At 40.2% G+C, this 128,019-nt stretch overlaps 9 protein-coding genes and 9 non-coding genes across 20 annotated transcripts; 5 read left to right on the top strand and 13 right to left on the bottom strand.

Annotated features, from left to right (window-relative positions):
• Positions 1 to 798: 798 nt before the first annotated feature.
• kif5aa (kinesin family member 5A, a) lies at positions 799 to 17,164 on the bottom strand. 2 transcript variants are annotated; one of them, XM_085345404.1, is made up of 28 exons: positions 17,036 to 17,164; positions 14,276 to 14,363; positions 14,112 to 14,185; positions 13,796 to 13,900; positions 13,552 to 13,600; positions 13,365 to 13,420; positions 13,187 to 13,274; positions 9,540 to 9,664; positions 9,280 to 9,384; positions 8,427 to 8,575; positions 7,588 to 7,736; positions 7,244 to 7,422; positions 6,958 to 7,026; positions 6,553 to 6,759; positions 5,127 to 5,273; positions 4,844 to 5,032; positions 4,530 to 4,647; positions 4,354 to 4,415; positions 3,704 to 3,813; positions 3,401 to 3,502; positions 3,209 to 3,269; positions 3,039 to 3,110; positions 2,406 to 2,510; positions 1,915 to 2,131; positions 1,648 to 1,822; positions 1,362 to 1,441; positions 1,154 to 1,193; positions 799 to 877 (listed from the first exon to the last, which is right to left on the bottom strand). In XM_085345404.1, exons 1-28 carry the CDS (start codon positions 17,162 to 17,164, stop codon positions 799 to 801), a joined length of 3,129 nt encoding a protein of 1,042 aa, XP_085201530.1. The 2 variants fall into 2 exon arrangements, with proteins under 2 accessions (XP_085201530.1, XP_085201531.1); XM_085345405.1 differs by having other exon boundaries at positions 1,362 to 1,439; positions 1,685 to 1,822; positions 4,360 to 4,392; positions 4,498 to 4,647.
• A 2,664-nt stretch (positions 17,165 to 19,828) lies between these two features.
• Positions 19,829 to 35,948, bottom strand: mbd6 (methyl-CpG binding domain protein 6). The gene is made up of 13 exons (XM_085345402.1): positions 35,412 to 35,948; positions 34,560 to 34,777; positions 33,431 to 33,564; positions 31,565 to 31,667; positions 30,928 to 31,108; positions 26,807 to 29,233; positions 25,113 to 26,122; positions 24,476 to 24,584; positions 24,180 to 24,325; positions 22,650 to 23,417; positions 22,406 to 22,458; positions 22,162 to 22,228; positions 19,829 to 20,125 (listed from the first exon to the last, which is right to left on the bottom strand). The coding sequence occupies exons 3-13, from the start codon at positions 33,544 to 33,546 to the stop codon at positions 20,054 to 20,056; spliced, it is 5,052 nt and encodes a 1,683-aa protein (XP_085201528.1). The 5' UTR covers positions 33,547 to 33,564; positions 34,560 to 34,777; positions 35,412 to 35,948; the 3' UTR covers positions 19,829 to 20,053.
• Positions 35,949 to 36,498: 550 nt separating this feature from the next.
• Positions 36,499 to 42,977, top strand: stac3 (SH3 and cysteine rich domain 3). 2 transcript variants are annotated; one of them, XM_085345406.1, is made up of 13 exons: positions 36,499 to 36,777; positions 37,434 to 37,474; positions 37,935 to 38,013; positions 38,434 to 38,587; positions 38,697 to 38,794; positions 38,928 to 38,988; positions 40,604 to 40,701; positions 41,045 to 41,114; positions 41,206 to 41,255; positions 41,387 to 41,469; positions 41,595 to 41,646; positions 41,734 to 41,871; positions 42,420 to 42,977. In XM_085345406.1, exons 2-13 carry the CDS (start codon positions 37,467 to 37,469, stop codon positions 42,525 to 42,527), a joined length of 999 nt encoding a protein of 332 aa, XP_085201532.1. In that variant the 5' UTR covers positions 36,499 to 36,777; positions 37,434 to 37,466; the 3' UTR covers positions 42,528 to 42,977. The 2 variants fall into 2 exon arrangements, with proteins under 2 accessions (XP_085201532.1, XP_085201533.1); XM_085345407.1 differs by having other exon boundaries at positions 36,499 to 36,695.
• Positions 42,978 to 46,574: 3,597 nt separating this feature from the next.
• Positions 46,575 to 46,689, bottom strand: LOC146610490 (U5 spliceosomal RNA). Its single transcript, XR_014905026.1, has one exon. It is a non-coding gene; the product is annotated as a U5 spliceosomal RNA (small nuclear RNA).
• Positions 46,690 to 48,957: 2,268 nt separating this feature from the next.
• LOC146610491 (U5 spliceosomal RNA) lies at positions 48,958 to 49,071 on the bottom strand. Its single transcript, XR_014905034.1, has one exon. It is a non-coding gene; the product is annotated as a U5 spliceosomal RNA (small nuclear RNA).
• A 533-nt stretch (positions 49,072 to 49,604) lies between these two features.
• On the bottom strand, positions 49,605 to 49,718 carry LOC146610492 (U5 spliceosomal RNA). Its single transcript, XR_014905027.1, has one exon. It is a non-coding gene; the product is annotated as a U5 spliceosomal RNA (small nuclear RNA).
• Positions 49,719 to 54,537: 4,819 nt separating this feature from the next.
• On the bottom strand, positions 54,538 to 54,651 carry LOC146610493 (U5 spliceosomal RNA). The gene has a single exon (XR_014905028.1). It is a non-coding gene; the product is annotated as a U5 spliceosomal RNA (small nuclear RNA).
• A 544-nt stretch (positions 54,652 to 55,195) lies between these two features.
• Positions 55,196 to 55,307, bottom strand: LOC146610494 (U5 spliceosomal RNA). Its single transcript, XR_014905036.1, has one exon. It is a non-coding gene; the product is annotated as a U5 spliceosomal RNA (small nuclear RNA).
• A 4,405-nt stretch (positions 55,308 to 59,712) lies between these two features.
• Positions 59,713 to 59,826, bottom strand: LOC146610495 (U5 spliceosomal RNA). The gene has a single exon (XR_014905029.1). It is a non-coding gene; the product is annotated as a U5 spliceosomal RNA (small nuclear RNA).
• A 528-nt stretch (positions 59,827 to 60,354) lies between these two features.
• Positions 60,355 to 60,468, bottom strand: LOC146610496 (U5 spliceosomal RNA). Its single transcript, XR_014905032.1, has one exon. It is a non-coding gene; the product is annotated as a U5 spliceosomal RNA (small nuclear RNA).
• Positions 60,469 to 63,148: 2,680 nt separating this feature from the next.
• LOC146610497 (U5 spliceosomal RNA) lies at positions 63,149 to 63,262 on the bottom strand. The gene has a single exon (XR_014905030.1). It is a non-coding gene; the product is annotated as a U5 spliceosomal RNA (small nuclear RNA).
• A 533-nt stretch (positions 63,263 to 63,795) lies between these two features.
• LOC146610498 (U5 spliceosomal RNA) lies at positions 63,796 to 63,909 on the bottom strand. The gene has a single exon (XR_014905033.1). It is a non-coding gene; the product is annotated as a U5 spliceosomal RNA (small nuclear RNA).
• Positions 63,910 to 66,891: 2,982 nt separating this feature from the next.
• LOC146610499 (neurexophilin-2-like) lies at positions 66,892 to 72,772 on the top strand. The gene is made up of 2 exons (XM_085344515.1): positions 66,892 to 66,969; positions 71,948 to 72,772. The coding sequence occupies exons 1-2, from the start codon at positions 66,892 to 66,894 to the stop codon at positions 72,770 to 72,772; spliced, it is 903 nt and encodes a 300-aa protein (XP_085200641.1).
• Positions 72,773 to 73,316: 544 nt separating this feature from the next.
• LOC146610500 (serine hydroxymethyltransferase, mitochondrial-like) lies at positions 73,317 to 81,083 on the top strand. The gene is made up of 12 exons (XM_085345715.1): positions 73,317 to 73,422; positions 74,390 to 74,593; positions 76,320 to 76,399; positions 77,023 to 77,223; positions 77,390 to 77,471; positions 77,578 to 77,700; positions 77,884 to 78,023; positions 78,158 to 78,320; positions 78,483 to 78,582; positions 78,994 to 79,149; positions 79,485 to 79,592; positions 79,842 to 81,083. The coding sequence occupies exons 1-12, from the start codon at positions 73,390 to 73,392 to the stop codon at positions 79,967 to 79,969; spliced, it is 1,518 nt and encodes a 505-aa protein (XP_085201841.1). The 5' UTR covers positions 73,317 to 73,389; the 3' UTR covers positions 79,970 to 81,083.
• A 4,898-nt stretch (positions 81,084 to 85,981) lies between these two features.
• ndufa4l2a (NDUFA4 mitochondrial complex associated like 2a) lies at positions 85,982 to 91,467 on the bottom strand. The gene is made up of 4 exons (XM_085344661.1): positions 91,335 to 91,467; positions 87,948 to 88,033; positions 87,185 to 87,245; positions 85,982 to 87,085 (listed from the first exon to the last, which is right to left on the bottom strand). Exons 1-4 carry the CDS (start codon positions 91,377 to 91,379, stop codon positions 87,029 to 87,031), a joined length of 249 nt encoding a protein of 82 aa, XP_085200787.1. The 5' UTR covers positions 91,380 to 91,467; the 3' UTR covers positions 85,982 to 87,028.
• A 9,130-nt stretch (positions 91,468 to 100,597) lies between these two features.
• actr5 (actin related protein 5) lies at positions 100,598 to 107,011 on the bottom strand. Its single transcript, XM_085344863.1, has 9 exons — positions 106,628 to 107,011; positions 106,194 to 106,432; positions 105,910 to 106,079; positions 105,439 to 105,656; positions 104,680 to 104,844; positions 104,165 to 104,269; positions 103,797 to 103,936; positions 103,451 to 103,583; positions 100,598 to 100,964 (listed from the first exon to the last, which is right to left on the bottom strand). The coding sequence occupies exons 1-9, from the start codon at positions 107,009 to 107,011 to the stop codon at positions 100,644 to 100,646; spliced, it is 1,875 nt and encodes a 624-aa protein (XP_085200989.1). The 3' UTR covers positions 100,598 to 100,643.
• A 10,337-nt stretch (positions 107,012 to 117,348) lies between these two features.
• LOC146610503 (vesicular inhibitory amino acid transporter-like) lies at positions 117,349 to 119,644 on the top strand. Its single transcript, XM_085345122.1, has 2 exons — positions 117,349 to 117,729; positions 118,457 to 119,644. The coding sequence occupies exons 1-2, from the start codon at positions 117,349 to 117,351 to the stop codon at positions 119,642 to 119,644; spliced, it is 1,569 nt and encodes a 522-aa protein (XP_085201248.1).
• A 1,556-nt stretch (positions 119,645 to 121,200) lies between these two features.
• bpifcl (BPI fold containing family C, like) lies at positions 121,201 to 126,669 on the top strand. The gene is made up of 16 exons (XM_085344372.1): positions 121,201 to 121,274; positions 121,370 to 121,506; positions 121,634 to 121,745; positions 121,940 to 122,071; positions 122,806 to 122,961; positions 123,048 to 123,111; positions 123,239 to 123,299; positions 123,419 to 123,510; positions 123,692 to 123,868; positions 123,970 to 124,029; positions 125,333 to 125,500; positions 125,715 to 125,782; positions 125,868 to 125,910; positions 125,997 to 126,057; positions 126,278 to 126,354; positions 126,458 to 126,669. Exons 2-16 carry the CDS (start codon positions 121,407 to 121,409, stop codon positions 126,500 to 126,502), a joined length of 1,416 nt encoding a protein of 471 aa, XP_085200498.1. The 5' UTR covers positions 121,201 to 121,274; positions 121,370 to 121,406; the 3' UTR covers positions 126,503 to 126,669.
• Positions 126,670 to 128,019: the final 1,350 nt, after the last annotated feature.

Genomic DNA, 128,019 nt, shown 5'->3' on the forward strand with positions numbered 1-128,019 from the left:
AGATATGGGGTCAGCCCCGTTTCAGTTCAACCACCCCGAGAGGTGATCAGCATCAGTGGCATGTGTTGAAAAATTGATTGCCTGGGGGCGTTCCTTGATTAAAAATATCGGATTTAATCCTGATTGAACTGAAAAGGACCGGACCCCAAACCTGAGGGCAAGTGTTCACCATTGGAGCAGGAAAGGGCTTCAACTAATTAGAAGACTACAGGGCTACAGATCTTGGTTGTCATCATTATCGGTGATGCAGTGCAGGGTTGAGGGGGCCAGGCTGCATGCAAATGGGAGGGGGAGGGTCCGGTGGACGGGTACAGTGTTTGGTCATCTTCTGCAAAGAGACAGTAACAGGAAGTTAGAGTTCAGAGAAACAGAAGTCAATTCAAAGCTCTACTGATGATTAGGAACTAACTTTTAGGAATTTTTGCCATTAAAGCACATTTGTTGTGTTTGTTTGAACACATTAGATCAATATGATTATCATCTATTGTGCATCTGCAACCTATTATACAAACAGTAAAATAAACTTGTAGACTGATTTTCTCAGCTATGATACTCAGGTTTTACCCTATCTACAGTGGTGGACTAGTTAGGAAGCACGTGCAGTTGTAGCAAGGAGGCCATATGCTGACATTTCCTCCTTTTTCTAGGATTATTTTATCATAATCCCTCAAAAATACAGTATACTGATGAGGCTTTGAGTTATGACTGTTAAGGTAGGGGATTTGAGAATGAAGTGTCAGCGAGTGTCTGCAGAAAATTGTGTTTATGACTCAGTAGACTTTGTTAGTTACCAAGGTATTAACTTGCAGCAGTCTCCTGCTGAATCATGTAGTGCCTGTTTGAATCATCCACCTCGCTGCCACAGTGAACTTCACTCCTGTTAACGCAGATACACAAAAACAACACTGCATAACCAAATATATATCATCCTTATGTACCATTTATCACTCCAACTGGTTCATCCAACAATCCACAAAAATCCACATTAAGTTAATTTGTGATTCTGGCCCAGTGTAAAGCTGGGATGCACAGTAGCCATCCTGTACTCGATAAGAGGTTATGAAAATGGATTGCACTCAAACTGCACACACAATTAAATAAAAATAAGTAAAGCAGCCAAACTAACAAGAGAAACTGCGACTGATGTCCTCACCTGTTATCATTAATGTCTCTGCCTTCACTGATGCTGTTACCTGTTGGAAACAAGACATAGTTTTATCAGTTTGTTTGCAGTAGCATAAAAAATAAGAAAAACTGAGCTGCTGACAATATTTGTATTGTGTTAAAGCACAACTACCAGAAGTGCCATAGTAGGTGCAGGCAAACACACACACACACACACACATTTAGATTGTACTTACCGTTGTCAATGTTGAGTGGGTAGGATTCCAGTATGTCCCCATTATATCTTCCTGCTCTGTAGCCCAGTGCTGTGGAAACTCTGTGGAAAACCCCACAGAAGAAACCATAGAGATGCACAATTATACATTTGGCCTCACATTCAGCAGCAAACTTGAACAAAACAGGATGCTTCATTTTTAAGATCAATGCAGATTCTCAGTGACCTTAAAAATCAATCATAATAATGTGTGTTTACTATCTACTATCTGATGAAGATGAAGATGAAGAAAACTGATTTAAACCCACGTGTTGTTCTGGACAGAGTTGGGATTGCAGCTGACACTGGTGGACTGCTGTGGTGTCACGTTACTCTGGAAGAGGGCATTGCTGTAGGTGTTGGCGTGTTCAGTAGCACGGATGTAGGCGTAGAACGGGTTGGTGGGAGAGCAAACGGTCAGCTGTTTTGGTCTCACTGGCTTAGCTGTCGGGATGAAAAAACGATGTAAGACAGGGTACAGCTGCAAGGAAACTGGGTCACTGGGCTGCAGAATTAAGCATCAAGAAGTGCAGTACCGATCTGTGCTGCATGGGGACGCCTCATGGCATTCTTTGCCCTCATTGCATCTTTGATGCGGTCAACCTCCTGCTGGTAGCGACGGCGGTCCATCATGGCGCCCTCTTTGGCATCCCTCAGTGCAGTCTCCAGGGCCTTAACTCTCTCAGCAGTAGACCGAAGACGTTTCTCCAGCTTTGGAAGCTCACAGCGCAGATCTGCATTGTCACGAACCAGCTGGAGAGAATTTTCAGTCTGATTAATTCATTCACAAACTGTGCCTTTTGGACATAACACAGTTCTGTGTATTCAAAATCACATTCTATGCTATATGCATTAAGTTTCTGTACAAGAATGTGCAGCTTGTGCAGGATTTTAATTATCTTCCAAAACTGCTTTGTGGCTAAGAATCAAACCACCACAACCGCAACTGAGATCTAATCCAAGCCCGTCTGCAGCGCAGGTTTGCATCAGTAAAACTTGTAACTGCTCTCATTTCTGGGTCATTCACCTGTTTGTGAACCTTTGTAAGCTGGTCCAAGTTATTCTCAAGAAAGGAAATCTTCTGCTTCTGGGTGCAAGACCCCCCGCTATCATCAGGTTCCATTTCGGAACTCTGCAGAGGAAAACAAAAAATGGAGGCAAAGGGTGAGATTTTATTTTGTCCCAAATGGCTGTAATACCTGCAGGGGTTAAGGCAGGCTGACAGAAGTTTTTCATTTAAATTTTAGTTAATCTACTGCTAAAAGAAGAGCTTAAAATTGGGTTTGAAGCTGTCTGATCTCAGCTCTCTGCAGGCCTTTTGTCCCAGCTGTTCTGCTTTTTTAAAAGCTTAAGAATTTTTTTTAATCAGTACAAACTTTAGTCGGAAAATTTACATGATCTGACCAAAAACATGAACAGTTCATTCCGTATGGCGACACCCAATATTGATTGTTTGACTAAATGCTTGTGTCTAGTTTTACCCAGAAAGGACATTTCTTCATGCAACATATCAAATATTGAAGGGGATTAGAGGGATTAAGGATGCTATTGTTTTTCCTACTCAGGTTTAGCAGGCAATATTAAGGTCACAGACCTCTTAAAACCCTCTTAGCGTGTTTTTAAAAAAAGAATTCCTTTCATTTATTACTCGATGCCTTACTTTTTTAACTCGCGACGTGAGGTCTTGAACGAACAGCTTGCGCAGGTTGTGGAGGGTCTGGAGTTCGCGGGCCTGGATGACAGACAGATGGAGAGGAGGTTAGATAGGTAGACATCTGTGGATGATGTGAAATATGAAGCAGAGAGGTAGTGATAGTCTGTTTTACTCACGACAGTCTCCTCCAGACCCTTCAAGTCCTGTTTGGTCTGCTCATGGCGCTCGTGCAGGAATCTGACAGAAAAAGCAGAAGCATCATTAAAGATAAGAATAAGTCTTATCTTTATCATAACAAATCATATTGATGTATTGTTTTGAGTGCACTTTATAGGAATCTGAGAACAAAATGACCCCTGAACACTTACGAGAGCTCCTCCAGGCGTTCGCTCTTGGTACTGTCCTGGCTCTTCAGGCGTTCGAAGTCAGCGCGGATCTGAGCCAGCTCCAGTTCCAGTTTGGAGTTACGACTGCATGCATGAGGTATAAAAACACAAACAAGAAAAAAAACACATGTTCAGAGACAGCAAGACAAACAGGAAACAGCATTAAAATACTTCATCAATACACACCAAACTGAATTGTTTTAACTGTCATCTTTAACAGTGTTAGCATGTAAGGAATAAGAAATAAAAAACATGTATGTAAAACAAATAAAGAGGACTACAGACTCATTGAGATCATCAATAATCCTCTGCTTCTCATTGATCTCATCCCGCAGGCGGGCCAGCTGCTTGTGGTGGAGACCACGGTGGGACTCTCCCTGATGACGAGGAGCTTTCTGGAAAAGGAAAAACAAAAAAGGAAGAGCGCCTCTTTAAAGATGCTGACCTATAAAATCTCACACTTTCAAAAAGAATGTGTTAAAATCCTGCACACACTGTTTGTGTCATTCACACATGTTGTGTTAAACTGTGCCCTAAATATGGTTTAAATAAAAGACAGAAAGAAAGAAAGAAAGAAAGAAAGAAAGAAAGAAATGAGACCACTGACAAACAACATGTGTTATATTGTCATTATTGTGCTGCTGTCTTCAATTGGGACATCATTGCCCTTAACTAGATATGCTGATGATTAAGGACAAAAAGTAACACATCTGTTCTGAGAGTGCAATATTTACTTCAATCACCTTTGCATTAAAAACTGAAAATGAGCAAAAAGTCTCTGTTAAGCACAGTGAGCGCGGTCACCATAATAGATCCCACTAAAAGTCCCAAAATACCAGGTCAGACTGGAATAATACTTTGAATGTGTACTGGACCCAATGTCAGAAATGTACTCACTGCTCTGCATTAAATTCTTTTCTAAGGAGGCTTCTTACCTTCACATTTCCATCCTCAGTCTCACCCTTCTCTCCATCCTTCTCCTCAAGCAGGGAGTTATCTTATAGAAGCATAAAATAACAAATTCAACCAGTATGAGCAATTTCAGCAAAGGTTTTAGTCACATATTAATATTTTTACACCATGATTTTCTGTGTGTGTGTTTCTGTGTTACCCTGGTCTTGCAGCTTGGCCAGCTCCTCGCTCAGGGAGTCGTGGCTCTCCTCCAGCTGTCTCTTCTTCTGCTCCACACTCTGCATGTACTCTGTCAGAGAGCGGATCTTTGCCTCATGCTGTAAAAAGACAAGTGTCGCCCCACCCCAGGACATCAGAGACATAATAACTCAATCTCTGCTAACAAGAACAGATATCTTAGATATATTATTTTCTACATTCTGTCTGTTTCTTTTTATCTCACGCCCACATATGTTCTCATAAATCATCAATTTCATTCTATTTTGTGATGCCTCATCATAGCCTATCTCTTACCTGAGAGATAAGGAGCTGGCAGGAGGAAAGCTCCCTTCCAGTCTCTTCCATCTTGCGGTGGCACTCCAGCTGCATGTTCTCCAGCTGACGGCAACGCTTCACCATGCTCTTCACCTCCGACTTGATCTTGCTGATGTAGAGGCGGGCCACAGTGAACTCCTCCTCGATTGCACCACTGATCTCCACTGGCTAAGAGTGAAAATGAAAGCAATATTTTTTTGTTAACAAGAATTTCTCCATCGGTGCTTGATACTCTAAATGAAACCTCTGTGATCGTGCTCACCAGCTTTATCTCCCCATTACCCACGATGGAGCTGAACTCGCTGAGGTCCCTCATCAGCCCGTTGAGGACCTCAGCTATGCGTTTGCGCTGCTGACCGCTCACCTCCTGCATACGAGACAGCTCTGCCTCCAGCTCCATCAGACTGGCCTGTAAAATAAAAGAAGGTGAGCACCTAAGGAGAACTAAAGCCTTTTAATTGCATCTGGACCTTCATTAAAAATACACAAATGAAAAATCAGCAGACTGGCTGAAAAACTTTGGGAGAAAGTCAAGATTAAGATTAAGATTTACTGTAGGAGAGGAATACTAATGAGTCATACTCAAGACCACAGAGCTCTAAACTTATCGTATTGCTGTGGTGCCGCCTACCGTTTAGTGTGAGATATATTAAGGTCCATAAATACTTGGATAATGACTCAATGTTATTATGATCAGGATGTGATTGAAGTGCAGGCTTTCAGCTTAAATTTACCTAGTTCAACAAAAGCATTGCGTTTACTTTTTAGGAATTACAGCCATTTTTATCCAGTCCCCCACTTTCAGAGGCTCAGAAGTAATTGGACAAACTAAAATCATTTTAAACCAAAGCATTGTTTTTAATAATTGGATGAAAATCATTTCCAGCCAATCACCAAATGCTGTGTTTCCTTCCTTGAGATGCTCTGTCAGGTCTTTACTGCAGCTTCACCTTCAGCTGCTGCTTCGGGTCATTATCCATTTGTATTGTGAAAGGCTGTCCAATCACCAGAGAGTATAGGCCTGTAGACTTTTGGATTCATTCTGCTACAGATATCAGCAGTCACATGATCAATAAACACTAGCGACCTGGTTCCACTGGCAGTCATAGCATTGGCCTCAGAGAGAATATGATGTGGCCTGAATCACAAGTTTGTTTCTCTCCTTCATACTTTAACTGATGGTTAATTTCATGGGTTTTCAGCCTAATTATGGCCTTCTTTACTTGCACTAAAAGCTCTCGGGACCTCGTATTGAGAGTTCCAGTGAAAAGCTATAAAATGTAATTCAACACTTGGAATCAGCGCCATATATTTAATCAGAAAAGTGAATAATGAGGGACTAGGCTTTGAAAAGGGGGTACTGTTAGTTTTTTTAAACTCTTGGCATTGAAGTTGAAAGTCTGCACTTTAGTGCCAACTAGGTTATTTAATTTTACATCTACTATGGTGATGTACAGAGAATAATTACAAAAATTATTTCACTGTTCAAAATCTTTTAGATTTAGAAATCAAACCATTTTTGACTCCTATACAACTGCAGTGTTTTCCCCTCACAGTGCTGCTACAACAGGTGCTTGTCTCTGCAGTGCAATGAGGAAGCAAGCGGATCCTTCTGGTCCACCTCCTGTCTCTGAATTCAGACACCGTTCTGTTTGTCTCAGTAAATCTGTCGCACTCCAAACATTTACCATTTTCTGGGACAGTTGCTCAGCCAGCAGCTGGTTTTGCAGCCCCTTCTCCTCCACTTCCTGGCTCTTCTGGTCATAGTTGATGGCTAGTTCCTCCAGAGCTTGCAGCACCTCCTTCACCTCAGCCTTGGCGCAGTCGCTCTCCACCTGCAGCCTGCCGAGTTCAGCCTGGACTTTGTCCCCATCACCCCTGGATGAGGCCAGAAGCTGAAGAATGGGAGGTAATAAAAAGAATGGGAGATAACAAGGAAGATAGAGGCAAATGTGGGCATTAAGGTAAGATCTTAGAAAGAAAACAAGCTGCTTAAAGCTTAAATTTTAGAATTAACAAGTATCCTCACACTCACAGCATGCGCACTCATACAGTGTGGATATGTTTGTGTGACTGAGTTTGTGTGATCTCACCTCATCCTGGTCCAGCATCTGCTGCTTCAGTTTCTCCACCAGCTGGCACTGAAGGTTGATCTCATCATCCTGCACACACATGATGGTATCATAAACACAAAAAGTCCATACTCTGTCACTTGGATGTCTCCAATATATAAATCAATAATTAAACATTAAATGGAAGTGAACAGGACCCCGAAAACATTTTGTTTCAATTATAAAATGTACACCATTGTTTTTACCATGCAGGTAGTAACAACAAGCAACAGAATGAAGGCACTGTGTGAGGAATGTATGCAAGAACCTTATCATCCAGCTGCTTATACAGCTTGCGTATCTCCTCCTCATACTTCTGCCGCTCCTCCTCAGAAATGCGAACCACAATGGAGGAGGTGTCATTGTCCAAAATGGGACGCTCCTCCACAGACTCGATACGGGTCACTATTTCCGATGTAGTCCTCTCAGTCTCGGGCACATCTTCTCCTAAATGGTAGGAAAAAGTGAACAAAGAAGACACATTACAATGTTGCACTTTAGTTTGTAATGTCAGCACAGAAGAGTTGGAGGTACGCAGCCTTGAAGTCCCCACCCCACACACACACCCCCACACCCCACCCGTGACCCACCAACACCTATATTTGTTCTAACCGTTTCTCCAGCGGTTGAGCTCCGACTCGAGCTTCTGAATGGTCTCCTTCAGGGTCTTGTTCTTCTCCTTCTCCTTCTCATATTTCCTCTTCCACTGCTCTGCTGTCAGCTCCAGGTTGATTGAGGCGGTGTTCCTGATGGTCTTGGCACTGTGAGAAAGAAAGGGCTGATTATGTTATGTTCAACAGTCCTACTGAGTCCAAAAACTGTCCAAAAACTCAGCTTTACCGTTGTAATATGACCCCAAGGTAACATGAAACTTAACAGTCACAAAAAGCAAATAATGCTTCACATTTTTTTTAAAATATCAGGTAATAATTTGGTCTTCAGATCCTTCCTTGGCTTTGTGGAATAAAAACAAATGTACAAGAGCCACATCAGTAGGTATCTGAGACTGTATTGTTTTTTTAGGTCATGCTCAAAATAGTTTGTTGCCCTGATTTTAAAGGATAATCTTCCCTGCTGAAAAATGTGACAACACATAAACACAGTATAAACACATTTCCTAGTTTACCTGCTATTTTAGGAGTTAAATTATCATATTTACCTGTTATTTTATCTGTCCCTCTACTCCTTGCTGAACCTGAGATTGGACTATTTAACTATCATGTGTAAATCTACATTTGAAGTCAAGCATGAATATCATATCAAGTAGGTTAAGATAAAAACATGTTGCTGAAATCATGTTTTCCAGCGCTGCTTTTGAAGGGTTAATGTTGTATAACTACACTACTTCATGCTAAAAAATATGTCTGCATGTGAAGAAGCAAAACACATTTTAGTGGTTTAGAAATAAACATCTAACATGACGTGTGATTTAAATCCACAGAGGCATCTACCGTTGTCCAAACATCAGAGTTGACTTGGTCTCAGTATCGTTGTAGCTGGAGGGAGAGCAGCAGATGAACATGGTGGTGCGACAGTTACCGCCGAGGGAGTCCTGCAGGATGCGGGTCATTTTGCTGTCACGGTACGGCACGTGAGTTTTCTACAGGACAGAGTAGGGATGATGAGAAAGGGTGATTAGAAGAAAAGAGAAAAAGATCAAGAGAAAACCGAGCAACATAAAGCAAAGGAACTGCCAGAACACTGCTTCATTTACTTTTGCTTCTTGATTTAATTTTAATCGTGCAAAAATTCATCAGCATAAATTCAGCAAACATTGCCCCTCAGCTTTTGGATTCTTAACCAGGACTGGAACTGCTTTTTAACGTGCCAGATTGGTTGTGCCATATCCAACTACTCTGAAAATTAGCAGGCATAGTTTTGGCATTTCATGGCCAAATCTGGTGAGCTGGCAGGAATGAAAGAGAAAAATCATGAGTGTGGGTACTGAGCAGGTCAACAGGCAGACAGTTGGTGTCCATGTGTGTTAGAAATGAGGTAAACAAAACACTTTATAATGTAGAGAGTGAATTACACATGTTTCAGTTTATTTAAAGTCACTAAATTCTAGAATAAAAATAAGGTTCACTGGTGGAAAACCTAATTATTCTTCTCTGTATTTAAATTTCAGTTTAATTTACTCCTTAAATATAAATCGTTCTTCTATGTTCCTAAAAAAGTTTAACATCGAAGTCAAAGGAGCAGGAGCCCAGCTTAAAAATACAAATCCTTTACTGTAAATCACAAACTGTTATTTTTGAGGCACACCGTCCCATGGAGATAGTGGAAAGAGTGAAAGTAGCTCACCGTGCCCTCAGCCAAGGCAGAGATGACATTTCCGAGAGCCGAGAGAGACTTGTTGATGTTTTTAGCCTCATCCAGGACGGCACCTGCAGCTCCGGTCTTACTGACCTGGATTAAAGAAAAACAGGGAGCGAATGAAATCAAAGAACGGAGAATGTGATGGAAAAACAGGCTTACTCATTACCTAAAACTGCAATGTAAACAAAGAATAATGTAAAATAATCACACAATAGTCATTACAAGCATTTACAAGTCTTTCATACCTTCTCACTGCCAGCCAGATCCACCAGGTACAGTTTTCCACACAGCTTCTGCTCCGTCTCCACGTGCTCCTGCTTGATGTTGATCAGGAAGATGCTGTGGCTACGAGAGCTGTGCTCATTCATGTCTACACAAACAACGACAACACAACATTCAGAGAAACATCCATTTTCTTCCGCTTATCCAATTCAGAGTCACAGGAGGGCTAGAGCCTAACACAGAGAGACAGCCAACCAGTCACACTCACAACTACGACCAACTGAGAATCAACAGTTAACCAAACTACACTAACTACAACTAACTGAGTCTATTAAGTAGAAATCCAGAAAATGGAATAAACAAAGGTCCTAGAATTGATTTTTTTATCTATTTAATAACTACAATACTGTGACTCATCCTTTCTGCTGATGGAAGACTATTACACTTCAGTCCTAATCATGCTTTAATGACCAACAACATGAATTTAAAAAATGTGGCTTCTAGATTTTTATCCAACATTTTGTTCAAAAGTTGTCTTTGTACCAAGAAAAAATGTGTATTATGTGCTATATGTTATTATAACACAGCAACTCAGTCAAGGAATAATACTTTTGTGTTTTACACGATGGCTACTATGATATAAACCCCATTTTAGACAACTGAGTGCCACTAAAGTCACCGCAAAGGAACCCATCAGTAACACTGCAGGACTAAGAATGAACAGTTATTTAAAAACTACCTTGTCAAAACCAAGCATGACCCAGAACCCAAGCTCATCACTGACTGCTGAGTCAAGAATTTGTTGGTGATAATTAATATAGCCCGAATTTACAAACAATGGGCAAAAATGTTCTGGTAATTTTGTATACTATATACTAAATTTGTATATTGTCTTCTCAGGCTGACTTCGCTTCAGGCATTTCAATGCATTTCATTCTCTAGGGCTCATCTCTTTATTTTTTAAATAACCAATCAATAAAGAGTAATTCAGGGGTGGATCTTAAATCTTTCACATTTTGTCAACCAGACCAGCCATCACTGCAGGACAGTGGTATCAGCATTTCACAGAGAACAGGCATCAAACAGCATTGATCTAAAAGCTTCTCGCCTCTCAGACGGAGTTCAGGTTTCTCTGCAGATGATATCTGAGGGCATGAGCTCAGCGCAGTGCTGAGTGTCGGCCCATCCAACTGTTATCAGCACACCGTTCTGCAGCACAGTGAGTCAGCAGCCATCGACAGGAAGCAGACAACACTGTGGTGCTCAGCATCACAGGCTATAGTAAGTCCTGTCCACTGCTGTTTCCACCCAGGCTGTTTTACAGGACAAATTGGTATAAATGATCATTTTTACCCTTTAAGACTAGTGGACACACTATATTTTGCTATGACTGATGTCTACATTCTTTTCATTTAAAGTGCCTCATAAGGAAATTTGCTGATTATCTCTCCCTCAAACAACCAATAATAAACAACAATAGAAAGTCCACACACTATTTTAACTTGTACTATGTACTGCTGTTATTAAGCTGCTTGAGGATGCTACATAGATAAGATTTAAAAAATGAGGAAAAAACAAGTTTTTGTCACTTTTTGTTTGAGTGGAGGAACTCTTCTGACAGAGCGCAAGCTGCAGGTCAGTGGAAAGTGTGTGTGTCGGGTCAGACAGTGTTTTATTAGCCTGTCTGCTAAGAGACTGCTCACAGATCAGCTCAAAGGATGGATGACTGAAGCCGTCGATACTATGGAAAAAGCAAGAAACTAGCTTTTTGACATGTACTCCCTGTTTTTATATTGGCAGCTTAAAATGATTTAAACCGTTTGAATGGAGAGACTTTGCATTTTGAAACAAAGGATGAGAAAAGGCTTATAGAGCAGGGCAGCACAACTTTTTGTTCTGCATCAGACTATTGATTTGTTTTTTCATGGAGGTTTTTAAGTCCATTTGCTACATTATCACCCCAACAAACAGCCTTCAGCTTTATTGACTTTCCAGAAGCTTTGGACGTCTCAGGGCTCTATAAAGTGGCCCAAGATGCTTACCTCTGTATTAGCATTGAAAATGAGTGAATTAGATTTCTGGAATATTTTACCATGTTTGCAATCTGTGATAACTGCATACACAGACCTCTTATATTACTGTTTTTACAGGAATTATCATTTAACTGAATTTTTTCAGTTAGATGATAGAAAGTCTGGGTTTTTTTACCCTTTTTTTCATTTGTTTTATCACATGGCATATTTAATTTATTTTATGATGAATGGGACTTTTTACTCTGACCTATTTTCATATTCTTGCTACACTACCTACATGCTGAGATCATCAGATTACTATTTAAAAGAAGGCTGACTGCAGTTAATTAAAGGCACACACTAGGAAGGAGGAATGTTAAAAAAAGACAGAACAGCAGATTAAAATGTGAACGAATTTGTATTCTTCCACATCACTAGATAAAGTGTTTTTGACCAGAGTACAGCTCAATTAACTTTATAATATCGGTTTAACTGATATTCTCTGTTTTAAAAAAAAAAAAGCACTAAGATTGGAAAAATGTTGGCAAATGTTCTCCTGAAAAGTTGGAAATGATCACTTCTAAACTTCAAGTATTCCATTTTAACAAGACAAGATGGCTGCTTTTTTAGTCCACGCTGTCTCCCAGATTTTTTCACATTTACAGCAAACTAATGGATCAACATACAAAGGTACTGCTTTATTTCTGAACTACAGACGATCTGCAGTAGGTGGTAGCTTAAAAATCCATTTCAATCACTTTGCAGAAAAGCCCATTTTCAAAAGATTTCACAGAAAGACTTTGTGTGTACTAACACACACACACACACACACACACACACACACACACACACACACTGAGGCACGAAATGCATTAACTCTGAATGGCGGAGATCTGTGCAGGCTGAGATTTATAAGTGTGAAGCAGTGCTGATGTTTTTTGTTTGACACAGAATCCCAAAGCAGATCTGACCTCATTCTTTTTTTTTAGTCTGCAGTGGAGTTCAGCTCTGAGTCAGCACACAACCCACAGAAAAGCAAAACACACACACACACACACACACACACACACACACACACACAGTTGTGATTTTTTGGAGCGATATTTATCAGCAGGGTTTCTTTATTATTGTAATATTGCTCGGTAAAAATCTATACTGCTAAATATTTAAGACATACTTACAATCCTGCAGAAAACCAATTAAATTTACAGGAGGAGCAAAGTGCAGCAGCTCCTGATGCTTGTTATGACTTTATTAAAATAAATTTTTTCTTTCCCAATTTGTTATTGTCATACAAACCACTTCATCTCTCACAATTGCATCACATTATGAAATGCATATAACAGAACCTCATTTCTGCGAAAATGAGTGAGGCTTTTTGTGATAATGCACAATAACATGCTGATTACATAACACATTAACAGGCCACATGAACTCAGCTGCCATCTCATGCATCACTAACAAGTCCTGAGAGCTAATATTAGCAACAGTGAGAAACTAGAACTGGTATTCTGGTACGGAGCAGTAAGAAATCAGAAACGTTACAGAGTAAACATTCAGATTTGTCTTTTTGTTACAGTATTATATATAAAAATTATGGGGGGAAAACATCAGTCAGGACTGTACTACTCATCTGTAACGCAAAGATAAAGACTCACTAGTCACAGCAACGTGGCGGTTATTTTTGCCCTCATCAATCACATCCATAACTTCATCAGGGCTTGAAACGAAGCGCTCAGTGCATCCCTAAGGACAGGAGAGGAGAGGAATAGGAGACAAGCATATTATCATTTACCTGATGCAGCCCATGAACAGATATTCAGGTAGGACACCTACCTTCACATATGGCACCCTGTTCTTATCCTCATGAACAGACAGGTTGGTCTTTGTCACTAAAAAGTAAATAAAGGAAAATCAATGACTTTTTTGGAGGATCTTTTAGAGCAAACAAAAAATGCTGCACTGGTTAATCACAGTGGTAAATCAAAATAAATTGACGTGAGTTATTTATTCTAATACTAACCGTCCAGGAGATCACGGATTTTATCCATATAGATCTCAAAGTAGGAAACCTGTTGGAGAAGAAAAAAAAGTTTCCTCATATGGGAAAAAAAAACCTTTAAGTGAATTATTGTTTGAAGCGGGTTTTCACCCTGCAGAAAATCACTTATTAAAAGAAGGCATGTCCAAACAAAACATAGCACAGTGAAACAAAAACATAAACATAATACAAGATAAGACATCAACGCATGTAACAAATGTGACACCTTGATGTGGAATTCAAGGTTTTCATCCATGGCAAAGATGTGATTGAAAATGTCCTCGGCGATGCGAGGAATGATACCCATCTGGTGAGGGTCGTGCAGCTTGCCCTGCAACAGGAAATTGTGCATGTAATTACATGTGAGACACAGCAACACAGTAAATTCTAGTTTGATATATTTCCTTCATTATAATAATGCCTTTAAATTTCCATAAATTCTCTGGTAAATCACCATCCATAAGAGGGAAAATGGGTATGTAACAAAGAATCAGCATAATAGCCCAATGCTCAAAAAAAATGAACATTAAAAGAAAATTTACCTCCATAGTGTGAGTCTTCCCGGAGGAGGTTTGTCCATATGCGAAGATAGTGCCATTGTATCCACACAGCACATCTATAAGCAAGAAAAAACAAGAAAATGAGGTTACGCAACATGCGTTCACTAATTTGAAGAATTGTAATTTATTTAGCAGCTCATCCATACCTTTCACGATCTGCTTGGCACAGGTGTTGTAGACTTGCTCCTGGGTGGTGTTGGTTGGAAACACCCGATCAAACGCATAGGACTTTCCCTGCATAGACAAGGAACAAGAACAAACAGATCATAAAATCCTACTGAAGTACAACTAATGGTTCAAATGAATGCATCCTTTGTTCCCGACCAAGCATTAAGGAAGAATGATGGTGCATTAAAACATCAAAACTTTAATAAGAGTTGCTTTTTCCATGACATTATCCATACTATAACTGGGCCACATCTGTGAAGGAATGTTCTAAATTACTCACGTACAAATTAGATAACAGAGTCACCGAGTGCTGAGGTGCATAGTGCTTAAAAGTCTCTAACACTCTGGAGGTTTGGAGCAGTTACTAAGTCATTAATATCAGCACAAAACTGTGTGCCAGGAGCTTCGTGGGTTTCCATTGGCCGATCAGGTCCTGTAGGTGTACGTGTGTAAATCAAAGGTGAAACAGAGTCTGAAATGCAATTGTGTAAAAATGCCTCTTGGTGGATGTAAAATAGTCAGAGACATATTTCATCCTTGATGTAGCATCTTCATATTACTGGCTGGGCGTACTGAAATGCTTCATTTCTAGCATCATGCTGTATATTGTACTACATACGAAAACTAAAATGTAAATATGAAAACTTCTAAGTGGGTTAAGTACTAAATTAATTCTTGGTTGGATACAGCAAATTTCTTAACAGCTGACGATTACAGTTGACAGTTTAATGTTTGAACAGACCAAGGCTAGCTGTTTCGCCTCCAGCCTCAGCATCGACCTGCTAAATGGAACAAAACTCTAGTTAATAATTCCAGTTTAATTGCTGAAAGTGATAAATGCTCAGAGTTTGCTGCCCGGTAACAGAGATTCATCACACTCTGAAACAGAAAACAGGAGCATATCTTATGGCTTATTATAAAGGTATTAAATAAATGCAAGCATAAAATCTAATGATGAACAGGTAGCTGGACACAATGTAAAAAAAACAAGGGACAAAAATCATCCAAATGAAGCTCATATCCTGTTTATACAAGTCTAAAATTGAGTCTGTATTTTGTATTTTTTAAATGTTGTCCTCATGATAGATCGGTTCCTCCTAAAATCCACAGTCACTGTGTGAGACACTGACGAGTGACTCAGCCCAGACAGGCACGGCTGCAGAAACCAGGCTAATAAAACCCTGAATGTCACCATCCCATCTGAGGCAGAGTCCACAAAGCAACGCAGAATGATGCTGCCAGAACATGAGCCGTAGAAAATGTCATTAACAAATTGACTCATCTGCAGACCACCCCCACGCCAGCATGATTGAACAGAGAGACAATTCAGTCCCGGGATGAGGGAGGTTGGGAGGGATGAAGGAGGCACACAAAGAGGCATAAAAATGGAGATGGGAGGACAAATGGAGATGAGCATTGAGACAGTAACGACAAAAGACTGAGAGAAAAACACCAAAGCGGGATGAGATAGTTGATAAAGCCAGAATGGGAGGCACAAAAAAAGGTGCAGCCAGAAAGGAGATAAAGCAGGTCAGTCAGAGATGCCTGAGCTCACTGAATGATTATTGATCATCTCTATGGGCAATTAGAGGGATCAGTTTCTGGCTCTACTGCATCATGCTGAGGGGAGAGAGGAAGGTCAGGATGAGATATTTCCATTACTGGTAGACATGATTTCAACATGATTCCTCCCTCTGCATATTAGATACGTCATTTGTACTTTAATTAAAATACTAAAACTACATAAATACATTGAAAAAGCACAAATATTTCTTTGAAGTCAGCGTCTCGTATACTGAATATGGCAGACAGTTAACTTTCTAGTTTCCAGTGGTTTCTTTAAACTATGTAATTTTCATTAGACATTCAAGCAGTGTTGTTGCAGGCACAAGGCATAAGATGACATTGTTGGATATAAAAAATAATTTTAGGACATATTTTTTGTTTGTTTAACCTCAATAAAAAAAAATTGAAAACAGCAAATGAGAGATATGCGGCTTGTTCAGGTTTGGTTCCACCCAACAACCCTTCATCTGTCTTCTAAGCTGAAACATCTACTGCTTCGAGCATCTGCTGAGTAATAAACACAACAGAAATTAATTCAGTCTTGTGTTTTGCATATAAACAGGCCACGTTTTCTACTTCAGCACAGCAAAAGAAAAAAATGATAAAAAATAAGAATAGAAACATTTTAAATCAATAAATAAAATGAAACGCAAAGATGATTCTGGGCAATACTTTACATTTATTTCCCATTTATATACAGGTAACAGTTTAACAATTAAGGGCTCTTATATCTCCCATGCAGGAAAATAACTACCGGTATATAGGAAAATAACTAAAATGTGTATGTCATATACAGTTTGGAACATGTCATATAACCATCTATGCCTCTTTATAAATGTACCATAAAATGTTTAATGATGGTAAACTAAAGTAAGCATGATGATGGGCCTGATGTGTGTCATTCATAAGCTGCACGGTGCAGTCCTCAGTCAGCTGATGTAGGAGGCCAGAGTGCGCATTTAATCAATATTAGCTACATAAAAGCCATGTGTACTTGTTATGCTAGGTGAAAAGACAATTTAAGGGTAAAAAAGGAGGGGGGGGGGGGGGTCCCCGTTCCTCCCCTGAATATTGTGTTTTCCTGCTGATCTACAACCCAAACAGATGGGCCGGGCTGATGATTTATTGATGGAGGGCCTTCCTGCACAACAAAGCGGCTTCCTTTTACTCACCCCGACGACGACGGTGTCATCTCCTTGGAATTTGGGTAGGAACTGGTCCCCACGTAAAATCTCCGACTGATTTAGAGGACGAAAGCGACACAGCACTTTTATGTTGCATTCCGCTGGGGCATCGGCCATTGCGCAGATTCAAGGTGGAGGATGCTGCTTTCTGCTGAGAGGAAAGATGCTGCTGACGCTGGAGGCGATTAGATCTTGGGCCTGATCTGTGCGTCTGAATAAGCTCTGAGTGATGCGCGCAGGATCCGGTCCTTTTATATCGAGGCGGCTCTGAGGATGGCGGATAGGTCGGCCTGTTTCTTACCCTCAGAGAGACGATAATAAATTTATGCGCAGCTGGACGGGTTTTCGTGTCGCAGTGAGGCGGCCAAGCTAAATTGGATGTCAAGGCGCAAAACAACCCCCTACATCATTAAAACAATGAGCTCTGAAGCGAATCGATTGCCCCTGCTTGTTTGTTTCTCGCTCGTCGGTTCCTTTTGTGTTGTTTCGTCCTTTCCCGTGCAGGGGCGGCGGTGGGTGTGCGTCTGGCCGGTTGAAGGTGAGATGCTGCTGGAAGGGCAGTGAGGTAAAGCTGCTGCTTGATCGCCCTCCTTTGGTCGCCACAGCGCCTCCTATCTGTAATCCGAGGAAGGGCGTGGTCTGCATCCGCCTCTTTAAAGTGGTACCCACAGCCTCAGCATCACCAAGGCCCAAGGTGAGGCGTCACATCTGAACAGAGGATCGAGGAATAACTTTGTTATCATATACATCACAAATAGTCGTTGGCTCTCATCCAAGGAATGACTGTACTGCTTGGAAAGCCATATGAAACATTTGGGGAAGAGAGATTATTGATTAAGGGATGATTAGGCTTCAGCTTAAAGTGGCATTACAGGCCAGGGTGATGCAGCAATATGTCAAGACAGCACATTGAATGTCAGAAACCTGTAATTAACACTGAAAATACAACTACTATGGAGTTGGGTTTTAGTATCATAAAATATGGGCTGTCTGCAGAAACACAGGAACCATCTATGAGCTATTTGCAGGGTTCTGGTATTGTGCAAACAGACTGAAATTGAACTGTGGGTTTTCTTTTAGAGTGGTCACGTATGTTGCTTATGTATATATATATATTTTTTTTTTCTATGTTTATGTTACATCTATCTATCTCTAGAATTAGGACATTAAGAAAGTCTTTCCAAAAAATTCAGCAAAAAATTCTGATTTCTCACTATAACGAGGGCAGGACTGTGTGTGCGACCTGAAGGAATATTTAAACACATATCATATTCAAATATTCAGAACACAAATCAGCACAAGGTACATGTATTTTTTGTAAATAGTTTAATATTAAATAAAAAACGACTCCCATATAAAAAAAAGAAAGCTACAGTCCACAATTTAATCGTCTTTTTTTAACATAAGTATTGAAAGCAAGGGGTAGAATGAGAAAAATACTTAATTACAATTCCCAGAAAAAATTCACAATTCATTGTTTTCTCTCATCTGTCTCTAACAATATAAAATCAAAATAAAACACATTAACTGTACATATGTACAAATCTCCAAGTGTAGAAATTGCATAATCTGCTTTCTTTTTCACTTTTCTTTATTCTTTTTTTGTTATTTTATTTTAAATACAGCTAGAGATGCCAGTACTCTCAGGGGCAGGGCAGTGTGTGGAGGAGAGTTCAAACAGTGACGGGGGAGACAGAGCAAGGATATCACTCCAAATCCACAGTAACACACGGACTCAACAGATCCACATAAGACATTATCGCTCTCTGTGTTATAAGTATTCCAGCCATCCATTCATCCAATCAAAGGACATACAGTACTTTCTGTAAACACCTGGTTCCTGTTGAACTTCAAAATTAAGCCTCTTTATTTTTTTATTTTTTTTAAATAGACTTATCTCTTGCCTGGGTCTCATCCCATGTAAGTCACCAGAGCTACATGTAATTCTTCACAGCGTCAAGTAACACAGCATCTGAAATGTAAATGGGTTGTCAAATTATGACAAACGACACTCGTGAGTTGCACTAGATTTGTTGCCGGTTTTGCAATTTTTACAAACATCAGTATGGTTAGTCACTGGGAACCCTGGAGCATTGCAAAATGATTCAAGGTTGTACAAGGTTGTACAAAACAAATACACCAATACATCTCACATGATATGTGAAATTATATTCAATGAAAAACTTTCCTGTTTGTAATCAGCCACTGATATAAACTACCTAAGAAACCTGATTGAGTAAACCACACTAGTTCCTTGGTTTATCCCACATAAAGATTATATCATACTTTGAAAAAAGGGGGAGAAAAAGTCAAGTTTCTTTCCTTCCTGTAGTCTCTTTCAGCACCGCCTGAAAACCTGGAACATTTCTCTAAAATACAAGCACAAAGAGACGTTCATCTTACTAAAAAGACAAAGTCTCACTGAAATGAAAAACGTCCTGACAGTGGGGGGCTCAGCAACAGCACTGTTGTCCAACACACACACACACACACACACACACACACACACACACACACACACACACACACACACACACACACACACACACACACACACACACTTTCAACAGAGAGCATCGTTCAAGTAGATGGGCTTCGTCCTGACTCACAGTAACACACTGATGAGAAGAAAACATTACTCGTTTGTTATTTTCATGTTTTCTCATTAATATAATTCTAACACAAACCTAATTGAAAGATCATTGTTCACAATGTAACGCAACCATTATTTTGTGACCTAAGAGAAAACACAAGTGAAAAAAGTATCCACAAAATCTCTCTTCATGTTTTTCACCTTTTGAAATAAACTCAGACTAGATCTTTCTCCTATCTGTTCATAGTGGTTGCCATAACAATGGTTGACATGACAGCATCATATTAGTGCAGTTGATTTTTTTTTTAAGGTCTAAAACAGTAGTGATGAGGTTGGAGAGATGGAGGGGTATACAGAGGCATCTGGTTGCCTTTCATTGGTGAACAGCTCTGAATGATGGCACCCTCCACCAATCACTGCCTTTGAGACCTGGCGCCTCGTCGCCGCCTGCCGCGCACTGACCTCTCAGGCTTCAGCAGTGCTGTCTGGAACGAGAGAGAGTGTGAGAGAAGAGTCACATCAGGCTCATATCTTTGCAGCTGCCAGTGGTGGAATGACTTTGCACTGCAGTCAGAACTGCACAATCATTGAGAAGACTCACAGCACCAAACAGAAACTGCTCCCTTCAGCAAATCCTTTACACTGAATCCTGCACAGCAAGCTTGCACAACCCAAGCCCCCCTCATGTCTTGACATTATATTATCTGATATTATATGACATAATGTGATATCATTAAAAGGCCCTAACACCAGAGTGCTGAATATTTTTCTTAAATGCTGGTTGTTAGTGGCATTTCTTGTGCCGCATTGTCATTAATGTGGTATTTCTACACTTCAAGGATGAAAAAATTAAAATACTTCGATTCACTGCACACCACCTATCTGATGCTATGAAGATGTCAAATAGCATTATATTAGCTTCATTGTTCTTTACACCCATGCTAGCAGCTTTGAGAGGAGTCAAAGGATTTTAACGGTACCATTAGGTCTGTGTGATATGACCAAAATCTCATATCCCGATTTAACACATCTATTGTTCCGACAACGATATAAATCACAAAAATGTAAAAATTTTCTGTAAAGTCTGTGAATCTCGGGCAGCTCGACTTACGTAAAGTGTTTTTAGCTGGGAGTCATGTACCTGAAGTCAAATGTTTGAACCAATGCATGAATCTATACATTTTTAGACATAAGTTCTGTGTATTTATTACACAGCGTGCTGCGGGGAAAAGCCTGTTCTAACGTTTGAGTCTAAGGTTTATTTTTTAGCACCTGACGGCTCTTTGTTGCTTCTCATCCGTAAACACTTTGCATACTCTTTCACATGATTCACTTTATATTGAAACGTCTCAACAGGATCTTGAGCTTTATTGTGAAAGGTTTATGTGGAAAATAAACAAGCGGACGGCGGAGCCACGCGATGGTTTTACCGTTGTTGTTGCTAACAACAACGCATAAAAACAGTTGCCTGTCTGTCCGTAGTGTGGTTATATTAAATATAAGAGAAAGAGAGCATTTGACGAAATTAATATAGCCACTACAGTGACTATCAAAACGATGAAAAAACATTGTCGTAAACAGCTTATTTTGCGACACCACGAAACAAACAATAGCGTAATATGAAAGATTTTCATATTGTCATCCGATATATCGTTATATCGAACAGCCCTGGGTACCATGACTCTGTGATGAATGCTTATCGATCAATGGTTCTTTACTCATTATATAGTTTTACTTTATTACATTTTGTATTCACTCATATTATAGTGCCTCTCTTCCATTCTTTACCTAACAAAACAAAACTGAATACATGATTTACTTTTATGCCATTTCTTCTGTGTGGTTTTGAGTGCCTATTCCACAGTATACAGACTTTAGGCAAGAAAAGATATAGTGTATGATTAAGTTTTATTCGAGGTGTCGAAAGATTGTTTGTGTTTCCAGCCTTACATACAAATGATGTTTGGCAACGAGCACTGTTACCATAAACTCTATTGAAGTCAAATCTCACTTCAAAGTAAATGACTTAATGTTCGTGGAGATCAGTTTGTGAGATCAAATGTCTAAGATAGCATCAATAAACAGGAAATCTATTACTTTGTTTCTGCAGTACTCAGAGAAGAAATAAAAATATAACACCTTGTTGATACTTGGGTCTGATTAGGCCTCTGGACCCACTTGTTACCCGGTTTCAGGTTTCCCTACAGACTGTTTTAACAAGTACATGTGTCAGTGCTGCCAACTCAACAGCTGTTGATGGATTTTCACCAGAAGCCATGCATGTTAACCTCAAAGTGTGTTAACATGCAAGTCACATATAGTCAATTAAAACATGCCAAACTGTGGAAAAGTAACAGCAACAGCAAATACCAACAGCTGGGGGAAAACAAGGGCCGTCTTTAAGACTGCAAAGAGTCTGACTAAGAACATTTGAATAGAACTGGTGAGAGGTAAACAACAACCAGCCCTTCTGCTAAAGAACAATAAATCCATAAGTCATCGAGAGGGAGACAAGTCTTACTGTAGCCTTGGTTTCCTCTAGTGCTGTAGCATCCACGTCTCTGAAGTCTTCTAACACATTCTGAAGCCTGATAAAGTAAGAAACGCATTAGTATGCACTACAGTATGCCAAATACACCTGACAGGACAGTTATTATAGAACTGCATGTGGGAGACACTCTGATTTTTACTGGAAATTGAATTATCCAGGCAACTTTCTGTATCGAGTACAACTGAGAAATTAACCATCTTAAAAGGAGTCTTACGTTTGTTTCCTTTTCCTTCCTCTTCTGGCTCCAGCCGCTGCTCCTGCTTGGTCCTTTGTGTAACCAGAAATCATGTTACAAGGTTATTATGATTAAATCATGCATCATTGTTTTACATTTCAGCTACTTAAATTCATCAAAAGCCTATAACCAACCATTGTTAAAGTCCACATTCTGGTGTCTAAAAGAAGCAAAAACATTTTTGCCTTTGAGTATAAAGGAAACAGAAGACTTGGGCACTCACCATTCCCTGTTCAGAGTGCAGCAATGTCCCAGTTGTCTCTTCAGTGGGCCTACTATTGCATCCATCCCCAGGACTGAGATACCCTACTTGGGGAAGATGCCCCTGCCTATCCACACCTGGATCTACATAAGGGCACATAGATGCAGCAGGCCCAGCACAGTCTGTCTTGGCCTCCTCCAAGTATATAGGTGGAAGAGGAGGTTCTGGGTGAGTATGTCCCTCTACCATAACTGGTTTCCTTTGTAAGGGGGACACAGACCCATCTTCAGTGGGTTTGGGTGTCCCTTGGGCTGGAGAATGGGCTGCTGCTTCCAGACTAAGTCGGGATAAGTCTGGGTTGCGTAGGGAACAAGCCCGCCGTGGGCTAAGGGAAACTGGGGCACTTGCCTGTGGCAGAGTTGGGACAGTTGTGGACGGTGTATGGTGCTCCACAGGAAAAGAAACTGGAGGTAAGGCACAGAAGGGTGAAGTGGGGTCAGATGGCCCCAAATGGGCCCCATCTTCCTGCTCTTTAGCACTGACTTGAAGAAAAGAGGTATAAATCGTGTCCATAAAAGAAGTATAAGGATCAATGACAGATCTGCCCTCAGATCCTCGCTGAGAGCCTGGAGTGGATTCTTGGGCAGGAGCTGGAGCTAGAGCTGGAACAGGACTTGGGATCACTTCAGGAGTGATTTGACTGGCTGGTATGTCTTCCTGTGGGGCAGGGCTTTGCACTTCCTGCAAGGATACTGGCTTCTCTCCCTCTGAGGCTGGAGCAAGGTTCAGCTAGAGGAGCAAAAAGAAAAAGATATGTTAAGTAACTTTCAAAGATCCAGAAAGTATTAGAGAATTAAAAATGTGTTTTCTCTTTGTTGCAAAATTGCCTAAAATTATATAATCCTCCATTTATATATGAACATTCAACTTTAGATTGTCTTTATATTTCCTTAAAGCATCCAGGAGGAAAACAAATCTAAATCTTTCAACATCTGATGATGCTGAATTCAGTCAGTACAATGTAACACTTGTCTGAGCGTGGATTTAATTTTTCACTTACAACCCCCCCCCCCCAAAAAAAACAAACTATTTTTACACGCTTCCAGATCAAAACAACAGGGCTTTTTTAAAATAAATGATAACATCTGTAAAGTATTGATGCAATATGAGAAGAACTCAGATGTGAAGCTTTATGACACAGATGTTGCAGCGGATATAATCTGCAGCTGCTATAACTGAAACATTACAGCCATTCCCAGAGAAAAGTTAGTGTCTTAACTTTTTGGACACCATAGTTCACTGAAGAAAAGAAAAAAAAACAACATATTTTTAGTGAATCTAGGAAACACCATTTCTCAAATTGTGGCACATTATTTTGTGCAGCACATATGCATTCACATTCACCCACTTAGGATTTTCTTAACAAATGCAACATGGTGTTTGCAGCCAGAGGAAGGTTATTATGGAAAACAGCAAATCCTTAACACTAGTATGTACAGTAAAGAAAGGATAAAAATGCTGTGTTCTCCAGACTTCATGCTAGGTATGTACCTGTATGTTGTTGAGTAAGTTGATTGCTCCATCATGGCCCTGTAGCAGTGGCATCCCCAAAGCAGAGGCCTGGACTGGTGGTAGAAGAATGGAACCAGCTCCAATCCCCACAATGTTATGGAGGCCTGTGAGGCCAGGAAGATCTCCTATAAAGCAAAAAATACACTAATACACAGTGTATAAAAAATACTGCAATAGAGTCCCTGCAGAGTTTAAAGTTTAACACTGAAAGGCAAATAATATTTATTCCTAAAACAATGAGAAAGACATATAACACAGGGTGTGTGCGAACTCACCTAATATAGCAGAGTTCAGCAAAGTGGGGAGTAACTGTTGGAGGATGGGGTTGTCCTTGCTTTGAAGAGATACGGGTATGAGCGTGTCAACACCAGCATCTGTGGGTACCTGAAGTGAATATAAAGGTTTGGGGGTTTCAGACAATGAATTATAAAATAAATAAAGTATGGCTGAAAAAACCAGGAGACATAAATTCTTCACATATATTAACTTAGTATTTCAGTATAAAAAAAAAACTAAACAAAAAAAGTTTTGGAGAATGCACACATTGCATTTTTGCAAAGGCTGAAAGGAACACCTCCCACTCCTCACACATTATCATCATCATCATCATCATTATTGCGTTTCTTCTTTTAGTTACTGTTGAGTGTTTTTTCTATGTTCATATATTTGAACTATAAACAGGATGAAAAACTATCCATTCATGCCACATGCCAATGGGTACATTAAAACAGTAACCAAAACCAATTGTAAAGTGTGAGGGTTTTATTATAAAGCAGGGTAGCAAAAAAGGAAAGAAATTTGGGAAACTAATACAGTAAAAAACAATGGAGGAGTTAAGGAAATGAGTTTAGTTTTTCCAAGGGAAACTAGGATGACCTCAGAGGAAAGAGCTATAGGAAATCGGGAGCGTACCTGAGGTTGGGTATGTTGGGTTTGCTGTGCAGGAGCTAATTGGGTATTGGGAGGCGGGTGGAGCTCAGCAGAGCTCAGGGCAGCAGTGAGCAAGGCAGGGCTGAGGGGCAGGAAGGCTGCAGAGGGAGGAGGAAGAGTGGCGGGAATGAGTAGAGACTGAAGGGCTTGGATAGAGCCTTCAGCTCCTGCAGGAATAGGAAGGAGGCCCTGAGTGACCTCCAAGAGCCCTGGCCCAGTTAGGGTTGATGGGTCCAGCAGGCCAGAGGTCTTATCCAGACTGAGGCCCTCTAATGTAGTAGAGATCTGCTGTGACTGCTGAATAGGAACTTCCAAGCTGACCTGGCTCAACTGACCCAGCGCAGATAGAGGTAACAAGGAAGCCTGCTGTTGCAACAAGGAGGCCATTAGCAGAGCATGAAGGTTGGGTTTTTCTGTCAAATCAGCCTCCTGCACTGCAGAAGGGGCTGACGCTGGGGCTGGAAGTGGATTCAGCAGCCCTAAAAGGTTCAGAGGGAACTCCCCTTGGGCACCACTCAACAGGGGCAACAAGGGAAACAGATGATTGTTGTTAATCTGCAGTTGCTTTTGTTGTTGGTCTTGGTGTTGCTGCTGTGCATCTTCTTGCTGTGTTATCAGTAACTGCTGCTGTTGCTGCTCTGACTGCTGGTCTGACAGATTATGTGGTGGCTGCGGTGCAACACTGGCAGGAGGTACTTGTGCATGTTGTCCTCCCAACCAAAGGCCCCCTAGGGGCAATGAAGCCAGGACTGTGGGGTCCAGGACAGATGGTACTCCTCCTGTAGACGACAGCAGCTGGAGCAGCTGCTCTTGGTTCATGAAGGGAAAGGCCTCTGCCAGACTTAAAGGAGTGGCTGAGTCACCTACAGCTGAAGGGTTAGGAGGACTGTGATTCTCTCCTTGACGAGAGGAGCTAGTGAGCCCGGGACTGGTGGCTGGAGGTTTGGTCAATGTGAAGATCTTTGGGTCCCCAAATTCAGACTCCTCCGTTCCTGTGGGAAAAACAACAATTATTTAAATCTGTTTAAAGTGACTAATCATTCAACACATTTTTATATGGATCTCGTGCTGGATGGTATGCATCAGTTATATCAGTTATCACTCTGATTCAGAGCAACAAGAAAAAAAAATAATGCACCCCTTGTTCTTGACATATATTGCTCAAAAAAATAAGGAACCATTTGTTTATCACAGTATAACCAAGCGGTTAAAATTTAGGGATATCAATCTCTCCAGTTAGACAGCATAAACCAATGGAGGAACAAAAGGACCAAGTCCAGTGCCCCACAGACTGTCAGAAAGAGACTCTAGAAGCATGAGGTCCCTACCATCCTTTAGCAGGACCACCAGAGAACACGACAACTGGCAGACCTGCCACTGGTGCCATTTTCTTTTCACAATGGTTGCCACTTCTTAACTGGACAGATTGATATTCCTGAAGTTTAACCGGCATGTTTTACTGTGATGCTCCCTTATTTGTGTATTTATTATCTTGTGTAGAATAATCTGTAAAGCCCATTTAAAGGGGGAATTCAGCTACAAATACAACTCACATTAAAAATAAGAATGACAAAAACAAAGCTGATGTCTATATGTGTAGACAACCAAATTAATTCAATAAAAATTACAAGTTTAGGCTGTACTTGTAAAACTAAAACCATGAATAACATCCTCACCTGCAGTTTGATTTCCTGGGGAAGACGTCTCAACATCAGAGGTATGGCTGGAAGAGTTGCCCTCCCCTTGGGGAACATTAGAAGATGCTGCGAGAATGGCCAGGACGTGGTTGCTAAGATCTAGAGGCTTTGGGGAAGTGGATACCCCTACAGGAACACTGCCTTGAGGATGACTAAAGTCCACTGATGTAGGTTCGTTCTTACTAATAATCTCTCTTGTGACAGTGCCCTGAGGTGAGGCAACCTGTAAAGATGAATGGGAAGCAGGATCTACTGAAGGAATGTGATTATCGGTTCGTTGATGCTTGCCAAAGGGAGATGAGGGTGTCTGCTGAGATGGGCTGCTGCTGTTGTGGAAATCTGAGTTTGGTAACACTGTGCACGAAGAATCTTTTTGAAGAGGAGTTGACTTAGTGGACTGACGATGAAGATGAGACTGCGCTGATGTGAACTGAGAGGAGGGGGGAGGAGGAGACAGTGGCTGTGGACTCAACGGGGGAGAATTAGTGTTATCTGTTCGGCAAGGTGACCGAGTCGACGAGTCCCTGACATTAGACTGATGGGTTGGAGATGAAGGTGACTGCTTGGGGCTCTGTTTATTAGTGTGTCCACCTCCTTCAACAGACACAGATCCAGACTGAGCTAAGGCAGAGCTGGATGCTGAGACTGTGGCCTGCGCATTCTGCAAACTGAGCAGGTGTAACAGGGCAGACAAAGGCTGGGTTGGAGGATCCAAGCCAAGAGGGGTGGCTGTGGGTGTCGGTCCTGTAGTGAAGTCCAGGGCCTCATTTGGGCGCAGAGGCCTGGAAAGCTGTGCCGTCTGTCGAGGAGCAGGGAACCTGGGCATCTGCCCAGAGAGGAGTTGATGATGGTTATCCAACATGATGGCATTCTGATTCTGCACAGCTGAGGTAGAGGAAGAATGCAAGGAGGAGGAGGGGAATGAAGTGGACGAGGAGGAAAGATTGATAACTGTAGCAGAAACAGCATCTTCTGGTGGGGTCTTCCGCAGCCCATTACAGAGCTGCTTGGTGTCTGTTAGCATGCTGAGGACTGTGGGAGATCGACGCTGCCGCTTCCTATACGATGTGTTACGCTCTGCTGATTGTGGCAGATGGGACGAGGAGGAAGCCAGGGACTGGACCAGAGAGTGGGATGGAGGAAAGAAAACAGTCGAGGCTGCTGCAAGGGAGGGATGGGGAAGCCTAGAAGAAGCAATGGAGGAGGGAGAGTGGCTGTTATGTAAAGTGCTGTTTGTTACCTTTGATGCCTGTTGCTGCTGTGCCTCTTTCAGGACCTCCAGAGAAGAGGCCAAGCTCACTGCATTGCTGGCCACATTTGACCTCTGGCCCTGGGTTATCTGGTTAGCCAGCTGAGCCTTGGCAGCTGCAGAGAGGAGGCTACTCGCAGGGAAAGAAGCTGGATGTGGCAGCTTGCCCTGATGGCTATGGTGGTGGTTCAGATATGGCCCCAGAGGTAAACTAGAGGGCCCTGCAGAGTTCAACCCAAACACTTGTGATCCTGCAGTGGAGGTTGGAGTCTTTGAGGACTTTGAGGAAAGACCATGAGGGTTACTACTGCTTTGGTTGGTCAGTAAGGAGGGATTATTAGGGTTTAGGAGGTGGTGATTATTAGTGCTGCTATTGCCTGAGTTCTTGAACTGCTCCAAGATGTCTTCCAGCTTGTATTTGGGAAGCTGGGGGCTGGGGTTTGGAGAGCCACTGGGAAGTGGGGAGTGTGGAGAGGAAGAGGTGGATTTCCTTCTCTGAGGCAAGTTATTTCCCATCAGCGTTCCTCCTGCTGCTGGTAAGCCTCCTCCCTGCTCAGACAGAGAGGATGGAGAAGCTGATGGGTGGCAGGAGCGCTGGTGTGGAGACATAGACATGTTATGGACAGAGGGAGAGAGGGAGGGTGGGGTAGAACCTCCCACAATTACAACATGAGGATGATGAGGGTGAGTCTGTGTTCCTCTTCCTCCTCCACCAAGGGTAACAGGGGACGAGGGGGGAGGTGAAGAGAGGGGTCCTAGCCGAGGAGAAACAGGAGTCTCTGGGGTTTTAGGTGTTCTTTGACTTTGACTTTTGCTTTGAGGAGTGGGAGTACAGGGTGACCTCTGGGGGGTGCTGTACGCTGGAAATGAGCTGGAGGAAGAACTGGAGGATGCTGAGAAAGCAGGATGGTGAAGTCTTCTCAAGGCATCTAGTGGATAGTGAGAGTTTGTGGCTGGGTGAAGGACAGAGGAGGAGCCATTGTAAGGATAAATAAAATGGTGAGAGGATTTAGGACTGGTGCAGGGGTTTGGGTGAAGGTTGTTCTGGGGTCGAGCTGGGACTGGATGGAGTTTGGGACAGAAAATGCCACGGTCCTCTTCTTCACGCTCTGTGGATTCGCCCTTTGTATCACGACCGTCCACCCGATTGCTCATCTCTGGAAGTGGGAACAAAAAATACAGCTTGTTACTCAATTTTCCCGAGCCCACTAAATGGTTTACAGAGTAATTATTGTGAAAGACAAGTCTGGCATAATTTCTTGTCCCTTTAATGTCTGAACTGTGATATAATTGCCAGAAAATTCTTTTTTAAGGAATGTTTATTGAACAGTCTGACAAAAAATATATATATATATAAATTTGCATCACTTTTAATTCGTAAATTTTTTACATCTGTCAATTTTGTGCAATTTAATTGCTTAAAAAAGTATTGTGAGATTTATTTAGGTTTTTCGATACATTTGTTGTTAAAGGCTGTAAGAAGCATTTAAACAACCAATTTTTTAGTAATTGAGGTAAATGGTGTGAAATTTGTTTTTTTCTAAAAATCAAACATTGAAATTATAACTAATATGTGAAAAAGAACATTTTACTTTTGTTATCCAATGGTTGCTGAATAATCGGAATGGAGGCCAAGCTATGCAATACAAAAATATCCCAAAACCAATTAAAATTAATAATAATCTAGAGAAAAGCGAGCAGTTATCTAACCAACCAAAATGAGAGAATTATGCACAGATGTGCATTAATGAAGGAATATAACTGCACAGAGTGCATAGGAAAGGCCTGGTTCAACAGTTGCTCCTCACCACCCCATGTGGCTCTCCAACTTGTCGTGTATACAAGGAGTGGTAACACTAATAACACCATACTAAAATATCCAGTTCACATGACTTGAGTCAGAGCAGCTCTACCCATTCAAATAATTCCTATTTTACCCAAATTTTTAACAGAATTGAAGAGAGTTGTGTCTCAACACTGATTTTTACCAAAATACAAACAGTTTTTGGGTGGAAATAAGATACAATAAACTCGAGGAAACAAAGCACGCCAGAACTGGAAATCTTCATTTTCCTAAATCTCTTCTGTTCTTAGGGTGAAAGGACATCAATACTACAGCAGTTTGAATTCTGTGTGGCTAACAGCTGCTGCATTCAACAACACAAATGCAGATCTACAAGAAACAAATTTCCTTTCAAACTACACCTACCAGCCCCCACAGGATTTCCGGCAGTCACTGGCTACTCATGCAGATGGTCAAATCCACTCCCACATGCATCTCACAGTCAAACACATGTGATCCATAATATGGATGCAAAATTATGTGTGTAAGTCTGTGGCTTAAAGTGTAATAAACTGCATCGAAACATTGTGGATTCTGTTAGAGTTTCTCTGATATTCTACTAATCGAAACAGAGTGCAAGAGAGTAGAATGGTGAGCTAGAAGGAACTGGATTTGAAGGCTGACTTGAAGACACTTTATTAATAACAGCCTCTTAATTTCATAAATGAAATTTCATCTTTAATTGGTTCTACGATCATGGTAATACTTATCATGTATTCTCATGTAGAAATGTGTGCAAAGTCCTTTACCTGATGTTACTGCCGTGCACACAACACTGTCAACATTAAAGGCTGTGAGGGGAACCTGTCAACATCGTCCATAGAGACTTTATTCAAAGAAAAATTAAAACCCAGCATTTTCTGATTTTCAGCTTTTCTTTTTAAGGAAATATGTAGAAATTAAGAAAAAAGTATCACTCAAATGTTTATGTTTTTTTATTAGATATTATCTAAGAGCAAACTGATAAATGAGTACCATGTCTCAAACCTACTGCATGTCATTGCTCACCTTGGTTACCTGGATGATGAAAGCTGGCAAAGGGCAGCTGTGAAGCCTGCATACTCCGACACAGGGCAGCCATTGCCACCACTTTCCTGCGATGATTACAGAGTTTGGTCATGTCCTGCTCTGCTTTGCCCAGTGGCTGGCTGTGCTGTTCCACCTTCACACCCACTGTGAAGTTGAAAACCTGCACAACAGCAAAAAGGAGGATTAGAACAAATTCAGACAAAACTTTATGGAGAATATGTAAATAGATTTTCTCTGTACTTTTATGTAACTGTTACACAGTAGTTTTTGCTTCTCTTAAGTATGTGAGGTTCTGTTTTGGTCAGGATGACGTAAATTTTGTTATCAGAGGGTGAAAGCGAGACCCTGTGCAGACATCTGTGTCCCAATCAATTTGTTGTGACTACTTGAACAGACAAATCTAACTAGACATGCTTCCTATAAGTATTCTCCATGCCGACTAGGAAAAATGTACAACAGCTGCTTAGCTGTGATCCACAAGTATATTTGTGACACAAGAATGAGAGTGAGATTAACACCACAGAGCTTACTGAATCTAAAACTCTGTTGTGTATTGCCAAACCTTACTAGAAACACACAAATCAACAGCACAAACAAACTGACAGACTGACAACACCTTGTTGATGATGAGAGGACACTCGAGGCCACATTTGCAGGTGCCATCAGTCATCAGATAGGTCTTGACCTCTTCCAGATTGGACAGGGTTGTGCCACTGGGACTACAGGAAGAAGGCAGAGAGAAACTGTAACAAATGAGACACAGTTAAAGCACAAACTCTGCCCTGGCTCTGAACCCAACACCAGCCAGTGCAAAATGTCAGAAAAATGCAACTATGCGTAGGGTGTAAAGGGGTGGACAATGATGTATGACAGGAGTTGTTCAAGGCCAGAAGAAAATTGAGCGTGACACATAATCGCAAGGCATAGCAGCCACAGAAGGAATTTTTCCTTTCAAGAATCATTTGTAGGCAGCATTATGGTGCAACTGAGCCAAATCAATTTGAGCTCAAGCTAAAGCTGCAGCTCTCAGAGCAGAGACATGTATACTGTTCATTCTAGGAAAGCGTTTGCCAACCTTTAATATCAACAAAGTCATTCATGAACAACTTATGGGAGACCAGCCATTTATGGGTCTACATCCATACTAGCCACTGGTAGTGAGGTTCAGCAAAACTAGGAGTAAGGTCTCAGCTGATAAACATAAACTACTTGTGCATTTTTCAATTCCATCATAACATTCATGCAGTTTGTGTTTTTTTTCCTGGTTAGAGCCATGGGGAGCTAATGGAGAAGGGCAAGAGAGCTACATGCTTGAGACTCCCAGTCATGAGTAAAAGTTTCCCTGCTGACTGTACAAATGTGCAGAAGATAATTATGAAAAAAGGTTTGATTCAATCCAGTTCAATGAGAGAAACCACTAGTGTCATTTGCAAACACTGCTGACCCATACGAGAGTCTGAAGGACACAAATCCACTCCTGTGGTGCTTCTACACCTGTAAAATGCACAAACTGGCCCAATAATTAAAAAATATTCCATGGAGAATTGGCAACATATAGCACAACCTCCTCTGAAGCGTTAAGTCTCAATCAGGGTATATCTAACAAAAAGCAAAGTTTCAGAGTCTTGCTCCAGGGCTGGGGTGTCTGGCATTAGATAGGTTACTAGTTAGTAATGCAGGTTATGGCTAACATTAAAATGAACAGTTTAAAAAATAAATAAAAAATGAACAGTTAATTTCAGCCAAGTTTCTTTCCAACTCAGTGGCTAATAATGAGTAATACAAAATTTCATATTTACAATGTCACATTTTATGTCTAAATTCAAGCGTGATCCAAACCACTGCTCAACAAAAATATTGTTATCCAAATGGAAATACTTTTTTCTCTGCCTCAGCTGCCCAGTATTTTAAGGCAAAGGGAATCCTTTCACAGCAAAAGAAGAGGGCAAGTGTGGAGTGGAGCACAACTGCAGTAAATCTAAGAAGTCTTTAGGTGATCTTCAGGATGAACGACTGATAACAAAGAAAAAAGTATGTTTCTCTTTGGTAGAAACAACATAATATATATATAAAAAGCCTAAATCTGTCACTTGCTTTTGAGCCCCCACTAAGACCTAGTATGCTTGAAAACACAAGTATTTAAAACCACCAGAATAAGAATAAATAGAACCAGAATAAGTGCTCACCAGAATAAATAGAACATTATAATTAACACATTTAATTTTACTCACTTTGCACTGCCTAAAAGTGCATAAAACATTTTCTTGTCTTCTTTGTTGTCTATAGCTAGAAACAAACTTCAAAAAAACTAACCCAAAACCGCAGTCATCCTGCCAGGTAACATCCCCCAAAATATGTTTGCAAAACCAGTACTGTCATTTTTCAAGAATACATTATGTAACAATTATTCAGTGGTGTGCTTTCAAAACCTGTTGCCCAACTATTAAAAATCAGCAAGTTCATGTGTGTGGAACCAACGTACCTGACATAGAGTACCTGCCCTCCTTCCACTCTCCTCTGCCAGCCGATGGGGACGTGTATTGCAGTGGTGTGGACCCCATCCTTGTCCCCACTGACAGTATCACTGCCTCCCATCATTTTGTAGCCTGCCAGCACCTTGAAAAGCAGGAAGTGTTAACACATCTTGTCTTTTAACATAAGGAGGGGGGTAACATGAAGGTATCATGTAGTAACAGTTCAGCCTGTCGAGAGTGGACCCAGGGACTGTGCTGCTAACGAAATTTTAACCATTGTGGTATCCCCTACTGCACAACTTTACTTAAACACAAAGAGAAATCCAATGCTAAATACTCTTATAGGGGGGAAACAGTTGTTTAGTCTCAGCATCTACTTTAGGTTTCAAGCCATCTATCCTCCCCCCTCATCCTGCTATCTCTACATTATACGGGTTGTCAAGGGTGTCTATACTAAAGCCTCTATGAACCAGATGCTTACTCATCCCCAACCCTTTCATCTGGGACTTGTTGGAGTCTAACCAGAAAAATAGTTCAATTTTTCATGCTTATGCTACAATAAATTTTGCTCATCTCTTCTGAAAGAGCTTTCCTCATTTAACTGTATATTGTGCACGTATCAGGGAAGTTCACTAAGCCTGAGTGAGTCACTGAAAAAAGTAAACACACAAAAGATGAGTGAATCTTTCTGCAGTAAAGATTTTGCAATCATTAATGTTTTATTTCAAGCAACCTGCATGCTTAATGTTGAGGTCACATTCAGCTTATTACACAACATCAAATATCAATCTCGGATATCAAACATTACAAAATGTACCCTATGCATGGTGATGAAATCAGCCAAGATCTGAACTAAAGTAAGCAGCATGAACATGGGAAGCACTGCAAATTAATTCCACTCTACTAATTCAGCATCATTTCCTTTACTTTTTAGCTGTCATCTGTGTGTCGAAAAGTTCTGGGAAAGTACCCAGCAGTTTCTTTTCTTATGTCTGTGATGAAGATAATACAAGCCCCTAGAGAATGAATGTGATGTAAACATGTTGAAAAGGGGGAGTGGCCACAGCAAAAGAACGGTTTTTGGTTTATTATCAATGTAAAAGTAATACCAAGACAAACAAAAAGAAAGTTGCATACCTTGTCATCTTTGGGAAGCCAGGATCTGTTTTGGCTAGAGTATCCACTGTCCAGTGTACATGCTGGTGGGTTAGAAGCACACTGCCAGTAAAACCTGACTTGCCCAAACACCTCGACTTTCTTCAGCTATGAGGCAGATCCCTCTCTTGAAGGATGACTTCTGCAGATTTATTAGTTCAGTTCACATCAGAGTAGGGATGTGGGTGAAGGTGGAGAGCCTGCAAAGAAAGGTGGAGGTGGATTATGTAATCTGGCAGCGACCCCCGCGGTAAAGACATCGTGCAACAAACCTATTCTGTAACTGATATGATCTAAGCGTGTTTGAAAAACGACGACATCAGATGTATTAGTCTTCCCCAGAAGAACTTCAGAGTAAGCTCTGGCTGCTTTGAAGTAGAAGGGTGTGTTTGCCTAGGCCCGTAGTTTACTCAGTGTTTAGCGACAGTATAAGCAGCTGCAACAACCAACTCCGAAGCGAACACGCTGGCACATGAAAGAGCAATTAATATAGCTCTGAACTGAAGTATCCTTTTTTTCTTAATTTTGTATCATAAATAGCGTAAAGTATGAAAAAAAAAACATCCCACAAAGTACACGGCTCATACACGGCAGCTAGCGTCCAGGCTAACAGCTAAGCTAGCAAGCCACCCTACTTTGTACTGTGTTGTCGTGACAGCTGTCAGGCGCACAAAACACTCCAATACAAAACTCTTGCCCGTTAGCTGCAGTAACAACACACGACCCATGCACAATACCGCGTTGTGAAAAAACCTCTTATAAATCGGATACCTACATCACACTTTACTTATTGATATCCGTTAGCTAACGTCAATATTAGCAGGTCCTACCAACCTTTTCTCTGCGTCAGGCTCTGTGTTGGCGAAGTTTTGGAGTCTTGGCTTTTCTGGCTCGCGGGAGAATCAAGAGTTAGCTGGCTAGCAAACGGGCTAGCCAGATAATGTTTTGAAAACGGCTGATACTTTAATAAATGAGCGCAAAATAAGTCACTGTGTAATCCAATTCCCGTAGCGGTGTGCGCATTCAGCTCTCAGCATTCATACAACGTCTGCCAGTCCGACTTAAAAACAAAGGGCAATAACGCTTCATTTTACTGCGCCTGGGATCTCGGAGCTAACGCTGCAACCAGCTAGGCTAGCTAGCCAGTCAGCTAACTGACTGAAATTTACTTGATTGTGGAGTGTCCCGACAAGACTGAAGGCTGTCCCGCTCCCGGTCTGCAGCTATCCAGCCGTTGCTTTGCTTTCTCTTCTGCTAAACCGTGGAGCTTTCAGGTATATTCCCACAACCATAACGGCCCATGTAATCCCCAATTCACAGTTGCCCACTGTTTTTTTTTTCTCACAAATTCCGAGCAAAAAATAATGGAGTTTTTACTGTTGAGCATGCGCATTAGATGCTTAAGGAATATTGTACCCGACATGCAACGGGACCTTTGTAGTGTTCCAGACAGACCTGAATGAAGCTGTGTTCAGCTCCTTGACAGAGGACATGATAATGACAGAATAATAACATGTGTTCACTTGACAATAGTGGATTCACTTCCGCCTGTCTACACTGCATTTGTGGCCCACATCACGAATTTTATATGAAAAGTTAAACATACTCTAGGCATATATATATATATATATATATATATATATATATATATATATATATATATATATATATATATATAGTAAAACATAGTAAGGGGCATATCATAATAATTCATATGCACACAGATACAGCATGATATGGAAAAAATATGTTTATTATAAAGGCCACCGGCATTGTTAATTTGAACAAGTGGGACAAGGGGAAAGAGATGTATTGAAGACAGAAGGAGAAATTGTATCTGATTTCCCCCCGTCATCGGTGCTCAGTCCAAGGTCCTCAGCTGTTGCAAAGTGTCAGCTTGACATAGGACCGCTAAGCCTGGCATGCACACAAGCACACACCCAAAATCATAGATACACATCTCCAGATATACACTCAAACTACAACCTAAAGTCACTTTGGAAAATATCTAAAAAACACAGAGGGACCAGACTTTTTGACAGCCCAGCATCCCGAGGGCCTGAAGTGAAGCTGCTTTGTAACATACTGACCATACAGGGCTCTGGTCATTGCCAGCAGGTGAAAACCCATTCACTGAGATTTTGCCAGCACAACGGATTTATGATTTCTTCAGTGCGATCTGTACAAATTTAGACAAAAGGTAGGCCAATACTGTAGTTTAAAGAATGTTTTTAATGAAAAAATGTTTGTGCATGACCTGTGTTATAATCACTCAGTTTATTTGAATTAATTTGAGTGAAGTTCCATTAGTTTTAAAACACGAGCTAAACAACCCCAACTCTGAGATTATCTCTGTCACTTTACAAACTCAGATTTTTTTTATTTCCATAACATTTTTTTTATTTTTTGTTGCTTTTTTCCAGGCTGACAGAGGCAGCCAAATTTAGCTGTGATGAGATTAAATTTCACAACCCTAGAATAGTATAGAAGACGAGCACATTCTAACACTGCGTGGATATGCAAGTGCATGTAGCGTTCACACAGACACAGGAATATATTTTCTATTGTATTACCACATTTGATACTTCTTAAATACATTTTTAATCAAAACCAAATGCAGGCTTATTTTCTGATATTTCTTTCAACTTCCCTCTAAGAAGTTCAGAAATGTGTATTTAACTTTTCAGTAGCACCTACTTTGAAAACAATTTGACATAATAGTGGATATGGGCTAAGTATTTCAAAGTTTTGAGTAAACAAATAATTAGTAATACATTCTCTCATGATATAACTTTTATTAAATTGTCTCATAATCTTTTGGGGGGAAAAAACAACACCTAACTCTTTACTTTCTAGGTGGAGGTGAACTAACGCTGTCTACATCAAACCATGGAGCCGTAAGTATAATTCTTAAAATCAATATACTCGCCTCTTGATACTCATTTTATTGGCTTAGTTGTAGCACTTGTTTACCATTTAAGTCTTAATTCCATTTCCTGTTTACTAAATACTGCACTAGCCCATGCCATAAAAATATTCTAGAGCATCATGTCTAAAGCAGCTCTATGTCCACTTGAAAGAATGTGCGGCAAGGATATCCTTAAACAAATTGAGTCTTATATTGCCATGATTCTACTATTTTAAGGTGGAATGGCAGTTTCACTTTTACTTGTGTTTGGTTTTTTTAAAGATTGTTTATATGCAAAACCTTGTTCCTCACTTTATATGCTTACATGTTCCTTTAGAATTAAAAGTGATCATAATGTTGAGAATAAACAAAATAACTATCTATAGCCGCACCAGTTAACCTCACTCATGGCTGAGTGTGTTTTTTCTTTGTGTGTGTGTGTGTGTTAGGGACGATGACAAAAACTCTGTGGATATCCATGACAACCCCCCAGCTCCTGACAATGTAGTGAGGGAGGACGGAGACACTGTGAGTGACAGCACCATGTCAACCCCCCGCCATTAGCAGTGCAATTCTTGGGCTGTTTAAAATAGCCACCAACTGGGACATGGTTGCAGTGCAGCATCAGCTGGAAACAATATGAGCTTAAGTGTCCCTGTCTTATACAACCTTATGGAAAAAAACTGAGCACTGCTGGCTGATCTGGATTAGTCATCGAAATGTTATTCACTAGGTCCTGAAAAGCTAAATGTAAGACAGAGATCAGGTACCAGCTGATAAACAAACAAGGCAAGACACTAATGTAACACTTTACAACACTGTGTGACATTGACACTGGCAGCTCAGTATGTTTAACATTTAAAAACTTTAATAACAACTTATATAACAACTCTATCACATCTTTGTTGTTGGGTTTTTTTGTCTGACATATGTCCCTTGGGTCTGTAGGTCTATTTCATATATGAGGAGGAAGTGGAGGTGGAGGAGAAGGAACCAGAACCTCCTTCAGAGCTTGTCCGGGTCAATGACAAACCCCACAAATTCAAGGACCACTACTGCAAGAAGCCCAAGTTTTGTGACGTCTGCGCTCGCATGATAGTCTGTAAGTGCTGTTTTTTTATATTAATGATATAAATAATCAATCATCATATAATCCCATAGGTATTTGTTCTAAAAATTGAGACTGTTAATTTTGGTTCCTCATCTTTCAGTGAACAACAAATTTTGCCTGAGATGCAAAAACTGTAAGACCAACATCCACCACTCATGTCAGTCGTATGTTGAGTTTCAGAGGTGTTTTGGCAAAATTGTGAGTTTGCTGATGTGCACTGAATATGAAACTATATTTGTAACATCTGCAGTTTCCTTTTACTGCCCTTGAGAGTGAGAGAGATATATTTTTTAAAACTTTTTTAAAAAACTTTTTTTCTTCTTTCCTGTAGCCGCCTGGATTCAGAAGGGCCTACAGCTCCCCTCTGTACAGCAGTGACCAACCAGACCCAAGTGAGTCCACTGAATCTGGAACGGCAATATATCTCTTGTGTATATAAATTTCTTAACCTTAAATTCAAGGCTGCTATCGCAAAGGAAACTAAGCACGGTGTCTGCATTTTCTCTTTAGCAACACTTGCAGTCATTATATTTAACAAGCTGCATTTAAAGATTTTTAAACTTAAATGTGCTTGAAATGATTAATTTAATGACAGCAAAATTTAAAAAGAAAAACATTTTTAAAGGACAGTGCAAAGCAGACGTTCAAGCAACATTCTGACCTTTGTGTTGGGAAATAATATTTCTTAGAAAAACAGCAGAATGTGTTGTGTCACTATAACACTGATCCTTTTATCCCAGTGCGTCATACATTTAGTTAACACTAAAATAAAATAAAAAAAACAAGTAAAGTGAAACAGCAAACACTTGTTTGGTTATTTTCCCTCCATAATTCACATTCACTTACCTTCACTTTGTTATTTCCCCTGGTCCTCCGTGCAGCAACTGAAGTGGCTCCAACTACTAAATATCAGTGATTTAATAAGAAGAAGAATTTATCACGATGGTCACGGTAATTTTAGCATTTTAATTCTTTGGTTTGTTCTTGTTCCAGGGGGAAATGATTGTACAGTATACACCCTTAGTGACTTGAAAAAAACAATAATTGTGTACACAAGTTTATAATCTATAATCTATACAGGGGTCAAAAGTATACATGTGGTCTCAAATATATACATACAACCCCACTAAAAATTGGTTCAGTGTCTCTCAGCAAGGTATAACCTGACCAGAAAAAATGGTAGTCATCAACGAGCTTCTGACATAATGATACACTTGACCATTCATCTTGGCAGAATTAGTATAAATTTGTTGGCTTCCTGCTATCCAACCAGCCATGTTTCAACCATCTAGCTGTTGATTTGAGGTGAATTTGAAGAATTTGTAGGTAGTCCTCCTTGTTCATTATTCCGGCCGCTTTGTACACTATAACAGTACCACTGGCAGCAAAACAGCCCCAAAGCATGATGCTACTACCACCATGCTTAACAGTTGGTACAGTGTCCTTAGGTCTGAAAGCTTCACCTTTACTCCTCCAAAAATACCACTTGTCATTGTGGCCAAATAGTTATATCTTTGTCTTGTCTGATCATAACATTTTTCTCCAGGAGGCATTTGACTTGTCCATGTGGGCTGCTGCAAATCTTGACCAAGCTTGAAAGTGGTGTTTTTGGAGCAGAGGTTTCTTTCTTGGTCAACACCCACTCCGTCCAGAGTGATGTAAAAGTTACTACACTGTGGACAGTGACACTGGTATTTGAACAGTTTCAAGTTCATGGCAGGCTTGAATCTTAGTGGTTCCTGGGTTCCTTCACTCTTCTGCAGGTGACATTCGAGTCTTCTTCCAGATCTCGGCAATCTGGTGACACATTTGAATAACTTATGTACAATTGTTTGAACTGATGATCTTGGAATCTGCAGATGTTTAGAAATATCTGAATGAGTAAATATAGTTTTCCTTTTTAGATTAACTCTTCGGGATCTTGAAAACATAGACTAGTCAATCTAGTGCAGTGTAGCAATTCTTATACTCCATGTTGATTTTGTGTTTATCCCTGTCCTTAACCAGACAACCCAAACCGTAACGACCCAGTTTTCGACACCCTGCGGGTTGGCGTCATCATGGCAAATAAGGAGCGTAAGAAGAATGAAAATGATAAGAAAAATGTAAGCATACATTTCTTAATCAAAACATAAAATCTATGAATTTCAACAGTTTTCAGGGACTGACTCACTGCAAACAAAATAAATACAATTTATGTAATCAAGAAAATGCAGTGTTTGAAATCATTTTAAGAACAGATTTCATGTTTTATATATAAAATATGAGATCAGTGCTGGTTTTTTTTTAAACTTTTTATTTTGTACTATTTCCAATTTTATAGTACATGCAAACAAAAATATGAAAAAAGAACACAAAAGAAACAAACTAAAAGAAATAAAGGACACCTAATCTGTGGAAGAGGGGAATCAGTGATCAGTGCTGTTTTAACACTGCTGTGTCCTCTAGATGATGATGATGATGGAAGAGGAGGAAGAGGAGAACCAACAGCCCAAAGAGAATGAGGAGGGAGGAGAAGGTAGAGTTAAAGCAAGAGCTTATCTCTGTGGTGTAAAATATGCAAGTTAGTCATAAAAGATATGATTGTGTGATGTCTGATACTCAAACAGGGAAGCCTGATGATAAAAAAGAGAAAGGAGGAGACAAAGCAGATGACAAGGTAAGCAGTCGATTATTTCATACATGTAACGCTTTGTTGCTAAGTAGCACCATACGTGCATGTTTTGTTTTTAATTTAAATTTAATAACATTTGCCATATAAATTAGCATCCATGCTTTTTTTGTCCCTAGACTAAAGGCACTTTCTCCCAGTCCCACTATTACCTGGCTCTCTACCGCTTCAAGGCCATTGAGAAAGATGACCTTGACTTTCAGTAAGAAAATCACAATCAAATCTGAACACTAATGAATAATTATTTCTATTTTGTTAAATTTAATCAACTTTCAGTTTTAATATAAAGCCAGTGACAAAAGCACTTACTGAGAATGTGTTTACTAGCCCTGGTGATCGGATCACAGTGTTGGATGACTCCAATGAAGAGTGGTGGAGAGTGAGTTAAAGTTCTTAGAGGTTTACAAATGCTGTTTCAGTTTGTGCTATTGATGATGAGTACACAAATTCTGCTCTGTGTTGTCAGGGAAAGATGGGAGAGAAGTCCGGCTACTTCCCCGCCAACTACCTCATAAAAGTCCGAGCATCAGAAAGAGTTTACAAGGTGACGCGCTCCTTTGTGGGAAACAGAGAGATGGGACAAATTACACTTAAGAAAGACCAGGTAACTTCAGTATGTGTGTGTGTGTGTGTGTGGTTTAAGGAGCTTGGAAAGAAAAGCATCTGGGATCTTTAAGTTTCCTTGAAGATGTTACACCTCTCATCTGAGAAGCTTCTTCAGTTCTAAGAGCAATTGGTATAGAGTCCCAGATTTTAGGATCAACAGGGGGTCTGTGACCCTCTTGGGGACACTCCCATAGGGCTTAAAATCTGGAACGCTTTCCTTTCCAACCTCTTTAGACTACGATGACCTGGATGACTGAGAACCTTCACAGACAGGTATGTGTGTGTGTGTGTGTGTGTGTGTGTGTGTGCGTGTGTGTGCGCACACACATAAGATAGTGCATTTTCTTTTCTGCAAAAAAGTGTGTAAAACCACTTGAATTAAAGTCAAAAGTCTGCACTTCAATACATTTCTATTGTTTGATTTGAAATCCACTGTGTTTTTGTACAAAGATGTGTCTTTTATAAATTATGACCCAAATTGTAAATCAAAGTTCTTTGTCTTTATAATAAAAAGGTTGCTTAATCTGTTGTCACTCTGTGTTTCAGATTGTGGTGAAGAAAGGAGATGAGAAAGGCGGCTACTTGAAGGTCAGCACTGGACGCAAGCTGGGCTACTTCCCTGCCGATCTGCTGCAGGAGATCACTGTGACTTAATCAACCTGATATGAAATGGAAAATCCATTGCATAATAACGAAAAGTATTAGCGAGAACTGGAGGTCCTGATTTTCTACATTTACTACTAATAGAAAAGCTAAATATAGCTGTGCCTTTGACATAATGGTTTAAAAGTCATTTTCACTAATGCCTGCAATGAAGAAACATTTAGCTGATTTATTGGTTTTGCTGTGAACGGCGTAGTTATGCAAGTGTTTGATTTAATTTAAAGTTTGAAAAGAGCAAAATTTTCTTTGATTGGATTTGTAAATAATTTCACATGTATGACTCTGAAAACCTTAACCAAGATAAGAAAAAATCTGTGTAAAAAAACATCAGTGCTATACATTAAATTGTTTAGTGTGTTTGCACCATTTAATACAATTAAGTGGGTGTAATGCTTGTAGTGCCTAAAGAATTAAACCAAAAATGCTCTTAAGAACTGTCTGTGATGCTTTCTTTAAAATGTAGAAAATAAAACCTCATCTGAGAATAAATGGTATATTTATTTTTTCTATGGCTTGTATTCTGTATTAGTTTGCCGTGAAGTGACCATTTCCGAAAACAAGGGGTAGTCAGCAGCAATGACTCTTCCCTGAAGTCATGTGCCATTAAAAATCCATCAATCAAAATTTTTTATAAGCAGTTTCATAAAGAAACTTTTTTCCTCAGTGAAAATATTATTTTTTTATTTATATTTACTGCATCATATCATTTAATCACAATTACTAAAAGGAAGCTTTTTGGTGGCACATAAGTTAAAGAGAGCGTTACACTTCAAGACAGAAAGCCTAACTTTTACATATAAAAATAAATATTTTTACAGATAAAGACTTTTATGGGATTACCAAATCCAGATAAAGAAGTGCTCTTAATATGACCTAACATGTCTCCTACAGACCTCTCACACCCTTGTTTACTGTAAGTTTGGTCAGTGCAGCGCTAAGGGCCTGGGTGCACATAATCACAGACGAAAGAGATGGGTCATCTTGGCATCCTGAATGTGTTACTTCCTCAGTTTGCTCCAGGATTTTGACTATAGCCTCTGTTAAATCAACTGATGCTAAGACATACCCACAAAGATCCATCTGTGCACACTCTGCTCCTGTATCTCTGAGTTTAGCTTGTCAGTTTGTCAGTATTGGTAATTTGCCTGGCAGCACTGTCTACACTAACCACAACATGACACCCTTCAGTAGCACCTGTCACTATTCTGATGCATCCATTATTAGGGACGAAGAGCTCAACAGTAAATCTGCGTGGAGCCATGCTCTGCCACTATTCAACAAATGTCCTGCAGCTGTTGCAAGACTTCTATAGGAGTGTGAACTCTTTGAGGAACCTTCATACTGAGCAATGCACTGATAGGCTTGTGTATACCATATCCACCCCCTGACAATCCAAGACAGGTAGGAGTCAGCTGAGAATTTTATCTTCCAATTATTAATGTGCAACTCACAAAACTGCCTTCGGTGCTCCCAGGGTCCGCTTTCCTTTTTGTTTACACTCTGGTGCAGTTCTCTTGAGACTTTGTATCTGAAGTGAATGCATGTGTGGAGCATTTAGTGAGGTGTGAGTTTGCATAATCATTTGTTCTCCACAAATGGATATGGAAAAGGTCTGTGCAAAGCATCATCAGAGATGCTGATATAGTGCCAGAAAAGTGATTTCTGTAATTGGCAAAAATTGACTGACTGTATTTAAACTGTTGTGACTTGTTGGTGTATAATTTCTCAAACATATGTCAAACATATGGCTCATGAATGATATCATGTGATATATGATATAGCAAACAACACTATTGTCACAAGGTAGAAACTGCAAGTTTGTGGCAACGTGACTTTTACATATCCTTTATTTACCCAGCTAAAAAGTCTCTTTGACATTAAAAATGTCTGTTTTTAGGAGAGATCCAGCCAATACGGCAGCAGAAATCGCAAGAAATATAACATACTAGGTCTATAAAGATATTTTATAACCTAGATGATATTTGCGTAACAGGTAATTTCCTTACTTTATAGTTGATACCTTCGTAAATCCCCGCTTGAGTACAGCCTATCTACCAATGTAAGCAGCTATATGAGACGTAAAAACAAACACCGGAAGTCACGTTTTGCACAACACTGTGACTCCCTCACCTCTGCTCAGTCCTCTTATAAACCCTGCATCAACATTAGTTCTAGTAAAATCTTTCCAGATGGCGCTCTCATTATTCCGCTGCCCCGCGTGCTGTGTGTGAAATCAGCACAACTGTCACAGTCATTAAAAACTTCAGCTTTTACAGTATCAGTTGCAACCATGACTGTCCTCGGTTGAGGGATTCAAACTTCTCAACAGCAGGAATAAAGGTCCGCGTGTAGACGCTCGCGCTCTTTTACGTCGCGCACTGTTTACATTTAATCTACAAACAGATTTAAATAAATGTACTCTCGTTAACTTGTGCTTATAAGGGAGCAGCCATTTAGTTCCGTTTGCCGTCCCCTTTCTTCGGATTTTATTTGTTGTTGGAAACCCGCTTCTATGCGCACTGCTGCCGACCAGCGGACGGAGAGAGAAAGAAGCGGATAGTTTGTTTTTTCTCTTCCGAACTCTTTCATGGCATGCATTTTTAATTTCTCGTTGCTATTTGTGCTGATTGGGACCCGATGAATGGAAAAACAAAGAATTATCTTTCACCTGATATAGTTTCTGAGAAAAATGATATCCACATATGAGGACATTCTTTTTAAATTTTGATAGAACACTAAGTCACAAAAGTGCAAAACTCTTTATTTGGTGTCTGAACACAGCGGCATTTTTCCTGAGTACAAAAACAAAATGAGAAACAACAACTGTGCCCCTTTCAGCAATATGGCTTATTTGAAGTGCCGCTAACAGTTGCAGGAAGACGTATGTCTGTTACAAAGGTGAAAAAATGAACAGTAAAAGACTTCTGAACATGGAACACGAAACATTTCGTTCCAAAACTGCTACTTAAAACTCCCCCCCCCCCCCCCCGTGGGAACATGTTTACACCTATGTGTGTAAAATTTAGTATTGTGGTCTAGACAACCCAAAATGTGATGTCCACAGGTTAAATTTTTTTTAAAGCTCTAACATCCACTGTGAGGCGATAGTTAGAAAATATCGTAAGCAGATACTAGCAAAGCTGTGCAGTGATTGCATTGTGTCACATCATTCTTTTACTTCGTTTGTGTTCATATTGGGAGTGGAGAGAGTGGACAGTTTCCGGTACCTAGGTGTACACATAACTCAGGATCTGTCATGGTCCTGTCACATTAACACCCTGTTTAAGAAATCTCACGAGCCTCTCCTCAGAAGGCTTGGAGACTTCCATCTGCCACTGAGGGTGCTTAAGAACTTCCATCGAGAGCATCCTGACGGGAAGCATTTGCACCTGGTTTGGAAACAGCAGCAAGCAGGACAGACGAGATCTGCAAAGAGTGGTGCGCTCGGCCGATCAGATCTTACTGACCTGCTGTCCGTCTACACCAAGCGGTGCAAGAACAAAACCAGGAAGATTATGATGCACCTCTCCCATCCCAACAATGGACTTTTCTCACTGTTGAGGTCTGGGAAGCGCTTCTGCTCCCTTAAGGCCAAACCAGAGAGAATGAAGAGGAGCTTCTTCCCCCAGGCTATTTGGGCCCTGTACCAGGTGTAGGACTGGTCTCTCATACACACGGTCACTGCACGCACCCTGTTATTTGCACACTGATTATAATTTATCTCTTAAATCGTTAATTGCACATTCTTTTTTACTGTTAATTTTATCTTGTGCTTTTGCTTTATTGTTCTTAGAATTTGTTGTTTCTAATCATTACATTTTATCATAAAATGTAAACTGTAAACTCTACTGTCGTTTAATAATCGGGCATTGCACAGTAATAAGCATTTCACCACATGTCACAATGTGAGGTTGTGTGCGCGACAAACAAACTCTGTAATTGGTGCATTCGTCGCATATTGGTAATTCTGAAGACACGCTTTGAGTTTCTAGAACATAACGCTGAAGTGACAAAGTATTTTTTTTAACATATAGAAGAAGCCCCGCAAACGCAGGGCATCAAAAAAATTGAGTAAAACTCTTGTTGTTCCTCTCCACGGAAATCTTTAGTAAAAGGCGAAAGATTTATACGATCTGAAGAGAAACAAGAGTGCTGACGAGATTTCGGCTACGTGAATGACCTCATTTCTCCCACTGGCATAATCACTTACGGTTTACTCAAACAAACTACTGAGTTTATCTTTGATGCGCAAAGATAAACCTTTACTGTAAATATCCCTAATACATGCACCAGAAAGTTATTGAGGGCGACAGATAAATGTGAAATACTTATTCTAAAGCTGCTTTGCGCGTGGCATTGTGGTATTCCCACAATGCCACGCGCATTGTGGAGACCCCGCCCCCTGTGTTTTGTTAAGCATCTCAACAATGGCTAAATATCTTGTTTTTCTTTTAAAACATGAGGTGACTCTTGAATAAAAGAATCAATAGTCTCTGAATGGTGTAACATTTATTTATATGTTTATCGGAGTCTATTATGAAACTGCTGCTGAGTTTCAATAAAGTACAGTTTTATAAATAGAGAAGAGCTGCCCTTGACACAACTTCCTGTATCACAGGGGCGTTTCTGGGGGTGACCAACTGATTTATTTATTTGTACTTGTATGTTTTGTCAGTGACCTTAGGACTATTGTGATGCTGAAGGCAGATTAAAGCCCAACTTAGGGATTCTTTAAGTGATTCCACAACTCACTGTTACTGTAACACATGACACTTTATTAAAGTGGATGAAACAGGAATACATGAAAACAGCACTGCAGGACAGTCAATCAGTGAACTTGATTATGAACGCAATGCAAGGGGCTTTACAAAATCAACTGTGTACAGTCAAAAGTGCCTGTCAGATATGCTGTAATCATACACGTTACCATCAACAATATCATTGTGAATGTTAAATGAATGTCACTTAAAGAAACTTTACAACGAGCAACATATACTGACAATAGCCATACACGGGTAAATGTGTTGTAAATGGAAATGCAGTAAACCTGCCTAGTATGACATTAAATATACGATACACTTACTACTTCATATATCTCACATCGTTTGTAACGAGACGCCGAAAGCACCACCCTCTGCTCGAAGAAGCTTTTGTGCGTGAGTGAAGGCAGCGACTCGGCTGAGCAGGTCCTGTGGAGGTTTGGTGAAGACCATACTTCTCACCCGGCCTGCTGACGAGGTGCAGGGGCATGTGGATTTATAACACGATATTCTAGTGTCGCCATCATCAGTTGTAGCCACTGAAAAGACTAGAAATGGGCGTAATACATTAGATGTTGGTTAGCGCGCAGCTAACATTTACCATAAAGTAAAAGGCTTAAATGAGCTATTCAGCCTCGTGTAATTTCAGTTAAATCCAGTAGCGTCTTAGAGTTAATAATTCACCGTAAACGTAAAAGAAATGCCAGTTTCCAGAAAAACTCCGGAGTTGCCGGCTGCTTCGCTATCCCGCTGCGGGTTGTTATTTTGGTGACGCAACTTCCGTCGACAGAAGATTGGTAGTCTACAGTGGGATTCAGCGCTTCACCTCAGACCCCGGGCCAATGAAAAGACGTAACCGTCTACAGCCACTGTAGACTTTGCGCTACCGTAGACACGGAGCGAACAGGGCTTTGTGTCGGCTCTGACAGACGCATACTTGCAAAACTGTGCAGTGTGTGCATTATGCCACATCATTGCTTTACTTAGTGTTTATCCTAGTGGTCATAGTGGTGCATTACAGCTGACACAGTGACTGCTTAACCTTATAACTATGGCTCTCTCCTTTAACATTATAAGAGAATCGCACTAATTAAATTAATTCGGACTGTTATTGTTCCACTGCACAGAAAATTTTAATAATACGCAAAATATCTACACAATCTGAAGATAAATAAAATTGCCAACAAAACCACGGCTAAGAGAATGACGCCATTTCGCGCAATGGTATGATCACTTAAAGTTTACTCAAAAAAATTGAGTTTATCTTTGATACGTAAAGACAAACCTTTAATACAAATATCCATAATACATGCACTACAAAGTTATTGGGGGTGACAAATAAAGCTGCTCTGCGTGCATGGCATTGTGGGAATATGGAGACCCCGCCCCCTGTGTCTTTTAAACGCTTCTTCAGTTTAAAACATGATGGGACTCTTGAATAAAATAATCAACGGTCTCTGAATGGTGTAATATTGAGTTCCATGTTTGTCTGACTATCGTGAAACTGCTACCGAGTTTCAAGTTTTATAAATAGAGGAGAGCTACCGTTGTCGTTACTTCCCGTGTCACGTGGGCGTTCCTGGGAATGACCTTCGTCCAACTACTGTAGAAACCCAAATCTTACTTATGTAGCATTTACTTTTTTTTTTACATGTCAAACAAGCCCCACAAACGCAGGGCATCAAAAAATTAAGTGAAACTCTTGTTGTTCCTCTCCACGGAAATCTTTAGTAAAAGGCGAAAGATTTATACGATCTGAAGAGAAACAAGAGTGCTGGCGAGTACATGGCTAAGAGAATGACCCCATTTCTCCCACTGGTATGATCACTTACGGTTTACGCAAAAAAAAAAAAGAGTTGACTTTATCATTGATACGCGAAGATAAACTTTTACTACAAATATCACCAGCACAAGCACCACATAGGTGTTGTGGAAGACAAGATGCATGTGAACTACTTACACTAACTGCTTTGCGCGCATGGCATTGTGGGAATACGGAGACCCCGCCTCCTGCGTTTTGTTAGACGCCTCAACGGTGAAAATTTATCTGGGTTTTCCTTTAAAACATGACGTGACTCTTGAATAAAAGAATCAGCAGTCTCTGAATGGTGTAACACGAACTTCCATGTTTATTTTAGTCCATCGTGAAACTGCTGCCGAGTTTCAATAAAGTCCATATTGGAGGATTGGTACATAAATACGGTCGGCATAAAGAGGCACACGATAAAAGGCCTTACTGACAGTTTACATTGGGAGTAATGCAACAAGTTTCAGATATTACATTTACTTCTTTTAACATTGAAAAAGAAGCCCCACAAATATGGGGCATCAAAAAATTGAGTAAAACTCTTGTTGTTCCGCTCCACGGAAATCTTTAGTAAAAGGCGAAAGATTTATACGATCTGAAGAGAAACAAGAGTGCTGGCGAGTACATGGCTAAGAGAATGACCCCATTTCTCCCACTGGTATGATCACTTATGGTTTACGCAAAAAACAACCCAAAAGCCCGACATTTTATTTGATGAAAAAAGGTAAAGTTTTACTACAAACATCACTGACATATGCACCACAAAGCTGTTGTGCGTGACAGATAAATGTGAACTACTTATTCTAAAACTGCTATGTGCGCATGGCATTGTGGGAAACTTGGGAGACTTGTTAACTAGGACAGAGCTGTCTCTCACTGTTGCAAAAATGAATGGAGGTCTGTGGAGCTGTACCCCAGATAAGTAGGCAGCTTTTAAAAAAAAAAAATTAAAACATGACGTGATTCTTGAATAAAAGCGTGAATCAACAGTCTCTGAATAGTGTAAAGTAGATTTCTATATTTATCTGGGTCCCACAAATAACTAATGAGGAATTTAAAAAATATGAGGATTTTTCACTTAAAATTACATATTTATCCAATATTCCAGTCCCTGTTGGATTTATCATTTTCTTATGGATGCAAATGTCTAACACTCACCAAGTAGAGCTGGAGGGAATCAATCCAAATCCTGAGAATTTTAAAACCAATGCTGGAATCGGTGTCCGATCAATGCATGCATGCATGAGAGGACAGATGCTTTATGGCCAGCCCACTGAATTGTGTTCAATTTTAATTTTATTGGAAATGAAACTAAATATAGGCTACCTCAGAAATTAAATATGAAAAGTGTCTGGACATAATAACCTTTTTGTGTTGATGGTTGAGTCAATTGTATATATAAACTCTCCAGACCATCACAGACTACAGGACCACCAAACCCTCCCCCGCATCCTCTGATGTCTCCTTCCTCAACGAGCTCAACAACTTTTATGCTCGTTTTGAGCGAGGGAACCCCACAACCACAACCAAAGCAGACATGACGCCAGACCACCAACCTATGACTCTCTCCCCCACCGATGTAGGAGCGGTGCTGAGCAGGATCAATGTCCACAAGGCTGCAGGCCCTGATGGCATCCCCGGGCGTGTTCTCAGAGCGTGTTCTGGGGAGCTTGCAGGAGTGCTCACAGACATATTCAATCTGTCCTTGGCCCACGCTGTGGTACCGGCCTGCTTCAAATCCACCTCCATCGTCCCGATACCCAAAAACTTCAACCCATCTTGCCTCAATGATTACCGCCCAGTAGCACTCACCCCCATCATCACTAAGTGCTTAGAGCGACTGGTCCTAGCACACTTCAAATCCTGTCTCCCCCCCACCCTGGACCCCCACCAATTCGCATACCGCCGGAACAGGAGCACAGAGGATGCAGTCTCCATCGCAATGCACTCTGTCCTCTCACACCTGGACAACAACACCTACGCCAGAATGCTGTTTATAGACTTCAGTTCAGCATTCAATACAATCCACCCCTCACAACTCATCAGGAAACTGACAGACCTGGGTATCAGTTCCCTCATCTGCAAATGGTTACTGGACTTCCTGACCAACCGCCCCCAACATGTCCGGCTGGATAACCGCTGCTCATCTACCATCACAATGAACACCGGTGTACCACAAGGCTGTGTGATGAGCCCTTTCCTCTACTCCCTCTTCACCCACGACTGCAGACCTGCTGATGGTTCCAACACCATCATTAAGTTTGCAGATGACACCACGGTGATTGGCCTCATCAGTGACAACGATGAGGCCGCCTACAGGGAGGAGGTGGATCGTCTGGCTGAGTGGTGCGACACAAACAACCTGCTGCTTAACACCGAGAAGACCAAGGAGCTCATCGTGGACTACAGGAGGAATGCTGACCCACATCCACCCATCCACATTAAGGGGACGGCTGTGGAGCGTGTGAGCAGCTTCAAGTTCCTGGGAGTCCACATCTCCGAGGATCTCACCTGGACGACCAACTGCTCCAAGCTGGTCAAGAAGGCTCACCAGCGCCTCTTCTTCTTGAGGACTCTGAGGAAGAACCACCTGTCCTCAGACATCCTGGTGAACTTCTATCGCTGCACCATCGAGAGCATCCTGACCAACTGTATAACAGTCTGGTACGGGAACTGCTCTGCCTCGGACCGGAAGGCGTTGCAGAGGGTCGTGAAAACTGCCCAGCGCATCGCCGGAGCACCACTTCCTGCCATAAAAGACATCTACAGTAAGCGGTGTCTGAAAAGGGCTGGGAAAATCATCAAAGACCCCATCACATGGACTCTTCACCCTCCTGCCCTCTGGGAGGCGCCACAGGAGCCTCCGGACTAAGACCACCAGGTACCGGAACAGCTTCTTCCCCACAGCTGTCAGACTCCTGAACTCTGCCTCCTGACATCTGACCCACGTTAAACTCATGGACTGAACATACACACACCCACAATGGACAACTGTACCCTCAAACACAATAATAACATGGACTGAACCACCACTCACAACCACTAGCACTTTATATAGCCTCTGTAGAAACTATCTACACCCTCACTTATCTTAACTGCACTACTGTATAGCTCTGTGTAAATAATCATTCTGTACATTCGATAATTTTTAATCCTACAACTGTTTACAACTTGCATAGTTCCCATTTCTGTATAGCTGTATATCCCAGATTCTGTAAAGTTATTTATTTCATATTCTGTATAGTTTTTCATATTTATATCCTGTTCATATCCTGTACATAGCTTGTACTCACTACAGCCTGTACATACTTATAGTTATAGAATATTCACAACATACTTCATACCGTGTACATTATAACATACCATAATAGACCCATTTTTGTAATATACTCACATATCTATATTATTGCTAATATATATTGTAATATATCTATATCACTAAAGCACTTCTGGATGGATGCAAACTGCATTTCGTTGCCCTGTACCTGTGCATGTGCAATGACAATAAAGTTGAATTCTAATTCTAATTCTAATTCTAAAATACATTTTGAGGGGCATACTATAACAACACTGTTATAGTATCAGACTAATACTAGCACGATTGGACCGATAGTGTAGACCAGGGTTGGCTGTCACATTGCTTGTTGTTGTGGATTTCACACGTTTGCAGTGGTCAATTTGTGGAAAACAGACAAAACTTTGGAGGAAGGAAGTATTTTGTTATTTTGATGGGTGAAAAAAAAATTTCATGCTGTTTTTCTATCGAAAGACAAGACACAATTTTAGTCCTTTAAAATATAGACACTTATTAAAAAGCTGATATTAATTGCTTTGATATTAATCTACCTCTCACTATCTGGTTAAAGCCATGTGGTAATGTTTAACAAGAGGTCAGTCTGGGATGGTTGTCTTACTAGTTTTTGGATTGGTTGTCACACGTGACTAACAAGCCTCTGAGCATGACAAATGATTTTGCGGGTAGGCATTTAAAAGCAGTGATATTTTTGTTTCTTTGTTCTCTGAATGGTTTGTTTTGAGTCATTCATCAATAGCCAGCTCAAGAAAGTATGGTTTTGTTGTGTTGTCTGCCCAAACTAAGCTCACAAAGCTTGTGTCTGTGAAGGTTCTCAGTCATCCAGGTCATCGTAGTCAAAGGAGCTTGCAAAGAAAAGTGTCTGGACTTCTTTAAGTTACTTATCTCTGTATCTCTGGCATTTCAGGGGCATACATAACTGACTTGTGTGACTCTGAGGTATAGGACTGCTAGCTAAAGACTCGCAACCTCAAAATGGAAATCTCAGTTAGTTTCCTTACCTGGATGATCGAGCATGGATCAACCTTAAAAAGTACAAGAGTTCAGAGTCAGTTTGATATTGATGTCGTGGATTTTTAGACTGATCTGTTTGCACTGGCTTGCTGGCTATTGCTCAAGTTAGAAAATCTTGCACAAAACACTGCTTGTCTTCTTAAAGATGCAGGAAACCTCTCTCTATTTTTAATGATGTCAGTGATACATCTCATCAACACTGAGACATGAATGTGGAATCGCTTCTCAGTAGAATTTGTAACTGCATTTTAAAGCACTGTAAATTCCTAATTTCACTGCTCATACATCGAATAATTCACTGATTTATAGTCATAGTTTAATTTAAGTAACATTAGGTGGAGTCCATTTCTAAACTTTCTGATGTCTCTATCTGAAAAAATGAAATACAAAGTTACGCATAATTTCTCTTCAATCTCTACTGAAACCCAACTGATAATTATAGGGACCACCAACATGGCCTGTCACAAAGTGTCAGTGTGTTGTTAATAGTTAATTATTTTTGTAACAATTAACTGCAAAAATAGAAGGTATAGGTGTTTTGAGCTATACCTTCAACTTCAATTTAATGAAGGAGTGGTTATTGAAAGATGTTTCAGTGATCATTAGTTCACACAAAGAGTGAAAATTGTGACAACCAAGCCCGATCTAGCATACTTCACTGCACTAGATACTGCTGTTTGCTTCAGTGTTATATATCAGAGATTCAAACTCGTTTTAGATTGTGGGCCACATACAGCCCACTTAAGATCAAAAAAGTGCATAAAACGTTTGGGTGACTGATGAATGTCAAAACTTTAACTCAAAACTTTTACATGCTCATTGCACAGATTGTTCTGTAGTTGTAAAATATAATAAGTACTTGCTTAATTTACTTAATATTTGAAAAATATCAACTTTCCTGATTGTTTATCTGCTAATTAATCACTTTGATGTGGTATGAAAGGCAATGAGGTTTGGCAGTCTCAATAAGTCAGAAAAGCTGCTAAATGTATTAAAATGTCATAAGTATATAATGCATGCACCTATTCTCAGAAATCACAACAGTGCACTAGCCAAGAATTCTCTGTCTACGGTGCAATTAATTATTTGTTTTTTAAACAGATCACAAGCCCCACAAACGCAGGGCATCAAAAAATTGAGTAAAACTCTTGTTGTTCCTCTCCACGGAAATCTTTAGTAAAAGGCGAAAGATTTATACGATCTGAAGAGAAACAAGAGTGCTGGCGAGTACATGGCTAAGAGAATGACCCCATTTCTCCCACTGGTATGATCACTTACGGTTTACGCAAAAAAAAAAAAAAAGAATAAAAAGTTGAATTTATCATTGATACGCGAAGATAAACTTTTACTACAAATATCACCAGCACAAGCACCACATAGGTGTTGTGGAAGACAAGATGCATGTGAACTACTTACACTAACTGCTTTGCGCGCATGGCATTGTGGGAATACGGAGACCCCGCCTCCTGCGTTTTGTTAGACGCCTCAACGGTGAAAATTTATCTGGGTTTTCCTTTAAAACATGACGTGACTCTTGAATAAAAGAATCAGCAGTCTCTGAATGGTGTAACACGAATTTCCATGTTTATCTTAGTCCATCGTGAAACTGCTGCCGAGTTTCAATAAAGTCCATATTGGAGGATTGGTACATAAATACGGTCGGCATAAAGAGGCACACGATAAAAGGCCTTACTGACAGTTTACATTGGGAGTAATGCAACAAGTTTCAGATATTACATTTACTTCTTTTAACATTGAAAAAGAAGCCCCACAAATGTAGGGCATCAAAAATTGAGTAAAACTCTTGTTGTTCCGCTCCACGGAAATCTTTAGTAAAAGGCGAAAGATTTATACGATCTGAAGAGAAACAAGAGTGCTGGCGAGTACATGGCTAAGAGAATGACCCCATTTCTCCCACTGGTATGATCACTTATGGTTTACGCAAAAAACAACCCAAAAACCCGACATTTTATTTGATGAAAAAAGGTAAAGTTTTACTACAAACATCACTGACATATACACCACAAAGCTGTTGTGCGTGACAGATAAATGTGAACTACTTATTCTAAAACTGCTATGTGCGCATGGCATTGTGGGAAACTTGGGAGACTTGTTAACTAGGACAGAGCTGTCTCTCACTGTTGCAAAAATGAATGGAGGTCTGTGGAGCTGTACCCCAGATAAGTATGCAGCTTTTTAAAAAAAAATTAAAACATGACGTGATTCTTGAATAAAAGCATGAATCAACAGTCTCTGAATAGTGTAAAGTAGATTTCTATATTTATCTGGGTCCCACAAATAACTAATGAGGAATTTAAAAAATATGAGGATTTTTCACTTAAAATTACATATTTATCCAATATTCCAGTCCCTGTTGTATTTATCATTTTCTTATGGATGCAAATGTCTAACACTCACCAAGTAGAGCTGGAGGGAATCAATCCAAATCCTGAGAATTTTAAAACCAATGCTGGAATCGGTGTCCGATCAATGCATGCATGCATGAGAGGACAGATGCTTTATGGCCAGCCCACTGAATTGTGTTCAATTTTAATTTTATTGGAAATGAAACTAAATATAGGCTACCTCAGAAATTAAATATGAAAAGTGTCTGGACATAATAACCTTTTTGTGTTGATGGTTGAGTCAATTGTATATATAAAATACATTTTGAGGGGCATACTATAACAACACTGTTATAGTATCAGACTAATACTAGCACGATTGGACCGATAGTGTAGACCAGGGTTGGCTGTCACATTGCTTGTTGTTGTGGATTTCACACGTTTGCAGTGGTCAATTTGTGGAAAACAGACAAAACTTTGGAGGAAGGAAGTATTTTGTTATTTTGATGGGTGAAAAAAAAATTTCATGCTGTTTTTCTATCGAAAGACAAGACACAATTTTAGTCCTTTAAAATATAGACACTTATTAAAAAGCTGATATTAATTGCTTTGATATTAATCTACCTCTCACTATCTGGTTAAAGCCATGTGGTAATGTTTAACAAGAGGTCAGTCTGGGATGGTTGTCTTACTAGTTTTTGGATTGGTTGTCACACGTGACTAACAAGCCTCTGAGCATGACAAATGATTTTGCGGGTAGGCATTTAAAAGCAGTGATATTTTTGTTTCTTTGTTCTCTGAATGGTTTGTTTTGAGTCATTCATCAATAGCCAGCTCAAGAAAGTATGGTTTTGTTGTGTTGTCTGCCCAAACTAAGCTCACAAAGCTTGTGTCTGTGAAGGTTCTCAGTCATCCAGGTCATCGTAGTCAAAGGAGCTTGCAAAGAAAAGTGTCTGGACTTCTTTAAGTTACTTATCTCTGTATCTCTGGCATTTCAGGGGCATACATAACTGACTTGTGTGACTCTGAGGTATAGGACTGCTAGCTAAAGACTCGCAACCTCAAAATGGAAATCTCAGTTAGTTTCCTTACCTGGATGATCGAGCATGGATCAACCTTAAAAAGTACAAGAGTTCAGAGTCAGTTTGATATTGATGTCGTGGATTTTTAGACTGATCTGTTTGCACTGGCTTGCTGGCTATTGCTCAAGTTAGAAAATCTTGCACAAAACACTGCTTGTCTTCTTAAAGATGCAGGAAACCTCTCTCTATTTTTAATGATGTCAGTGATACATCTCATCAACACTGAGACATGAATGTGGAATCGCTTCTCAGTAGAATTTGTAACTGCATTTTAAAGCACTGTAAATTCCTAATTTCACTGCTCATACATCGAATAATTCACTGATTTATAGTCATAGTTTAATTTAGAGATGGCACGATACCACTTTTTTATGTCCGATACCGATACCGATATCATAAATTTGGATATCTGCCGATACCGATATGAATCCGATATAGTGTTTTTTAATCAACAAAACTGTTTTTTAAATATCTTGCTGCATTTTGTATAAGTTCATACTCAAGTTTAAAACAACAACTACACTAAAGCTATTCTGTTATACCTGTATGCAAAAAAAAATATTTCATAGTACAGCAATACTGATCAATCTAATAAACTTAAACCTACACCATCCTCCCTATTCTGGTATTTTAAAGAGTACTTAGCATAAATATTAAGCAACCTAACTAATAGGGTTCCAACTCCCAGCAACAACAAAAATAAATAAATAAAAAATAGGGAACCACCCCTCACGCTCCACCTCATGATGCTTAATCGACGTAATCAACCTTAATTTGATGCAGTGTGAAAAAAAATGCACAGAAATCAATTATTTTTCAAGAAATATTAAATAGATTCAACATCTTTCTTCAACAAAATTGCAGACTGCACAGATGGTACCTTCCCAAAGGAAAAAGTAGTATAGCTTACTAGGGTATATTAGACTTAATAGTTACTATATACAGTAATGGACTTCTATTCATTTTGCATCAAATTAAAACTTTGGCTGTCAGATAATTATTTATTAAAAGCTAGACATTTTAAATGAGAATAAGAAAGAAAAGTATGTCTTTGTGCCCCCTTTTCCCTGTTAATGCCCTATCGGCCCCCCTGGCTAAACTTTGCTAGATCCGCCCCTGCACAGTTACCAGCCGTCAGCTACGTAGAAAAAGATCCTCGAGTAGAAAGTAATATTAAATACATTCTAACAATAGCTGATCAAGCTTAAACGTGCTGCTGTTGTTCAGCCGCTGGTTTCCTCTTTCTGGTGCAAAGTGGGCCAAAAGCAAACTAGAGACACGGACTCGCGACAGAAAAGCCGATCAGCTGATCGTTAAGCAGTTTCATGATTGAAGTAGCAGCAGGAGAGGCAGTCGCTTGTTAAGCTTAACGCAGGAATGCTTTACAAACATTCAGAGATGGACTTACACACTTGCTTTACTTCTCTCGGGATAACTTTGTCGGAGATGAAATGCCGGGTTGCTAGCGAAGCTCCACATGCTATCCAGACCACTGACAGGTCCCGCATGCCACAGCCGCTCTATCACGTGATGCATACTGCTCCGACGTGCTAACCTGAGGTGAGTTACGGTGTGTTGCAAGTTTTGTGAGCTGATTTCGTGATATTTAATGGATCGGATTACATTTTTTATTTTTCTCCGATATCCGATCCAGTAATTTAGGTCAGTATCGGACCGATACCGATACGTAATATCGGATCGGTCCATCTCTAGTTTAATTTAAGTAACATTAGGTGGAGTCCATTTCTAAACTTTCTGATGTCTCTATCTGAAAAAATGAAATACAAAGTTACGCATAATTTCTCTTCAATCTCTACTGAAACCCAACTGATAATTATAGGGACCACCAACATGGCCTGTCACAAAGTGTCAGTGTGTTGTTAATAGTTAATTATTTTTGTAACAATTAACTGCAAAAATAGAAGGTATAGGTATTTTGAGATATACCTTCAACTTCAATTTAATGAAGGAGTGGTTATTGAAAGATGTTTCAGTGATCATTAGTTCACACAAAGAGTGAAAATTGTGACAACCAAGCCCAATCTAGCATACTTCACTGCACTAGATACTGCTGTTTGCTTCAGTGTTATATATCAGAGATTCAAACTCGTTTTAGATTGTGGGCCACATACAGCCCACTTAAGATCAAAAAAGTGCATAAAACGTTTGGGTGACTGATGAATGTCAAAACTTTAACTCAAAACTTTTACATGCTCATTGCACAGATTGTTCTGTAGTTGTAAAATATAATAAGTACTTGCTTAATTTACTTAATATTTGAAAAATATCAACTTTCCTGATTGTTTATCTGCTAATTAATCACTTTGATGTGGTATGAAAGGCAATGAGGTTTGGCAGTCTCAATAAGTCAGAAAAGCTGCTAAATGTATTAAAATGTCATAAGTATATAATAATAATAATAATAATAATAATAATAATAATAATAATAATAATAATAATGGATTGGATTTATATAGCGCTTTTCAAGGCACCCAAAGCGCTTTACAATACCACTATTCATTCACTCTCACATTCACACACTGGTGGAGGCAGCTACAGTTGTAGCCACAGCTGCCCTGGGGCAGACTGACAGAAGCGAGGCTGCCATATCGCGCCATCGGCCCCTCTGGCCAACACCAGTAGGCAAGTAGGGCAAAGTGTCTTGCCCAAGGACACAACGACCAGGACAGAGAGCCCAGGGATCGAACCGGCGACCTTCCGGTTACAGATGCAATTCCCAGCCCCCTGAGCCACGGTCGCCTGCATGCACCTATTCTCAGAAATCACAACAGTGCACTAGCCAAGAATTCTCTGTCTACGGTGCAATTAATTATTTGTTTTTTAAACAGATCACAAGCCCCACAAACGCAGGGCATCAAAAAATTGAGTAAAACTCTTGTTGTTCCTCTCCACGGAAATCTTTAGTAAAAGGCGAAAGATTTATACGATCTGAAGAGAAACAAGAGTGCTGGCGAGTACATGGCTAAGAGAATGACCCCATTTCTCCCACTGGTATGATCACTTACGGTTTACGCAAAAAAAAAGTTGAATTTATCATTGATACGCGAAGATAAACTTTTACTACAAATATCACCAGCACAAGCAGCACATAGGTGTTGTGGAAGACAAGATGCATGTGAACTACTTACACTAACTGCTTTGCGCGCATGGCATTGTGGGAATACGGAGACCCCGCCTCCTGCGTTTTGTTAGACGCCTCAACGGTGAAAATTTATCTGGGTTTTCCTTTAAAACATGACGTGACTCTTGAATAAAAGAATCAGCAGTCTCTGAATGGTGTAACACGAATTTCCATGTTTATTTTAGTCCATCGTGAAACTGCTGCCGAGTTTCAATAAAGTCCATATTGGAGGATTGGTACATAAATACGGTCGGCATAAAGAGGCACACGATAAAAGGCCTTACTGACAGTTTACATTGGGAGTAATGCAACAAGTTTCAGATATTACATTTACTTCTTTTAACATTGAAAAAGAAGCCCCACAAATGTAGGGCATCAAAAAATTGAGTAAAACTCTTGTTGTTCCGCTCCACGGAAATCTTTAGTAAAAGGCGAAAGATTTATACGATCTGAAGAGAAACAAGAGTGCTAGCGAGTGCATGGCTAAGAGAATGACCCCATTTCTCCCACTGGTATGATCACTTATGGTTTACGCAAAAAACAACCCAAAAACCCGACATTTTATTTGATGAAAAAAGGTAAAGTTTTACTACAAACATCACTGACATATACACCACAAAGCTGTTGTGCGTGACAGATAAATGTGAACTACTTATTCTAAAACTGCTATGTGCGCATGGCATTGTGGGAAACTTGGGAGACTTGTTAACTAGGACAGAGCTGTCTCTCACTGTTGCAAAAATGAATGGAGGTCTGTGGAGCTGTACCCCAGATAAGTATGCAGCTTTTTAAAAAAAAATTAAAACATGACGTGATTCTTGAATAAAAGCATGAATCAACAGTCTCTGAATAGTGTAAAGTAGATTTCTATATTTATCTGGGTCCCACAAATAACTAATGAGGAATTTAAAAAATATGAGGATTTTTCACTTAAAATTACATATTTATCCAATATTCCAGTCCCTGTTGTATTTATCATTTTCTTATGGATGCAAATGTCTAACACTCACCAAGTAGAGCTGGAGGGAATCAATCCAAATCCTGAGAATTTTAAAACCAATGCTGGAATCGGTGTCCGATCAATGCATGCATGCATGAGAGGACAGATGCTTTATGGCCAGCCCACTGAATTGTGTTCAATTTTAATTTTATTGGAAATGAAACTAAATATAGGCTACCTCAGAAATTAAATATGAAAAGTGTCTGGACATAATAACCTTTTTGTGTTGATGGTTGAGTCAATTGTATATATAAAATACATTTTGAGGGGCATACTATAACAACACTGTTATAGTATCAGACTAATACTAGCACGATTGGACCGATAGTGTAGACCAGGGTTGGCTGTCACATTGCTTGTTGTTGTGGATTTCACACGTTTGCAGTGGTCAATTTGTGGAAAACAGACAAAACTTTGGAGGAAGGAAGTATTTTGTTATTTTGATGGGTGAAAAAAAAATTTCATGCTGTTTTTCTATCGAAAGACAAGACACAATTTTAGTCCTTTAAAATATAGACACTTATTAAAAAGCTGATATTAATTGCTTTGATATTAATCTACCTCTCACTATCTGGTTAAAGCCATGTGGTAATGTTTAACAAGAGGTCAGTCTGGGATGGTTGTCTTACTAGTTTTTGGATTGGTTGTCACACGTGACTAACAAGCCTCTGAGCATGACAAATGATTTTGCGGGTAGGCATTTAAAAGCAGTGATATTTTTGTTTCTTTGTTCTCTGAATGGTTTGTTTTGAGTCATTCATCAATAGCCAGCTCAAGAAAGTATGGTTTTGTTGTGTTGTCTGCCCAAACTAAGCTCACAAAGCTTGTGTCTGTGAAGGTTCTCAGTCATCCAGGTCATCGTAGTCAAAGGAGCTTGCAAAGAAAAGTGTCTGGACTTCTTTAAGTTACTTATCTCTGTATCTCTGGCATTTCAGGGGCATACATAACTGACTTGTGTGACTCTGAGGTATAGGACTGCTAGCTAAAGACTCGCAACCTCAAAATGGAAATCTCAGTTAGTTTCCTTACCTGGATGATCGAGCATGGATCAACCTTAAAAAGTACAAGAGTTCAGAGTCAGTTTGATATTGATGTCGTGGATTTTTAGACTGATCTGTTTGCACTGGCTTGCTGGCTATTGCTCAAGTTAGAAAATCTTGCACAAAACACTGCTTGTCTTCTTAAAGATGCAGGAAACCTCTCTCTATTTTTAATGATGTCAGTGATACATCTCATCAACACTGAGACATGAATGTGGAATCGCTTCTCAGTAGAATTTGTAACTGCATTTTAAAGCACTGTAAATTCCTAATTTCACTGCTCATACATCGAATAATTCACTGATTTATAGTCATAGTTTAATTTAAGTAACATTAGGTGGAGTCCATTTCTAAACTTTCTGATGTCTCTATCTGAAAAAATGAAATACAAAGTTACGCATAATTTCTCTTCAATCTCTACTGAAACCCAACTGATAATTATAGGGACCACCAACATGGCCTGTCACAAAGTGTCAGTGTGTTGTTAATAGTTAATTATTTTTGTAACAATTAACTGCAAAAATAGAAGGTATAGGTGTTTTGAGCTATACCTTCAACTTCAATTTAATGAAGGAGTGGTTATTGAAAGATGTTTCAGTGATCATTAGTTCACACAAAGAGTGAAAATTGTGACAACCAAGCCCGATCTAGCATACTTCACTGCACTAGATACTGCTGTTTGCTTCAGTGTTATATATCAGAGATTCAAACTCGTTTTAGATTGTGGGCCACATACAGCCCACTTAAGATCAAAAAAGTGCATAAAACGTTTGGGTGACTGATGAATGTCAAAACTTTAACTCAAAACTTTTACATGCTCATTGCACAGATTGTTCTGTAGTTGTAAAATATAATAAGTACTTGCTTAATTTACTTAATATTTGAAAAATATCAACTTTCCTGATTGTTTATCTGCTAATTAATCACTTTGATGTGGTATGAAAGGCAATGAGGTTTGGCAGTCTCAATAAGTCAGAAAAGCTGCTAAATGTATTAAAATGTCATAAGTATATAATGCATGCACCTATTCTCAGAAATCACAACAGTGCACTAGCCAAGAATTCTCTGTCTACGGTGCAATTAATTATTTGTTTTTTAAACAGATCACAAGCCCCACAAACGCAGGGCATCAAAAAATTGAGTAAAACTCTTGTTGTTCCTCTCCACGGAAATCTTTAGTAAAAGGCGAAAGATTTATACGATCTGAAGAGAAACAAGAGTGCTGGCGAGTACATGGCTAAGAGAATGACCCCATTTCTCCCACTGGTATGATCACTTACGGTTTACGCAAAAAAAAAAAGAAGTTGAATTTATCATTGATACGCGAAGATAAACTTTTACTACAAATATCACCAGCACAAGCACCACATAGGTGTTGTGGAAGACAAGATGCATGTGAACTACTTACACTAACTGCTTTGCGCGCATGGCATTGTGGGAATACGGAGACCCCGCCTCCTGCGTTTTGTTAGACGCCTCAACGGTGAAAATTTATCTGGGTTTTCCTTTAAAACATGACGTGACTCTTGAATAAAAGAATCAGCAGTCTCTGAATGGTGTAACACGAATTTCCATGTTTATCTTAGTCCATCGTGAAACTGCTGCCGAGTTTCAATAAAGTCCATATTGGAGGATTGGTACATAAATACGGTCGGCATAAAGAGGCACACGATAAAAGGCCTTACTGACAGTTTACATTGGGAGTAATGCAACAAGTTTCAGATATTACATTTACTTCTTTTAACATTGAAAAAGAAGCCCCACAAATGTAGGGCATCAAAAAATTGAGTAAAACTCTTGTTGTTCCGCTCCACGGAAATCTTTAGTAAAAGGCGAAAGATTTATACGATCTGAAGAGAAACAAGAGTGCTGGCGAGTGCATGGCTAAGAGAATGACCCCATTTCTCCCACTGGTATGATCACTTACGGTTTACGCAAAAAACAACCCAAAAACCCGACATTTTATTTGATGAAAAAAGGTAAAGTTTTACTACAAACATCACTGACATATACACCACAAAGCTGTTGTGGGTCACAGATAAATGTGAACTACTTATTTTAAAGTAGCTTTGCGCGCATGGCATTGTGGGAAATATGGACAAACATTTTGTTACAGGGCAAGCAATAAGAGCAATATCTGAATTGTCCACTAGATGGCGGTATGATATCTCATTTTGACGGCATCCACATTTTTAAGACATCTATGTTATCATCTACATGATCCTAACGCTAACCCGAACCTATAACCTATTTATTTATTTGTTTGTTTATCTAAAGTTGACCCTTCCAAGTCTTGGCAATCAGTGCACACAGAAACATCCCTGTAACAGACAGCATCAGAAATGTTTTTTTCCAACATTTTTCCCCAAACCTTTTGCTTGTCTCTAAGGAGCAATGATGACTTCGATCTCACGTGGTCAGTGAGAGACGGGATCTCTCATAGACATTATAATTAAAACAAAACAGCTACTTTAATCCTCAACACTTCAAAAGTAATACACATACATATTTTCTAGCAGCCATATACTGTATATATTTTTTTAAAAGATAAAAACATAGCCTATGTCACAAACTGTTTTGAAGCCCTGAGTTCAACTCTTTGGCTTCCATCTTGGGTTTTTAAAACTGGACGTGATGATCGACAGAGATATAAAACTGACTGCATGCTCATTTTACATGCACGTGGGACCATCATATGTCAAATCATCCTGCGCTGAACAACACTTGAGAACAGTGACTGTCCCCATGAGCTCTCCGGCAAAGTTTTTATTCTGATCGATCCGAAATCAAATGTGAAATCGGGACATTTTCTCGTCGACTTCAATACAATCAAACTTCTTTTGCAACCAGTGAATTCGCCCCCTGCTGGCCGTTATAAAGAAGGTAGATCAGGGTCATTTTGCATAGTGGGCCACATACAGTTCACTTTGAGCTAAAGTGAGCTAAACTGCATGATCAATGTGTAAAATTACAGTTAGAAAAATTGTTAATTTACTTTAAAGTTTAAAAATAACAGACTATGCTATAATTACGATGATAAATAGCCAAGCATAGTTATTAATAGTATAGCTGAAAAACTTTCTGACCATTCATTTAATAATTTATCTGTTAATTATTGCTTTGATGTAGAATGGAAGGTAGTGGGGGTGGGCAGTCTTTATCAATAGAAAAAGCTGTACAAATGAATGAAATTGTAGTTAAAGTTTAACAATGTATGCTCTCCTTCACATTTTCTAAAGTTGGGCCAGATTCTTCACCTGGCCAAGTTTAGCCCCCGGGCCTTATGTTTGACACCCCCAAAGCTGATTTATTGTTTTATTTTTCAGACTTGGAGTCATAAAACTACTAAGAATTGGCACTTCTGGTTACATTGGTCCAAAGTCACTGGATTTTCAGTTAGATGCCTGTGGTTAACACAAACTTTATCTCCTACAAAATAAAATACATTGGTGCGGTAAATCATTAAATATCCATCCTTCCATTTTCTTTCACTTATCTAGTAAGTAAATATCTCACTTGTAAATTTTGAAGTCATTAAAATGCTGATAGTTAGCAGTTTATTTCCGGTAAATGGATTTTGAGGAAAAAGAAAGAAAGAAAAATGTGGCTTTAATTTGTGGAGAACATGTTGCTGAAAAACACATTTTACCTATGATGAGTTTTATGTCATGCAAAGCCTATTTGCGTGTGTGTGTGTGTGTGTGTGTGTGTGTGTGTGTGTGTGTGTGTGTGTGTGTGTGTGTGTGTGTTTTGTGAGCAATTGTAACTTCTTATCTTTGTCTACAAAACAAAAAGATACATGTAAAGGTCAGCTTAGGGACTATATTTAAAATACTTCAGAATGCTAATCCCCTTCACATTACCACATTTTTTGCTGCCACAGAAACACTGACCACATGTAAAAACTCACTAACTGTGAATACGACACAAACACCGGCTGTAGAAATGCCCTCAAGGAAAGCAGTGGCTCAATCTTCATGTCTTACATTTTCTCTAATCCTACCTGCTTTAGTGAGATTTTTATGTCAAATCACAAAATTACTTTAAACTAACTATTAAACCTAAGTTGATTTAACTCACACTCAAAGCAGCAAGCGAACATATGCTTTCAAAGTTAAACCAGTTTAAAATGCAGGTGCTCTTTCACACTCATCGTTATCTGTCAAGTGGAAGAACTAGTGTGGAGGTGCTCGAACAGATGGAGCGCGGTGGGTTTGTGCATTTATACAAAATCTAATTTTGGTTCTTTATTCAGTTTAGGTAGCTGGTTACTGCTCGCAGTGATTCTGTGGCTTAAAGTTTCACTGCGGCACTGAATCTCATCAGTTGTCAGTAATTTTTCACAATCCCCGGAGAGCGCCCTCGTCATTTCTGTCGGCCTCCCTGTGGCTGTGCGGGGACAGGGAGGGCTGTCAAACTGTGCCTGCCCGAGAGCGCCTGGGTTGATGAGTCATAATAAGGGCTGTCCAGGTGGTGAAAATGAGGCTGTGTGAGTGTGTGTGTGTGTGTGTGTGTGTGTGTGTGTGTGTACATTTACAGTACAATAAATTTGTTCTCCTCTTATGGATGCTATACTTTATTATAAATTTTTGATCACGTCAAGTCAGTTGTACGTATGTGTGTGTGTGTCTTGGGGGCTAGAGAGAGAAGGAAAAACAGAGTAAGAGAGAGAGAGAGAATAGGAGTCAGCGGGAGGGAGAGGAGAGGCGAGCAGAGCGGAGTGTTCACTCCATTTCTTGGGGATTTTCGAGTCTCTCACTGCGGATTGTCTCCTCTTCTTTAGAAGTGAAAGTCGACTTTAACTCCGTTAATCATTCGGGCAGATTGCCTGTAACAAAGTCCCACTCTCTGGATGGAGAAAGGCTGCTGCAAAATGAGGGCTTTGTGTTTGAACTTTGCCATCACCTGTCTGTGGCTTCTTCCTTCATCAGTGAGTAGACTGCAGACAGCCTTTGCACCAAGTGCATGAAGAGTTACTTCCATTCAGATTTCCTGTAAATGTGTACCATTGATTATTAGCGATCAGTACGTTATAATCAAATTTATGTGCTGCTTGATTTCTGCCACTCATTCTGAGATTACAGCACTGTTGCAGAATAAGACATGGACTGTCAAAATTATCCCAAACATCACTGTAGTTTTAAAAGGTAACAAGTAACTTGCCATGGGATTTTAAGAAGTAGAAAAGAGTTTAAATGACTTGGTAAAGACTTCATGGGATTTGCTGTTTTGAGAATATTGTGAGAAAAAAAAAAATCAGAGACCTGTTCATTTTTAGGAATGAGAAACGGTGTCTTGCTCTGATGTGATTCGCTTTGTTACTTTCAAACTTAAGACCGAAGACGTTTTCATTGTGTGAAATTGTACTAGGACTTGATTAAAGTGGAATCTTTTGTTAGATAAAGTTCAGGAAGGATGAATATATATACCGCTTTCACATTTTAAATTAGTTCCAGTCCCATGGTGTCTAATTCTCTTTCAAGCGTAGTTGTAATTTAATCTGCGCCCCTTTCTTTAATTCAACTTTCTCATGCTGCACGAGCAGCAGACTGCATCATCTGCATCTCTGGTATTTAAGATGTCAAGTGCAAACCCTCAAAGCAACCTCATTTTGTGCTTTATTGCTTGAACTAAATGAGTGCACGGGCTTTGTCAGTCTGAAGAAGTTTCATCACCCTGGGGCTTAAAAACATTCAAACTTATTTTTCTTTTCTTTTTTTCTTCTTGGTTAAGCCGTTAAAAAAAAACAACCCAAAAAACTGACACATTAAGGAACTTTTTAGCCAGTGGCAAGAATTCTATCTCTCTGTCCTTAAAAAAAGCAAACACTCCTCCCAGGCTTTTCAGTTGCTTTTCAGTTTTTACTTTTTTTTTTGCTTCTGCAGGTACTTTTACACACGTGTTGTGCTTGTATCCCCTCCACTGCTGTTGCTCAGTTGCAGTCACTGAGCCAGTGACATTGCTGTCACACTGTGGGCTCCAATTAGGGCAGGTGAGAACAGCACGTAGCTGGAGCTTTGGGTTTGTAACAATAGGCGCAGCTGGAGCGCACTTGGTTAGGGGAGGAAGGCAGAGATTGGCACACAGGGATGAGGTGGTTGGGGGGGGGGATGAGAATCCTGCTTGTTTGAGTAAAATAATGATATCCTGGGAGCTGTTTATTCAGAAATCTAGGTGAGATTAGCCCTAAACCTCCATCTGCCTCTGACACATTATGGCAAAAACAGAAATCAAGTCCTAAACAGTGAATGTGAACAACTCATGTCCCTAGAGGCGTAAAAAAATCTTGTCCCATCACCCACAGAGCATCCACCATTACACCTAAGCTAAAGTAAGTGTTTATATAAAAAGAGAAGTGTCCAATTAGTTTTTATCCTAAACTCATTGTGCAAAATTGGTGTTATATACTTTTTGTATATACAGTTTGCATACTGAGACGTAGCTTCACGTGTCAGCCATGCAGAGCAAATGTGTTACATAAACATCACTTGATTTATTGGGATTTGTGTATTTTAATAGACACAACAGCAGGTGGTTGCCTGGCTTATGATAAGCTGCTTCATCAGTATGAAGACGTATTTAGTTTTCATGGTCACACTCTTATATTTTTGGAGTGCTATTTCTTTTTTAAACCCAAGAGGGACATTCAAGTGGAGTTAATTACCGTATTTCTCTGTGTTAATGATGTCTTCAGTTCTGCGTGAGCTGTGCATGAAATGTGGCGCTATCACAGAAGCCAAAATATTTAACATTAAAGCAATTAGTGGCAACAGATTGGTTTTTAGTTCCTGTAAAATATATTTGGAGTGTTTCTCCGGTACAGTGGAGTCAACACTGTAAGAGGCAGCTTAATGTATCATTTTGATGTGGTGTATTTTTTTCATATAATCTGCAGGCTGTTCACCCATACTGTTTCATCAGATTTGACTTCAGGGGAAAGGCCAGGGAGCGTAGATACCTTTATACAATCTATTTCCCGAAAAAGGGACAAAATAGGACAGTAGAAGGAAGGAGGACAATATGGGTGGAAGTGATGAATACAACGAACAAAACATGAAGTCGTAAGCGCTTACCTAACAAGATGCATTCAGGTGAAAGCTTAATCCCTTATTCATTTCAAGAAGCTGTCCAAATCAATCCAAGATTAGAAGCTGGGATATTTAAGGTAATGAAGAGGAGGAGGAGGAAAAAGGTTAAAGATTTTTTAGTCTTTTTGAGACCACTGAGACATATTTGGCACAGAAGGAGCTCAATATGGAAATGTGCCTGAAACAGATGCATATTTTTCATATTTTCATACATTTATTATTTTATTGATTCTTCAGCAGCCACGTTTCTCTCTATCTCAAGCATATTGATTAATCAGCCTATAGACGGTCCATTACCAAGGTCGTGCAGAAACGACAATTGAAAGTTTTAAAGGGGGAGTGAGAGAGGACGAACGGACGGGCAAATTAAAACGTGTTAATGGCAACAAGAACGGGACTGTGTTTGTTTGTGGTGTGGGTGTGTGCATGTTCCTCATTACTGTAGTCCTTGCCTGAAGGAGATAACCTATTGATCACAGTCAATTTCAAGACGTTCTCAGTGCGAGGGCCCGCAACACTCAAGAATAATTATTTAAATCGATTATGTGCTGCCTTATAGTGCAGCTACAGTCAAGCTGTCCTTCCTTTGTGGTCATCCAGGTGGTCAAGGGCAGTTTTGCTCTTCGTCTTTCTTGTCACTTTCTGCAGTCCAACAACAAAATCGTGTGACTTTTTTACTGTCGTTTTTTTTACTGTAGTTAATGGTGACAATGTTGACAACCCCAGAGTTGTTTTGGGTTACAGTCGATATTATAAAGTTCTTGTAGTTGTCTGTGAGCATTGGTGGATATGAGTTTCATTTGGTGCTTTTAAGAGTTGTTTTATTAGTATAACAAAACACAAAAGTAGTTTGCGGCTAATCAAAGAGGTTCGATTTTAGGATTTGGGTCTCTCTTTCTTTTTCTGCCTCTCTTTGATATATCAGTATCTACGCCAGTATCAAAAAGCTGGATGAAATTTTACATGTGGTGCTTACTGAATTCAAAATAAATAAAAAGATAAATAAAAAACAAGGCAACGTGTCTTTTCACTACTTGGCAAATCGGCCAATTACAACACAAATTTGGGGGATTTTTTTCCTAACAGGGACTGTTTCTTCAGTTAAAACAATCTACAAAATGTTATATTCTGTAGTGTTTATGGAAAAATGGTGTGCAAAAGCACAACACTGTGGCCAAATTCCATTTGTCTCCATTGTTTTGAAACTGCACCGGAGATCTCAAAAACTGGCATCTCAGTGTTTAATGCAAAGTAAAATGCATATATATATATATATATATATATATATATATATATATATATATGTGTGTATATATATATATATATATATGTGTGTATATATATATATATATGTGTGTATATATATATATATGTATATATATGTGTGTATATATATATATATATATATATATATATATATATATATATATATATATATAAACACACACATACATATATATATATATTACCCCTGTGGATACACAGTTGTGGTGAGATGTTTAGACTCATCATGGGCATAAATGTCATGGTAATGTGGGGCTTGTAATGATTTCTTTGAACTGTTCTTTTTCCAGGGTGGAATGATCGTACAGCAAACATCTGTAATGGTTTAAGAAAAATAAATAAGTATGTACACAAGTTTTAATTTATTTTGGACAACAAGCTTCTAGCATAATTCTGGCTGGATATTTGACCAATCTTCATTTAAACAAGGTTGTTTAATGGCATGGAGCTTTTAAGCAGGGTCTACACATTTTAAACGGGACTGAGGTTGTGGCTTTGGCACGGCCATTCCAGAAACATAATGGGCCATTTCTAAACAGCTACAAATTTGAGGATAATCGGTTTAATGTAAGAAAAATTATTAGGATGTGTTACCACTTTGTCAAAGTGTGAAAGAACACCCAAGCTGTCCCCTCAGATGAGATGAAATTGGTTAGGATGTTCAGGAATAACCAGGTAACCACCATGGAAATTTTACATTTCCACTTTTAGGCTTGACTAAGATTGCAGATACTCACACAGACAAGTCAAATGGCTTCTGGAGAAAATTTTAATGGTCGATAATTCAAAGATTGACCTGTGTGGTTACAATGACAAGAGGTTGTTGGAGGAGTAAGGGTGAGGTTCTAAGACCACTGTACCTGTTGTCAAGCATGGTGGTGGTCACATAATGCCCTGGGTCTGTTCTGCTCCCATTGGTACTGGTATATTGCACACGGTAGATGGAATAATGAAGAAGGGGTCTCTCCGAATACTTCAACTTCACCTCAAATCAACAGCTTGGACACAACTGCATGTCCGAGTTGGACAATGATTTCAAACATCTCAAAAACATGATAAAGCAGGCTAACAATAAGCTTCTGGAATGGCATTCCCAAAGTACAAATCTCAATCCTATTGGGAATTTGTGGACTATGCTTCAAAGAAGCCAAGTAGAGTGTTCAAATATCCTGCAAGAATGATGCCAGATACATGTTGGTGGCTACCAATAGTGTTTGGTCTAGGTGAAACTTACTAAGACATTTAACCAAATGTTAGTGGGGTTTATGCATGCTTTTGAGCTTAGATAAAATCCAAAACATTTCAGACTTGTGAAGCTAATTCTTGTTTTATTTTTTTAAGTCATTAAATATGTATGTTGTACAATCCCTGGAAAAAGAACAGTTCACTAAAACCCCAAAGCCCCATGACATTTATGCCCATAGTGACTGTTAACTTCTGAGCACAGCTGTATGTAAGCTGACAAATAAGCTATATCTTGCAACAATGGATGAAGAACATTTTCAAAATTCACTATTTTATACTTTTTTTCCACAGGTCCAAGAGATATCCAAGAAACTGGAATTCCAAAGCCAAGAGTGGGGTGAGGCGGAAGGAGGAAGAGAAGGTGCTGGTGGAGCAGCACTGAAAGTTAAACATATCTCCAAAGATTTACAGATCATCTCCACCAAACATAAAACACCTGCTTATGGCTCGCTTGGCCCATACGGTTGGCCTCAGAACTTCTCACAAGCCCTGGATCAGTATCTGTATCGTCCTCCTCCCAAATCCAAACCTCCAGCTAAAACTTCCCCAAAGGCCAAAAAGATCCTGGGCTGGGGGGATTTTTACTTTAATGTGAAAACAGTGAAATTTAGCCTCTTGGTGACAGGGAAGATTGTGGATCACATCAATGGAACATTCAGCGTCTACTTCCGCCACAATTCATCCCGTCTGGGGAACATATCTGTCAGCATCGTTCCACCTTCCAAAGCTGTGGGATGGGAGGTTCTTGATCCTGCATCTCAGAGTGTTCACACTAAAAACTCAGTACTGCTCCCAGATCTGATGTCCCAGTTGCCAAGCCCTCCTCAGTCCACCAGCTCCACTCCTCCCGAACAGCAGAAGCAGCAGCAGGACATGATGATGGTGACTGAACTCAACTGCCGGATCGAGTACCAGAGAACCAACCGGTCCAAGAAGACCAAGCCCTGCATGTACGACCCAGGCCAGACATGCTACTCAGAAAACACCCAGTCCCAGGCAGCCTGGATCTGTGCCAAACCATTTAAGGTTATATGCATCTTCATCGCCTTCACTGGCACAGATTACAGACTGGTGCAGAAAGTTTGCCCTGAGCAGAACCAGCAACACTTTGGGTGACAAATTCTGAGATATGATACACTGACTTCTCACTCGTCCTTCAAACATCCTTCAGAATCATATGTTCAGTTTTCCAAACACCTTCAACATAAAGATACATCGTCAGCCTGTCAGTGAATGCAGATTGAGTCAAAACTTGTATTGTCTTTTTTAAGGATTTAAGTTTTGTGTAAGCTTTGTGTTGTCTGAAAGCACACTCATTAAAACATTAACGCTGATTTTGAATTTGTGTTTAAAACTTTTGCCTCACGATTATGCATTAATTAAGGTTTCCATCCAAAATTTGACTTGTATTCTTATTTTTTTTTACTTAAAAAATAATGATAATATTGTATATGTATCTATGTTTAAGGACAGAATCACATGTAGGTTTTCTTTTAAAGCACAGACTGACTTCAGCTAATGTTTTTACTATGAAAATGTTTCTATGCCTGTTTGTTTTATGGAAGTTTCCTATTCAAAGAACTCACAGAGCGAGATGAAAGGGATTATTTACTGTAGTCATTATTATCAGTGACACAAAGTACACGTCCGGTATCTGGCTACATCCAGTACTGATTTTACTTTCACCCTTTGCACCTGGGAAGTTTTCTGTTTTTCCCTCAACTGTTGCAGACATGCTCTCTCTGACGTTAAGGCAAAGATTACAGGTGAGTACGTTTTGTTTTTTTAAATTACGTGCACTTATATCTGCTTCAGGAGACCCTTTTTCTGCATGTAAGAGTAGTTGTAAATAAGTCACTTATAACTGTAAGTAGGCCAGCTTGTCACTAAACGTCAACCCTGATAAAAATGTCTGGTTTGAAGATTTTTTCTTTGTATTTTTCGGTCCAAAAGAGAAACACACACTGCTGTCCCAGTTTATTTATTTATTTTGCTGAAAGAAAGTTGACTGCACAGTCTGCACTTTATGCAAGACTTACTATACTCAACACAGCGAATACAAAAGATGAAAGGAGACTTACTTTAACATATATTTATGCTTCAACAGTAATCTGTCTATTAGGCCAAAGTAACACATAGTTGCATAACTATCATGCAGGCACAAGCTGGTTTCAACAAACAAGCCCCTCCATGTCTGACCAGCCCACACGCAGTACATTTTTCAAGTCCAAGGTTTTCCATAACTGCTCCATTGAATAACACATTTGGGGGGGTTTTGTGGTTTTTTTTTTTTACTGCCTTTCATTTAATGGGTTGTTTAGAACATCAAAAGCCACATTATTCTAACTCCCTTGTTTACAAACCCCAAGTGCAAAGTATTATCATTTTGAGGGATGAAAGTATTTGTGCACAGGCTTACTCTTCATCAGGGTTTCAAAAGACACCAAAGGATGAAAAAGAACCCCCCACCAGAAACTTTTTTTTTTACACTCTGCAGAGCATTTAAAGCACAATGGAGAGTTGCATCGCACCCCGTGACTTGGTATTTGTGCCTTCAAGAGGTTTTTATTAACTTCTCTGAGCAGTTTAGAACAGCAGGTCGCAAGAAATGTAACACAGTCGCCCCAGGCTGCTTACTAGTGAACAGCTTTAAAATCATTATTCAAAAAGTGTACATTTATTCAGTGACTGAAATCATTCCTGTGTGTTCATCCACTACCCCCCACGCTGCAGCCCCTTTTTCTCAGTGCTTCAGCATGTTTGGGCCAACAGAGGCAGATGACTGCAAAATCTTGCAGAAGACACCTCAGCAACAGCAGCAGCAGCGATGGGTGGACAGGACAGGAGAGCCTGGCTCAGGATGACCCAGAGATGTGGAGACTCCTGCAGCAGGAGAAGGACAGGCAGTGTCGGGGACTGGAGCTCATCGCATCAGAGGTCAGACCCCATTTAGATGAAAGAGAAGAAAATGTGATCAAAGTACCATAAGGAGATTAAATAAAAGAGGAAAAACATGAAAGCTAAATCTTCAGTAAATCTTGATTGGAAAAACAACACGTTATATGTATGATTCCCCTCAGCAGCAGGCTGCTGAGGGGAATCAAAAGTGGCTGTTTAAATGTTTGCTCTGTGTATTGCGTCACACATAATCTCTGTGCAAAATTAGTTCTGGAAAAAGAGGTGTGACAGGTAAACTGTGCTGTTCATTGTTAAATTAAAATAAAATAAAAGCAACTAGAATTGCCGGCAAAGAACACTACAGTCATATGCGAATTTCCTGTATTTTTACAGCTTTTTTTATATAGTGAACAATATTTAAAAAATAAGAATTTTAATTTTCCTCCTACTTGATTGTTCAATAGATGATGTCAGCCAAAAATAAATACTGGGGTAATGAGTCTATAGGCTTACATTTAACGTTAAGACCTCATTTTTTGGTCAGCCAGGATAAAAATCGGTTTTGCGACGCAAAATTCATGAAAGAGCTGCAGACTCCACAGACTTACAGTAAAATACTCCACTGAGTTTGGGCTGAAAGATGTTTTGTTCTTCACAGAGGAGCACATTTGTCAGCAGTGAAATCTCAAGTCATCAGAGTTGTAGTTTCCAGAATTTTACTGTTTTCTTCAGCATTCACCGAGATTTCCGATGCACCCCACCAACTCCTTTTAAGTCAGTTATTTTGACTAAGTGGAAGCTGTGGGAAAAGACGGGAGCTTTTATTCTTTTATTCTCCACCAATTATGCATCCACAGAACTATCACTCACGATGACATCTGAAAGGTTTAATCTTCTTTTACATGTGCTATCAGTCATTTGCCGCTCTGAGCCAACTCCCAGAGGAGAGACCCTGCTTTTTTTTCATCTTCAGGAACATAGTCAAATGATCCCATTAGGTTCCCCCCACTGATTTCTTTCACTGATCCCCACATTTAAAGCTGAGACAGAGAAGGAGGAGCGATCGTGTATGTGTGTGTTTGTGTGTGTTTGTGTGTGTCAAGATAGTGTTTCAAAATAAGATAAGATAAGATAAGATAACCTTTATTAGTCCCACACGTGGGAAATTTGTTTGAAAATGTCATGGAAAGAGATTTATGTCACTTGGGGGACTAGTTTTAAACCCCACTGGAATGATTGAGGGATCCCTGAACAGTGACAGGTTTAGTAAAATAACAACCCAGAGGGGGCGGCTGAGGAGGACAGAGAAAGAGAAAGCGAAAGACAGTGAGAGAAGATAAGCTGAAATGTGAGTGGGAGAAAAAAAGACTGAGACAGGGAAAAAAATTCATTTACATTCATTTCCTTTTTCCGCAGCTCCATCTCTTTTCTGACATTTGACACCGTGCTGAACTTTGCAAGGATTCAGTACTAGTTAGATTCTTCTATATTCAGCCCTCAGCATCACTATAGTACCTCTAATGCACTCTGATTTCTTTAAATAATCAAATATGGCTCATTTGTAGCTTATACAATAGGCTGTTAAAAGCATCTGCTCCATTTTTGTTGCAATAAGTATTTGCAAAACAGTCGTCCTTCTGAAGATAAATAAAAGCTATATCTGGTTAAAAAAAAAAACAGGTTATATTTGGTGACAGACTTCTGAAAATATAAGTAAGATAAAAATTTACTGCAGGTTTTGATGCTTTTTTGTTTGTCCCTCCAGAACTTCTGCAGTCGTGCAGCTTTGGAGGCACAGGGCTCCTGTCTGAACAACAAATACTCTGAGGGATACCCAGGACAAAGGTAATAAGCATCGCCTACTTTAAACATATATTGATTTAGTCATTAAAACTATTTTCAGAAGCCAGCACATGAAGCTTATAAAATTTCATTTAAAGGCAAATGGACTTTAAAACAAAAAGGTTTGCATTTCTTTTCCCAGCATAATTCAGGGCTGTTCACATAGCATATAGCAATATAATCCAGCTCAACACAAACTAAAAGTGCACAAAGTATATTAAAGGACAGTGACATGATATAGAGTGATATGACAGCATACGATGCAATACAGTCTGTTGAATATGATATGATTGAATGCAAAAGAAAGCAATACTATGATACTATACGATGTAATAAAATCTGATGTGATACACAACAGTGATCAGTGTTATCCATCATAGTACAGTTTCAGTAAGAAACAATAACATATAGCCAAATAAATGGAACAATACATTACGACACCCCATGATATGACAGAATACAAAGTTTGAAGATGTGATAGGATACATAAGGGTACTGCATGATTCAGTACACATGATTTGTTGCAAAATTATACAGTTATCGTACAATATGATAAATTACAATATGAAGTGTGTGCGTTACAATAACATGAGATGATTCTATGTTTCTTTTTTTGTTTTTGTCAGATACTACGGAGGTGCAGAGATTGTCGACCAGATCGAGCTGCTGTGTCAGAAGCGAGCGCTCTCGGTCTTTGGTCTGGATCCCAATCTGTGGGGCGTTAATGTTCAGCCATACTCTGGATCCCCTGCTAACTTTGCAGCCTACACCTCTGTGCTGCAGCCTCATGACCGCATCATGGGCCTGGATCTGCCTGATGGGGGACAGTGAGTCAATATGTCAAAGTTCATTCATGCTAGACATGCTCAAGCAGAGGATATTTCCATTCCCATAATAACATTTTATACAGAGCTTTTTGTCCACCCTGCACCTGCTCATCTTCTGCCCACGTGCGCTCTGTTATAATTATATATTTTGTCCTTCACATTTCAGCCTTACCCACGGCTACATGTCAGACAACAAAAGAGTCTCAGCCACCTCTATTTACTTTGAATCGATGCCTTACAAAGTGGATGTAAGTAGTATTCAAACAGAATTAAGGTTTCAAACCTGTGATCCATTTAAAGACATAAGAAAGTGTAAGCTGTTCTCTCTACCCCCTGTTCCTGAATCCCCCTCAGCCCCAAACAGGTCTCATAGATTATGACCAGCTGGAGAAGACTGCTCGCCTTTTTAGACCCAGACTTATCATAGCAGGAACCAGCGCCTACGCTCGTCTCATCGACTACTCTCGCATGAAGAAGGTGCTTCATTTAATAATGTTTACGAGAAGGTGTCTCAGAAACTTCCAACAGCTGTTAACTCTACCACAAATCAGATTACTGAGTTACTGAAGCGTGATGAGATACTTGGACATTTAAAGAAAAGCTGAGAAAGTAACAGGATTTCAGGTTTGTGGGGTTCATGTTGAGCTGTGTGTCTTTTAGTTGTGTGTGGAGCTGAGTGCCTACCTGCTGGCAGATATGGCTCATATTAGTGGCCTGGTGGCTGCAGGAGCTGTTCCCTCTCCTTTTGAGCACGCTGACCTTGTGACTTCCACCACCCATAAGTCCTTGCGTGGAGCAAGGTTAGGATCTGAGCCCTAATATGAATTAATTTTAATAAGTGTGTTGATAGTTGCCTATTCAGGTAAGAGCTTTATACATGTGATTCTGCACATGTCCAGCTAAGCACATTTGGTGTCCTTTCTCTGCTCTGCAGGGCTGGCCTGATCTTCTACCGGAAAGGTGTGAGGTCCGTGGATAAGAAAGGCAGGGAAGTCCTTTATGACCTCCAGGACAGAGTGAACTTTGCTGTGTTTCCATCACTTCAGGGAGGACCTCACAACCATGCCATTGCTGGGGTGGCTGTCGCCCTCAAACAGGTCAAGATGTGTATTTTAATCTTTAATGTTCAATAATAGCCCACAAATTCAATTAAAGGGGAAATCCTCAGACAGAACATCAGCGTAGGTCGAGTAGGTCTGGATTTGGAGTATCTGAATACAATCTTATTCTCTCACACGACATGATTTCTGCTTCTGCAGGCTTCCACTCCCATGTTCAAGAGATACATCCATCAAGTGCTGCTGAACACCAAAGCCATGGCCAATGCTTTGTTTAAGAAAGGCTACACTTTGGTGTCAGGTGCTGAGTGAGTCTATGATGTTGAAATTGTATATTTTTGCATTAAAAACAAATTATTTCATACAAATTAAAATAAACGACAAATGCTTTTGTTTTCTTTCTCTGACTATGAAATTAGACTCAGCATTTATACGAGCAGTGCATTTCTACCTCTCCAGTGCCTGATGCAATTGCTTTTGGATCACTTTGCATTTGCTTCAGCCTCATTTGCATTCTGTTTTTAAAACTTTGGAAAAGTTCACTTAAGCTTCACTTGACAGTTGAATGGAAAAAAAACAGTGAGTAATATTTTACTGTAGCAGCTGCACGTCTCCTCATTGTCTCCAGGAAAGACTTGATGAGAATTTCACCATCAGAAACATTTCCTCAAATACAGATCTTATAGATCTATCCTCCTCTTCCATTTCTCAGGTGGAACAGACAACCACCTGGTTTTGGTTGATCTTCGACCTCGTGGTATGGATGGTGCTCGAGCTGAGAGGGTCCTAGAGCTGGTGTCAATCACGGCCAACAAGAACACCTGTCCTGGAGATAAGAGCGCCCTCACTCCAGGAGGACTTCGACTTGGTACTCGCTTTAATAGAAGTGCAGCTTGTGCAGAATGTGTTGCAAAATTTAGTAATCTAGGAAAGAGTTACAGGAGTGGAGCTACTTTGGACAGACTCTGTCAGCCACTCTGTCATTCTGCCCGTATGGCAGCAGACCCTTTCTTCTCTCTCGGAGTGTCTGACTCTGTGATGTGTCTGTGTTTCCTGCTACATGTCACTGTATCTGTAGTTCTTATCACCAGACCATCATTCAGTATGTCATCATGTACCTCAAACCAACCCTCTCTTTATGAACTATTGACAACAATCAAACCATTTAATCTAACGATTGTTTTATCTGTCACTTTCTTACAGGAGCTCCAGCTCTGACCTCTCGGCAGTTTAAGGAGGCAGATTTTGAAAAAGTTGTGGAGTTGATTGATGAAGGGATTCAGATTGCACTGGACGTGAAGAAGAAGACCGGTGAGGGAGTTTCGTCTAAACCTGTGATTCATCCAGTGGGAGTGGTGGTGTTTGGGGTTTTGTGTACAGCAGATTCACCATGCTGACATGTTGTTTGCTTACATAGATTACTAGTGCTCGAATATGTGTTCAGCATTCATTATTTCTCTTGCAGCTAAGGACTGTGGATCATTTATTAGCTGTGAGTAGGGTTCAGGAAACAAGCAAAAAGAATAAATGCAATTTTTTTGCCTTTCTGTCTCCAAACAGGAAACCTGGCTAGCTTCAAGTCATTTCTGCTGGAGGACCAAGATACAGTGTCACGCATCACAGAGCTCCGCCAGCGGGTGGAGGTATTCGCCAGGCCCTTCCCCATGCCGGGATTTACTGACCATTAGAAAAAACTCAGACAAACAAGCTGTAATGCAGAGTGTTACACTTTGTTTTGTTTTTTAGACATACATATAATGCATATAATAATATAATAATTTGGTAAAAAACAAACAAACATCAGTTTAAATTGATCAGAGTGCAACAATACAGCATGGCATTTCTACATTAACTGGAAGCATTAAAATTACCAGCTGAGCTGAAAAATGTAACATAGTAACAGATATTGATATGGACAGAAATGCCAGGTGAGGTGAATGCATTAAAAATAAATGATAAAAGTCACAACTCGTTAAAAAATGACTCTAAGGAGGTTGGAAAGAAAGCAACTCAGCTTCTCAGCTCAGCTCCAAGAGACTTCTTCAGTTCTAACTCTGCATTTCTAAGTAGCATGTAAACATTCATTATGTATAACATTGTACTAATGCAGACATTTAAAATGTCTTCATAGGAGAATGTGTATGTTTTAAAAGGTAATGTAAACTACTGCAGTGTTCTTATAGAGTGTTATAAATAACTACTACATACACTGCAGTTTATAGCTAATCTGTGCTAAGTTACATTCAAGTGGATACTATTAACTTCTGTTTCATTGTATCAGCGATCAATTTAGTGGAACAATTTATTATATACATTGACTATAAAGGATCTAAAGTGATTTGATTTGTTACTAGCTTGCAGTGATAGGTGGATAGTAGTGATTATATTCATAAAAATGGTATTCAATAGGACTAGAGTGTAAATGGTACACAGCAATGGACCTAAATTGTGAGTTAACAGCACTCTGGAATTTGCTTTCGCCTTCTTGTCAGGACTGTTGTTTGCTGCCCAAACACAAGAAGGACCCTTATGTGCTTTCGGGTATTTTTGGCATTTGGTTGCTAAGTCTGCTTTAGAGCTTTTACTGACTTCAGGCTTTGTTCTGCACTCTGGGAAACTTGCAGCAGCTGTGTTGGGAATTGAGCACAGGTTCAGTTTACATCCACAGATCCACTAACATGAATAGAAAACAGTAAAGTAGCACAGGCGTTTCAAAACAAGGCTTCAGATTTGTGTGTATGTGTGTGTGTCTAATGTAATAGTAGCTTTTGTAGTTTTACTTTGACTTCTATAGAAATCATTTCTGAGGAATGTATAACATGAATATGCATCTTTTAAACTGCAATAAAACTGATGCTGAATATTTACATGTTAAATTTTCTATGGGGTTTTTTTGCATGTATTTTTTTACCTGCTGCTGAGTTGCATGTCACCGAGCAGTTGATGATTTATGTGTGTTATCCCAAGAGGGAGGAGCATCTTCAGATTCTGTAAACACTGATCCATGTTAAGCTGCTGGAATTTCCTCTGCTCATGTCCTCTCACTGTTTACTTCTGGGAATAGTCAAGAAAAAGAAAATAAAAAGTAGTCCCCAAACAGTGTCAGCGGATCACAGCTTCAGGTTCACAAAAGGAAAAAACAACTTTGGATCATTTGATTTGTTTCCGTAGTACTTTAGATGTCTGAATTGTTTGGTTTGACTTCCTCTCTCAGTTGGACGTTGATATTTTTTTCTATTGAATAAGGTATTTCATGATATGATTGGGTCCAAAATTTGTTGGAGGAACAAAAATTATTTTTGTAGTTTTGTCTCCGTAAACCACAACTGAGCAAATTAAGGTTTGACTGTGCAGTTCAGACTTTCAAATAAATAACAGAAGTATCACATTAACATGCTACTATTTTTATAGAACATTACAGCCCATTTTCTGAAGCTCAAAAGTACTAGGACAAACTAACATAATTTTAAATACAAGAATTGTTTTATATATTGGGATGAAAATCTTTTGCAGTCAGTGACTGCATGAAGTCTTGAAGCTGACATCACAGAATACTGTGTTTCCTCCCTTGAGATGCTCTCCTACGTGTTTACTGCAGCTGCCTTCAGCGACAGCTAGTTTGAGGGTTTCTCTGCCTTCAGCTTTGTCTTCAGGTGACTGACTTGGTCATTGAAGAATATCCCATTTATTTATTTTGTGAAACCTGTGCAGCTTCTTGCTTTGGATCATTATCCATTTGCACCGTGAGGTGCTGTGCCATCAGTTTTGCAGCACTTGAGCAGCAAGTATAGCCCTGTTCACGTCACGCCTTTTGGAAGTTGGCAAAAGCATCTCAATTTGAGCCTGGATTTTCACCTAATTTGTTGTCCCCAGTCTTTTTCTTATTGTTGAATCATGCACTCTGATCTTAACTCAGACAAGTGAGGCCTGCAGATCTTTAGATGTTGTTCTAGGTTCTTTTTTGACCTCCTGGATGAATCGTCAAAAAAAAAAAAGAAATCTGCAAAATCTTTTAGCTTACTTCACTTTGTCAAACAGTTTCTATTTAAGTGATTTCTTGGTTCAACAGATCTTGCAGTAAAGCAGCAATTTTGAAGTCCTATCCTAGCTTTTGGAAATTTGACATAATGAGCATGGCACGGAACGTGACTGGGAAACTGAGTGAAACTGTAGGCCTATATGACAGTGACAGGTGAATTACAGATTAGGGTTATCCTAAAAGCCTCATTGTGGGACCGTGAATTAAAAAAGAAAGTTTATGTTTTAATAATTAAGACCTGAAATTAGCAGTTGAAACCATAAACTCATCAGGAAATTATTTACTGAGGACATGGATCAAAGGAGCAGTAGAGCAGCATCCCTCAGGTATGCAGCCTCTTCGAATCAGACACTACATCCAGTTTTTACACACGGTCTGTGTCCATTAACCCCTGCCACAGCATCCAAAACTAGTAGTTCCTTTTACTTTTTGTATTCCCACAGAACCGTGTTTAACAGCGTTACACACAGACTCACAAGGTGCTGGACACATCACCATAGCTGCTCGTGACAAAAGCAACCAGGATGTTAACATAGATAAACATAAAAGTTGTTATTTAATTTATATTAAGGCGTCATTGAGTGTTTTAAAGGCACCTATAAAAATATATATTATTATCATTGTTATTTATTTTAGAAATACTGTTGCCTTATGTCGTTGCATAATTCTAGTAAACACTGACACCTTATAAAATACTTGACAAGATGAGAGCATTATGTAACACCAGAATCCTTGACTATCTTTATTAAACCTTCAGACCTTCCATTTTTGTTTATTTAAAAGCTTCCTCTCCCACTGTTTCTCTGCAGTAACATCTTTACCCCCCATAGACACATAAAAAGAGCTTGCCTCCTCTTTCTGTCTCTCTGGGCTGAGAGGATATTTCATTTTTGATGTATTTATTTATTATTCTGTGAGGATTTCCCCTGAGACACTGAGTGCTTTGTAAAGCAGCACTAAATTAGCATCAAACACGAAGCGCTGCTGCTGCCTATTGGAGCATTAAATATTTAATTTACCAACAAACTGAATGGACTTGTTTTGAGTCAGTCGTGTCTTCCAGTGTTTTGGATGAAGTTCATTGCTTCAGTTTCTGCCAGAGGAATGTGTGCCCTCCACAGAGACCAGGCAGCAGATTCACAGGTTAAAGGTCAGGGATGTTCTCAGCTCTGTCGTCAGAAAAGACACACAAACAAACCCAAGGACGCACAGACACATGCACACACGGAGGACCACAACACAAAAATAACAGCTCATCTGCTTCATCTCCGTGCCTCTTTCTCATGACCTGACAGCTCCTGTGGGTTTGCGCGAAACCGTTTGACCCCCTCATGTTCTGTCGTCCTAGCTCTCCTTACTGCCACAGCCGTCCTTGTGATGTTCACAAGGAGGAGAATTTTTTGATGTTCACTATTCTTCTTTCAGATGGTATTTTTTTGTTTGTTTGACTGTTTGTAAAATTATCTTTTTTATAAATGAGACTGACCTTCAGCCAAAACACCAAGAGATCCGCCCCCAAAAACGATCACGTTTGTAATTCGTGTACGCTTGAGTAAGAAGGGCGTTCTCCTAAACGTTCCTTCAGTTTGTGTTCATTTTACTTTTCTCTGCTTATAAAAAACAACAAACATACATAAAGTAGAGATGAAGAGGCGTTCCGCATGAGCCTAAAATCTGAATTTGTTTTTTTCCTGTTTATATTTCAGTCTGTATGTTTGTTCACCCACCATCCACTACTTTAGGAGACAGATGTGAATATGAATATTCTTAATACTTTAATGCTGCACTTTACACTGTGCAAAAACATCCAATATTCCAATTAAATGTGAAAATTGTGGTTTTATTGTGTGTTTATTCCTTTTTTTTTTTCATTGTTCTTGTTGATTGTAAGATTACTTGGTTTTGTTTTAGCATATTTAGCATATTCGGTGATGCAGAAGCCCAAGAAAGTTTATTTAACTGAACAAAAATTGCTTCTGTTTGCAATATGGAAAGCATACTAAATGTATTACCTTGTTTTAGATTAAGTCATTGTGATTTATGTGTAAGCTAATGTAATTTAATTTCTTTATATTTTGCTTCCAAAGAGCCAGGCTTTCCTGTAATCTTTTAAAGTTGTCTTGAGCAACAGTGCTCCAAGCTTTCTGAAGATCTTTCAGATTTTTTCTTTGGACATTGGCTGCTTTTTCACTCAGTTTTAGTCCAGTCTTCTATTTATTAAGTGACTTAATACTGACATATGAATTATTCATGTGTAAAAAATGCACCTAACTCACAGGATGAACCAATGTTGTATCTACACATAACAGGAAACTTGGCAATTGTTAGGAACTTTACTAGCAGCCTGTCTCAGAAACAACTAATTTGTTCCCATTTCTCAAAGTTTGACAGGCATAAAATAGTATTTCTGCACCAACGAGGTGATTCAAAAATAGCTATTAGCTGAAAACTTGGAATATCTCAGCCTGCTGTGCGATATGCCTTCAAAATTGTGAAGGAAATGGACAAGAGGAGGACAAAAGAAGAAGTGGTCGGCAGGTAAACAGTATCTGATAGTCATGTCCTTAAAAAACAGGAAAGTAAATCCAGCAAAGACCTGGCACAGGACCTGAACGACAACAGTGAGTGTTTACAGCCATCTGTAAAAAACAGTGGAGCTCTGTTATAGTTTGGAGATGCATATCAGTCAGAGTTTTGGGGGATCTTGTACAAGAAAGGTATCGTCAGATTTTGGTCTATCATGCAGTACAATGTAGAACCCACCTGATTGTCAGCAGCTTCATTTTTCAGCATGATCCCAAATATGTTGCCAGTACAGTAAAAGCATACCTGGATAGAAAAACACACAATGTATTGGCCTCCCCATTGACCTCAACATTACTGAAGGTATCTGGGGAGGCCAATCATCTTGACAGAGAACAAACCAAAAGGGACCAACCATCCAAAGAAGAGCTTTGGATGCCCTTCAAGAGAAGGAGAGAACGATTCCTGAAGACTACTAAAAGAAATTATTGGAAAGCTGCCTAAAACAGTTCAGTCTGTGTTGAAGAACAAAGGTGGTCATACCAGATATTGACTAGCTTGGAAGAACTGTGCAGACTGTTTTTATATTTTATGTATGTTTGCACCTATTCCCAGCAAAACACAAAGAAACGAGAGGTAAATTAAGACTTTTTCATGTCCTATATATTAATGGAAAATAAGATGGTGTGTGTAGGACACGTGCACAGGTTATACATCAAAGTCTTTCAGGGGGAGGACTGTTGAGCGTCCTGCCTTGGCTGTCATTCATCAAAGACGGTGAGCTCCTGTCACACACACTGGTACACACGGATAAACACAAATACAAAATGCAACCACACACATTAAATGCAGTTGTAAAAACACTAATCAGGCTGCAGAGTGACAGCTGCATTGCCAACAGATGGATCGGTTCCATCAGAGTTACTGAATGCGTAGGTGTGGAAAAAGATCGGTATCTGGCTCCGTTCGGTGCAGGTGTTTGACGAAAGTCACCTGTGTATGCGCTGGAAAGTGCAGAGTGACAACAAAGGCTCTTCTAAACACAAATAACACTTTATTTATTGAAAGAATTCAGCAAAGTTGATGCATCTCATCTTTTTTCATAACTTACACAGTCATCGCTGAATTTAGTGGCTGCTAAACCTACAATCATATGACAGTTATGAAGGAATACATGCAGTCTGGTCACACTAATATGACCTTCACTGTGATGCAGCACAGCAGGCCAGTGTCATGTTATGAAAAGCTGGTGCAATTAAAGCTCCTCACTTGCACAAATAATGAGGAAAACAAAAAAATCAGCAACAGAGGAAGAGTGTATACAGAAGTTTGAAATACAACCTTCAGGAAGTGAAAACCACAGCAAAAAGCAGTACAAAGCATTTACAGGCTTCATCTCCTCATTTTACTTTTATGATCAATCATTTCTAGATATAGAATAGTTGACTTTTTCTTCTTATTAAAGGCAACTCAGTTGATTTCTGTCCAACACATAAAACAGATCTACCCAACCCTGACTATATTTTCATATACTACTCGTGTGTTTACATATAAATATTTGAATACCATGAAACCTTCTTAAACAGACCAATATGATGGGCTTGTATTTGTGATTACAATTGTCTGAACATGCAAAACCATTGTTCCGGTGCCAGCAATGTGTTGCCAGACATATGATAAAGGCTGAGTTTGTGCATATATGTGGAAACAAGCCTGTTTTTCTATCATGCATATGGGCCTTCAGGATTGATTGACCGACAATCCCGGTCACATTAACCAGGTCACCAGCAGCTCTGCAAACATCACACAGAATCAGAGACACTAAAGGCGCATCCTGATCTGGACTCTGTTTCCCCCGTCTGCAGCGTATTTATAATATTTATGTCCAAAATGCTAACTATAAGTAACTTGACTAGATGTAAATATTCCATGTGATTTTATTACACAAGTAATTATTTCTGGATTCTTGATTTATTTACATTCAGTTTATCAGTTTATACCAAGTATGTTTTCTTAATGATTATTTCAGATGCATTTTACACAAAATTATTCATTTTTATGAGGCCAAAGAATTTTTTTTTCTTGAGTATAGGAAGGGCAGGGGGGATGAGTCTGACCCAAGATCAGGATCTGTCATCCTTTATGGGGTTTTTTTGTTTTTTAATTACACTCTGGTTTGTGAGACTCAGAAGTCAGGTCCCTCTTTCTTCAGGTTTTTGTAGTCTGTGGTGATGGCCACAAACTGGGGGGGAAAGTAGAAAAAGACTGTGTTTGTGTACGTTGATTTAACAATCAATCGACAGTAAAACACAGTCAGATTAGAGTTCATGTGCTGCCTTACCTTGTACTGGTAAGTCGGGTCAAGTTTATTCCATGGCTCTGGGTTGTTGGTCTTGTCCCAGCTGAAGACACAGAGAAAATTAAATGATTAAATCTGATGAAAAGTTAATCAAGCTCTCTCCTGAGAGCTTTTTTGTTTCATCCCCGCTTTGTTCAACTGGTAAATAGAATAAGAAAGAAGCTAAAGAAACAACAAGACAGTGCTCCATCCCGTGAGGTCTTGTAAAAAGCATTTAGCCATGTCTGCTGTTGTTGGAGTTTCTTATATCAAGCGCTTGGGAAACAGCAGGAGAAGAGAAAGTCCAAGCAAAAAGGATAAGAGTAGGCAGGACTCCGTGTGACAGAAACCATCCTGAAACAAATCCCTCCACTTAGAATGTGAAACATTTATTCATCTCCTCTCCGCACGCCTTTGAATAAATTTTAACAAATGTGCATTTCAGGGTGAAATCAAGCCTATCACAGAAGGACGGCTAAGTCCTTTCTCTGTTTGGAGTCCATCTGTGATCATCCAGTAGGTGGGGACTGGTTGCTCTTTGGAAGTTGCATGCAATTAAAGTGAAAACAAAACTAAACAGATGTGCGAACCTGAGGAAACACAGGGTCTCCCAGCTGTGACACATTTCATTAAAAGATGGTGGGATAATGACTTTTAGCTTGTTGTTTTTTGTCAGTTGAAAAACAGTAATGATAACGAACAATTAAATTATGTTTTTAAAAAGTTCTCACACGTGATCAAAAGTCAGAAATTTATGTGTGCTTACGTAACATGGGGTCCTCTGGCCAGCCGGATCAGATACACGGATGCTCCGCCCATTCCCAAACAAATGAAGAAGAACTGGGGGATGAGCTACAGAAAAATAAGAATTAGGCTTCTACACATATTTTACACTTAAACCATAAAAGACAACACATTTACGCCTACATGCTAATCTGCACCACACTCTTCACTGGTGTATTGGCAGCTGTACCTTTTGCTGCAAGGCCAAGATGCTGTTTTGTTTTAACATAATGGACGTTTGACTTAAAAAGAAAGAGCTCAGGAAACTCAGGAAAGCTGATAAAATACATTTCAGCCAGATGCATCGTAGACCACCCTGAAGACAGATGAAGACCCCAGGGACTGCCACATCCAGGGCTGATATACAGAGAAGTAATCTGGATATTTTTCTGCCAGCAGCAGTTTGTTTGTCTTATGTGATTTAGAAAAACAGAGCTGGCATTTACTCCCTTCAAATGATCGTTTGGAGCATTATTTCTATTTCGGCTGATTTTTCATTTTTATTTATTTGTCATTCTGCAGTCCTTATTCAAGATAAACTCATACCACCCTGAATATATTCACAAAAATCCATTGTTACCATGTGCACAATAACAGGAAGGGTAGTATAACTTGTCTCTTTGTATGTTACTTTTAGGGAACATGTGGGCTGCGTTGTTCTTTCTTTTGGCATAGAAGTTCACTGGTGACGCTTGATGATTCTTCTTGGTGAAGCCAAATCTTCTTATTCATTTATTTATTTATTTTACACTTCAGCTAACCTGTCATTTTCAGATTTGTCATCACAGCATCCAAGTGTGTTAAATCCCCACCTCCATGACTGAGAATAAAAAAGAAAATCCAGATTTGTCGGTCACAAAAAACAGAAATGTTAAAGGTTGTTAAATAACTATTATCACGATGGGAAGCTGTTAGTCCTTTCCAGCACTGCATCATCTTCAGCCTCGTGACTCCTGACAGTCTGCAAGTCGAATGTCTCAGTAAGAAAAAGCACATTCCTTGAATTTCAAGACAGATGCGGCACATCTTTTTTTTAAGCTAAAGTGAGGCGCGATGTGAGCCAACTTATTCAGCTGTGAGAAACTTTCTTCTAAATTAGCTGTCAGCCTTAAGCAATAGCATCATTTATTCAAAAACAGACACTCGATTTAAAACTGAGTCTATACTTAATATCTGCTGTAACAGAGGTGATCTGAGCAGCTGGCCCACTGAAGCTCAGGGGATTGAGTCTTGGCCTGCTGTTGCTCCGTCACCCTGCATCATCCCAGTGAACGTGCTGACACACATCTGGCGCATGTCTGTGCGTGTTTTATATAATTAAATCTCAGAGGGAAATTTTGTACTTCTGACTTCTCTGTCAGTAACTTCTTTAAAAAAAAAAACTTTTGCTGCTGCTTTTGCAGAATTTTCTTGTTATTTCAAATTATATGACGTAAATAAAATGACAAACAAATAAATATTTGTTTAAGATAAAACTGTTTAATTCTAGTTTAATGCTGTAAATAAAATTCAAATTTGATGCACTGAGTGTAAAACAACACAAAAAATACAGTAAAAGAAGAAAAGTTTCTGTATTTTTTTATTATTATTTTCATAATGTGTGATTTAGTACTACATAAACCCACCCTCACCTCCGTGTTTTACAGCTGGCACACCAAACCTGCTGAACTCCATCTGGTCCAATAAAACAATGTGTTTTGGTTCACTCCACCAAAACAATGTGCTGCCACTGTTGATTAGACCTAATTCCAAGTCCTCTGGAAAAGCTTTACTTTGCAAGCAGCGATTTTTCTGCTCTGACATCCCCCGTGGAGACTGACTTTATGCAATGAGCTTTACACTGCCTGAGCCGTCACTGAAACACCAATTTTCACAGTTAATCTTTGTGCCAAGTAAGAAGCACTTGCCTGCTTATTTTTTGGATAGTTGAAAGAAATAGTGTGCAGCATGCCATATTATTTATTTCCAATATGGCAACTGTGCCTTGTCTTCCTGGTCCACATTAGCACTGCTGCAAGTGTTTTTCATTTTTACGAAGCCACAGATGCACAAAGGTATTTATTAAGAGGTTAGTGATCACTGATTCTAAGGAACTTCACATGCTGGATTTCCATGTGCCATTTTTTTTCGGGTACAAGAATTTTCTGACATTCACACACTTGTGAAAAGTGTATTTTTGGACACAGTCTGTATAACTGACCCTCAGTCTGTCTTTGTCTTAGTGCTGCCACCACCTATCTGTCTGTCTCATTCTGGTTTTAATCACTGGTTCCATCTCCTCTCTGTCTGTCTCCCTGACTCTCGATCTACTTTCCCATCTGACCAACGATGCATTCATCTGGCTCATTCTCTGTCTGTGGGGCTCAGAGTTTCGGACTCTCTCTAACAGCCTTTCAGTCTCTCCTTCTTTCTGTTTGTTGTAACTTGATCAAGGAGGGTTGTAGAGTCTCACAGGGATTTGCCTCCTGCAGCTCTTCCCTCCCTCTCCCTTAGAGTCTGTCTCTCAGTATCTCTGCCTGTCAGGATGATAGACCACATCACGGAGCGCTGGTAGAGTCTCATACGGATTTCTTCCCCGCTGCTTCTCTCTCTCTTCCCTTCTCCTGGGAGGCCAGTGAGAAGAAGTTAAAACTCTGTCACTCCCCTCTCTGACAGCAGAGCCGGTTAAAAACTGCAAAAATAATCCCCTGCCCTGTAGGGACAACTCAAATTTAAAAATTTCTTACTAAACATTTGTGAACTGCTTAGATTTTTGTCAGTTTAGATTTAAGGGGTTTGCGGAAGTCGCTGATGTGTTTTTGATGTCTTAAGCTTCTCAGTTCAGCTTGATTTTGAAACGAGCAACTGGAGCAATTTAACAGACTGAAACAGAGCTAAGATAAGATTAGATGAGACAAAATTAGACTTCTAAACAGACCTGCTGCTTTAACCAGTTCATTTACCTGTTACATACATACACTACTTAGGATGTCATGAAGTTTGCGTTAATACAGGCACTAGAATCAAATCAGTTATGTGCAGCAATTGTTAACATTGGGCAATATTTTCTTTGAGCATAGTCTAAACCAATATATATATAAACCTGTGGGTTTAATACTATTTTAACGAGCTGAAAAAAAAGAACCATCCTAGGATTCAAGTGTTTATCCAACCTCGCTAGTGACAAACTGAGTTTCTAGTGCAGCTTTGGTTTTGTTTCATTCAGTGAAGCATGTTTGAATAATTTCAACACACTAAGCAAAATTTCAGAAATGCAGAGCAGTTGATGGATTTCTATTAAAATGTAAGTTACATGTTAAAAGAAGCTGGACATGGCTTATCAAAATTTGAAACACCTAAAAACTGATCGAGAATTTAAAAGATTACTTACACCGGGGTGCTTCTTAGCATGCTCGACTGCTGCCCGAAACATCATTGCTCCAGTTTACAGTAAATCAGGAACAATGCATGAAAAGAAATGAATTCAGGCCTTTGTTCACAGCAAACACAAGCTTTGCACAGCCGAGCCCAGACGGGATGTAGACCTGTTGCTGGGAGAGGCGGGAGAAGGAGGAGAGAGAGGAGGAGGTCGTTTTACATCTGATTACAGCCACTGCTGTTCCCCTGTTGGGTAATTACACTGTGCTGGACACTGGTTAATAGTTTGTATTTAAACGGAAAAGTTTCGCCCCAGTAAACCGTTATTTGATATCCAGAAAAGAGACATTTGATGCTATCAGGCCATTCAATTAAAAGAAGTAGGGTTGTCTCAGACCTCAGAGGCGTTTTCTCTACCATTTCCCTCACTGTGTTTAAAGACTTGTCGGTCATTTGGGAGCTGACTAAAGGAAATGGAAAACCATTTGAACGCTGTGTCCTTTTAAATGCCATTAGGGAATATGGACCCTTGTCAGATCCACAAAGAGAAGACCCAAGTCCTGAATGAGGATCATTCTTGCGTGAGCGTGTTTTGATCCTGAATAATTAAGTTAACCAAATGTTCGTTTGATTGTTGCTAAAATACAATTTACACAATCTTAATGAAATGCGCTTTTGCGATGTGTCCATATTGCGTGCTCTTTAGCAGCAGATTCTCTGGGCTTGACTTGGCAACCAAAGTCAAGGATGCTCAACCAGCATGTTTGCTTTATTTCAGCACAGTCAGAGAGCTAGATGCACACCAAGTGTGTGAAATGTGGCAACACAGTTTAAGCCATCTAAAAAAAAAGGAAAATCTAAAAAGCAAACATAACCCAGTTTAGTCTGAACACCAGAAGTAACACGTACCCTTCACATTACGGCCGTTGCTGTGATTAAATAAAGGTAAAACCATCAATGAGCAGAGGTCAGGGCGACAACGCTTATCAGCTACACTGTTGCGTTTTAAAGGGTTATTGCACTGATTGACGATGATAGAAGTAGAGCCGCTAACGTACGTGCTCGCTCGCGTAAAATGCACGCTGCCTTTGGTCATCAAAAGAAAATGTCCCAGTCCCAGTCTGCCTAATGGACCCGTGTCTCTGATTCACTGCACTTCAATTTAATTAGAAGTGAAAACAAATACAACTCAATTTAATAAACGATGGCCTCACTTTCAACTCCACAGATGTGTTGTCCCAGATGTCTGTGCTAGATAATAAAGCAGCATAATAAAAGTCGACATGATGAGTGCTGTGGTTAAAACAGGTTTAAATAATTTTCTGTCTACACGTTTTAATTTTTTAAATACTATTTTAGCCTTTTTTTTCTTCTTACAAATGAAAATGGATCATTTGCACAGCTAGACCGACAAGGTTTTTCATAACAGCAGAGATTCATTATAATGACTTCATCGGCCTCAGACAAGGTGCCTGCAAAAGGTAATGAATCCCAGAGTGAGACAGGGCCATGGTCCCTCCTGTGTGTGTGTGTGTGTGTGTGTGTGTGTGTGTGTGTGTGTGTGTGTGTGTGTGTGTGTGTGTGTGTGTGTGTGTGTGTGTGTGTGGTAGTCAGACCTTTTGCAAATTGCAAATGAGTGCCTGGAACTACTCTCAAAGAGACTGTGCGTTCAGTGCCTGTGCTGCTGATGTTGTGGAAACATCAATCTTTTCACACTCTGTGGACTTGTCTTCCTTTCGGGGGCAAAAGTTAAGTGGTTAACAAACAAAAAACTGTAGAATATAAATTAATTATGAATAAATAATTTTTGAAAAAACTTCAATGGTTTTAGTGTCTAGCACAGTTCTCCAGCTAGTTGATTTGGACTGTATAAAACAAATGAACCTGTATAAATCTGCTCACATCAAGATTTGGAAGAGAGTTTATCAAATGTATTTTTTATTTATTTATTTTTTGGTGTTTTGAGTATCGCAATGCAAATCTCTTTTAGTTGAGTTATAATTAGGAGAAGCCAGACGGCTAATATCTGAAAAACTCTCCAACATCAGCTTTATAATAATGAAAGCGTCTAAATTAGGTTTGGGGTTTTAAATTGTAAATGCTAAAAGGGGGTTAAAAATGAGAAATATGACTGTGTTGGGTTTTTTAAATATATCCTCATTCTTTTATACACATCTCTCTTAAGGTCCCGGTACAGCATTTCAGTCATGTTGAGGTCTGGACTTTGACTGGATCATTGCAGCACCTTTATTGCTTCTTTAGCTTTAGCTGTTGGACAGATAGCCTCACATCTGACTGTAGAATACTTATATATTATATACAATATATATATTGTATACAGAGGTGCAATGACTGCAAGGTGCCCAAGATCCAGTGGCTGCAAAACAAGCCTAAATCATCACCCCTCCACCACCATGCTTGGCTGTTGATATGAGGTGTTTGTGCTGACATGTTATTTGGTTTTTGACAAAAATGGTGCTGTTTATTATTAAGACATTGTTCCAGAAGTTGATTTGGAGAGTAGAGACTTTCTCCTGACAACCCTTCCAAGCAAACCACACTTATTCAGTGTTTTTCTAATTATGCTGTCACAAACTTTAATATTTAAAATGCAAACTGAGCCCTGTAGAGTCAGAGATGTATCTCTTGGGTCTGATTGATTGATTGATTGATTGATTGATTGATTGATTGATTGATTGATTGATTGATTGATTGATTGATTGATTGGCTGGGTTGGGTTGGGTTGGGTTGGTATTGGTTGGTTGGTTGGTTGGTTAGTTGGTTAGTTGGTTGGTTTGTTGGTTTTGGTTTGGGGTTGAACAGCCTGACCTTGGGGAGAATATGCTGAGCATTCTCACTGTAGAATGACAGACTTCCCACTGTTTGGAAATTGACTTAAAACCCTTTCCTGATTGATGAGCAACAATTGCTTTTTAAACATTGTTGTTGACTCCTTTCCTCTTTGGCATTGTGTTAAAATAAACATAATGGCTGCAGATGAGCAAACTTTCAAAACTGTTAAAAACTGCTTCAGTAGTGAGGCTCACACTATTTTTGTTTTCACACTTCATTTGTGACTCTGTGACATGTTGTGCTTGTCTGATGTAAAAGTGCTGAGTGTTGCTGACGTATAGCCGTAACTGTCATTTCTGTTTCTTAAAGATAAACAGCTATAGGGATCAGCTGGAACTAGTTTTCTGGCCGTCCACACCCCGAGGATGCAGGGTACAGCCCCGAGGGATAAAAGTGTGTCTCTGACCTCTTTTCTGATCCATGTGAGATTACGTGTTCGCACTGAGATAAAGCTTTTATGTCTGTGTTTAAATTTCCCTTCAAGGCTGCGCAGTCAGAGAGGCAAATGACAACGATAATCAGTATATACCCAGCGAGCGTTTTACAGCTGATGAGGAGACAGATTCCAAATACCTTTTTTAGTATAAAAGCATGGCCTACTTTTGCCTTCAAAGGCGACTCTGGAAAGTTTGTAGTTCAGTTCAAGTCACTTACAAAGGTGTGAAAAAAGTGACAGGTTTTCACTGAGCAAAAAACTGTTTTAAAACATCCACAAACTTCTCAAAGTGTTCCTGCAGCACAGCCAACTTTCCTCTGTGAAAAATATATAGTATTTTCAAACAAAAAAAGCCTTTAAGATTTTTAAGTAGATAAAAATTCTACTTTTGCATCACACAGTTCCTTGAATAACATATTCACGGGCAACAGAGAAGTGGCTTAAACAGCTGGAATCTTCTTTAAAGGTTACTTATTTGCAGTGTTGGGACTAACGCGTTATTAAGTAACGCGTTACAGTAATTACGTTATTATTGTGGTAACGAGCACGGTAACTAGTTATTATGCCAAAATCAGGAACGCGTTACTCGTTACTGGGATTTAGATTGGCTCGTTACTCGTTACTTCATGTGGTGGCTATCGCGGAGCTTCCACAGATTCAGTAACATTAGCAAGTGGTGGAGGCAGCAGGTGGATGAAGGAAAAGGGACGCAGAAGGAAAAGAGACCCGAGGCGGCCGCCGGTCCAAGTGTGAACTGAACTTCAGGTAAGAAGTTATGACCTGCAGTCTCTCTGGGTCAGATATAAACCGAGTTTAGGTGGAGTTTATTTTCGTTGTGCTGACTTTTTCCGTACTGCGTGCTAGCTAGCATGACGGAGTTTCTATACAGCTGGATGGTGCTATGAAGTTAATGATGTTGAACTTTATTTTGTTCATAAGTTATTAGAGTTGCCAACCATCCCGTCTGGTATTCAGAGAAAATATTACGCGTTTCTTATTGAGGTGAAAAGGAACAGTTTGTCCCGTAATTCAGCTACAGTGGAAAAGGCACAAAGCTGGAGTTATTCTGTGTCTTTGCTGCACAGCTGCCTCTTCTTCTTTCATTCTCCCCCCTCCCTCTCCCGTTTCTACTTCAATCATGAAAACTGATCAGTGATCAGCTGATCGGCTCTCTTGTTTGTTTATCGCTCACTTTGCGCCGAAAGAGGAAACCAGCGGATGTCGCGCTAAACAACAGCAGCACTTTTAAGCTTGATCAGCTGTTGTTAGAATTTATTTAATATTAATTTCTAGTATCAGCTGATGTTTGCTGGAGCCACAGCTGCAAAAAAGATGCTGGTCATGATTTGGTTTGGTTATCTGGTGAGAGGGAAACATGAAGATGAAACCAGGAGATGTCCTTACTGAATCATCAGAGCTGAACAGGTGATGGAGAAACAGGTTTACCTTTTAGGTGACATGAATGAGTTGATGTTATGAACTGTTTCTGAGAGACAAATAACACCAGGATCCTTTTCTACGTAGCTGACAGCTGGTAACTGTGCAGGGGCGGGTCTAGCAAAGTGTTGCCAGGGGGCCAGGTAGGGCATTAACAGGGAGAGGGGGGCACAAAGAAATACTTTTCTTTCTTATTCTCATTTAAAATGTCTATCTTTTAAAAAATAATAATCTGAATCTTACAACAAACGATTGATAGATTGATGCATATATACCATCAAAACAGTGTACATCACTGTCACAACAGTGTTTATTTTCATTCAAAGGCTTTATGATTTTTCCTATAATGGTGGGCCGGTCTCTAGTCAAAATGCCCGGGACAATTTTCTGTCCCAGTCCAGCCCTGTATGCAGCTCATCTGCAGTCTGGTGTTGCCTACATCTTCCTATTCAGAAGGCAGAATTTCCGAGTTCTGAGTACAATCAAAGCACCACGACTGCAGTTTTTGTGTTGATGTAAAAGGCGCACATGACACTGTGACGTAGGCTAGAATCATGGCAGCAGTCAATGACGGTCCAGGCGTGGGATTTCTCTAGTGGAAATATGCACATTATCTTTTCCTTTCTATTGGTAGGTGGCACAGTGCACTTGTGGCAAGTAAGCAAGCTAGAAGACTGGCAAAGTTATGGAAGCAATACATTAACAAGAGAATTATGAGTAAAACCAAAGTTACTTTCCCTAGTAACTAGTTACTTTGAAAGTAACGAGTAACTTGAAGTAACTGAGTTACTTTTGAGAGAAGTAACTAGTAATGTAACTAAGTTACTATTTTAAAGTAACTTACCCAACACTGCTTATTTGTGCTTTTGAAGTCGGTTACTATATGGCTCCTTTGTCAATAGTATGAATATGAGCTTGCAATAGCCTCTGTTCTTGTGCATAAATACTCCAAATGATTTTAAGTACACTATCCTTACAGTAATTTTATCTACTCACAGACTGTCCATGTTCTCTGTCAGTGCAGGAAATACCAGCTGTGTCAGGGTCAGTCAGCTCCAAATGTTGATGTTATTGTATAGCATCTACATAAAGCTTCTCTGGTTGGACGGCAGCCAACATGTCCGTTGAAGATGAATCATTGAAGTCCCGTTCTGGGAGTCAGGAAACTCGAGACAGTGGTACATGATAGAATTTTTAATGGAGTAATGGATTTAAATTCATGATGTCAATGTGTTTTTACTTTGATTGACCACATTAAATGTTTATTTAGCAAAAATATGAGTCATACCCACAGATTATAAGCGCAGACAGGTCACTTTCTTATAGTGCAATCGTCTGCAGGGAAACCTTGAGTCTTTGCATTCATATTTTTGACACACACCATCTAAACTTGCAGATCAAGTAGACGGGGATCCACTAGGGAATCCTGTTACACTGCAGGAAGTGCTCAAGAAAGGATCAAGGAACACGGCAAAAATCAGGTTGTAGACTTTGACTCCAAACTGCCCAGGTGACATCTAATCAAGCATCTGTGGGAAGCCTCTGAACTATCAGCCAGAAAACCAGGGTTAGATCATCATGTTGGAACAATCATATCACTTCTTTTTTTACCCTTTTAGGCTCATTTAAATCACCTTTTGCAATGTTAACTGAATTTTAAAAGGTTTCTGCAGAAAACCAAAGTGAATTTTAATTGTAAACTGTAACTGTGGGTGCTTATAGGAGCTTGCATTAATGGAGGGGAAGTCTTATTCAAGACAGCCACTGGAGCAGCATGTCAGAGTCAGACTGACAGCAGCTGGCACGGTGAGCTCCGGGAGGGGGATGAGATACTGAAGTGACATTTGCAGGCAAAAAAAACAAGCCCTATTTAAATGTAGTTGGACTTTAAAATGATAAAGAAGTACATGAACATGTAATGATTATGTGAAACTTCTATTTACAATAATCCATCAGATCCCATATTTTTAGATTCATTTAATGATTTCAGTCATTACGTGTCTCTAAATCAGCAGGTTTAAAGCTGGAGTCACCTTCATGTTTGCATGTGTGTTTACAGTTTAAAAAAAAAACGCCATGACTGACGAGAGAGAAGGCAGGAGGAGAGATGGAGGAGCAAGAAAGCATCCCAGACTCACTGTAACCCGGTTTACATCATCCGTAACTATGCCAACAAGACACTCTGCTGACAGGCTATTACATATATCGCAACCATGAAGACCTCTTTGAACTTTGAACTGGCAGGGAAGTGGATAATTTCACTGAGGATCTGTCTGCAATACAACAAGTTTTACACAGAAGCAATAACATAACTGATATTGGCCATCCATTAAGAAAAATAATACCTTTTGGGCATCTGTCACAGCTCCAACTCCAGGTCATTATTTTTTCCTCCCCTTTACAACAGGACTGTGACATGTGCTCTGAGCTGCCTGGCGTTCCTGCTGACCTACAACACTGGAGCTCACAAATAAATCCTCCTAATTGGACACTGGCCAACTTGGTGGCACAAACAGGGTGCAAGACAGAGCAGGCTTGTTTAAGAATACACAAGATCTGCATGGTGTACCTACAGTATCAGCAGCAGTGCTTGACTTGTGCATCACAGCTGTGTGTAGGGTGTACAATAATTGCATCACAGCAGCGAGAAGAATAAGGCCACTGGAGATCCTGACCTCAGAAAACGGTTAGGATTAAAGAGTTTTTTGCATTTTTTAGAATCTCAACTTAGTCAGACATTATTCACCTGCTGTGAATGCTGTGCACTGAATGGTAAGGAGAAGGTAGAGAACATCTGCTGGGTTTTTTCCCCTCAAAATCATTAGGAAAGCCTGGCTGGACTGCAGCGTAGCCATAGAAATAAATCCTGGTTACTAATTTTCACACATAAAAGATTGCCTTGTTTTTGCCCTTTAATCCCTCTAGTTACATTTGAGCCAATTAACCTGCAGTCACTGGCCTGTGTTGGCTCCGATTAGCCAAGTGCAGCCCTGCTGTGGAAACCGGGGGCTATTTTATGAGTGGGGTCGCCACACAGTTGTTTTGGGAAAAGCAGAACGTTCTGAACCTTGAGCACAGTTTAACGCCACATGATGCTATTAGACTTCAGAGGACTGAGAAACAATGCAATGCACACACCCTCCAAGGCAACTCACGGTGTGTCAGACAAGATTCAAAATTTTCAGATGAGTGTGGAGGTATAGATGTATACTCTGTCAACAGCAGACCAGATTCACCTGCTGTCCAACGACTCCATGAGAATAAAGTCCAATCAGTTTTAGCATTAAAGGAAGAATGCTAAAACTGTGGTAAGAATATGTCTCCTTCAGTCTGGCTGATAAGTCGACTTACATAAACTATTAGTACAAAACACTAAATACTGCTTGTAACTGAATAATAGTGAAGCCAGAGTAAGATTTTGTGTTCATTTGTGCCATCTAGTGGTAGAACGATATACTGCAGCACACAATTTTATTTATTTATTTATTTTTACATTTAAAGAGCCCATCTACTTTTACCCAAAAATATTTTATTACATTGTTCTGGTGGCATTTAGAACAGAATAACTTTATTCTCCACATTAGCAGAAAATTGTGTGTGAGTCATCAAGTCATAAATCAATTCATAAAAAAAATACTGGCAGCACTCAGCCCACAGTCACACAAATGCATACATAAAACTTCAGTACAAATACATCACAGAGTCTTATAACTCAGTATGCTAATTGCTTTTGGCACAAATGATCCCTTATGCACCTTTTGCCTACCTAAAGGCGCCCTGTGAAGTCTTCCTGAGGGCATTAGTTCAAAATAAGAATGTTATGTGGTCTCATGCTCTCTAATCACTTTAACACCCACAACAGTAATTACATGTTCCAGGGTCAAATTACTGGTCAGATTTTCTGTAACCTGTGACTTAGAGCTCAAAAAGGATTCCTCTGATAAAAACCTACAGGACAAAGAATTAAAGCTGGCATGAAAGAAAGTTTCTTTTCCCTAACTTTAGTGAAAACAAAGGCTAGCTGCATGTATAAATAGCACTAGAGGTGTTTGAGGGAATGTGTGTGAGCATTCAGCAAACTGAACATTTAACTAGAAAACAGGAAAAGAAAGGAGAGAAGAAGAAGGGACAGAAGACACGAAATATCAGATTTCTTTGACAATCAAAAGACAGACAACGGTCTCCAAGAGGGGAAATGTTTTTGTTTTGTTTTTTAAAAACACAGACATACAAAATAAAATTATATTTACACAATAATACAAAAAAATACTCTTGGCCTTTAACAACATTCATTTGATCCCTGTTCAATATGAACTCTTGTGATTTCACAAAGAACAGCAGTGTACAATACTCCTGATTCAGTTACAGTTATGCATTTCCCGTCTCTCTCAAGCTCATTTTAGAGGTTTTTTCCCAGCGCCTGGAATTCAAAGACCAAAGCGTTCAGCAGGAGTGACAGCAGCTTTCTGGCGGTTGTTGAAAAAGCACGATCCGAGTCGAGCTGAACGAAAGAGGACAAAGTGAAACCCTTCACTTCATCCTGAAATCATTCCTGAACTTCGGACACGTCGGGGGGGGATATCAGAGAGCTTTGCTTCACGTGGTAACCATGGTAACATCAGCAACAGCACTAGTAGAGGAGGAGGGGGTCGGATCTGTCGTAACCATGGTGATGGCAGCAGGACCTTCTGTAGATGCTTGCATTGTAACGGGTGGCTCAGCAGGGCGAGCGGGTTTAGCGATCTTCATGGGAACGAAAGCGTTGGAGGCGCAGTGCTCGCTCAGATACTCGCCTCCTTTCTCCTCGTAGTCCTGTCTGCTGATCCATCCCTCCGACACTGCTCCAGGAGGGTGCTCCAACGCCCAGCCTCGTGCTCCATGCCAGGCATCCAAGGCCGGACAAGACGCCATGGTCACCTATGAAGAAGTTTTAGGTTAGCTTCAGATGATATCAACACTAATCAAAACATCTGAAAGGACCGGAAAGTTTAGCTGGAGTCATTTATCCCATAACGGTTCCCATAACTCACTTCTTTATTTTGAAACAAGCTCTGTTGCTTCATATCTAACTATATGCACTATTTACATGGCTGGCTACTCACTGGACACTTTATTAGGTACACCTTGCTAGTACTGGGTTGGATTCGTTTTCCCCTTTAGAGCTGCCTTAATTCTTCAACCAAGTGCTGGAAACATTCCTCAGGACAGTTTGGTCCATAATGACATGATTTGTCGGCTGTGGGGGCGTTCACTGGATATGTTTTATTTTTCAGACCATTCTCTGTAAACTCTAGTGATGGCTGGGTGGGACAATCTTCAAAATCACTTAAACTTTTTTTCTCCATTCTAATTCTAGGTTTGAACTTCAGTGCCTGCATGCACCGAGTAGCTGCCATGTGATTGGCTGATTAGATATTTGCACTAACAAGCAGTTGAACAGGTGTACCTAACAAAGTGTATGGTGAGTGTACATTAGATCATTTATATTTATGTCACATCCCATGTTGAACTTAGAGCTGGGCGATATGAGATTTTTTCATATCACGATATGTTTTTTTTCATTTCAGGCGATAACGATATCTATCACGATATAAGCCAAATAACTATATTTGTAAGATTTAAATGTGCCGTTGCTCACAAGTAAAATGTGAAATAATCAGCAGCTTGTTTTGATTTAAATATTTATTTCCCATAATAAGTTCAACAGGGTAGATGTACTTAAGGAACATGAGACTTTTTCAGATAAATAAAGGCAAATATTGCAAACTACACAAAAGGCAGCCGCTAAAGCGTTTAAGTTTCAAAATAGAACAAACGAAACAGACTAAATTGTCAATTCCACTTAGAAACAAAATATTAATTCTAAAAATAAATCTTAGTTTGTTTTACAGAAGAACAGACAAAACTGACTAACTTTTGTCAATATCAAATAAACTGAGAACTAAAAGGAAATTCTCAATCTCTCCTTGTTGTATAGCTTAGCTTTTCAAACAGTTTTAACAGTTACTTTAGTCTGACAAAAGCCGAATGACGAATTAGCGCTTCCAGTCAGAGACTGAGGCTACGTCCACACGTACACGGGTATTTTTGAAAACGGAGATTTTCTGTTTTCGTTTTAAAAAATAATCCCGTCCACACACAAAGGGAAAAATGAAGGAAAACGCTGCTATGAACATGCCAAAGCAGCAGGTGGCGCTAGATTCCTAACCGTGCAGAAATGTTGGCCAATCAGAAGTCTAGAAGCCTCGGTGGGAAAACGTAAACAAAGCTGCGGCATAGAAGCAGAACCGAGTCGTATGTGTGGAGGGACAGTAACTGTGTGTATATGTAAGCATTTAAACACTGCAGAGAGTAGAATTAACAGTAACAGTATTGTAGAAATTCATTTCACCGAAACAATAACGTGGCGCACAGTGTGACGCATGCACCGGTTTATTGTATTTCCAGACTTGCTTTCGGCACAATTTACAGTGCACGCTACTCTGTTTTTTGTCAGACTTGAAATAGCCGAAATACCTTCACACTACGGAACTTCTATGGCTCTTCCGTTCGACAATCTCTCCGGCATTGGAACCATCATCTGTTTTCTCTTCGGTCACGCTCGGTTGATTTTTCTAGTCGGCACACTCATTTCCTCCATTACCCGCTGGCTGCTTCCCAAACAAACACACGTGCGGCTTGGCACTTGTGCTGTACGTAACAAGTCACGCGACGTGACGCTGCGGCTGTGATTGGTTCGGCTCTGCGCTACTTAATTTGGATTGGCTGACCTTTTTTTTTTTTTTTTTTTTTTGAGGACAAGAGCGGCGAGGTCTATCGCGATAGCTTAATTTCTCTATCGAGTAAAAGTTATATCGCGATACATATCGTTATCGTACTATCGCCCAGCTCTAAGTTGAACTTTAGAAAAATATTTGAGCTGATGACTTTAAAGCAGGAGTGTTGAACTCCAGGCCTCGAGGGCCGGTCTCCTGCAGGTTTTAGATATCACCCTGGGTCAACACACCTGAATCAAGTGATTAGTTCATTACCAGGCCTCTGGAGAACTTCAAGACATATTGAGGAGGTAATTTAGCCATTTAAATCAGCTGTGTTGGATCAAGGAAACATCTAAAGCCTGCAGGACACCGGCCCTCGAGGCCTGGAGTTCGACACCTGTGCTTTAAAGAGACGATACAACCTTTTTGTGGCGTTTTGCGTTCCGTTACTATGTTCAAGATTTTTTCCAGAGAAAACACAAAAGCTTAAAGTCCAGGGTTTTACGTCCACCTGAAAGCTCTTGTTTTCTGTTTTTTGTGGTTACTGTTTGAACTATATTAGATTTTTTTGTCCTTATCAAAAAAAGATTTCAGATTTTTTGACAAAGTAAACATAACAGCGTTTTAGGAGAGCACAGGCTGTACCTTGAATTGTGACTGGAAGGGTCTCATGGCCAGCAGTTCTCGCTCTACCCTCTCTTTCATCCCAGGATACTGCATGTTCCCTCCGGTCAGAAATACATTGCTCACTAGCGCCTCCTGCTGCTCTGGAGTGTACCTATTTGTGATTAAAGCATCAAAGTTCACATCATTAACAAAAAAATAAATACCATCAGTAAAAAACTAATAAAAAAATAATAATAAAAGAATGTTTATATAACATAGCATTTTCTGGCTCCTTGTAATAACTTCATCAGGATGAGGTTATGTGTTTATACAACTTCTCTGCATATTCGTGCTTTTGTGTACAACCGTTACATCCCATCATTACCTGGCCAAAACATATTGCAGAGTCTCCATCAGTCCCATCTGCTCCTCTCCAGTCAGCGAAGGCTGGAACAAAATCTCTGGACACCGCAGACGCTCCGTCCCCACAAAGAGCTGGTGGTACTCCGCCATGTTAAACACGGGCTGGAGGAGGAGGAGCGGGGAAAAAAAAGTTCTCCTTCATTAACGTGAAGTTATGACAGTACTGACACCACCACATGTTTCAAATGTTGCAATAGCAAAGTTATGCTCAAAAACTACTGGAAGTTTTTCTACACATTTTGCCACACATGACCGCAGCAGGTATTTCCCTGCACAGCATTAATGAGGCTCTACATGTCTCTGAGACATTCAGGTATCCTGTGCCATTACCTGAACCACATTAGCAGGTTTTTCTGGCAGCGAGTCCTCGGGGAAGTCAGAATCCATCAGTGCCACTCCATCTGTCTCGTCCATCGGCTGTTCCAGCTCTGACACCTGACAGAGAGCCACAGAACAGCCTCAGGCTTTGTGTCAGGAGCACTACATCCACCGCAGCAATCAAGCATAGATGCTGTAGAGCCTCGCAGCACAGTCGTGATAATGACATTTACACCTAATTAATTATTGGATCATTTCAATTTCACTTGTGCTCTGTAGTCATTTTCACTGTAATTTGACAACTTGAGCTCTTATTATTTAGATAACCATCTCATTATAGATACAGTGCTAACACTGTCATATGCTCAGCATTCTTCTATTAACTGTTTTCTACCAAAAAGCAGTTGCAGATTTGTTTATCCAAATACTGATTCAGACACAGAGCCTGGAAATGTGGGCACAGCACATGCAAAAACAAGTCAGTACAACCGAATTCTATTTTTTAAACTTGATGGCAGAACACCTACCTCCGCCTTTCCCTCTGCTCCATCACTGTGCAGCAGCTTCTGTCTACCCTGCTCTACAGCGAGCTGCAATTTGTTGATGTACGACTGCAGCTCCTCGGCTGAATCCATGTTAAGCTCCACCAGACTCTTGTGAAACTGATCCAGCAGGCCGTCCTCCAGCAGCTCCTGCACGCGCGCGCGCGCACACACACACACACACACACACACACACACACACACACACACACACACACACACACACACACACACAACTCTATGATCAGTAGGTGAAATACTGTTTTATGTGTTTATTACCGAGTGCCAATTTCCATCTTGTCTTCCGTCCTCAGCTGGAACAATCAATCAATCGTCTTTGACTCGCAGTGTAACTGCCAACATATAAATTATGCATTTCTTTTCTGCGACTCTCTTTCGCTCTTGCTTGGTCACCCATAGTGTTGCAAATGATTCCCGCAATCCCAGTGGAAGTGCATTAAATTAATTAAATTTTATCTGCCAATCAGGTGCTATGTTAGAAATCATGTTGTTTGTCAACACTGCACTACCGTTACAACTACTATAAGTATGCATGCATGTACCGGCCTAAAAACAAGATCCAAACCTCCTGATGACAGTTCCATTGAAATATAGAAAGGTAGGCGTTTAAAAAAATGGAAAAAGATGAGAGAAACAAACAGGCTAACTGATAAGACAGGAATCCGCCATCAGAGAGACAACTCTTGTGCTTGTGAACTTTAAAAGGTCCAATAAGGTCCTTGCCTGTACTGCTAAGAGTCTGTCCAGCCTCTCTTGGTCCTGCTGCAGCTTCTCCTCTCGGCGGCGAGCATTAATCTCTTGAAGTCGTCGAAGTTGCTGAGCTCGTCTCTCTTGCCGCTCCTCTACACTCACACAGCCGCCCGGCACCTTACTCGAAAACGGAAGCTGCATACGGTGAACTTCCCGCTCATAAAACTCTGGGCTGCGCCACTTTTCCAGCTCTGCGGAAAACACAGCATAGAGGAAATGCAAAGTCAAGGGGAGGAGAGAGCACATGCATGCACCTCTGTGCTGACTCCTCACTCCTTTTATTCACAGTCATCTGTTTCTCTAGTAGTTCTGAGGAGGAACTCACTGTGTGCAATCTACCGATGTTACTAAAATATTCTTCAGCTATCATAAATCTAAAGCATTTAATTGCTGTCCCATAAAAAAAACAAATGCGTAGTTACATGTCCATGGATATATTTGTACCTTCATGATAATCCACAGCAGTGTAGCTGTGCTCATGCAGCAGCTCCTCCATGCGGCTGAGTGTGATGGCAGCAAGGTGACCTGGGTATTTCAGCTGCAGGAGGCGCTGCAGGTAGGACGCTGCCTGACTCCCAGCCACATTCACACGCTTACAATTCACAGCATCCAACCTCGAACAAAAACCAGATAAGAACTAAAACTACGGTGTGTGATAAAAATCAGGAAAACAGAGCAAACGGTAAAAGCTGTATATAAATCATTCGTTTGTGCATGTTGATCCTCACCTGCCATTAATAACCGGCAGGATGTGTGAGCAGTGGTAACCTGAGGACAGAATGATTCCCGTGTGTGGTGACTGGAGCTTCCTTTGATTGTTATTGTGGTAGAAACTGTACAAGGAATCCACACCATAGGAGACGTATGGGACGCTGTAGCACTCAAAAAGCAGCTCTGACATCATCTGGCGGCAGTGCAGTGGGTTGCAGGGCGCCTCTGTCAGCACAATGGGGTGATCCACACTACCCTGCAAAAATAATAATAATAATAATAAAGTGGTGTTGATGTATTGTCTGGGTGTCCAGGTGACTTACATGACTATAAACAGCTAGCAGAAAATATCCCGGGAGTTAAGTTGTTCAATTAATCCTGAACTCCAGATACAAAACCTTCAAACCGACCAACGTTTCACTTACAAATGACTGATTTAACTTCCGCTCACCTCTGACGTGATGCCCAGGTGTGTAAACACATAGTCGAAGATGAGCTCTTGGATTTCAAAGTTGACCACCACGTTTCGGTCAAACTGGCTCTTCAGCAGCCACCGCAGCGGCTCCAAATTGGGGATGTCGTTACCGATCTGGGTCTCACTGCGGGCAGCGCCTCTGCTTCGCGCCGCCACAGACTTGAACAGGAGCCGCGGAGGGTCGAGCTCGGCCCCCGGAGCCGCCCAGCCGGCCCGGGTCTGGAAGGAGCCGTTATCTATCACTATAGGAGAGGGTGTATGGGTCAGATACTGTACGGGGAGCTCAAGAATTGGATCAGGGGAGGCTTTCCAGTCCTGGAACGAGAAAATCTGACACACCGGTCCTTCTTTGGAAGCCATTTTGAAAATGTGTAACTGCAAAATACAGCCGACTGGAGGCTCGGTGTCGCAGATTTACAGTTCCTGACAGATTTTTAAATCACTTTTATCATATAACCTTGATGTGTGTGATTTTAGCAATACGAACTGGAAACAAACATTGATTAAAACACACACACACACGCACACTATACATGACAAATCCGAATGGAGAAAAGCATAAGCATAAGACTAATATTCCAGCTAAGTGATTCCCTAAATATGAGACGACCCCCCTGGTGGGCTAGCAAGGTACTGCAGGTGGGCCCCATTTATGTACAGTTACATTCCATCTATCCATTGTATTTATATACAAAGTTAATTAAATCTGAGAATAGGCCGTGGTTAGTTTGCGATATTACTCTTTACTCTTATTTACTGCTCTTGTTTCGAAGTTCGTGTCCCAGTGGCAGGTGGGTCACACTTTAGCCTTAAAACTGTGTATATGACTGGGTAGTATGAGCAATTTATAGCCAAAACCCTATATTAGTTATATATTTTGAATAAAATGTTCAAGTAAATTCATCACGTTTTCTTGTATTTCTTTTTAGAGTGAAGATTTAAGATTGGGTGAGCCCCAGCACTCTTAACTTTGAAAATGGCTGGTCTAGCTAATTTAAACAAAATACAATTAAAACATTTAAATTATTTTTAATTCCTGATCACCAATTTATTTTTGAAATGCAGTTATTTTATCTACAAAAAAGACCCCGTATAGAGTTTCAGAGAGCTGTATGGTAAACACCAAGACCCATCACATCTGTGTAGGTTCTCAGTTCCAGGTCACAGTAATCTAAGGAGCTTGGAAAGAAACTGGACTTCTTTGAGTTTCTTGAAGAATTTTCACCTCTCATCCAAACAGCTTCTTCAGCTCTAAGAACAAATAATGGAGATTCCCAGGTATTTAAGCCCTAGTGGGAGTTGTCCCTTAAGATGGTCATTGACCCACTATTGACCATGTGCCTCATGACATGAGCCAAGGTGTGAAAAGGGGTGTGGATCATTATCAGCAGAGGTTTCGGGTGAGACCTTGCCTCACCCTATCATGTGACTTCCTTCCTTCCTTTTTGAAATCCTTTAAAGTGACCTCGCAAGAACTGCTGATGAACTTCTTGGTAGTATTTAGAGTGATCTATGCTCTACATCTGCTACTTCAGTTATTAGCAAAGGACTGAATAACACTGTATTCATTTAGAGTACAGAAGTCTGGAGCTGGTCAACTGTTCCCTAACTTAGAAACTCAAGAGTCTGGATAACTGTATCAGAGCACAGTGTCTAGTTTTGTTTTGGGCTGTTGTTTTATATCATTTTTTGATGCAATAACTGGACTACAAGAAATTTCTGATAGTCATTGTTTGGAATATAAACGTTAACAACAACAGAACCAGGACAGTGGTATATGTACAATTTAGAATTTTACAGTTTTAACAGTTTACAGTTTGATTAATCAAATCTGCAACTGAGATATTCAAAAGTACATATCATGTCTTTCGCATTTTATATTCTTTTTGAGAGAATTATTTTAATATTTCTTGAATATAACAGTGCAGTGCGTTTTTGGTGAAGGCCAAGAAAATGCTGTTGAACTGAACGAATCTACTTAAGCTTTTAAATTTAGCAGTACCGAATGCAACTGAGGCAATCTTTTGCATTATTTTTTAAGTTCTGCTAACGTTTTCGGGTTTAGACTGCACACTTTTGCTCTCTGTGTTGCATTTTTAACTTTATGTCTACTGTGTCCTCCAATCCCTCTTGGGTCCACACACTCTACAGGTCTTCTCTTCTGTTACTATTAGATCTATTAGCCATTTCTTGTATGTCATCCCGCGTTTGCTCTCTCCCCACCCTCCTGTCTCCTGTCAGCACTGTCCTGTCCAATAAAGCCAAAAGGGATCATGTTCTGAAACGTTTCATCATCTTCCAAAACGTCCTGTCTTCTAATGTAACCGATGCTCCCTGAACGGAGAGTCTTTTTGACCTCATCATTGATAATAATCCGCATATGTAAAGCTGTATTTGTTATGTCTCATCCCTAATTTCCAGCTGGGAATGAGAAATGGGCAAGGGCGTAGATTTGGCATGGACGGAAGGGATATGTCCTCACCAATATCCGGCGATTATTGAATTGTCCCCACCAATAATTTGATCTCTTCGAGTAAAGAAAAACAAGCCAGACAGAAAGAAAAAAACGATCTGTCAACGTCTCATTCACCCAGCGGTGCAGAAAGAGTTAAATTACGTCCTCCACTGGAGTCCTACCGCATGTGACAAATATGGCCAATGTGATTGGCTGTGCCTTTCAGGGAGCTCTGTTTAGTTTTAGCAGCGCCAAGCCTGCGCTGCGAGAACCTGGAGGAAGAGAGGAGGATGGCAGCAAAAAGGAAGAACCTGGGTATAAGAAAGTTATTTTCAAAGAAACCTGTAAGTCACTTAAAGTCAAGTTCACTCATAAAATGTGTCCGTCATAATAACGTTACAGGCTATGCTAGGGTTTGGCCCACATCAGTCTAAAATTGTATGTAACCATGAATAACGTGTTTTGGAAACTAACTGCACAACATGCAGCACTATTAGTTCTCTCAGTCTCATTTCTAATTTTGATTGAAACTGTCTGGGAAAACGGCAGCCTCGAGCAAGCCAGGATATTAGTTTACAGAGGCTGTTAAAATTATATGTCTAATGTTAAAATGTTGGTGACACAATAATTTCCTCCTAGTGGTACTGACATATTCATATTTTTGAGACAAAATATCATGAGGTAGTCAAATATTCCACCTTGTAGTGCAGCTTGCACAAATTGTTTTAAAAATGCACTCACCGTACAAACATTACTGATGAGTCAAGATCTGCACAAATTGACAGAAACACTGAAGCAGCTACACATTTTACTCTTATTGTCATGTATGTCCTATTTGTCAGGTGAATCAATGTGTTATTTTATCAGGTGGCAGTATGTCCTAGTGCAGTCAGAGGGGAAGAGCCAGGGCCAAAGGTGAGGCACATCAAGCACATAATAATAATTTTAATCTGAGGATAAAACGCATGTACTGAGACTGAGAGCACTGAAGCTAAAGAAGCTTCAGTGCTCTCAGAAGACTAAAAGCATGGCTAAAGTTAACAATGACTCAAATGAGATTAAACAATGCTGCTGTATGCCATGTCCACCAGGAGAGACTGAACAGTATAGATGTAAAACAAGTATGCCAGCAGTTTATCTCAGTTAACGAGAGGAGCAGGCATGTGTTTGCCTCCTTCACATAGTGGACATTGAGTTGTTGTGTGGGGCACCAGTAGTCCATGTCTGTTGCTGTAACAGTAGTTCATGTTCAGAATAAAAAATCCCAGCTCACTGATTTGATCGGGGCAATAGTGTGGCTAAAATGTTGCGTAATTCTGCTGAGAGACCTGGTGGTTTTATGGACAAAAGAAACAGGACAGGGTTCGGTGGTTGAATCATCCGTTCCCAACAATGCCAAAACCAAATCTACGCCCTTGGAAATGGGTCCCGAAAAACAGAGGGTAAAATGTGTGGGAATGTGGTAGCAGACAATCGTAGATGTTTAAAATGTTCTAATGTTGGAAACTTGTGCTGGAACGCAGGGGCAGAAAGAGACGCACATTACCACGATTTGTATCCACATTTATAGAAAAAGTGACATAAATATACCTGCCTTTCACCACTAGAGGTCGTATGTCACCGTGTGAGGGTAATTTATGTGCTCATATTTTCATTCATAGTTCATATTTGAGTTATTATAGCCAGATTCTCGGATTAGATCTGTTATTAAACATACAGATTTTTTTTGGTAAGTCTATATCTTCAATCTCGTAATACAAGAATATTAACTCCTCTCTAGAATAATATAATTGCCTTTCACAAGATTTTTCCCTCTAGTCTGAAGCTCTGGCTCTAACCACTGGAGCCATTTCAGTCTGTGTGCAAACTAAAATGCATGTTACAATTGTTGTTTTGTTTTATTTTTTACACGCGCAGTATAAGCTGAAGCCATTCAATCTGTTATTTCACCAGTAAAATTCCTGGATTGTTTCCGTCTGCCATCCTGTTACTCTCAGCTGACCAGGCAAAGCCTCAGCTGGATATGTGGGGCACCTGCACATGAGAGCTACTGTACGTCCCAGTCGGCTTCCATTCAGATCAGCCATCCGCTGCATTATCTTAATGGAAATGGAACCCACTGTGGCAAAAAATGAGACACGAGATGCAAAAAAAGATGTTATGTCAAGTATTAAAATGGAAGAATCGTTTCTTTATCTTCATCTTTTCTTCTTGCAGTTTCTTATTCTTTGTTTTTATAACCATTATGCCCACCATGTGCAAATGTACACTTCATCTACTTCACATCCTGTGAAACTGAAACACAGCGAATGCACACAAAAGGCAAACACACTCAGTTAAACCATTAAAATACTGAAGACTGAAATACAAGACTGAAGGGCCAGTATTGTGCAAATCCAGCAAAGGAGCTCTGCTGATTATTATTATTATTATTATTATTATTATTATTATTATTATTATGATACACTTTTTATTTAGCTTTTCTCTCAAATAAACGGACACTTATACAGATAATCAGATAACATGTTTTTTGGGGGCAGCATTATTTCCTGGATAGCAGAGACACGTTGGGGAGGAAGATAAAGGTGTGTGTGTGTGTGTGTGTGTGTGTGAGAGAGAGAGAGAGAGAGAGGGGGGGGGGGGGGGTTACAGTATGATGGCGTGTCACTAAAGCACGAGCACAGTTCACTGCTCAGGCACAAAGCTCTAAGTGACTGCCGCCCCCTTCCTCCTGATGCTAATAAGCAGATCTGGGTCACATCACCCTCTCAGACACACACACACACACATGACTACATACCACTGGTAAGACACAAACACACACAACACACACAACCGCATCCATACTATCCACACACAGAGAAAAATTCATCCCCTTCCTACATTCTGTCCTTTCAAAAACACACACACACACACACACACACACACACACACACACACACACTGGCGTCCATTCCTCCTAGGAGGCGAGACGTGACTTTGTGCTGCTGTCTGTGCACAGCGCTTGCAGCTTTATGCTTGTTGTGCTTGTCATCCAGGCAGCAGTGATGAGGAGGGGGCAACTGATAGGCTACAAGCACTATGGGAGTGCCACGCGTGATGCCAGGCAGCCTCCATTTTGTGGAAGAATGAACAGACAGTCCCCACTGAAAGAGAGGGGGCGTGTTATAAAGGTCCTGTTTCATTAAAAATGTTTATGAATACATCGGTGATTTATCAGCGACGATAAGTCTCACTATGATGAGATGCAGTTAGTCAGTGGGTAGTGGGTAATGGGCAGGGCTTCACCTCCTTACAGCAGGACGTGACTACAGTTTCTCCTTCAGAATATTTTTGTTTTTTTTTCCCCGCACACAGTTTTGGGAGGAAAAACATCCGTCAGTGTGGATTAAGTGTGTGACCGTGAGTCACAGCATTCTGAACTCATTTTAATTCCGTTGTCATGGCAACACAGAACTTTCTTTTGGCCCACATCAGCACGGAATTAGGAGACATCCCTCCTTTTATCGCTTTTCTTTTTGTAATTGAGGAGGCAGCTTTAACCATCCTTGGTCGTTTGTTTAGGTTTGTGTCATTTATGGCAGGAGCACAATTAAGAAGCCTGCAGCAGTGCCAAAGCCAATAAGTGCATTTTTCCTCATTTGTTTTTTATTTTTTTTATTTTTTCTCTTTTCTTTTCTTTTTTAAATTCGAGTGTTACTCGCTGAAAACCGTCATTTTACAGACCTGTTTAACTGATCATTTGATCACACACACACATTTTCAGTGATTTCCAATGAACCCCTAGTTGGATGGTTTATAATCCATACTACAGAATGTAGTATATACATTTTAAATTACTACAGTATTTAAAAATGTTCGTTTGCACTGGTTTGGACAGAGTCATGTGTCTTCGCGTATTTTGAGATCAAATCAAATGTAATGTAACTAGATTTCTGATTGAAAACTCGGTTTAAGGTTGGGATAAGATTCGGCTGAGGATAAGGTTTGGGAAAGAATTACTGCGATTAGAGCAAATCAGATAATACTGTCAGTAACTGCTGCGTTTGTGGTAGTGTTAAGAAACGAAGAAAGCAGGAAGAGAGACCAGTTTATGTAACGACTCTGACTCTGAACACTTCTGATATAGCAGAGGCACGCTGCAACCTCTGTGACTCTCCTCTGCGCCCTGTCACGTCTGCGCATTCAAGCACACACGCTGAGACTCATACACAGTAAACTGCACTCCTTTGTCTCTCTGTCTCTCTCTCTCATCACATACCAAAACACACACACACACACACACACACACACAGGGTTTGTCACTACCGCTCTCTTCAGTGCCTGGCCCTGTAAGCCTAGCAGATCTTTTTGGGCCACAGAGTGATGAATGTGTTTGTGCACCTGTCACTATCCATGCATCAGATATGTGTGTATGAGAGAGAGAGACTGTGAAAAAAGGTATTTCTAAAATTTTAATTTGTTATTGGTTATTTCATCCGCTGGGTATTTAAGAAAAATAATACACGTTTGGGCCTTCCAGCCATACAGGTGTTCTCACTAGCCTGGCTAATCCAACTTCTCATCCGGTTGAGCAAAGCTGTAGAAGGACGTGCTCATTCACAAACCCCGCCCTGAAAAGCACCTGTCCATTCACAGCCACCAGAATTAGTCACGATAGGCCCATCCAACTTTGTATTTCCACACAGGCCAAAATATTCAATTCAATTCAATTTTATTTATATAGCGCCAAATCACAACATAAGTCGCCTCAAGGCGCTTCATAGATACACAAATAGTGTGGTCGAATAACTGCAGCAAACTCTGTTCTTTCAGACGAATCTGCCAGTGTGTCATTGTAGAATAAAAACCTTGATATAAGCATGAGTGAGTTGCTGGGGTTTAAGTGAGGTGTGTAACAAAATCAAGTAGTAATGAATGTAATTTTTAGTGGAGCCATGTGCAGAAATTACAGTCATAGAAGGGAACAAGATCCGACTTTTGGGGGGGACAAAAAAACCCCAAAAACACAAACAGTGAAACTGTATTTTTCGCCTCCATTGCTGCAAATCATCATTGTGAGCAATGAAATCCACAATGTTACAAAATAAAATAAAATGCACTGCCTCACAGTGGTTTGATCCACTGCCTACATTCCCTCACTCCTCTACTTACCCGAGGTGGACTCGAAACAACATGTGAGACACTGGATTTACAATAAAATATATTTACAGTCACATATTAATAATATTCATGATTTTTTTGTGTTTATTTCTGATTTTTTTTCCCCTCAATTTTATGATTTCTATTTAACTAATCAGTGCATCGGTGTTGCTTGATATGGGTTTATGCAGCTGCATATAAAAATGTCTGTTTGTTTCTCAACAGTGCAGCTTTAATTTATACATTAATGAAGGGAAAGGTTCGATTTAAGCCTTCAGACAGAAAAAAAAAAACCCGACCGGTGCTGAAACAAAAACTCTTTTCTCCGAAATCTCAAAGCACACGCGCGCACACCCTGTCCAATTACTGTGGCCATGGCAACTATCAGAGATTATTGCTCCCAGTCAGCACTGCACGGCTGTTAGACGGGGCTGTGAGCCTCTCCTATTTCAGGCCTACACACACACACACACACACACACACACACACACACACACACACACACGGAGTCTGAATTAATCCTTCTCTTTGTAGCCTGGAAGCTAAACTGCTCGCCCCAGAAGCCAGTGCTAAAGTAGCTCAGTTTGAAAGAAAAAAAAAGTCAAACTGAAAATCGATTTATTTTCTTCAAGGGGAAGCGAAATATAAATCTATTCTGTTCGACAGGATTTAATCCGGGCTTTTATTTTATCACTTTTATTTCCCTTTTTAATCTGTTTCACTGTTACTGATATTATTTTCGAGTGGAAGCAGCGAGTTTTTATGTCGGATGGAGCTGAATGTACCAGAGCTGCGTGTTTGCAGTCGTGTGCGCGCCCGTGTGTGTGACATTTGCAGCGATCCTGTCCCGGCGTTAGCCCGGGGACTGCGCGTGTCATGGGGGAGGGAGAAGCGCCTCAAGGTCTCATCCCAGCTCCTCACCGTCCTACACACACACACACACACACACACACACACTCAGACATGATGACACACACTCACTAACAAAAACTGTGTTGGCCTGAACACAAATAGCAGCTGGCAAAGCAGCTCAAGCCAAGCATGAAAATATGCGGAACTTTTACTGTCCTCTGGCTCGTTTCTAAATTTAGATCTCTCGCCCGTTTTTTTTTTTTTTTTTCTTGTAATGATGCTCGTTAAAACATTTGGGCCTGTGTTTCGCAATGGTTTGTTCTTTTCAGATCATCACAATTGCAATCAATTTAATCACAGTTGTAAACAGGCGTCACAAAGATTGTTCATATTTTAGAAGCTCAAAAATCACTGCTCAGGGAGAATGTCTGTATTTTTCAGCCTTCCTGCCACGGAGCGCTACGTTTTTGCCACAGAGGCAAAAATGTGATGACAGTTTTGCTGTCTTGTCACAGCAAATTACGGAGGGACAAATGAGATGCTTCGTATTCGCAAGGATTCAATTCAATTCAATTTTATTTATACAGCGCCAAATCACAACAACAGTCGCCTAAGGGCGCTTGATCACATCTGAGGTGGAGAAGAAATATTCCCTTAAACTGAGATTTTCAATCTCGTCTTTAGATGAAAGCAGCTCAACGAGAGAAAATAATTATTGTATAGATTCGATGTTGCCCGTGTTGTGTTGCATTTTAACGACTGCTTCTTTGGTACATATTTTCTGTGTGACTGTGGAGCTGTCCGCGGAGCTGTCCTCGGAACTGTCCGTGGTGCGCATTCAGCAACTGGCCTGCAGCAGGATGCGCAACGAGTTGCATCCTTCCCCCAACCTGCTGATCACGCTCATCTGGAGTAGAGCTGCTGGCAGGAAACGCAAAGTCTGTTGCTGTTTGCGTGCACGTAACACACAAATAAACCCTGAGATAAATTTAAGTTTGACTCATTTCAATATTTGCCTCAAATTAACATGCTTCGTTTCTCTCACCTCTTCTGTTTTCATTACATAAAATATTACACATGGAAATGTGTAATATTCATCGATATTTTTTGTTGTTAACAAAACATGTTTTATGTAGGAACATAAAAAATTTTAAAGGTGGCACGCTGGGGCCTTTTGTCTTTTACAGAAAACAGAGAAAATTCGCTGTGCGCTGTGTCGATTGATATAGCGAGATATGGCGCAGTCATCGTGCTTCATTTCACAAAATTAGGATAGATTTCAAGTGTTGGAAGAGAATTTTTTTTATTTAATTTTCCTTTTTAAAGAAGAATATCGCGATTATTCACGCCTTTGTAGACGACATTGTTTATTTGTCATATCGGCGTATTTGAGGTATTCCAGACGTCCAGACGAGCACTCGGAAACTCAAAAATAGCCTTTCCAGTTCAGTTATTTTTACACAGCCACACAGCAGCAGGTTTGGATAAAGGGTGGAGGTTTGTTTCATCACATCACACCCGCCGTTTGTTGGTATCGGTGTCCGTGGACCTGTTGACAGGATGAGCAGGTGAAATGTCTGGTGTTTTCATTCATGCGTGATGTCAGACGCACTTCTGTGACACTGATGTATTTAAATGGCCTGAACGCTTTTATTTTCGTGATCGTTCGGTCGGTCAACCCCAGATGAGATCTCTCTCTATCTATGTCTCTCCACGCCACCCGTGACGGTTCCGCTGCGCGCGAGCCTTACACTGGCACTCTGTGCGGACACGTGCACGCCCCTCTCGCTCCCTCTCTCCCTCTCTGGGTGATGCGGAGATTCCTGCGCTCACGTTGTCGCCTACAAGACTCCAAACTGAGAGGATTGCTTTGTGTATGTGGGGAGGAAAAAATGCAAAATTGACATTTTTAACGACGAATGGAAATATTTTTTCGTTTTGTGTCTGATCTCAGGCGCTTCTTCGTGGAGGCAGATGCCAAGGAGTGTTTTTATTAAGGGAGGTAATATGGATAAACAAGCCAAGAAAAGCAGCTGAGGATATTTTTTAAGCTTTGAGTAAATCGGTTAGGCAGCCGTTAGAATGCTGGTTAGTTTATTTTGCAGTCACATCGAAGAGGCAACAGGCATGGTTTCACTGTAGCGGGTAAAAAAAGTAAAACAATCAAAGAAATTGCCCTGCATACACCTGAATCTGCGCTTTTTACGCGTCCTATTTAACTGTAGAACGGATTTTCTTTCGGAAAGAGATGGCTCACCTAATCCGACACAAGCTCACCAACAAACTGACCAATGCGGCCCACACGGTGTCCAACAAATCTCAGGCCAAGGTCAGTGGGGTGTTCGCCAGACTGGGCTTCCAGGCCGCCACGGACGAGGAGGGTTTGGGTTTCGCGGAGTGCGACGACTTGGATTATGACTACAGGCAAGGTATGCAGATGGATGTCCTTCAAGGAGAAGAAGAAGGGGGGCAGATGGAGGGAGATGGGGAGCTGGAGGGAGACAGCCACTACCAGAGAGACGGCACCGGGCCGAGGCCCTCGTCCCTGAAGACAGCAGGCTCTCTGGAAGAAGACAAGCCAAAAATCACGTCATGGGAAGCTGGCTGGAACGTCACCAACGCCATTCAGGTAGGCCATGATTACTGTCATCCTGCACGCGTGAGTGCAAAAGTACCATGTGCTGCACGGCCATATTAGGCCTGCAACCGCACATAAAGTCACCTTGAAGACTTCATATTTTCACATTTAATATTTAAGCTGGAAAATAGGATGATGCTCATGGGATGCAAATAATTCCACACAAGCCAAAATTAGAGTTAGTCACCTTTAATTTTGTGCGATGAAACTATAAAAGGTTTCAAATGTAAAGGGCCCGTTAAGCTACATTTTATCAGTTAGATCCAAGCTTTGGCTTCACCTCGAATTGGTTTGAGCGTAAATCCGTTGCAGTGAGTGGGTCTTAAAATGTATTTATTCAAATCTTTTTATCAGTGGAGCTGCAGGCGGGATCTGCTTGACTTTGATAGCCTGGAGGCTGAATAGCACCCACGTGCTTATCAGAGCCTCCATCAAATTAAAAAGCTCAATCAAATGAATTTGAAAATTCGTTTTGGAATTTTCCTTAAACGCTTTAATTCGATCTATTATTTAGTACAGATCAGGTATCGGACATATTATTGCAGTTTAATTTAAAATAATCCGTGGTGACAATTTTTCCTGTTGCGTTATTTTTAAATATAAATTTAGGCTGTTATTATATAAGACGAGCTGGTCCTTGCATGCCTGGGTTAGCTCGGCCTGTCACTGCGATGTGGGTCTCGTCCATTACCACTTAACTGCGCTTCTCTTTCCGCAGGGCATGTTTGTCCTCGGCCTGCCGTACGCCATCCTCCACGGCGGCTACCTCGGCCTCTTCCTAATCATCTTCGCGGCTGTGGTGTGCTGCTACACTGGCAAAATCCTCATCGCGTGTCTGTACGAAGAGAACGAGGACGGCATTAAAGTGCGCGTGAGGGACTCTTACGTGGACATCGCGAACGCCTGCTGCGCGCCCCGCTTCCCGGCCCTGGGCGGCCACGTCGTGAACGTGGCTCAGATCATCGAGCTGGTCATGACGTGCATTCTTTACGTGGTGGTCAGCGGAAACCTGATGTACAACAGCTTCCCGGGGTTTCCGGTTTCACAGAAAGCCTGGTCTGTGGTGGCCACGGCCGCGCTCCTGCCATGCGCGTTCCTGAAGAACCTCAAGGCCGTGTCCAAGTTCAGCTTGCTCTGCACGCTGGCCCACTTCGTCATCAACATCCTGGTGATTGCCTACTGCCTCTCCAGGGCTCGAGAGTGGGCCTGGGAGAAGGTCAAGTTTTACATCGATGTGAAAAAATTCCCCATTTCCATCGGCATCATCGTGTTCAGCTACACCTCCCAGATCTTCCTCCCATCGCTGGAGGGAAACATGCAGAAGCCCAGTGAGTTCCACTGCATGATGGACTGGACTCACATTGCGGCCTGCGTCCTCAAGGGCCTCTTCGCCCTGGTGGCCTACTTGACATGGGCAGATGCCACCAAAGAGGTCATTACGGATAACCTGCCTTCAACGATCCGGGCTGTGGTGAATCTCTTCCTCGTCTCCAAGGCGTTGCTTTCTTACCCTCTGCCGTTCTTCGCCGCAGTTGAAGTTCTAGAGAAATCTTTGTTCCAGGATGGCGGGAGAGCCCTCTTTCCAGACTGCTACGGCCCCGGAGGGCAGTTGAAATCATGGGGCCTGGGCCTCAGAGTCGCCCTGGTGGTCTTTACCTTGCTTATGGCTGTCTTTGTCCCCCATTTCGCCCTTCTTATGGGCTTAACTGGGAGCCTCACCGGTGCTGGCCTGTGCTTCCTCTTGCCAAGCCTCTTCCACCTAAAGCTCCAATGGAGAAACCTCCTGTGGCACCACGTCTTCTTCGACGTTTCCATTTTCATCATTGGGGGCATATGTGCCATATCTGGCTTCATCCATTCCATTGAAGGTCTCATAGAGGCGTACAGGTATGACATCCACGACTGAGAACTTCAGAGAGGGCCTGTGAAGGGCAATTGTCCTAAAATAACGCACTCCTGACGAAAACACCGCACTGAGGACTTGGCATAATCACTTGACGAGGATTATTTGTGTGAAATGTACATCTTTTTTTATTTTATTATTTTTGCCTTCGTGATAATGTGCAATAATAAACTCTACAGTCATAGTGTAAAGTAGTCTACTCATTCCAGAAAACGTGTTTCTTTAACTGGACAGAGGAACACAACCTCCTGCATGATAGGGGGTGAATGAATATGCAGGCATTTTAAAAAGCCTGTCAAGTGTCAGTCTTCATGCAAAGATCCAGTTAAAAAGCCCGACACGGGTCTAACTGTGTGCGTGTAGTGTTTATATCTGGGGAATGAAATATGTGGAAAAACAATGGAGTGATTATGTTCTTGCTGGTTTGTTGAACTGCTAGATATCAGTATCCCCCCACTTCAGAGAAAATACAAGACTAAAGCACCCATCCGATCAGATGGTGCACCATAAACCATGAATAACTTGTGTGTAGTGGTTTGAACAGAATGATTTTTTTTTCCAGTCGGTTTTTGGTTTTGTGTTTCTTTTTTTGTTGTTTCTTTTCATTTTTATGCCTATAGTAGTCCTTGCTGTTTGTTTTCTTGGTGTTTCAAGTGTCATTCTGGATGACGTGAATTCAAGTGCAAGCAAGTGGGTCCTAACTGTGTTATATATGGAGAACAAAAAAAAAATGTCTGATAATATTCTGTTCCTATTGAACTTGTCAGTTGTGAATTAATGGAACTAATCATGGTATGTGAGACAAAAGAGTATTTGTTGAATCAAGAGATAAATAAATGAGATATTTTATGGCTGGTGATTTCAATCTTTTCTTACCTTTTCTCTTCTTTATTTAGCTTAACCTCTGCTAAACTTCCTCATTAAGAATAAGTTGTTGCCACTTCGCCTTTTCACAATGTGAAGTGGAGGCACTGAAAGTGGGGTGGAGGTACATTTCTACATTTTCCAGTATAATCAGTTCATGACAGACAGCATAAACCTATAAAACTGCAAGTGGCAAACAGTGGGAAAACATAGCACATTTGTTATTAATCCTATTGTAGATGTGATCAATCTGAGCACAATTGCTGTTTAACTTTTAAAAAAGTTAAATAATCTAAAAGTAAACAGATAAATTTCACTTCCTTTTATAAGCATACAGCTATGATTTGCATTTATTCTGAGAATGAGGATGTTGGTACAGTGACTTTTTTTTTTAAAGAATACTTTTAATCTACCTCCAAAAATTACTGGTTATGGCTGCTGTGCTTCCAGTGCAGACGGAGGGGAAATTTTCTTTCTGCTCATCAGTCCTATTTGGCTTAACTAAATTGGTTTTCTTAGAAGTGATACCACCCATGTGTTCAATGCAGACAGGGCAGAATCAAACAACTGCTTCCTCTTTGTCACACCGACATAAACAGAGAACGACTGCAGGAGGGGCCCGGGGTATTGTTAGATGTCTGTGAGTTTCACTTCTCAGTGACACAGGAAATTAAAGAAGAAAAACAGCGCGGAGAGGCTGAGGCGACATGTTTGCACATGCTGAGCAACTCTGAAGAGCTGAATTTGGCAAGTTCATCCCGCATTTCAGGTATGATACCTGTGTGATTTATCTCAACAGGTTTGCTGTGCACGTTTGAGTTAAGAGTTTACTTTCCCACACCAAAATGTAAATGTCTTTGACAGCAGCACTGTTTGTTTGCACCACAAACGGCAGAGGAAAATGCTTCTATCTGTGACAGTAGTGCTCAGCCTCCTCTCCTGCGTTTGTGGAGAAAATCCTGCAGTGCAAGTTGTCCTGACCAACAAGGGGCTTCAGTACGGTAAGGACATGTTGGATCGGCGCTTGTTTTCACTTAGCTGTTAAGGTTGTGTAAACACAAGTCTGTTAATAAATGATCCGTTTTATTCACAACAACTGAAATTTTATGCAAGTGCTGTTTGTCCCAGGGAAGCATGCAGCTGCAGACTGGATTCAGGAAAGGTTGAGTACAATCACTTTCCCTGACATCACCGGCAGTGTTCACATCATATTCGGGGACGTTGACTACACTCTAACAGGGTAGGATTGCATTCCATGTTCTACAAGTACAAAATCTAAGAATCTAAAATATCCTCTATAGAAGGAATCAGCATTTGTTATGAAAATTTCAGCACATGCATGTTAGCCAGCAGGAGTCTTTATTTCACTCACATGACTGATATTCCTCAGCTTTGTAACCTCTGGTTTGTCTCTGCTCTCCCTTTGCGTTCTAGCATCACCATAGTAAAATGTGACTTACCAGAGCCTTCTGTCGAGTTCCTTCAGAATCCCCCAGGATTCAAGACAACCATCTCAGACCTCTCTATTGCAATAACAGGCGGGTGGAGAACACATTTTGGCTTAATGTGAGTTTTCTACGTGTAAAATACAAGCTTTTGTACAGTAGGATTATAGGGTGTAATTTCTTAACATGTTCCATTTGGGTACAAAACAAATCATCATCCAAAAAACAAAAAAAATAAAACACGTGAGACAATCTGATCATCCCTTTTAACACATCCTTTTTTTTAAAAAAAACCACTGACTATAGTGTGATTTAAATCTGTAATGTACAGAAGCAGACGTGAAGTATAAATGAGGAAGTGTTAGTGATAGTGATAGTAAGTGTTTGAAGCTATAGTGTGTTTTTAAAGATAGTCTCTGGCGAGGTGAGGTTCCGCTCGCCTTTTCTAACACAGCTGGCATCTGAGTTATGTTAAACCTGAAAGCTTATCACCTGTATTTTAAGCTGTTTACAAAACCTGTGATATTTTCTGTTTTATCATCTAACAACAGGGGGTTAGAGTAACTTTCAGCGCTAAACCCAAATATTAATTACAGCTTTAATCTACTGATGCTTTTCCAAACTTAGTTTCCATGTAACACATTTGAATGTTCTCTAAGCAGAGAAGTAAAGAGGGAACATTTCACATCTATATTAAACATGAGACCTAATTTGTAAACTCTATCAGATGCCTGTTGTAAGATACGCCACATATGCACAAGTGACAGATGTTTCAGCGCCTTTGAAAGCAGATGTTGTGTGAATAAGTGTTCACCAGCACCAACAATGCACTGTGTTTGTATTTTGTATATCCAGAAACGATGGCGGGACGTTTGATATGGCTATATTTAACGTAGATGTGACCTCTGTGGTGCAGCTGGGGAAAGAAGCTGACGGGCATCTGTCTGTCAGCAGCATCAGCTGTGACGCTCAGGTTGGAGATGTGGACATAGAATTTCATGGTGGAGCAAGGTACAGTAGAGCAGAAAGAGGGAGACACGGGGAGGTGGTGGGGATTTCATGTATGATGTAAACCTTGGCTTTCTATTTGTGAACAGTTTCATCTTCCAACCGTTTGTGGAACACTTCAAGGGACGGATCAGAGATGAAATACAGAAAAGAGTGAGTGCTTCTCTACAGCTTCATCGCATGTGTTAGTGGATGCTTGAGCTTTTCTGTATGATCGTCACATAATGTTCACTGAAATGTGCTGTTAAAACACCAGGACTTTGCTGTGTTTTCTCCCTAGCTGTGTCCCGGTGTGGAAGAAAACATTGAAAGCTTTGAGAACCTCCTGCATGTCATGAACGGTACTGCAGCTCCTAATTACAAAGAGGAAAACCGTGGGCCACAAATTAGTGAACAGAATAATAAAATAACAGCATTTTAAATGTATAAAGGAATAATGCTTTTTTCTCACTCTGCTCAGTTTCAGTCGATGTGAATGAAGTTCTCTCTCTTGCCCTTCCTCTCACTGACATCCCTATCATCGGTGCTTCAAGTATGAATGTGGGCCTTAAGGTAAGGATACACATTTTCCAGTTTCTATGTTAATGTCCCGGGCTTCTCATAACAGTCCATCTACAAGCCAACATATGCAACTATATTTTATAATGAAAGCTTATGAAAAAACATTGAGAAAGGAATAAGAATTTCAAAATAATGATATTTAGTTTTATTTGATCAATTTTTTTTATTAAAGGGGGAGTTTTACAATATCAAAGCTCCGGTCGAGCCTCCCTTTGAGGCCCAGCCTTTCACCATGCCGGACAAGCCGAGCTACATGCTGTCAGTGGGCATGTCTGATTTCACTCTGAACTCTGCCTCCTATGCATACTTCTCAGCTAAATTGCTTCAGCTCCTCATCAATGACAGCATGGTAAGTGAACACACATACTAAAAATAAAAGACAGTTAAAAGCAAAACAGTTCAAGTTTGAGGTGAAGTGTGTGGTTAACAGACGTTATTTTATCCTCTCAGATCCCTGCGATATCTCCAGTGCACTTGAATACCACCTCATTGGGAAAATTCATTCCAAAGGTAAGTCTGTTTGTGTCAGGGTTACATTTGGCAACACTGAAAAGTAATCCCAGAAACACTACATGATGATGTTCACCCTGCAAAACAGCGATACTTCAAACATCATTGCATTCTCTCAGATTTATTTTTCAATTCGTTTTCACGTTTAATGTTTTCAAAGCACCCTGACCAAGGTTGATATGGTTAAATAAAACTAAATGAAAAATTAAAGCTAGAAAAAGATTTTACTAGGCTAACATAAAAAAACCTATAAGCTAATTTTGTAAACATTTTTAAACCCAACTAAAATAAAATTAAAATGTATAGAGTTAATTTTGTGTGTCACCTACACTCACATATCACTGACATGCTCACAGACACACACACACATTCACACACACATCACATGTTCACTGTTGCAGACACACACGACGCATGTTCACATATGAGTGTTTTAGCTGCGAAGGAAGGCGGGAGTTGGAGTTGGGCTAAGATCAGATCAGAGAAGATCTCCCCTTGCAGCAAGTAAAAGACAGAAAGCGCTGTGGTCTTGCTTTTGTACACAAGTGATTGGTCTCTGAGTCAGCGGGGTTTAAGTGTTAAACCCAACAGTTCTGTTGGGTGACTGTGAGGACAGTTCACTGTTCTCTGTTCACTGGATATTTCCTCTTTTTCCGACCATTTTTTCACCTCATTCACGTAAACCCTCGACATGGTTACGCTGGAAAATCCCTGCAGATCAGCAGTTTATGAAATCCTCAGACCGATCCGTCTAACACCAACGATCACGTTACATTTGTCATTCATTCAGAAGCTTGTATGTAAAGATGTTTTAACAGATATGTTAAAATATCTTTGCATACAAAATGACAAGCATGATAAAACCAACCAGCTTGAAAAACAAACACACACTATGCCGATAACTAGTCACAAAAACTATTTAAAAAATCAAGACAGCTAAGTTTTGCTATCGTGGAAGTGAAAGTATTTTACAAATGGGCTAAGAGAGGAAGTATGTCTTCCATGCCTGTCTCAAGTACTTAGGTAAACATCCCTTTTCTAGTATGACCTCCGGGAGAAGTCGATGAAACACTCTGTGGCCTCTTGTGTGTTTTGTCTTTGCACGTATTAAAAAAACCCCACTTTAATTCAGTTCATATGATTAGCTTTGTGTCTTTATCTTCATCTGGGACTCATTTGGTTTCATCAGGACTCCGTTACCTCACTTACTTAGCAGTAGTTTGCTTAATTTATACTACTTTCTCTTTAAGTTCGATACAGTCAAGAATAAAGTGTTTACACTTGTTACTTGTTCACTTTGCAGCTTGCCGAGATGTATCCAGATATGCTGATGAGTGTTCTGGTTTATGCCCAAGAGGCTCCAAAGTTTTCCATCCAGCCTGATGCCGTTAACGTCACCATCAAGGCTGTTGCGAAGGCCTCCGTCATCCTACCCAATGGTACCCAGATCCCGGTGTTCACCATCAATGTTGTGAGTACTTTTGTTTGTTGGACCTTCGCTGTACTCACTATATTATCTTTAGGGTTGATATCAAAGTTTGGACCAACTTAAACTGCAGCATGCATTCTTTACGATTTCTGACATTTTTTTAGCAGCACTGATCGACTACAAAATATGACAGATTAATGGTAACAGAAATTAACATTTGTTGCTACTGAAATATAATCCTTTTTTTTGGTTCCAGGACTCCAAATTCAGTAGCGAATTGTGGATCGATGACGGAAAACTGAAAGGCTCTGTGAAGATGGATAAGTAAGCATAAGCAAGTGTTAAACTGCAAAACTGAGCTCAACTTCTTAAACTTCATTCTAAAAATAATGACACTGTTTTCTTCCAGTCTGACGCTGACCCTTGCGTCGAGTGAAGTGGGGACTTTCAAGGTAAATGTCCCCAAAATTAAATAAACAAGTAAAAACAGCAGATTTTCTGTTGGTCACAGGTCAACAGCGTGTTTTTCTCTTTGCAGACTGACTCTCTTGAATTCCTGGCGAGGAAGGGGGGGGAAATTGTACTGATTAGAGTGAACCGTGAGTCTTAGATACTTCATTTTTGCCACTTTGTGCTACTTCCACTTCTTCATGACATTTATCTAAAAAACAATGTGTATTATGTCAAGCAGTTTCCGTAAACTAGAGCGACGCAGGGCAGATACGAAGTACTTCCCCTTCTCTTCAATCTAACAAAGGGGGAGGCTCGCTGTGTGGAAACAGTGTTGCTCCTTTCCTGACTTGTTTTCTTCTGTGACAGAGAAACTGGGAGAAGGATTTCTTGTCCTCGGGACAAAACATGCACAGCTGGTCAACTCGGTTCTGAAGAAGGAGAAGGTCGGTACTTTTAGGAGAACACACAATGCTTTGGTCTTTGAATGAATCTGTAACTCAGAGCAGAATTCATCTTCGGGCTGACCACTGTCTTTGTCCCAAACAGGGATTCATATTAATCTCTTCAGACGTGCAGGTGTCGCTAACGTAGAGACGCTTCAACTGACAAACACCAAACATGGCTGCTCCTCGTCACAGTTCCTCATCAAACCTCCGACCACCAATCAAAATGAATGTGAATGGATGAATCTGTAGTAACAGCCCTAATGCTGTCTCCTCATGTCTGGATTGAAAATCATGCTTTGAAGTACATAATCAAAAAAAACTTGGCTTGAAATTTGCACATCTTATTTGCAACTTTTGAAACGTTTCCTAAGTGGAGCTGCCAGACTTCTTTTCTCTTAGTGACAACATCTATTTTTAAAACTTCTTTTAGATTCTCTGATGAAAATAATGATGTGAAGACGAGTGAATAAAGGATTAAAAACAACTTCTGTCATAACTTTAGAGGACTTTATAGACACGTACACTCACCGGTCACTTTATTAGGCACACCCTCATGGACCCTCTTTTACTTTCAGAACTGCCTCTTATAATCCTTCATCGAGGTGCTGGAAACTTTCCTCAGATGTTTTGGTCCATGTTGACATGATTTGTTCGCTGTGCCAATTCCCTGTAAAAACAAAAATAGATTTGTGGTTACTGGACAGAGGTCTGGTGTCTGTGGAGTTCATCTGAGTACAGTGAACTCATTTTCATGTTCAAGAAACCAACTGAGATGACTTTTTGGCATGGTGCATTATCAGAAGAGGCACACTGACGGGAGATGCACCCAGTGTGCTTGTCTGCCGCTGTAGCTTTCCGTTTTAAGGTTCAATGCGATGTGCGTCATAGTTATTGTAGTTTTGTATTTTCTAATTAGTTTTTTATTTTTATTTCATTTTGATTATTTTGTTTTTAGTTCAGTTTAGCTTCAGTTTGCCTCCAGGGAGGATTTTCTTGTTTCACCTTAGTTTTTATTGTTTAAAAATGTTCAGCGTTAGTTTGGGTCTTTTTAATTATTATAACACAAAGTGCATATGTCAGAGGCAAGCTCTAGGAAAACTAGTACAGATATTACAATAAAAACACAGAATTTCTTTAAAGCAGTTAACTCATTGACTTTTGTAGACACCCAAAAGTGTCCTCATTAGTCCAGCTCTAATAACATTTGTACTAAACTCAGATACTAACAGTAAGGAAAATACTTCTAATTCTTTTCAGTTCTTCGTTTTTATGTTAGGTTTAGTTTTAGTTAACTATAAAAACCTTGATGTGCATTCAGAGATCCTCTCCTACATACTTTGTTGTAACAAGCGGTGGTTTGAGTTACTGTTGCCTTCCAAATCAGCTTGAAGCAGTCTGTCGTTCTCCTCTGAACTCTTTTTTTGGACCGGTCTCTGTAAACCTTATAGACCGTTGTGTGGAGAAAAATCCCAGATCAGCAGTTTCTGAAATACTCAGATCAACACATCCGGCACCAACCACGCTGTTTAAAGTCACTTAAATCACCTTTCTTCTTCATTATGATGCTCAGTTTGAGCTTCAGCAGGTCACCTTGAGCCCATCTACGTGTGTAAATCCATCTAGGTGTTACCTGAGGTTGGCTGATTGGATTTTTGCATTAAC

This window comes from Diplotaxodon limnothrissa, linkage group LG20 (assembly GCF_057381915.1).
Source record: "Diplotaxodon limnothrissa isolate DT_005_m linkage group LG20, D_limnothrissa_male_GT1.1, whole genome shotgun sequence".
In the NCBI taxonomy this organism is placed as follows: Eukaryota; Metazoa; Chordata; class Actinopteri; order Cichliformes; family Cichlidae; genus Diplotaxodon; species Diplotaxodon limnothrissa.

Excerpts from the sequence above, each read along its gene's own strand:
- kif5aa (XM_085345404.1), bottom strand. The coding sequence starts at position 17,164 with ATGGCCGATGCCCCAGCGGAATGCAACATAAAAGTGCTGTGTCGCTTT. Across the intron at positions 13,601-13,795 it reads ACCTTGAATTCCACATCAAG|GTTTCCTACTTTGAGATCTA; the intron begins GTGTCACATTTG and ends CTTCTCCAACAG. Across the intron at positions 13,421-13,551 it reads AATCCGTGATCTCCTGGACG|TGACAAAGACCAACCTGTCT; the intron begins GTTAGTATTAGA and ends TTTACTTTTTAG.
- mbd6 (XM_085345402.1), bottom strand. The coding sequence starts at position 33,546 with ATGATGGGAGGCAGTGATACTGTCAGTGGGGACAAGGATGGGGTCCAC. Across the intron at positions 24,585-25,112 it reads CCCAACATACCCAACCTCAG|GTACCCACAGATGCTGGTGT; the intron begins GTACGCTCCCGA and ends TATTCACTTCAG. Across the intron at positions 22,229-22,405 it reads GGAAGGAAAAGGAAACAAAC|GCTTCAGAATGTGTTAGAAG; the intron begins GTAAGACTCCTT and ends TTACTTTATCAG.
- stac3 (XM_085345406.1), top strand. Across the intron at positions 38,795-38,927 it reads AGAGGTGTTTTGGCAAAATT|CCGCCTGGATTCAGAAGGGC; the intron begins GTGAGTTTGCTG and ends TCTTTCCTGTAG. Across the intron at positions 41,647-41,733 it reads CCAATGAAGAGTGGTGGAGA|GGAAAGATGGGAGAGAAGTC; the intron begins GTGAGTTAAAGT and ends CTGTGTTGTCAG.
- LOC146610499 (XM_085344515.1), top strand. The coding sequence starts at position 66,892 with ATGGAGAAAGGCTGCTGCAAAATGAGGGCTTTGTGTTTGAACTTTGCC. Across the intron at positions 66,970-71,947 it reads TGTGGCTTCTTCCTTCATCA|GTCCAAGAGATATCCAAGAA; the intron begins GTGAGTAGACTG and ends TTTTTTCCACAG.
- LOC146610500 (XM_085345715.1), top strand. The coding sequence starts at position 73,390 with ATGCTCTCTCTGACGTTAAGGCAAAGATTACAG. Across the intron at positions 77,472-77,577 it reads CGATGCCTTACAAAGTGGAT|CCCCAAACAGGTCTCATAGA; the intron begins GTAAGTAGTATT and ends AATCCCCCTCAG. Across the intron at positions 78,583-78,993 it reads AGGCTACACTTTGGTGTCAG|GTGGAACAGACAACCACCTG; the intron begins GTGCTGAGTGAG and ends TCCATTTCTCAG.
- ndufa4l2a (XM_085344661.1), bottom strand. The coding sequence starts at position 91,379 with ATGATGTTTCGGGCAGCAGTCGAGCATGCTAAGAAGCACCCCGGT. Across the intron at positions 87,246-87,947 it reads GCCAGAGGACCCCATGTTAC|CTGGGACAAGACCAACAACC; the intron begins GTAAGCACACAT and ends CTGTGTCTTCAG. Across the intron at positions 87,086-87,184 it reads ACCCGACTTACCAGTACAAG|TTTGTGGCCATCACCACAGA; the intron begins GTAAGGCAGCAC and ends TTTCCCCCCCAG.
- actr5 (XM_085344863.1), bottom strand. The coding sequence starts at position 107,011 with ATGGCTTCCAAAGAAGGACCGGTGTGTCAGATTTTCTCGTTCCAGGAC. Across the intron at positions 106,080-106,193 it reads CTGCCGGTTATTAATGGCAG|GTTGGATGCTGTGAATTGTA; the intron begins GTGAGGATCAAC and ends TTTTTGTTCGAG. Across the intron at positions 103,584-103,796 it reads CTGCAATATGTTTTGGCCAG|GTACACTCCAGAGCAGCAGG; the intron begins GTAATGATGGGA and ends AATCACAAATAG.
- LOC146610503 (XM_085345122.1), top strand. The coding sequence starts at position 117,349 with ATGGCTCACCTAATCCGACACAAGCTCACCAACAAACTGACCAATGCG. Across the intron at positions 117,730-118,456 it reads ACGTCACCAACGCCATTCAG|GGCATGTTTGTCCTCGGCCT; the intron begins GTAGGCCATGAT and ends CTCTTTCCGCAG.
- bpifcl (XM_085344372.1), top strand. The coding sequence starts at position 121,407 with ATGCTTCTATCTGTGACAGTAGTGCTCAGCCTCCTCTCCTGCGTTTGT. Across the intron at positions 121,507-121,633 it reads CAACAAGGGGCTTCAGTACG|GGAAGCATGCAGCTGCAGAC; the intron begins GTAAGGACATGT and ends TGTTTGTCCCAG. Across the intron at positions 125,911-125,996 it reads GTGAAGTGGGGACTTTCAAG|ACTGACTCTCTTGAATTCCT; the intron begins GTAAATGTCCCC and ends TTCTCTTTGCAG.